Raw genomic sequence first — 144,179 nt, 5'->3', positions numbered from 1 at the left:
CATCATTGCATAAGCTCTAGGGGGTGTAGTCCTCGATCCTTGTGCCATCAATCACGCATCCCGATGCATGATGGCCTTGGAGTCGAATTTGCACGACTCAATGTGAAATGAATGCACATGTAAACACCTAAAGCCAATAACTCTACCATGGATAGTCAAGAGTGTGGGTGACCAAGAATCGAGATGCATTTCGTCACTTTGAGTACGAAATGTCCCTCGTTTCCCGTGTTTGGACTAAACCCTACTCCAAACACAATACAACAAACAATGTATGGACAAATGCAACTCTAGCATGCAATCTAAAATGCAATGCAACTAAGTGATGCGAAGATGCATGAAATGACATGCAAGCATGCAAATGGCATACACAAAGCTATGAACTAATCACTGGCATACTCAATGCACATAGATTATATGACATGCATACACAATGCACTAACATACGCAATGTTATGAATGAGGCATATGCAATGCAATGATCAAACATGCGATAACATGGACTATAGGGCATACACAATGCAAGATGGACTTAAACCAAGATGGATGGGCCTTGGCCACACCTAAATCAGTGGCCAAACATGATGAAAACAAGGCAATGACACACACACAAGCATGCATAATGCAAGGGATCAAAGCCTAAGGTACGAGATACAACTCTACAAAAGCGTTGAAACGATGAAATATGGCATGCAATGGCACAAGTTCCAGCTCTGAAATAGCATGCAACATGGTCCCGAATCACGCAAACAACTCACACAATGCATATTGGGAGGCTCAAATACCGAAACTAGTGAAGCACATTACACTAGAGGTATGCAAAGCGATGCTCAAATGACCGAACCAACCCCAAACAGTCCCTATGCAGGCCCAAAATAGTAGCAAAATGGACTAAGATGATGGTTTGAAAGGTACAAAAATGAAGCTCGTGCAGTGGTCCATAAATGAGGCATACAAGCACAACTCTCAAACGCATTTAAAGAGTGATAAACATGAGAATATGGCAACCTTATACGCTCTGAAATATCATGCTCAATGATGTTAAAACATAGAAACACCTCAAGTTAAGCATGCAAGGGGGTTCAAAACTCAAGGCTAGGCAAGGGTATTACACTACAACCATGCATGGCAAGCGTCATTCAACCAAGAGGCCTAAAAATAGAGCTAAGGCAGCCCAAAATATGAACAAAATCAGTTTAGAGCGTGGCCAAAATGTGCTAGAATCAAGGACCAAAACCACATGCAATGTAAGTTAGTGAGCATGGTTTACACTACAAGCATGTGAAGCATTCAAGAGGCCACTAAACCAGCAAAAGACAGAGGTATGGCATGCCAAATAATGACCAAAAACCCACTGAAACATGACCAATGCATACAAGAATGACATGCTCCTTTGATAAGCTATGAAGAGGGTTATTCTACACATGCAAGAGGCGAACCCTAAATGACAACACCAACTCTGGACAGAGCCTAGGCAGGCCCTAAAAGTCACCAAAAGGGGCCTGAACCAAGGCTTGGAAGTGTGAAAACGAAGGCTTCTTTGTAAGGCCAAAAATGCTAGTAGACAAGACAAGGAGAGAGAGGGTCACCCTTCTCTGATTTTGGCCCTCAAAACCACATTCTCACCACTGAAAATCCACTGGATTTCAGTGGTAGGAGGGCCAAGAAAAGGCTAGCTTGAATGCCTTATGGCATGGCACAAAACAAAGCTAAATAGAGCATACAAGGGGGGTAGATGACCCCCAACAACAAAATGACCTTAAACAAACATGAAAAACACTTTAAAATTAAGCTTTTCTTAGTTGATAACAAAGCATAAATATGCATGCAAATAAGGCTAAGAGAAGGATCAAAATAGAGCTTAAAAAGGGAGAAAATGAGTTACCCTTGAAGGTCAATAAAAACCAACAACTTCTGGAGCCCAAAACCAACTCTTTGAGACCTCTCAAGACCCTCCAAGAACCTTAGAACAATGGTGGAGGTGTGTGGCTATGAGGTGTGGTGTAATAGGTCAATAACAAGACCATTTTTTGACTCAAAGTGTAGAGATATAGAGAGGGATATATCTTGGAGCCTTAGAGCAATTTTAGAACCTAGTATAAGGAGAGGAAGGCTCTCTCTTATAGAGATACAAGGCCAAAGCTTCTTCAAGAAGCTAAAAACCAAGGCTCAAGATCCTCCATACACGTGTATGGAGGATACAGTCTGCGCCTTCCAGCTGGCACACACTCACAGAGACAAGACTAGGGGAGGCAGGCCGACCAGTTCAGGGGGTCGGCCGACCAGTTCAAAAGGTTCAACTCAAAAAAAAGTTGGTCAGCGAGCCCATTTGATGGTCTCCCAACTGAGTGCAAGCTAGTGGTATGGTGGGAGACCAATAAATGTGGCTCAAAGACCAGGGAGACCAGCTTCCTGACAAGAAAATCGGCTGACGGGAGAAAAGTGGTCTCCAAGGAGAAAAGGTGGTCTCCCACCCTTGTACCACCTCCCAAACAATGAAAACAAGGTCCATGCCAAAAATGAACCAAGACGGATGCAAAACGAGGGTTCGGGGGTCAAAACGCGCAACCGGGTGCCCCGAAAACAGGCTGTTAAGCATCAAAAGTGGCGTGCGACCACAAAGGTGGTCTCCCGGGCCACAGTGTCCCTCTAGACAGAGGAAACAAGGTGTGTACCAGAGCCGTGCCAAACAGAGAATGTTAAGCGGTCCCGGACTGAAGCGCGCGGCCGACGGCTCTGAAAACCGAAAACTGGTCTCCAAACGGAAAAAGTGGCCTACGACTACAAAAAGTAGCCTACGGCCACTAAGAGATGGTCTACGAGACCTCTCCCTCCCTTCGGGAAGAGAAAACAAGACCTGGTTCACAAACCGAGGCAAAACACAAAAGGGTCCCGAGGTCCGGGGATAAGGCTCTCAGCCGAAACTCCAAAACCTCAGAACGAGCACAACATGCATCATCACCGAACGCTCAATCGATGACGTCTGAGTCTTAAGGTCGGTCAAAAATGGGGTGTCTATAGTTGGCCCTCTTTGACAGAACTCGAAAGTCACACGTGACGGGAGTGAGTGTCAATGCCCAGAGACGACCCATTTTTGACAAGGCCAAAGACTTAGACAAACAGGTGGGATAAGCAAGAAATGTGCTCGCAAGCAAGGGCAAAATGCAAAGGGGTATGCACAAAGCCGAACATAACTTATGATCATGCAAAGTACGCTGTAATGAAGCAAATATACACAATAAATGCAACAGTTTAAGCGAATGTTATGCAAAGCAAGTAAACACGACCCAAACCACATCTCATGCAGAAAGGATGTAAGAAAATTATACAATTCTCACTACGTCTCACGCGGAGAAGGCTAAAAGCGACTACCGTGAACACCCGGAGTCTCAAACGAAACAACTCTCAATGTATCAAACGCAAAAGGAGAAAGCAAACAAATGGACACCGGAACGCATCTGAGTGCTCGAAACCAAAGATGTCCTAACACATCGCATGCGAGAGGAGAAAAGGAATGAAAGAACACCAGAACTCATCCGAGTATTCAAAACCGAAGATGTCCTAACGCACCGCATACGAAAGGAGAAAAGGTATGAATGAACACCGGAACTCATCCGAGTATTCGAAACCGAAGATGTCCTAACGCACCGCATGCGAGAAGGGAAAAGGTACGTTCAAAATGAACCGGAACTTCTCTTGAATGAACCGTACATACAATATTGTGCCTGTAAAAGAGAGGAACTTAATAGGTACAATAAGTTAACAACATATGTTCAGCGCTATATCGAACGCAGATACGTATGACGCCGATGGAAAAGTGCACAACGATGCTAGTGAAACGTGCGCAATGACGCATGCGAAGTGTGGGTGCATGACAATGCAACCTAAGTGCGACGCATGACAATGCGGGAAGGGGCGCACGACAATGCAACCTATGTGTAACGCATAACAATGCGGTAGGGATGAAAAACAATGCAATGCACTAACAAGTGCAGATGAGGTGCACAAGATAGCGCGAATGATGCAGTGCACAAGACAGTGCGATACGCAAGATAGCGCAATGCGCAAAATAGCGCGAATGATATGCAATATTAGAAAACAATGTATTAATATACAATGTAACGAAACAATGCAAATGATATGCAATGTATGTGAGATGATCAAACCACAAGCAGTACAAAACCACACAAATATCATAAAGGGATGGAGATGAAAAATCAAACTACTTTTAACACAGAAAAGGCAATGGGCACGAGCCGAACGATGCCTAATACAAGCTAAGTGCCTACATCCTAGTACTGGCCACAACTCAGCATGGATGCTTACACATAACAGAACCGTGTTTCAACGTGAAAGGGGTGCAAGCACATGCAAAACTATGTGTTTCGCAGAGAGACCACAAAGTACAAGTAATTGGGTGGCATGATATAAGTGGGGAATGATCTGCTGAGGAAAGATCGTGATCCTAAATGCCGAATGTAACAAACTAAAATACGATGAAATGGATGCGATAGATTATTTGAATAAAGCGCGTGGCCAAACCACATTTTGCCTAGAAAAGGCATGGACACAAACAAACCACGTCTAACACAGAAATGGTGTCGTCACCTTCAAACCATAATCCCCTTAGTGGAATAGGCGCGTACACATAATCACATAAGCATGCTTTAACGCTAAAAGTATGGGCAAATGCCAGACTAAGCTTAACATGGAAAGGATGTAGGCGGTACAATGGATATGCAGTAGACGCATGCGATAGATGCTAAATGCAATGCAATGTAGTAGCTAAAATGCAACGTAATAACTAGGAAGTGAAGGTACCTTGCAGGGGCAATTGACAATGACTTACCTCATGCTGCTGGGGATCTTTCGCTTCTTCTTGGTTGAACCACAGGTACTACTTTTCTCCTTGACTATGGTCGCAACTTTCCCTATTCTCCAACAAGGTGACAGACTAGGTTGGTTCAGTATCCAGAATTGAGGCGCATACACATGCTATCTCAATCTATGGGGCTGCCATACAAATTTCAAGCCGAGGATATACCCCTGGGTATTTAAACCAGACTTTAGTCTCGGAAATCCCGAACCTTTGTGTTCTAGGCATGAGCCATTCAAACTCTAGTTTCCACCGTCTCAGTTGGTCTCCTAGGAACTCACCGCAAACACAGGCAGGTGGCTATACCAGACCACTGGAAATCGTTCAGGCATGACAAACACCAAAGGAATTGCACCTTTAGAGGATTTAAGGTCTCCTAGACCAGAAAGTGCACAAGACAGTGCAAATAAAGATGCAGGATTTAAGGTCTCCTAGGCCAGAGGATTTAAGGTCTCCTAGACCAGGGAGTGCACAAGACAGTGCGAATGATACAAAAATACAATGTGCACAAGACATTGCGATGCAGGTAAGGTGTGGCGCGCAAGGTAGCGCGAGTATAAACTGCACAAAACAGTGCGATGCACAAGAAAACGCGAGTGTAAACTGCACAAAACAGTGCGATTCGCGAAATAACGCGATAAAATGCATGTACAATGCAAAACTTGGCACACGGCTTGCGACATAGCACTCCATTCATTTGGCACACAGCTCACAACACAACACTTTGTTTGGCACGTGGCTCACAACACAATATTCTGTTCATTTGGCACGTAGCTCGAAACACAGCACTCTGTTTATTTGGGCACACAGCTCTTTTTGGGCACACAGCCCATTCGGGTACACAGCTCATTTCGAGCACGCAGCTTATTTTGGGCACACAGCTCACTTTTCGGGCACACGGCTCATTTCAGGCACACAGCTCAGTTTGGGGGCACACAGCTCATTTTTTCGGGCACACAGCTTATTTTTCAGGCACATGGCAAATCTCGGGCACACAGCTCGTTTGGGGGCACACGGCTCATTTTTCGGGCACACAGCTCATTTTTTCGGGCACACGGTAGATCTCGGGCACACAGCTCATTTTCGGGTACACAGCCCATAACATAGCACACTGTTCAATCCGAACACGCAGTTCATAATATAGTATTTGGTCTTATTGGTACAAAACACATAACGTAGCACACTGTTCAATTCTAAACACGCAGTTCATAACACAGTATTCTGCTAATTTGCACACAGCTCACAACACTGCTTAATCTGAACACACGGTCCATAACACAGCATTCTGTTTTGATCGGCACACAGCTCATAACACAGTACACTTTTGCATTTTGAACACACAACTCAACCTTTTGAATTTCTGAACACACAGCTCATACTTTGTCGTGAACAAGCAGCTCACATTTTTGAAATTTGAACACACAGCTCAAACTTTGGTGGTGAACACGAAGCTCACATTTTTGAAATTTGAACACACAGCTTAAACTTTGGTGGTGAACACGCAGCTCACATCTTTGAAATTTGAACACGCAGCTCAAACTTTGGTGGTGAACACACAGCTCACATCTTTGAAATTTGAACACGCAGCTCAAACTTTGTTAGTGAACACGCAGCTCACATCTTTTTGAAATTTTGAACACGCAGCTCACATCTTTGTTGGTGAACACGCAGCTCACATCTCTTTGAAATTTTGAACATGCAGCTCAAATGTTTTGGTGAACACGCAGCCCACATCCTTTTGAAATTTTGAACACGCAGCTCAAATGTTTTGGTGAACACGCAGCCCACATCCTTTTGAAATTTTGAACACGCAGCTCAAATGTTTTGGTGAACACGCACCCCACATCTTTTTGAAATTTTGAACACGTGGCTCAAATGTTTTGGTGAACACGTAGCCCACATCTTTTTGAAATTTTGAACACGTAGCTCAAAAATTTGAAGTGAACACACAGCTCACGAATTTTTCAAATTTTGAACACACAGCTCAAAAATTTTGAAGTGAACACGCAGCTCACAAATTTTGTAATTTTTTTGAACACGTAGCTCAAACATTTGAAGTGAACATGCAGCTCACGAATTTTTGAAATTTCGAACGCGCAGCTCAAACATTTCCTTTCGAACACACAGCTCAAACATTTTATCTGCACGCAGCTCATTCATTTCACTTCGAACACACAGCTCAAACATTTTATCTGCACGCAGCTCATTCATTTCACTTCGAACACACGGCTCAAACATTTTATCTGTACGCAGCTCATTCATTTCCCTTCGAACACACGGCTCAAACATTTTATCTGCACGCAGCTCATTCATTTCCCTTCGAACACACGGCTCAAACATTTTATCTGCACGCAGCTCAGTCATTTCACTTCGAACACATAGCTCAAACATTTTATCTGCACGCAGCTCATTCATTTCCCTTCGAACACACGGCTCAAACATTTTATCTACACCCAGCTCATTCATTTCACTTCGAACACACAACTCAAACATTTTATCAGCACGCAGCTCAGTCATTTCACTTCGAACACACGGCTCAAACATTTTATCAGCACGCAGCTCATTCATTTCCTTTCGAACACACAACTCAAACATTTTATCTACACGCAGCTCATTCATTTCACTTTGAACACACGGCTCAAACATTTTATCTGCACGCAGCTCATTCATTTCCCTTCGAACACACGGCTCAAACATTTTATCTGCACGCAGCTCAATCATTTCACTTCGAACACACGGCTCAAACATTTTATCTGCGCGTAGCTCAGTCATTTCACTTCGAACACACGGCTCAAACATTTTATCTGCACGCAGCTCATTCATTTCACTTCAAACACACGGCTCAAACATTTTATCTGCACGCAAGTCATTCATTTGAATCTGATCTAAATACATCTATTCATTCTGAATGCAGGTGTCCTCTCATTTCACACGGGGTCATGGATCTATCCTGCGAGGGAGTGATACACGGAGCTCCTGGATACTATCTGACACATTGTGGACGAGCCAGGATTTGGCCCATTCTGTGCGGGATTGTCACGTCATCCAACGAGCAGGACCCTCTTGGGCGCACTTGTAGAGAGATGGTGGGACACACCAACTCCTTCCATTTTTTGACTACGGGGGACATGACAATGACCCTATTTGATTTCTCTATACTGACGGGCCTTGACATAGGAGGTCGGCCGATTCCATATGACGCAGATATGGGCGAGTGGGAGGCTGCATGGATTTATCTGCTCGGAGACCGTCCGCTGATCGACAGATCATTAGGCAAGGTTAGGTACACCTGGTTCTCAGAGTAGTACCGGAGGACTATGCCCCAGACCATTGAGGCCATACATCAGTATGCCCAGGGATTTTTGATTTTCCTCTTCGGGACCACACTGTTCTCCGACAGGGGGAACATAGTTGGGCTTTATCTGCTCAGTGCTCTGGTGGACCTATCACGGGTCCAGCTCTTTGATTGGGGTGGCGCTGCCCTCGCTACCCTTTACTGCTACACGAGCGCGACCTCCCGTGAGCGAGGGACCATAGTTGGGGGCTACTGGCGAGCCTGGGAGGTACATTCTACCCTCTTGATTTACAGTTCTGCTTTCGATTGTCTGTACACTGCACACGGCACACATTACATTCTGTATTCTACGTTCTGCACTCAGCATCCTGCATTTTCTGTATATTCTGCACTCAACTCTCTGCACCCAGCATTCTATATTTTGATTCTGTACTTAGTATTCTGTATTCTCTGTACATTCTGTATACTGCACACAGCTTATTTTGAACATATAACCCATTCTGAACACTATTCCCTCTGAACACACAGCCCATAACACGGTACTTGATTTATTCTGCTCACAGCTTATTCTGAACATACAGCCCATTCTGAACACTGCTCACTCTGAACACACAGCTCATAACATAATATTCTTTTAATTTTGAACACACGGGATGTAAAGAGGGAACTTGCAGAAGTCGAAACACACTCAGATGCTCTGAATTTTCCTTAATTTCCTTTGCTTCGCAATCCGGAACCCATAGCTTCAGATAGGTCCTCGTTCCATTATTCTGACATGACCTGGGTTGGACCCGGCGATTTATGAAAGAACGAATTCTTGTTTTGCACAAATGTGGAGAATGGCACAATACTCTGAGCACAAAATGATTTATTTTTGAAATTGAAATGAGAAAGGGGTTCTCAATCGGGTATTGAGCCTACGACTGAACACAGCGCACTACGACTCAACAAAGAAAAGTAAAAGGTAAACAACCTAAACACATCGGGTAACACTCGAAACGACTCAAAACAAGAATCGAGACAAACAAAACAAAAGACACGACACTCAGACGTATTCCAAAGACGAGAGACCTCTCGGGTCACGAGGAGCCAGTTCTCCGGGTATTGTTTCCCACCCTTCCTTACTTGTGATCATCACATCACTCGGCCCTCAGGCTCTGTTTTTTTGAAAAAGCCCTTTCCTCACTTTTTCTCTCAGCGCACATCTCTCTGTTCTTCAATCTCTCATTTTTTTATCCCTCCCCTGGGCGGTTGATGGATAAATAGAAAGTTGCGGGTTCTTGACCCTAGCCTTCCGCTAGATTCTTCTTCTTGTTTACAATAGTGAGTTTCTCCCACAGAGGGGTTACGCTACAACTGGATGTGTAGCAAATCTGCAACTGGCAATGGTTGACGATGCTCTGCTGGGGAGTTTGGACGTGATCAGGTCTGTCCAGATGAGGGAGTGGAATATCTTGATCCATTCCAGTTCATAGTTCGCACTTTGCTTGATACCTTGTTGCTTGAAGGATGTTGAGAGCTTTCAGCCCTTTGTTGTTAGCTTCAATTATGCCCTTTTATGGCAGGTAGAGTGTCCTTTCTGGCAAGTATGTTGACAACGGGGAAAAGACAGAACACCTGACTCAACTGTGCCCCTAGTTCCTTATTTTGACCATTTTTTTGTTTTGGTTTTCTACTAAAACAATTTTGACCGACATAAGAGTTAGATTAACATGCTTGTTCAATTTTCTGATTTAAAATCATGTAAGTTAGGTTATGAGCACTGAAAATTTTCCTTTTTTTAGGTCCAAGAAATGGTCCAGTTTTGAAAAAATGGAATAATTTTCGAGAAAATTAGTCAACCTCAGTAAAAATTCTTAAAAACTATTTTTGCAAATGGCCACTGCTTGACCAACGTGGAATTGAATCTTGAGATGCACAACCTCAGATCCAAAAATAGTGGAAAATTGCTCCTTGTCTGAAGGAGATTGCACGGCAACAAAAAGTTGCCCCTTGTTTGAATAGCACCGCAGCACACTATATGGCAACGGAAAGTTCCCCCTTGTTTGAATAGCACCGCAGCACACTGTATGGCAATGGAAAGTTGCCCCTTGTTTGAATAGTACCGCAGCGCACTATAACCAGTTCTCATGGTGAAGGTCACAACTGAACTCTCGGATACAGAGAAGACAACGATGATCAGAACCATTACATGGACACAGTCGATTTGGAAGTGTTTATGGCTGGACTTCAAAATGAAGTTGCCTACGTATCCCAAACAAGGGAATCAAGCCTTACGTAGTTTGGGGTTAAGGTACACTCGGGTATTAACCTTTCCTTTTGCGCTCTAACTTTTGCCAAGGCCACTCTTTCTGGGTTTTCAACCTTGCGAGCTTTGTTCTTCTTTTCTTTTCAATTCTTTTCATTTCTTTTCTTCTTTTTTCTTTTTTCTTTTTTTTCATTCCTTTTCATCTTTTCTTCATTCTTTGCATTTTTCTTTCTTTTGTTCTTTTTCTTCTTTTTCTTCTTTTTCTTGCTCTAACTTTTGCCTGGGTCGCCTTTCCGGGTTTTCGGCCCAGCGAGCCTCTCAAAGGTAAAAGTGTAGCTTTGTCCATGTCAAATGGTTTAGAGATCTCGAAGCTCTCTGAATCCAGAAGAATGACTGCTGTTCACTGATGATGTAGAAGTCCATCCAATAGGGGTTGAATTTGCCCCTAGTGTTGTGGATAGGAACTCAGTTGTCCTTCAACAATAATTTCTTCTTTTCTCTCTTCTGGGATTTGGCATCCTTGCTAATCTTCATTAATCTTGAGAAAAGTCTCAACTTTTCGCTCTTCGAGCACATTTGAAATTCTTTTGCCCCTAGTTCGAGGGGTGCTTCTGATTTAGCTTTGTAAGCTCCTTTTGATCACATCTGATCTTCTTTGATCTGACTTTCGTGCCTCTTGCTCGAGGGCTGCTTCAAATCTAGCTACACAGGCCTCACATTGTGGTTAACTGTTGAACATTCTGAATCCGAGTTCAAGATTTGAAAGCAAAAGGAGTCGAGTCTTGAGGCTGAGAGCGATCCTAAGTTGCACAATCTCAAAAGTGATTCCACACAGGTCTTCGCAGGACGGCACAAAACATTTTTTTGAAATCTTTAAGAAAGCGACTAATCGCTCACGCTAAAGGCAATGCGAAACCAATCTGGATCAAGCCAGGATCCTTCTTAGTACTCACATTAACAAACATGATCCCATTCATTAAGGGCTTAGCACGCCTCTCTTTCTCTCAATTGATCAAATTTTGCAAAACCCGAGGAATTCCTTCCTCTTCGTTTTCATCACAAAGTTCAAAAAGTTTTAAAAAACTCAGGTCAATGTAATGATTTCAAAGCATAGAAAAGACACAGTTTTTAATCAAATACTGCCATCTGATTCAAAACTTCTGGCACAACTAGCACAAGGTAGAAGCAAACACAAGAGTATGAAAATCACTGCTGTTTTATTTAGATCTTCTGGTGTAACTGGCTCCAAGGCGGAAATAGACTCGAAAGAGTGTAAAAAACAAACACAAAACAAGAGAGTTATGTCCAAGGTAACACCCCCAAAATCACCCGACTTCTGTGCAACAGGACTGACTCGATACAACAAGACAGACCTGACTGACATAGTACAAAAAGACTGACTACAGATAACACAACAAGACTGTCCCTAATACCCGAGTCAGAAAGTACAAAACTAGCATTCGCAAATGCTCAAAACAGTGCGTGCCATACGCCACATCTGGAGTAAACTGAGCGTCGTCCGCAGGTGGTTCATTCCCCGATCACATACTCATACTATCCTCCAAGTTCACTGATCCAGTGACGATAGACTTCACTGAGCTTGGTGGGAGGACGACCCCGTTGTCAAACAAATCCTGTACTTTGTGGCGAAGACGAAAATAATTATCGGTGCTATGACCGGTTTGTTGATGGTACGCACAGTACTGGATAGTATCATGGCCGGGTGGAAGACGAGCAGGGAGAGGCCGAGGCTCAAGGGGTTTAAGATGCCCCTTTCAGCAAGGATTTGAAAAGCCTTGGACGAAGGCATATAGAGGGCATGGAAGACCCTACGACCTCGGGGTTGATACTTCGAGGTTTGTAGATTTTTGCTGGGCGCACTAGCAAAGGGATCGGCAGGTATAGGCTTGACTTGCTGATTTTTCCTGGGTGCAGAATTAGTGTTGGAGGGAACGGTTCTGGTATGATGACCCTTCTCTCGATTTTTTCCTTGGCTTGAACTACCCTCAGTCTAAGTGGGGAAAGTATCATCCACAGTCTTAGCCACAACTGCGAGTACTTGCTGCTTATTCAACCCACCGGCTTTCAGGGCCTCAACAGCCTGCTGGAGTGGTTCATAGGGATCAGTGTCCACCTTCACCTTGTTCTTTCCACTAGCCTCAGCTTGGTGGACGGTTTGGGTTGCTACTTCAGTGTGAAGCCCCGTTGTCGTCGACATGTCATTGCTAGAGCTTCAGACAGCTTCAGATTGGCTGAGCTCAATTACAATTCGCCCCAACAGCGGGGGCTCCTACAGCATGAAATTCCCGGCATACTGTCACGACCCAAACCCACCCCTATGGGTTAAGGCCATAACCGGCCAGTAATCACGAGATTACCTATGACCTCAAACCAAATAAGACAAAACTCATCAGAGTAAAAGGGGCCAAACGGAAGAGATTTAAAAACTTTGTCCATAGAGCCGTGCTTATATGAACATCATAACGTTCCAGACATACATATGTTAATAACTCACAACAGAAAGTATAGCAAAATAAAATTCTGTACTAACAGGATCATTCAAAACAGAGTCAACCAAACAAAACTATATACAGATGTACTCAAAAAACTTCCCCGACATGACAACATAGAACAAAATGACATAAAGGCGAAGGCAAGTCTCGTGCGTGAGACGCAAGGGCTGACTCTCCAAACCTTTGTTGTTCTACACAGGTTTCACTGAGGCTGGTGTAGACGCGCCCGCGTGGGGCCCTCGCTACTACAGTTCGGACTCGATTTGTGTCGCGGTTCTTAATCTTGAACCAAAGAGTCCAAATCTGGCAAATCGTTTTGAGAAAACAGATTTTAGGAAAGAAGTGCCAAACATGGACTGCTTTGCCTGATACAGAGTCGCCACCTAAATATTTTAAAATGGGGGAATTTAGGAAACCCTGACTCGGTGCCAAAGGTCACGTGTCCATCATCACCGGAGTTGTCTCGGCTCGGGAGCTAGGGTACGATCGGGGAAGGTCAGCTATGAGCACCCCCTTTCGCCCGGTCCGAAGACCGGCCTCTACTAACCGTGATATCCGATTTTGAAAACGTTATGTGTTCTTATTCCATTTGTTAGCCTAGAATTACTATGTTATGCGCACAACAAACAAGTATAGACTAGATTGCCTAATTTGGAAATAAGCATTGCATATCCGTTTGTTTTAGAAAACACTTTGGAATTTGCTACTCGCAAGTAGGCTAAAATACGGATTTCAACGAGTTTCTCCAACTCAAACAATCTAACCTTCACCCACAGGCATTCAAACAATTTATCACATAAGCATTTAGCCGCATGGCAAGCATACTGTCATGGCAACACTCACACGCATGCGGGATGCTAAAACATAAATACTTACATCGTACTCCGTGCCAAAACAATAAACTAGTTAGCAAACATGCATGTCCTAGTTCATGTTAAAATGACTAATGTAGCACATGCAAAATGTCACTAGAGTAAGCTCGGCTAGTCTAATCATGGCATGTGAAAATGCGATCAATTTGATTCACGTATTCAATTTGGAATTGAAGTACAAATGCAGTTAGCATGATGTATCGAGCCCGGTGCATGCAATACTGATGAATGATGCACGCATGCATAGCATAAGGTATGCTAAATTAAACGTGCCCTAATATACCATCAAAGCAGGTAAATAAAAGGGAAGAAAGAAGTGGGGATTGGAAGACATACACACCACCCACGCACGCTTATTACAGATTTGCCCTCGCCCGGAGGGACCAAATAAATAATACAAATAATTAACCTACAAGCTAATTAATTATTACAAATTTCTTAATTAGCTAACAAACTAATTAAGCTAGGAAAACAGATAAACCGCCCCGGGGAAAGAGCTCGATGCAATGCATGCTCGGTCCTGCTCGGAAATGCACCGCCATGCATAGGTTGCCTCTGTTTTCCTTCCTTCACTCCTCTGGAGGTTGTCAAAACCTCAAGACTGCTTCCTTGGACATCGGGGAACACCACCGGCTGAATGGAATTGCCACCGGCAGTGGGATGTGGCCACCGGCCATTGATAAAGCTATCGGCAGAGAATGGATTGCCGGTCGGTACTGGGAACTGCCGGTCGGCAAAGTGTTCCTGCAGAATCTGCAATTGACAGCAACAGAGGGCAAGGCAAAGCATGGCAGCACAATTCAAGGCATATATGCACTAATCATGCTCCCTATCATGTTTGTAACTCAAAGGAGCATGTGCCTCGATTCTCGGACCACCAATCGCGTACTTCCATGCATGATGGCCCAAAGGACAAGTGTGCAACTTTCATGTCAAATGAAATGCAAACCAAACAAACAAACCAAGGCCCAATTCCTATCATCAAGTCAAGGAACAAGGCATGCATTCAAGATGCAATGCAACCTAGGCATGCAAGCTAAGGATGCAACATGGCATGGCAAGGCACTTATGCAAGCATACAAGCAAACATGAGGCAATGCAAATGGATGAAAAGATGGACTTATGCACGATTTAGGCAACTCTAAATAGGCCCAAAACAGCGGCCAAAGTGACCAAAATAAGGGACCAAATGCACATACACGCATGCACATGTTAAGGCCCAAATGCTTAAGCATCAAAGGGCTATTTCTAAGCACATTTGAATGAGGCAATCATGGACAAATAGCATGCAAGGTAAGCATTATAAATCATGTTAGGATGATGTCAAACCAAGCAACAAGATAAGCTAAACATTAGCATGCAAATGGTCCAAGTACTCAAAGTAAACCAATGGAGTATTGAACTACACTTAGCAAGACCAAACATGGCATGAACTAAATGACTAAAAATAGAATTTTAGCACATAAAATAAAGCCCAAAAGACCACTTAGATGGCATCTAAATGGCTCAAATTCAAAGGCATGCACAAGTGCCAAAACATGGAACATGTTACACAAACCTTGAAAGCATCAAAGAGGTAATTAAAGCAAGCATACAAGCATACTATAAGGTCTGAAATGACATGGTGGATGATTCCAAATCACCAAATCAATGCAAAAATGTCATGCTATAGACTCATACACTTAAGGCCAACAAGCCGGAATGCAAAGGAGCTATACTAAGCATGCCAAATTCGACCCAAACAACTATGGACAGACCTAAAACATGGCAAAATATGCACAAAAGCTTCACAAGACTAAGCCTAAAACATGCTCTAACAAGGGCTAACAACCTAAGGCACATTGAGGCAATAACATGGCATTACATGGTAGGTATGCTAAGCATGCATTGTGTACCAAAACCAACAATAAACAGAGGCATATTATGATATAATAGGCACAAAAAACAGCCAAGGCATGGTCAACATAAAGCTTAGCTAGATGCTCCCTCAAGAGGCCAAAAATGGTCCTTTTCAAGGACAACAAGGAGAGGGGGTGGCCCTCTCCTTTTGGAGACTTCAAGGCACCATCTCCACCACTAAAATCCCTCAAGATTTTAGTGGTGAAGAGGCCCAAACACCAAAGTCTCGAAACTTGCACAAAATAGCACAAAATGAGGCCTTACAAGGCTTAAGAGGGGCCAAACACCCTCAAACCACAAAACACTCTTAATAAACAATCAAGAGGGCTAAAAAACAGAACTTTTTTATGTTATACACTAAGCACAAAAATAGTTCAAAGATAGGTAAAAACAAGATGCAAAAATGGGGTGAAAAGGGGTAAGATTCTTACCCTTGAAGACCTCTTCAACAATGATGCTCCAATGGCCCTCCTTGGCTTGAATCCAACACCAAAACACCAAAATCAGCCCCTTAGAACCTCAGGAGCCAAAGGAAGGTGAAACACTAGGTGTTTGTGTGCAATAGTATGGACTAAAACACCTAGAATACAAAGAGAGTAAAAGAGAGATAGAGTGTGTATCTAACCCTAACCCTAAAACCAGAGCTTCTCTCTGTGTTCTCTCTCTCTAAAATGTCTAGAGTCTCTAACCCTAAAGCCAAGAGACAAAGCTCTCTCTTATAGATCTTATTGTCTTGTAAAGCTTACAAGACAAGCTTCTAAAGAGGGAGATCCCTCCATACACGTGTATGGAGGGGAGCCAAAAGCAAGACAGCTGTCTTAAAATATCTGCAAAAGCAGATGCACAGTAGTCGGCTGGCCAAAGATGTCATTTTGACAAAATTGAGTGCCGACCGGCACTAAATAGTGCCGACCGGCAATATACATTGCCGGTGGCAGCAAAAAGCCAGCCGGTGGCCTCTAGCCACTGCCGGTGGTGTGTGGGGATGCCTCACAAGGCATTCCCTGCCCCTCCAAGGCAAAACACAAGTGTTTGGTGTGAAACCAGACACTAAACGGTTGAGTTCGGAGATCCTGAGGCAAGGCGCGCGAGCCGAGACCTCCGGGAACTCCAAACGAACACAAACATGGATAATCACCGAGTGTTCAAACGGTGACGTCCAAGTCTTGAGGACGGTCAAAAATGAGGTGTCTACAGTTGCCCCTCTTTGATAGAACTCGAAAGTCATAACAATGACGGGAGTGAATGTCAAAGCCCAAAGACGACCCATTTTTGACAAGGCCGAAGACTCAGACAAACATGCAAGACAAATAAGGTATGCGCCCGAAGGCAGGGGCAAAATGCAAGACAATGCACAATGCCGGACACAACTTATGATCATGCAAAGAAAGCTGTAGTGAAGCAAACATGCGACAGTTTTAAGCTAGCATACACCGAACTACACTACAATGCAGAAAGGATGTAAGAGAATTATGCAATTCTCAATACGTCTCACTCGGAGGATACAATACCTGTGCGGCTCGTCTGGTTGCACCAGCCTCAAATGAACCGTACATACAATATCGTGCCTGAAAAGAAAACAAACTTAGCAGGTACAATATCATTAGCAACATGCATGACAATGCAAGAATGGATGCAAAATGATATGCAATATATACACAACAATGTATAAACAATGCAAATGAAGATGCAATGTAATTGAAATAATGCAAATTATATGCAAAGCAATTGAATCACGATCCAATCACGAGTGGTTCGAGACCACACCTATGTCAAATAGATTGATGGAGGTAACAAGTCTGTCTACCATAGAACGGTCAACTGAACTATGAGCATTGTAGACAGACACAAGAACAAGTATTGGGGGGGATTGACATAAGTGGGGAAACGACCCGCTGGAGAAAGGACAATGATCCTAATGCCGGATGCAAAAATTACACTACAATGTAATATATATATATATATATATGGATATGCTGCGGAGATGGCAATGGATATGGCACGCGGGCCAAACCAAATCTTGCCTAGGTAAGGCATGTACGCACACAAGCCATGTCTAGCATAGAACGGTCTACTGAACTATGCTTCGACACGAGAAGTATGGGCACATACCAGACCAAGCTCAACATGGAAAGGCGCAAGCCATAGGCGGAGGTGATGCAGTGAATGCATGCGATCTACAATGCAATGGAAATGGATATTTACAATGGATATGGCACGCAAGCCAAACCAAATCTTGCCTAGGAAAGGCATGTACGCATACGAGCCATGTTTAACACAGAAAAGGTGCCACAACCCTCAAACCAACATACCAGCGTGGAATAGGCGCGTACACATGCAGAACTGTGCTTTAACGTGAAAAGTAAGGGCACATACCAGACCAAGCTCAACATGGAAAGGCGCAAGCCATAGATGGAAGGTGATGCAATGAATGCATGCAAGCTACAATGCAATGGATATGGCACGAGGGCCAAACCAAATTTTGCCTAGGAAAGACATGTACGCGTACAAGCCGCGGCTAACATAGAACGGTCCACTGAACTATGCTTTGACACGAGAAGTATGGGCACATACCAGACCAAGCTCAACATCGAAAGGCGCGAGCCATAAGCGGAGGTGATGCAATGAATGCATGCGAACTACAATGCAATATTTACAAACATGCAATGGAAAGGGTATTTACAAAATGCATGACAATGCAGTATGATGCGATCTACTGGGGAAAATGCAATGGATGCATGCAAGCTACAATGGAAATGCATGACAATGCACTATGATGCAACGACTATGATTGCGACTTTTCCTATCTTACCAACAGGGCGATATACTAGGTTGGTTCAGTATCCAGAACTGAGGCGTAAACATGCCGCCTCAATCTATGGGGCTTCCATACAGATTTCAAGCCTAGGATACACTCCTGGGTATTTAAACCAGACTTTAGTCTCGGAACTCCCGAACCTTTGCGTTCTAGACATAAGCCGTTCGAACTCTAGTTTCCACCGTCCCAGTCGGTCTTCTAGGAACTCACCGCAAACATAGACTGGTGGCTTTACCAGACCACCGAAAGTCGTTCGGGCACGACAAACACCAAAGGAATTGCACCTTCCGAGGATTTAGGGTCTCCTAGACCGGGATGCAAAATATATGCATGACAATGCATGTGTTTTTGTTGTTTTTTTTTTGAAATGCAAATGATGTATAAAATGCATGTTGCATGGAATGCGCGACAACATGCGGCTTAAGATATGCACGGTAATGCAACCGAACTGCATAAATCAATGTGCCGAAGGTTTTGCACCTTCCAAGGATTTAAGGTCTCCTAGACCGTGCGTGTTTAAGGTCTCGTCAGACCGGCGAAAGTCGTTCGGGCACGACAAACACCAAAGGAATTGCACCTTTAGAGGATTTAAGGTCTCCTAGACCGCGCGTGTTTAAGGTCTCGCCAGACCAACGAAACATGCATGACAATGCAAGAATGAGGCACGCATGCCACATGGAATGTAAACTGACACAATTGGACTTATATGCCACGAAAAACTGTGCACATCAATGCACCGGAGGTTTCGCACCTCCCAACGATTTAAGGTCTCCTAGACCGTGCATGTTTAAGGTCTCGCCAGACCGGCGAAACATGCACGACAATGCAAGAATGAGGCACGCATGCTAATGCTAATGACGACACACATGCCAGCGAAAATGTGACACGCATGCCGATGCAAATGAAGCATGATGCAAGATGATACAAATGAGACACGCGTGCCTCATAAGATGCAAAATGATACAAGTGTGACACGCATGCCACACGGAATGCAAAATGAAACAAATGAGACACGCATGCCTCATAAGATGCAAAAATGATACAAGTATGACACGCATGCCACACAGAATGTAAAATGAAACAAATGAGACACTCGTGCCTCATAAGATGCAAAAGTGATACAAGTGTGACACGCATGCCACACGGAATGCAAAATGAAACAAATGAGACACGCATGCCTCATAAGATGCAAAAATGATACAAGTGTGACACGCATGCCACACGGAATGCAAGATTTTGAAAATTGGACTTATACGCTACGCGAAGCCGGTTTATATTCAAAACAATGTAATGTACTAACAAGTACAAGTAAGGTGCGCAAGATAGCGCGAGAGGAATGCTATGCACAAAACAGTGCGATGAAGGTGCGCAAAACAGCGCGAATGATAACTGCACAAAACCGTGCGATGCGCTAAACAGCGCGATTGATATGAAATGCACAAGACAGTGCGATGCACTAAACAGCGCGAGTGGTTTTGAAATGCACAAAATAGTGCGATGCGCTAAACAGCGCGAGTGATTTGAAATGCACAAAACAGTGCGATGCGCTAAACAGCGCGATTGGTTTTGAAATGCACAAAACAGTGCAATTGATTTGAAATGCACAAAACAGTGCGATGCGCTAAACAGCGCGGGTGATTTTGAAATGCACAAAACAGTGCGATGGATTTGAAATGCACAAAACAGTGCGATTGTTTTGAAGTGCACAAAACAGTGCGATGCGCTAAACAGCGCGAGCGGTTTTGAAATGCACAAAACAGTGCGATGCGCTAAGCAGCGTGAGTGGTTTTGAAATGCACAAAATAGTGCGATGCGCTAAACAGCGTGAGTGATTTTGAAATGCACAAAATAGTGCGATGCGCTAAACAGCGCGATTGAAATGCAATGTACGAGACAGTGCGATGCGCTAAACAGCGCGAGTGGTTTTGAAATGCACAAAACAGTGCGATGCGCTAAACAGCGCGAGTGATTTGCAATGCACAAGACAGTGCGATGCGCTAAACAGCGCGATTGAAAACTGCACAAAACAGTGGGATGCGCTAAACAGCGCGATTGAAAACTGCACAAAACAGTGTGATGCGCTAAACAGTGCGATTGAAAACTGCACAAAACAGTGTGATGGAGGTGTGATGCACATAGGGCAACTTTTGAATTTCATAAAAGCTAAAAGGATACCAAAAGGATACACCTTATACGAATTCGAGTACCACGCATGGAAGACTCGATCCGAGGTCACAACGGAGGCCGGTTGAGCGTCGGGGATGCACTTTCTTGCACTTTCTTGAGCTATGAAGACCAGAAACTACTCATATGGCCTAAACAAGGTCGTGGAAACACCACCGGCCGGAAGGGGAGGCCACCGGCTGTCCACCGGCTGCAGAATAACTTCATCGACACAATATACTGCTGGCCGGCACAAAATATTGCCGACCGGCAAAAAGTTACTGAGTCGGGGCAGATTCGACATTTCACCTCGGGTGTTTTAAAATAGGGCTTCCAAACCCTGTTTTTCATTTCCTCTTCCGCCGAAAACTCACACACTCTCTCTCTAGAGTGTTTTTCTCTCCTTTTTCGCCAGTTTCTTCGCGTTCTACGCCCGTTTCGTCGTCGGATTCGCGATTTCCTTCGCGTTTCGGACATTTTCAACTGAACAAAACTTTGTTTCGGTGCCTCATTTGCCGTTCCCACCTTTTTGGGGTTTGTTCCCCTCACTTTCCTCTTGATTTCCGTGCCCTTTCACATCCCGGCCTTTCCGGCCATTTTTGACCTTCTCGGGAGTTGACTTTTTGGTTGACTCTTCGTATTCTAGCCCGGTTTTCCTTCCTCCGGCTATTTTCTCATCATTCTCGATATGGCGGACGACATTCCACGCGGCGGGACTCCCTCGGATCACGAGATGGATCCCGGGGTCGACCTTCTACCTTTGAGCGAGCGCCCGTTCGACCCAGCGACCTACCGGCCAGCGATCCATGTTCTGCCCCCCGACAGACTCCGCCAGTTTCGGAGCTTCGAGAGGCACGTGCCACCCGAGCTATTGCTGCGCGAGCCTACCTCCCACCTGTCCTTCGGCGTTTCCGAGGTAACTCTCTTTCTTCTACTTTACTTTCTGCAATGTAGGGCACAAAAACTGTCGTAGCTTATTTATGCTCTTTAACTGCTTTAGTTGGATATGCCGTATACCGTAGTTGACTGTAAACATACACACAACTGATATCTGCTTGAAACTGACACATGCACACACACTGCACTAGCCCTGAATCACCCAAACACACGGCGCACATTGTATACACACTGGTACCCGATATCTGCTTGAATTTGAACGTATGCACACATGCTATATTGTACTGAACCACCCGAACACACTGACGCATCACACGCTGTAGTTCACTGTAAGCACACTGGCACCCGGTATTTTTCAAAATCTGTTAAACTTGCACGCATGCTATACTTTTATGCTTCTTAGAACTGCATTTTGAATGTTGTCTTGCCATTGTTATTTTCTGTTTACAGGAGGATTCCCATACCATCCACGGGTATGGGAACACTGGCGCCCGGGAGTGGTACGACGAGCTCCCTGACGCGGTTCGTTGCATAGTGGACCGGGCGGGCTTCGGCGCCTTCTGCCGAGGGCTCTCGCGACTCACTACTTGCAGACCTCTGCTTGCCGCTCTGGCGGAGAGGTGGTGGGACACCACCGATTCATTTCATTTCTCCACAACAGGGGACATGACGATGACCCCTTATGATTTCTCGATGCTCACAGGCATCGGGGTAGGGGGTGATCCGATCCTCTTTGATATCGACATGGATGAGTGGACTGCCACTCAGGTCCATCTGTTGGGTGAGGCGCCACCTCTTGCTCGTCCAGGCTTTTTCCGGTATTCCTGGTTTGAGGTGCAGTTTAGGGTCCAACCCACTCTCGTTGATGCAGATTCGATGACCCCGGAGGCCGTGGAGAGGTACGCTCGTGGCTTCCTCATGTTCTTATTCGGGACGACCATCTTCGCCGACCGGGCGAACACCGTGCCTCTCTGCCTTCTCAGCGCACTGGTGGACGTCCGAGACATCCTGCATTATGATTGGGGTGGCGCCGCTTTGGCCACCCTCTATGGATACATGAGCTCAGCTTCCCGCGGCAGCGGCCAGTTGCTTGGAGGCTATTAGCGGGCTTGGGAGGTACATTTCTTCTCCGCTTTTCATTTCTGTTCTATATTTTCTGTACTCTGTACACTGCACACACTGTAGTCTGCTTTATACTTGCTGTATACTGTACACGCGGCGCACACATACATTCTGTTTTACACTGACTGTACACTGCTCACACTATACACTATACACAATACACTGCACAACACGCGGCTTTGTCATTTCTGCTTTATTCTGTATTCTGCTTTATTTGATAAATGCACTGGTATTTACCTTGCAGTTGTGGGTTTACACCTACTTTCCTAGGCTCGCTCCCGTGCCAGTCACAGAGACTCCTCTGGTCGTCCCCTTTTCACGTCGCTTTGACGGGAGATGCACCCGGAGGCCACGAGAGACATTCGGCTTCTTCCGCCGATACTTCGACACCATTACCCCTGCCGAGGTATGTTTTACTTACAGTTTATTTAAGCTTTGCCTTTCCACTGTATATTTCAAAAAATAGTAGATAACAAACTGTATGTCACTTTCAGATCACTTGGCAGCCGTGGGCTCCGTTGCCAGCCGTGACGCGAGATCGGTTTGCCGGTGCCGATGAGACCTCACATTTCCGGATCTTATTGGAGGGCCCGGTCTGTCGGGCTTGGTACCTGGGTGAGCGTTTCCTACGCCAGACCCTAGGGTTACCTGAGCAGATAGTCCCGGTTCACCCTCCTGTAAACATGAGGGAGACCGAGAGGCTCACCACCGAGCAGATGGACGATTACACTATCGGCTGGGAGGAGGCCCACTTTAGAGGCATCGGCGACTACCGAGAGTACGTGCAGACGTACCTGATGCGACCTCTGAGCGACGGCCGTCGAGCGGAGGGAGCTAGGCCCGTGGCGCCAGCGGCTGGGGCAGGAGTAGGAGCTGGAGCGGGAGCTTCGAGGAGGGCCCGAGTCCGTGGCAGGGGCGGAGTTCAGGGAGGACGGGGGGCTGGTTGGCCCGCCCTGCCTGCTGTACTGACTTTCCGGGGGCAGGGTGGGGCGACCTATCAGATCCCCTTCACCCCTCCGCCAGCTGATCACGAGTTCGTCGGTGTCCCCGACTTATCTCCGGTATGTATTACTGCATTTTTGTACAGTCATTTCATTTCAGTTTATTTGATATTCCACAGAATATTGATGCATCTGATATTTTTGCAGGCTTCTTCTGCGTACACTCGGCAGTCATTGGAGATGAATGCCTCCATGATGGGGATGCTCCAGCGGACCTTTGATCTCCTGGCCCTCTACAGCATTCCGGTATGTTCTTCTGACACTGGCCTCAAACCATTCATACACTGCTTCACATAATCTGATGCACGGCACAACACCTGATACACTGATCTCACAGCATCTGATACACTGCATACACTGCATTCTGCACTGTACTCTGCACTGGTAAACTGCTCACGGCATTCATACACTGTACTCTGCATTCTGCATTGATAAACTGCTCACGGCATTCTCACACTGTACTCATACACTACATTCTGCACTGTTAAACTGCCCACAGTATACACACACTATACTCATACACTGCATTCTGCACTGTTAAACTGTTCACAGTATACACACACTGTACTCATACACTGCATTCTGCACCGTTAAACTGTCCACAGTATACTGATGCATTTTCCTTTTTGTGTACTTTTTCAGCCTCCTTTCCAGATTCCTATGGCAGGAGGTGCTCCAGCTGGACCTTCCGTCCCTGCCCCGGGGAGAGATGAGGAGGGCAGAGCATTCCCCCGCACCAAGGCGGGGCGCACTTATGTCAGGAGTAGCTCGCGAGCTCTAGTCTCGGATGATGATGATGACAAGGAGTTAGAGGCGGAGGCAGAGGCGGAGTCCGAGTCATCGGAGGAGGAGACCGGAGGCGGTTCTAGCTCGGGTTCTGACGACGATGTTGATGATGCTCCTGGACCCTCATCCAGGAAGAGGACCAGGATAGACTGATGGCCCTTGGAGTCGCTTGACATAGATTTTTGTTGTTTTTCTTCTTTCTTGTACTTTTCCTTTTTGTTGGTAGTTAGATTACCTTGTACTGCCGCAGGCAGATCTTGTTTTCCTCAAAACTTTGTACTTAAAAGATTATGAAATGAACAAACTTTTTTGCGTAAAAAGTGTTACATTTACATATCTCATGTATTGCATCACATCCCATCATGTTACACTTCAATGTAAATGAAATATGATTTGTTGTCCGAATGTTGAACACTTGCATTGTAATAATCAGATAACTAAACAGCCAACAGCAAAATAACCCAAGCAGCCCATTGCCTGATTCTGGACACACAGCCCTTACTCTGTTGGGGATTAATCTGCATACAGCCCATAACACAGCATTCGGTTCATTCTGCACACAGCAAACCTTAAACAAAATAGCCCAATCTGACAAGATGGAGCTCAAAGACGGAACCGGTTGGAGTTAAAACATGCTCCAATGTAGAGAATGGCACGGCATTCTGGGTATAAACAATTCTGAAATTAAATGAGGGTTTTTCAAACCGGGGTATCGAGTCTACAATTGAACACAGTGGGGAGGACTCGAACAAAAAGGTACACGACCTAAACATAACGAGACACGCTCGGGAGAAACCTAAAGCAAAGGATGAAACCAACAAATCAAAAGGACACGACACACAGACGCGCTGACGAAGACGGGGGACCTCAGATCACGAGGAGCCAGTTTCTCTGGGTATTGTTTCCCACCCTGTCTGATTTGTGATTCTCACATCACTCTGGCACTCAAACTCGGTTTTTCTCTCAAAACCCATTGGCTCGCTTTTTCTCTCAACTTACACCTCTCTACTCTTCATTCTCTCATTTTTCATCCCTCCCCGGGGTGATTGATGAATGAATAAGAAGTTGCAGGTTCATGCCCAATGCCGTTGGCTCACGGCTATTTCTTCTGGCGGGCAGAGTGCTCTTCTGGCAAGTATGTTGACGACGGGGGGGAGACAGAGCGCCTGGCTCAACTGTGCCCCTAGTTCATCATTTTAACCATTTTTTGTTTTTTGCTTTCTACTAAAACAGTTTTGATCAAAATGAGAGTCGGATTAACGTACTTGTTCGATTTTTGATTTGAAAAGCATGCAAGTCAGGCTGTAAGCACTGAAAATTTTCCTTTTTGGGTCCAAGACAATGGTCCAGTTTTTGGAAAATGGAATAGTTTTCGAGAAAATAGTCAACCTCAGTAAAAATTTTCAAAAACTATTTTTCAAACAGTCAATGCTCAACGAGAATGGAACTTACTCTTTGAGATGCGTAACCTCGGATCGGAGGCAATGGAAAATTGCCCCTGGTTTGAAGGGGGTGGGAGGCAACGGAAAGTTGCCCCCTGGTTTGAATGGCGGCTCACGACGGCTCGTGGCAACGGAAAGTTGCCCCTTGTTTGGATGGTGCCGCAGCAGTCCGCAAACAGTCTTCATTGACGGTGGTCGAGCTCTTGGACACAGAGATGACGAAGACGGTCACAACAAATATATGGACACAGTCGCCTTGGAAGCGTTGGCGACTAGACTTTGGGATGAAATTGAAACCATTTTATGGACTGAGACGCTATGAAAGCGTTGGGGGCTGGACTTCATGATGAAGTTGCCTACGTATCCCAAACATGGGAATCAAGCCTTACGTAGTTCCAGTTAAGGTACACTCGGGTATTTTAACCTTCACTTTTCAGGCTCTAACTTTTGCCAAGGCGCTCGATGCGGGTTTTCGACCTTGCGAGCTTCTTTTCTCTTCTTTTTTTGTTCTTTTGTTTTTTCTTTTTCGCATTTTTCTTTCTTTTCTTTTCTTTTGCATTTTTTGCTTCTTTTTTTGTATTTTTCTCTTGCTCTAACTTTTGCCTGGGTCGCCCTTCCAGGTTTTCGGCCCAGCGAGCCTCTCAAAGGGTAAAAGTGTAACAAGTCCATGCCAAATGGTTTTTGAAGTTGAAGCCTCTCTGTGTCTAGGAGAACGGCTGTTGCAATAATTTGTAGGAGAATCTATCATGGCTGCTCCACGAGCTCCTTCTGGTGAGATCTACTCCTTTGATGCAGATTCGGCTTTGGTGCCTCTTGCTCGTGGGCTGCCCCTGATCTGGCCATACAGACCTTGCATGACGTTTGGCCATACCTATCTAGCTTGCTGTTTTAGCTCTTGTGTATAACATAAAAAGGGCTTGTATTTTCCTGCTCTAGCACTTTCATTAAGGTCATTTTGTGGTTTGAGTGCAAACTCCCCCTTCTAAGCCTTGTTTGATCCATTTTGGTGCCTCTTTCATAAAGTTTTGTTCACTTCAGTGTTTTGGTCTTTTGACCACTGAAAATCAGTGTATTTTAGTGTCAAAAAAGGATGGTTTGAAGTCTTGCATAGGGGAGGGACACCCCTCTCCCTTCTTGGTTTTGTTTCCTTGAGTTGTGGCTCAAAAGGGTAGCATGTGTGCTTGATGATCCTTGGCCTCATTTCAGAATTTTTTTAGGTATTTTAGGTCATATGTAACCTCTGTTTTTGGCCGGATTTATGCCTCCTTGCATGCTTGTAATACTTGCTTTGTATTGCTCCACTTTGCTTAGAAGTACATCTCATGATTAGGCCATGATTCTTGTGTATGTTGGCTTAGTCCCATGAAGCTTTTAGTATTGTTTTTTTCCATGCTTAAAGTTAGGTGGTTATCCATTTGATCACGCTTGACATGTGTGTTAGGGTTGCTTTGTATTTTGGCTTAAAAGCTTTGAGCATGTTGACCTCTAGCATGTATGTTTGTGATTACCCTCATGATTTAACATCATCTAAGGACCACATTTTAGTCCAAGAATCATGCTTGTATGTGTGCATGCATGGCCTCTTTAATGCCTTGAGGGTGTGTCCTCTTATGCCTAGGAATGAACCTTAGTGCATATGTTTCATGGGAGATACTTTAGCTGCCATATTAAGAGTTTTTTGGGGTCCCATTTTGCATGTAAAAATTCTGTTTTTACTTTGTTTTAATCATGCCATGAGTGGTCATGTTGGTGAGAGTGAAATGTTTCCTTTTTGTGCCTTAACCATAGGACTTTTGGCTTGCATGTTGGCATGAACATTGGTCCATCTATCGGACACTTTTGGCCACTGTTTTGAGGAGGGTGAGGGTCTGCCCCTTTGCCATTTTAAGCCATCTTTGCATGATTGCTTCATGATTGATGCATGGTTGCTTCGCATGTTGTTGTAGCATGATGATTCTATTGCTCAAAGCGTCCATGTTTACATCACATTTGTGCCTTGTATGTCTAATATTGCATGCTTGCCATACTAGTTGCATGATTCTTGGCATACCTTGCATTGTATCATGTTGCATTTTGAGCCACGTTTTGCATAACATGCATTGCATTACTTGGTTTGGGGTGTCAAACCAAGTGTGAGAGTTGAGGGGCGTTCATACCACAAGTGATGTAACGCGTCTTAACTTTCGGTCCCCGAGGCCTTTGACTTCGCCATGATAAGGTTTCGGAGTTCATTGTGTTTGTTGCATACATCCTTACATTAAGTGGCAAATTTGATCCCTTGAGTCATCATGCACCATTGATGGCTCAAAGATCGAAGGTCATGCTTCTTTGAGTTCAAAATATGATAGGAAGTATGACCATGCTTACATGTGTCCAAAAACTCCATGCCATGCACTGTCTGTTCTCTGTTTGCTGTCAAATTGTCTTCTGCAGGAAGTTTCTGCCGACCGGCACTATCTGGAGTGCCGAGGAATCCAACAAATGCCGATGGGAACTGTGAAGTGCCGGTGGTAATTCTGTCCAGCCGGTGGTGCTCTGCAGGATGCAAGGAACTTGCTCCAGTACTTTGGCAATTTTCAGAAAGACAAGGCAGTACAAACAGAGGCGGCAGGAGTACAGTACGGGTTTTTCGGACGAGACAGATTCGAGCATGCATCATTCGCGCATCCCGAGGCAGAGGCTGCGCCTACCCTTTTCTTTCCTTCGCCACCTTTTCTTTTAAATTAAATTAGAAATTTTTGTAATAATTTTATTTGTTTATTATTTGGGACTGTAATATTCATTCGGACCCTCCGAGTGAGGGTAAACATGTAATAAGTGTGGGTGAGTGTGTGTATGTCTTCCAATCCCCATTTCTTTCTTCCCTTTTATTTACCTGCTTATGATGGTAGATTAGGGCATTTTTGAAATTAGCATACCTTATGATATGCATGCGTGCATTCATGCATTTGTTGACATGCACCGGGCTCGGTACATCATACTAACCGCATTCGTATTTTTAAATTCCAAAATTGAATACATGAATCAGTTGGTTGCATATCGTATGCCATATTTAGGTTAACCGAGCCTAACTAAAATTGCATCTTGTATGTGTTGCATTAGGCAAAATAACATGAACTAGGACATGCACATTTGCTAACTAGTTTATTGTTTTGGCACGTAGTACAATGTAAGTGGTTATGCTTTAGCATCCAACATGCGTGTGAATGTTGCCATAATAGTATGCTTGCCATGCGGCTAAGTGTTTACATGAGATAAACTGCTTGAATGCCTGTGAGTGGAGGTCAAATTGCTTAAATTGGGATAATGCGTTAAAACTGCAATTTTTTAAGCCCACCAGATAGTGGCAAAACCGTCTTTTCCAAAAACCCACTTGAGGGTTGCAAAATCTGTATTTTAGCCTACTTGCGAGTAACAAACCATTTTCAAAATAAACATGAAATGTTTTTATTCCAATTTGGGCGATTTGGTCTATACTTGTTTGCTGCGCGCATAACATAGTAATTCTAGGCTAACAATCGGTTTAAGAACATATAAAGTTTTCAAAAATGGATATCACGGTTAGTAGAGGCCGGTCTTTGGACCGGGCGAAAGGGGTGCTCATAGCTGACCTTCCCCGATCGTACCCAAGCTCCCGAGCCGAGACAACTCCGGTGATGACGGACATGTGGCCTTCGGCACCGAGTCAGGGTTTCCTAAATTCTCCCATAAAAAAAATATTTAGGTGGCGACTCTGTATCTGGCAAAGCAGTCCATGTTTGGCACTACTTTTCAAAAAACTGTTTCTCAAAACGATTTGCCAGATTTGGACTCTTTGGTTCGGATTAAGAACCGTGACACAAGTCGAGTCCGAGCTGTAGTAACCCCAAATGAACAGAACGGGACTAACCCTCCCGGGGCGTTCGGGGGACGTCTACAGTTTCTGGCGACTCTGCTGGCGATTATTTAGAGAGCTTGACTCGAACTCATGATATCCTGTTTTGATTTCATTTGTGTGGTTTGCATTGCATATGCATTGGTGCGCCTAGGAACACAGTGTTTGCCATCTGCCATTCCTGAACGGTTTGCCGGAGGCTTGTCTTGTCAAGGCATGTCCATAAGGCTGACCGGCTATGGGCTCTGACAGTATGGGAAAACAAACCCCGGTTTACTGGGGCACCCTTTTTGACCATTCGACCTAGTGCATATTCGGATCCATAGTGACCATTCCAAATTAGGACAGGCTGCTTACCCGATATTAGGTTGTTTGAGAACCGCTGTGTGCATAGTGAAACCCTAGCTCCTGACAAAATAGGACAGGGAAACCCTACCCCAATGCGGGGGTGTTTTGGCTCTCTTTACTTGCTATGTGCTTTTAGAATGTATTTCTGCAGGGAAATGAACACACCAGTTTGTAAGTCTGGGCATCAGGCCTGAGGGCATCAGTATCAGTTTTAAGAGAATCAGTTATCTGCGGGTATCAAGGTTCAGTATTGGGAATAGAGATTTTGAGAACAGTGATCAGTATCGAGGAACAGTGTGTTCGGCTTATCGACTATGTGTTTTGAATATCCAACTGTATATTATTTGTTTATTTTATGCCGTTGTGCTGTCCAGTTGTTGGTTTATTTATTGCTTTATTTATCTTTTTGCTAGGTAGTTTAGCATCATTGCGTCTAACCCAGTAGATATTCCCCAAGCACTCTGGATCAGAGGTCGCCGGCTCCATCGATCTGAGGATCTGATAGAAGGACAACCAGTGTACCATTCTCTACCCCCGGTTACTAAACGGAAAGCAACTAGGCAGAGGACATCGGTTCAACAGTCAGTGCAAAGGGCTTCATCTACCCCACCTGTGTACAGTAGGGATCAGGATCCCGTTTCACCCACAGAGAGGGAACGCATACCAGTAATTCAACCAGAGTAGAACAGTATGGCTAGCTTAGAGGAGATGGTGCGCCAACTTCAAGAAAGCATGAAAATGATGCAGCAGGATGCTGCCCGACAGGCAGAATTCGCCAGGCAATAAGCTACAGTTATGAGTGAGCAAGCGGATTTAATTGGGAGATTGCAACAGCAAACTGGGGCATCACCTTCGCAGCAAATCCCTCCTCCATTAAGGGTTCCAATACCCGAAGAGACACCAAACGCCCGGAATGTCCAAGAAGATACAGACATCCCAACGGGGCCGACTCCACCCCCGATTCCGCCTCAACAATCCAAGGCACCCACCCCCATCAATCTATCAGATTCTCCCTTTGAGTCCGAGGTAGACCCCATGACGTTAAAAATGCACAAGCTTGAAAAGCTGTTCAAGAAATCTCAAGGTGCGAAGTCCGTTCCGGACATTGGTGACGGATACATCGACACAGCTGTGACGCTGCCAGATCGGTTTAAGATGCCACAAATTGATCGTTTTGACGGATCTGAGGATCCCATGGTACACCTGCGACTATTTTCAGACGTCTTGCGGCCAATAGGCCTCACCAGATTACAAAAGCTATCTTTGTTTGGTCGAACCCTGTCAGGTGTGGCGGCCGCATGGTATGCCAAGTTAGAGGACGACGTCAAGAGAAATTGGGACGAGATGGCCGAGGCCTTCATCCTGCAGTACTCGTATAACACACAAATCGAGATCACGACCCGGGATCTCGAGACAACGAGGCAAGAACCCAAGGAAAGCTTCTCAGAATTTCTAACTAGATGGCGGGCTAAGGCTTCAATGATGACCTTGAGACCCACAGACAAAGACCAGATTTGGATGATTGTGCGCAATCTTCAGCCGAAGCTAATGCAAAAGATGATTGTAGTCCCCTTTCCCACCTTTGCTGATCTGCATGAAATGGGGGTGCAGATCGAGGATGCCTTGAGACAAGGTTGGATTGATAATGACCGGGAGCAACCCCGCAGAAATTTCAATCGTAGTACTAATGCAAGCCCGAGCGGCGCTACGACTGCCAGGACCTCCGAAGTGAGTATGGTCACCACTAACCCTTCCCCAAGAAATACGGCAGCCACACCATTCTCCGGTGCGTCCGGAAGCAACTCGCAAACAGCCAAATACCCTCCCAGAAACACCAGAACCTTCGCTCCACTTTATATGCCCCTGTCCAAAGCTTTGGGGGTTTTGATCAGAAAAGGGCATCTGAAGCCCCTAGAGCCGCGGTCCTTACCTGAAAGACTACCCGCCACCCACAATCCAGCCAAGTATTGTGCGTTCCACCAGCAGCACGGTCATGACACCGACCTATGCTTTCGTTTACGTCATGAGATTCAAGATCTCATTGATAATGGGGTGATTTTACCCCCTGAGAAACCCAATGTTACTACAAATCCTCTCCCCACACATAACCAAGTTCCACCACCCAAAAGAATCAATTTCATCCACACTGGGGTCGCATCCTACGATCCTAGTATCTATATCACACCCTCCTACCTGCCTAAGCCTAAAGTTTTCCTCCCTGATTGCACCGATTTGTGCATGATGGACGTCTCTATAACCCAACCCAAGCCAGTGGTGGTGACCATCGAGAACAGGAAAGAGGTTGTCAAACCAGAGTCTGCGGAGTCTGAGAATGATGTTGGGAATGCTTACAGTTCGAGTGACTACATTTCACCAGTGGGCCAGAATAGACCAGATGTCGAATTTCCAGTCGGGGGAGAGCTGTGTGTAATCTGAGGGGACAATTCAGGACAGGGAACGGATGATTTGACAGCCGTGGAAAAGGATGTTGTCAAGTTCCAATTTCACGATGACTAAGACTCAGCCATCAACTGGTTCGATTATGAAGAGTCAGCAGAAGCCACGGGGTGGTTAGACGATCAGCCAGATGTAATAGGGGAGTTCCAGTCAGAACAAGGCCCGGCAGGGGCAGGAATGTCAACAACAGCCGGGACGGTGGAAAAGCAGAATACAACGCCGGAGAGCGCCGGTGTCGAGAGTTTCGCTCGGGAATGGAGCATTTTGAGTACAAGGATCAGTGAGCAATCTGCTGCATTGACACAGTCAGAACAAGGGAGATTTGAGGATTCTGAGAGGATCAGGAAAGCAAAAGGCCACGTAGGGGTCGAAACCGCCACAAGTACGGAAATGGAGAATGCTGCGAGCATAGGGATAAAAGGTACTGCGAGTATCGGGACAGTTGTGCCAGAACCAGACAGATGCTTGTCAGCCGCAGATGGTATGTGGTGGGAAGACGACGATCTATGTCTTGCCCACACGGACGAGGATTGGAAAGGTAACCAACCAGATGATACCTGGTATATCGGCGAAGTCGATCACATGACTAGGAGTGGACGGTATTTCAAACCTCCACACCTAGATCAACCAGAGGCGTCTGGAAAAGATAATGAAGCAGAGAAACAAAAGGAGAAGCAACTCGAAGACGAGGCCGTATTGAGACAATTGAAAAAGATACAAGCAGACATCTCCATCTGGGGATTGCTTATGGCTTCTCGAGTACATAGGCAGGCTGTCCTTTCAGCCATGGATAAGGCCAAACTTTCCATTGATACCACGCCCGAACAACTGGTGGGCTTAGTCTTCTCGGGAGGAAGTTCCCCAGCATTGAGTTTTTCTGACAAAGAACTGCCACCCGAGGGTGCGAACCATAACAAGCCGCTCTACATCTCTGTCGAGTGCAGAGATAAATGGATACCTGTGGTACTTGTCGACACGGGGTCCGCCATCAACGTCTGCCCGGCAAGGACAGCTTATGCGATTGGTTTGAAAGTCGCGGATTTTGTGCCAACGGCCCAGGTGATTCGGGCGTATGACAACACAAGCCGGGAAGTGATGGGGACAGTTAAGATTCAAACAAAGGTTGGGCCGGGACAGTACGAGATAGATTTCCATGTCTTGGAGGTTCCTGCAACGTTCAACTTGCTTTTGGGTCGGCCGTGGCTGCATCAGGTAAAGGCGGTCTCCTCTACCCTACATCAAGTGGTGAAATACCCCTATGGGAAGGGAGTAGCCATTGTTTTTGGAAACTCATCAATTCATCCACCACCAGAGGTATCTACGCCTGTTCTAGAAATTGAGCACGGTATAGAAGATGTGTTCATATCAGGTTTTACCTTGGCCGAGGCTCGGGTTATACAGAACATCATGGCAACTAACGAAGGGGTGTATGTCAGTGCCCAAGCAGTCTATCTCATGAACAAACTCCAGCACATCCCCGGGATGGGATTAGGCAAGAGCGGCAGGAAAGGTGCCGCAGCATCGGCCGAAGTGCCACATAACCCCCATACCTTTGGTTTGGGCTACCTACCCACCAAAGAGGATTGGATAAGGAAAGGAAAGGAAATGGCCGGAAGGGCCAGGGCGAAACAGATGGGGAAGCCCTTTGACTTAATGCACCAGCCCATTCGGGGGACCCTAAACGGACGTTTCGTCCGGGAGGGGGAGGACTTTCCGTTCTGTGGCTTCCCAGAGCCGTGGCTCAACGCGGAGAAGAAGCGCGTACCGGGATTTGAGATTTTCTTTGATTTACAGTTACCTGAGGATGACATCGCCGAAGGGCAGGCAGATCTATCGGCTGAGGCTGAGCAAAGTAAGGAAGTACAGTCCGAGGACGCTGAAAATGAAATGGGGGCAGCGCTGGTGTGTCTGCTTTCAGATCCTCCGATCGAACAGAGGTGCTTGGGGGATAGCTCCTCGGTATGTGTGATTGGGAATGAAGCGGCTGCGGGCCTACCATCAGCTATTTTGGATGCATCCATCGCACCTTCTCTCATCTGGCAATATGAAGAAGGCTTTTTATCAAGCAGCACCGGGTCAGGTAGTGAGCCGGAATCTGATTCTACCGAATCTTGTACGTCGGAATCAGATTCCAGCTCAACCGAGTCTGAGTCCGGTATTCCCGGGGGTGATAACCCGAATGCCACAGTCCTGTCTAGGTCGTCTTTTTCATTTTCTTTTGAGTCTGTTGTAACAGAGAAATCTGACGGCTCGGAAGTATTTAATGAGAACGACGTGGATGTGGTTTCGGAGTATTTTTCTGTGCCTTTGATTTATTGCTTAAATCAGGATTTTCAAAATTTTGGTGAAAACGACGAGGAAGAAATTCCTCCGGTTTTGCAACGGTTAATTGATCAAGAGCAGGAAAGATTTGTTAAACCTTTAATGGATGAAATCACTACTGTGAATGTTGGTACTGAGAAGGACCCGCGGCTGGTCCAGATCGGGTCCACGTTGTCTTCTGAGGAACGCGAGCGCTTAGTCGCTTTGTTAAAAGATTTCAAAGATGTTTTCGCGTGGTCCTACGAACACATGCCTGGAATCGATCCTGAGATTGTACAGCACCGGATCCCTCTTGATCCCGAGGCCCGACCTGTCAAACAGAAGCTCAGGAGGATCCGCCCTGATTGGGCCATTAAGATCAAGGAAGAGGTCACCAAGCAGATTGATGCAGGCTTCCTGTTGGTGTCTGAGTACTCGACTTGGCTGGCCAACATTGTTCCGGTGCCGAAGAAAGACGGCAGAATTCGGGTCTGTGTAGACTTCAGAGATTTAAACAGGGCCAGTCCGAAGGACGACTTTCCCTTGCCGCACATTGATGAACTGGTAGATTTCACGGCAGGACATGCCTTACTTTCGTTTATGGATGGTTTCTCAGGCTATAATCAGATAGTAATGGCGCCCGAAGACCGGGAGAAGACTGCATTCACTACCCCGTGGGGTACATATTGTTATCGAGTGATGCCATTTGGGCTGAAAAACGCTGGAGCTACCTATCAACGGGCAGCAACCACAATATTGCATGATATGATCCATAAAGAGGTCGAGGTGTATGTGGATGACATGATTGTCAAATCCAAAGAAAGAGAGGGCCACTACACCGCCTTACGAAAGTTTTTTCAAAGGATCAGAGAATTTCGGCTGCGGCTGAATCCCCAGAAGTGTACTTTTGGTGTTACAGCAGGGAAGATGCTAGGGTTTCTGATAACGCAAAGGGGCATCGAGGTCGACCCTTCCAAAATCAAGGCCATCTTAGAAATGCCACCACCGAGGACTGAAAAGGAGGTGCGAGGCTTTCTAGGTAAAGTGCAATTCATAAGGCGGTTTATCTCTAAATGAACCTTGACTTGTGAACCACTTTTTGGCCTCCTGAAGAAAGGAAAGAAATTCCAATGGGATGGCCGATGTCAAGCAGCTTTTGAGCAGATCAAAGAGTATCTACAGAACCCGCCTGTGTTGTCACCACCAGAACCGGGGAGACCGTTGATATTGTATCTTTCGGTAACTGAGACCACCATGGGCTGCATGCTCGCACAGGAGTCAGAAGACAAAGTGGAAAGGGCCATCTACTATCTGAGCAAAAAGATGCTGGATTACGAGACCTGCTACACTCCGCTCGAGAAGGCTTGCTTGGCCTTGGTATGGGCTACCAGGAAGCTGCGGCACTACCTGTTAGCTCACTCTGTAATGTTGGTTTCACGTTTGGATCCCATCAAATATCTTTTCGAGAAACCAGCACTTACGGGTAGGCTAGCTCGTTGGTTGCTATTGCTTTCCGAATTCGACTTAAAGTATGTAACACGCAAGTCGGTGAAAGGGAGAGCGGTAGCGGAATTCCTTGCCGACCATCCGGTTGAGGGGGATGAAGCGGTTGAGTACCTATTCCCAGATGAAGCCATTCTGCACATCGAAGATGAAACTTGGACGATGTACTTTGACGGAGCGTCAAACCAGTATGGGTATGGGATAGGGGTGTTGCTGATAGCGCCTGACGATTCCCGTATCCCTTTAGCATTCAAGCTCCAGTTCAGAGTCTCGAATAATGAGGCAGAGTATGAGGCATGTATTGCTGGTCTGGAAGCAGCCCTAGAGCTAGGGGTAAGACGGTTGGACGTCATTGGGGACTCGAATCTTGTTGTGTCTCAAGCAAAAGGAGACTGGAAGGTCAAGGAGGAAAGGATGATAATTTACCACCAAACCTTGGATTTGTTAATTCCTCGGTTCGAGAAACTAAATTTCACCCACCTCGTAAGAGAGAACAACAGGTTCGCAGATTCCTTAGCAACTCTATCTTCCATGATAGACATCCCGTCGGGAGTCCGGATGCGTCCAGTCATCATTGATCAGAAGTTTGCGCCCGCATACGAGTCAATTTCCGCCATAGATGAAGCCCAAGACGACAACCCCTGGTATTACGATATTTGGAACTTCTTGGAAAAGGAGACGTATCCCCTAGGGGCAAGCGCCAAGGATAAGAGGGCCATTAGAAGAATGGCTATTCAGTTCATCATCTGAGGAGGTAAGCTGTACAAAAGGGGTCATCTGGGAATGCATAAGCTCTGTGTAGAAGCTGAAGAGTCGAAGCGCCTAATGGAGGCCATCCATGGAGGAGAGTGCGGTGCACACATGAATGGAGTAATGCTGGCCAGAAAGATCCTCATGCAGGGTTACTACTGGTCGACCATGGAAGAGGATTGTATCGGCTTTGTTCGGCGATGCCATAAATGCCAGATCCATGCAAACCGTATGAATATCCCACCATCCAAGTTGTACAACATGACTTCCCCGTGGCCGTTTTCCGTGTGGGGGATTGATGTGATCGGAGCTGTTACCCCGAAGGGGTCGAACGGACATGAGTATATCCTCGTAGCGATAGATTATTTCACAAAGTGGGTCGAGGCCCAATCATACGCGGTGTTGAAAGCGTCGCACGTCGCAAAGTTCATCAGAAACGACATCATTTGTCGCTACGGGGTGCCAAATGAGATCATTTCGGATAACGGATCCCACTTTAAGAAAGAAGTGGTCGACTTGTTGGAAAAGTATAACGTGGCTTTTCATAAGTCATCTACGTATCGGCCGCAAACCAATGGAGCAGTTGAGGCCGCCAACAAGAACATCAAGCATATACTGCGGAAAATGGTGGAAACCTATCGAGATTGGCCCGATAAGTTGCCATTTGCTCTGTGGGGCTACAGGACTTCAATTAGAACTTCAACCGGAGCGACTCCGTATTCGTTAGTTTATGGAATGGAGGCTGTTCTACCTATTAAAATTGAAGTTCCGTCGTTACGGGTATTGGCTGAGTGTCAGATAGCTGAGGCAGATTGGCAGCAGAGCAGGTTCGAGGAACTTATGCTCTTTGACGAAAGAAGGCTGAAAGCACTGTATCACGTTCAGAGTTATCAGCGCAGGATTGCTCGGGCTTTTAACAAGAGGGTTAAGTCCAGAAATCTAAAGGAAGGGGATTTGGTACTCAAAGACAACCGAGCTCCCATCCACGACCCGAGGGGCAAGTTCAGACCCAATTGGACTGGTCCCTACATCATCAAAGCTATCTGGTCAGGCGGAGCTGTGGTTCTGATGGACTTAGATGGCTTAAAATTCTCTCAACCGATCAATATGGACAAGTTGAAGAAATACTATCCTTGAGAGGCTCGCTAGGCCGAAAACCCGAAAGGGCGACCTAGGCAAAAGTTAGAGCACAAAAAATTAGAAAATATAAAAACTGAGCTCGCGAGGCTGAAAACCCGCAAAGGGCGGCCTTGGCAAAAGTTAGAGCGCAAAAGGAGAGTGAAAATACTCGAGCGAACCTAAGCCGGAACTACGTAAGGCTTGATTCCCATGTTTGGGATACGTAGGCAGCTTCATCCTGAAGTTCAGCCATAACACTTCCCCGATCAACTTTGTCCATTTGATCATCTCAGCCATCTTTGTCCATCAGCATTCGTTGGAATCTCCGGTGCAGTGCCACTCAGACTAGGGGCAACTTTCCGTTGCTATGCAGTGCTGCAAGGCTTTTCAGACTAGGGGCAACTTTTCAGTTGCAGGGATCTGGGGTTGTGCATCTCAAGTGACAGATCTCAGGCGTGTCCAGTTCTGATCCACATCAAAAATATCTTTGAGAAGTTTTAATAAAAGCTGACTTTGTTCAAATAAATCTTTTTACAACATTGACCATTTTTGGACCAAAGTGAAAAATTTTTAGTACCAGAACTTTCAATTTCATTGATTTCAAAACAGAGTTCTCCTGCTCTTACATACAAGTGAAGTTGCTTTTTATTACATTCATAAAAGAAAACTTGAAAGTACTAATAAAGCAATAAATCTGGGGCATAGTCAAGTCAGGTGTTCCTGCGCCCCCTCCCAGAGCTGGTCGAAGCCTCTGATGCCAAGCTGGGCCCGATCTGTGCTTCTTCATTGAGCCAATCTATGCACTCGTCAGACAAAGTGCAACTGAAAGTAAGAGCGGGGGCCAGGAGTTCTCTCATCCTCCACGTAGTGGCCTGCCAAGCAAGCTGTGCGCCTCGGACTGGAAATGCAGCAGGATACTCTATCCCCTCTGGCGGGCAGGTCTGATCATGGCCAAATTGGCGTCGAATCCGAAATGGGAAATAGAATACACAATGAGTGAGACCAACCAGTTGAATCCCAGTCTACCGAGGCATATTGTAACTCATTGCCGGAAGGTTCAACCAAGGGCACCGCCAAGCAATACGGTCTGCGGACAAGTGGCACATCCAAGCGAACCACCATTCCTCATCCAAGGCATTGACTAGACGATGCCGGAAGAAGTAGCCGCGAGCTGAATATGCGGGGCAAGAGTCCACAACCTGCAGTTTGTCCATCAACCATACCTGGGGAGGGATTAAAAAAATGAGAGAATAAAGAATAGAGAGGTGTACAAGGAGAGAAAAGTGAGAATGGGGTTTTGTGAGAAAAGACTGAGCTCTAGGGCCGAGTGATGTGAGCGATACATAAATGCGAGATTGGGCGGGAAATATTACCTGTGGCAGTAATGGACTCCCCGCCAATCTGCACGTCTCATGACGATAAAAGGCGTCTAAGCCCATTAGCGTCTCGGCCAGAGCCATGGCAATACAGCTCTTGCCCTCCTTCAAGCCTTGGGCAACCTCAATCAACCGGATACTAGCCCCTCCAGACCCTGAAATGAACAGGAAATGAGACAGCATGCACAAGCAGAGGGCATGTCGCCGGAAGCCTTGTCAGTGATGGTTGTTGCGATCACCAGCATCAGAAAATTGATTGGCCAAACTCGAAATGTCTAACATCCCGTCGCCCATCAGAGACCGAGCATCGCGCATGCTGAGTCCGCACATGCGCCCTAACGATTGGGCATGACCAAAGTTAAGTTGGGACAGGAGCTCCTCGTCGCGCTCGGACTCCATTAAAGCTCGGAAATCTTCGAAGGTAGGACACATCTCTTGCCCGGCGAAGCTAAAGACATGTGTCACCGGATTCCAAAACCTTGCCGCGGCATGAAGAAACGGGAGATGCAACGGGGTACGACCCAGAGTGAATAGTGCATTTATGCCAAAACCCTGGAAATTCACTTTTTCCGAGCCATCCAAGCTAGCAATCCAAGCTGTGAGATTTTGAGCAAGAAACTCTTCCATTGGAGCAAATCAGTGTGAAAATGAGAAAAACTACGAAGCTGGGATCTTTTGTAGGAGATAAGGTTGAGTGGGGGACAGGTGTCAACATTCTGGTGGTCCCCCTCGTTTAGTGCCGGCCGGCCAAAAAAATCTGCCGACCGGCCATTTTAGTTTGCCAACAAAACAGACATACGGCCGGTAGCCATTCCTTGCAGCCGGTGGTCCCTACACCATGTTGGTGGACTTCCTTCTGGTTTCCTGAGCTGTTTATGCTAAGAATTGGGGAACTTCACCACCTCCAACCCCCCCCCCCGGCGATAGACTCTTGCGGAGCCACGCCTGTCTGCTTGTCGAGTTTTTGAACATTTGCTTATCGAGTTGTATTTCGCTCTCTTTGAGCTCTTGATTTGTTTATCGAGTTGTATTTACACTTGTTTGGTTGCATCATGTCCTTGTTTTGCTTATCGAGTTGTAAGTCGGTTCACTACCTGATTATTACGATGGCAACTTTCCAAAATGAGTTCAATTTCGTTCACATTTGCGGTGTGATACCCTGCGATGCGATGCACAGAAGATCCACAAATGCAACATCTTTTGAATAAAATGATTTGTTTCATTCCCATCACATGTTTTGCAAAGTATGTGAATTTTAAGAAAGAAAATAAAACCTGCCTGAGGTAGTGCAATGTGCTTAAACTACTAGTAAAAAGGAAAATAAAACGTAGAATGGTAGGGTAGCCAAGTATCAGAATTGATACCAGTAAAACTCCCCTTGCGGTTAACGCACCTTCCGCGTCTTTGTTCGGGTCAGCCACGTCGTTGGACGCCCTCACAATATGGGAAATCACACCTTTGAAACGTGAACCTTTGAGTTGACCTCAGGCCACAACTTCTGCGAGCAACGCTCGATGCGTGCGAAGAATGTCCCGCCCCGTATCCTTTTCATGCTTTGTGAACTCCGCAAATTATTTCAATTATGCTATGTAATGGTACATCCTTCCATTACCTGCGTAGACCGCATGTTTTGCTTGCGTAGACCGCATGTTTAATTTCATTACCTGCGTAGACCGCATGTTTTGCTTGCGTAGACCGCATGTTTAATTTCATTACCTGCGTAGACCGCATGTTTTGCTTGCGTAGACTACATGTTTAATTTCATTACCTGCGTAGACCGCATGTTTTGCTTGCGTAGACCGCATGTTTAATTTCATTACCTGTGTAGACCGCATGTTTTGCTTGCGTAGACTGCATGTTTAATTCCATTACCTGCGTAGACCGCATGTTTTGCTTGCGTAGACTGCATGTTTAATTCCATTACCTGCGTAGACCGCATGTTTTGCTTACGTAGACCGCATGTTTAATTCCATTACCTGCGTAGACCGCATGTTTTGATTGCGTAGACCGCATGTTTAATTTCATCGCCCGCGTAGACCGCATGTTTTAATTGCGTAGACCGTTTGTTAGTTTTGCTTACGTAGACCGCGTGCTTATGATCAATTTCGTCGCCTGCGTAGACCGCTTGCTCCACGTACCTATTTGTATCTTCACAGCATTGTTATGCTCTCCACTTGCTTTGCGCTGTCACGCATTTCGAGTACACCACTATTCTTACATTGTCATGCACGTTGCTAGCGATATTGTACCTGTTAAGTTTGTTTTCTTTTCAGGCACGATATTGTATGTACGGTTCACTTAAGGCTGGTGTAACCGGACGAGCCGCACAGGTATTGTATCTCCCGAGTGAGACGTATTGAGAATTACATAATTCTCTTACATCCCTTCTGCATGGTAGTGTAGTTTGGTATGCTAGCTTAAAACTGTCGCATGCATGCTTCGTTACAGCTTTCTTTGCATGATCATAAGTTATGTCCGGCTCTCTGCATTGTCTTGCATTTTGCCCCTGCCTTCGGGCGCATATCTTGTTTGTCTTGCATGTTTGTCTAAGTCTTCGGCCTTGTCAAAAATGGGTCGTCTCTGGGCTTTGACATTCACTCCCGTCATTGTTATGACTTTCGAGTTCTGTCAAAGAGGGGCAACTGTAGACACCCCATTTTTGACCGTCCTCAAGACTTGGACGTCACCGTTTGAACACTCGGTGATCATCCATGATCGTGTTCGTTCAGAGTTCCCGGAGGTCTCGGCTCGCGCGCCCTGCCTCAGGATCTCCGAACTTGACCGTTTAGTGTCTGGTTTTGCACCGAACACTTGTGTTTTGCCTTGGAAGGGCAGGGAATGCCTTATGAGGCATCCCCACACACCACCGGCAGTGGCTGGAGGCCACCGGATGGTCTTTTTCTTCCATCGGCACTTTTGTTTGCCGGTCGGCACACTTTATTGCCGGTCGGCATAATATGTTGCCGGTCGGCACTGTTTTTTGTCGAAATAGCATTTTTGGGCAGCCGACCACTGTTCATCCACTTTATGGAGATATTTTGTGCCAACTGTGATAGCTGGCACCAACTCTTCCCCCCTCCATACACGTGTATGGAGGGATCTCCCTCTAAGCAAGCTTGTTGAATAAGCTTTGCAAGAGGGAGTCTTATAAGAGGAGGGTCTTCCTCTTTGATCTAGGTTAGCTTCTTGCAACCAAAAACCAGACCTTTGAGATATAGATACATATTATCTCTATACCTCCCCCTCTCTCCTCCTTTGTGTGTGTTTCTTAGCTCAAAAGGTGGTTTTTACCTTACTTTTGCACCATTACACACACCATTACACCTTACTCCGAGATTGAGGGACTTGGGAGGGTTGTTTCTTGAGTTTCGGATTGGTTTTGATCCAAGGAAGGAGGCTAGACCATTTGTTCTTCAAAGGTTCTTCAAGGGTGAGCATCATGATTTATATTCCCCAAACTTGCAACAGTTTTTTACCTATCTAGCTTGTTGTTTTAGCTCTTGTGTATAACATAAAAAGGGCTTGTATTTTCCTTCTCTAGCACTTTCATTAAGGTCATTTTGTGGTTTGAGTGCAAACTCCCCCTTCTAAGCCTTGTTTGATCCATTTTGGTGCCTCTTTCATAAAGTTTTGTTCACTTCAGTGTTTTGGTCTTTTGACCACTAAAAATCAGTGTATTTTAGTGTCAAAAAAGGATGGTTTGAAGTCTTGCATAGGGGAGGGACACCCCTCTCCCTTCTTGGTTTTGTTTCCTTGAGTTGTGGCTCAAAAGGGTAGCATGTGTGCTTGATGATCCTTGGCCTCATTTCAGAATTTTTTTAGGTATTTTAGGTCATATGTAACCTCTGTTTTTGGCCGGATTTATGCCTCCTTGCATGCTTGTAATACTTGCTTTGTATTGCTCCACTTTGCTTAGAAGTACATCTCATGATTAGGCCATGATTCTTGTGTATGTTGGCTTAGTCCCATGAAGCTTTTAGTATTGTTTTTTTCCATGCTTAAAGTTTGGTGGTTATCCATTTGATCACGCTTGACATGTGTGTTAGGGTTGCTTTGTATTTTGGCTTAAAAGCTTTGAGCATGTTGACCTCTAGCCTGTATGTTTGTGATTACCCTCATGATTTAACATCATCTAAGGACCACATTTTAGTCCAAGAATCATGCTTGTATGTGTGCATGCATGGCCTCTTTAATGCCTTGAGGGTGTGTCCTCTTATGCCTAGGAATGAACCTTAGTGCATATGTTTCATGGGAGATACTTTAGCTGCCATATTAGGAGTTTTTTGGGGTCCCATTTTGCATGTAAAAATTCTGGTTTTACTTTGTTTTAATCATGCCATGAGTGGTCATGTTGGTGAGAGTGAAATGTTTCCTTTTTGTGCCTTAACCATAGGACTTTTGGCTTGCATGTTGGCATGAACATTGGTCCATCTATCGGACACTTTTGGCCACTGTTTTGAGGAGGGTGAGGGTCTGCCCCTTTGCCATTTTAAGCCATCTTTGCATGATTGCTTCATGATTGATGCATGGTTGCTTCGCATGTTGTTGTAGCATGATGATTCTATTGCTCAAAGCGTCCATGTTTACATCACATTTGTGCCTTGTATGTCTAATATTGCATGCTTGCCATACTAGTTGCATGATTCTTGGCATACCTTGCATTGTATCATGTTGCATTTTGAGCCACGTTTTGCATAACATGCATTGCATTACTTGGTTTGCGGTGTCAAACCAAGTGTGAGAGTTGAGGGGCGTTCATACCACAAGTGATGTAACGCGTCTTAACTTTCGGTCCCCGAGGCCTTTGACTTCGCCATGATAAGGTTTCGGAGTTCATTGTGTTTGTTGCATACATCCTTACATTAAGTGGCAAATTTGATCCCTTGAGTCATCATGCACCATTGATGGCTCAAAGATCGAAGGTCATGCTTCTTTGAGTTCAAAATATGATAGGAAGTATGACCATGCTTACATGTGTCCAAAAACTCCATGCCATGCACTGTCTGTTCTCTGTTTGCGGTCAAATTGTCTTCTGCAGGAAGTTTCTGCCGACCGGCAGAATTTAGTGCCGACCGGCACTATCTGGAGTGCCGAGGAATCCAACAAATGCCGATGGGAACTGTGAAGTGCCGGTGGTAATTCTGTCCGGCCGGTGGTGCTCTGCAGGATGCAAGGAACTTGCTCCAGTACTTTGGCAATTTTCAGAAAGACAAGGCAGTACAAACAGAGGCGGCAGGAGTACAGTACGGGTTTTTCGGACGAGACGGATTCGAGCATGCATCATTCGCGCATCCCGAGGCAGAGGCTGCGCCTACCCTTTTCTTTCCTTCGCCACCTTTTCTTTTAAATTAAATTAGAAATTTTTGTAATAATTTTATTTGTATATTATTTGAGACTGTAATATTCATTCGGACCCTCCGAGTGAGGATAAACATGTAATAAGTGTGGGTGAGTGTGTGTATGTCTTCCAATCCCCATTTATTTCTTCCCTTTTATTTACCTGCTTATGATGGTAGATTAGGGCATTTTTGAAATTAGCATACCTTATGATATGCATGCGTGCATTCATGCATTTGTTGACATGCACCGGGCTCGGTACATCATACTAACCGCATTCGTATTTTCAAATTCCAAAATTGAATACATGAATCAGTTGGTTGCATATCGTATGCCATATTTAGGTTAACCGAGCCTAACTAAAATTGCATCTTGTATGTGTTGCATTAGGCAAAATAACATGAACTAGGACATGCACATTTGCTAACTAGTTTATTGTTTTGGCACGGAGTACAATGTAAGTGGTTATGCTTTAGCATCCAACATGCGTGTGAATGTTGCCATAATAGTATGCTTGCCATGCGGCTAAGTGTTTACATGAGATAAACTGCTTGAATGCCTGTGGGTGGAGGTCAAATTGCTTAAATTGGGATAATGCGTTAAAACTGTAATTTTTTAAGCCCACCAGATAGTGGCAAAACCGTCTTTTCCAAAAACCCACTTGAGGGTTGCAAAATCTGTATTTTAGCCTACTTGCGAGTAGCAAACCATTTTCAAAATAAACATGAAATGTTTTTATTCCAATTTGGGCGATTTGGTCTATACTTGTTTGCTGCACGCATAACATAGTAATTCTAGGCTAACAATCGGTTTAAGAACATATAAAGTTTTCAAAAATGGATATCACGGTTAGTAGAGGCCGGTCTTCGGACCGGGCGAAAGGGGGTGCTCATAGCTGACCTTCCCCGATCGTACCCAAGCTCCCGGGCCGAGACAACTCCGGTGATGACGGACATGTGGCCTTCGGCACTGAGTCAGGGTTTCCTAAATTCTCCCATAAAAAAAATATTTAGGTGGCGACTCTGTATCTGGCAAAGCAGTCCATGTTTGGCACTACTTTTCAAAAAACTGTTTCTCAAAACGATTTGCCAGATTTGGACTCTTTGGTTCAGATTAAGAACCGTGACACAAGTCGAGTCCGAACTGTAGTAACCCCAAATGAACAGAACGGGACTAACCCTCCCGGGGCGTTCGAGGGACGTCTACAGGGGGCGGCCCTCTCCTTTTGGAGACTTCAAGGCACCATCTCCACCACTGAAATCCCTCAAGATTTCAGTGGTGAAGAGGCCCAAACACCAAAGTCTCGAAACTTGCACAAAATAGCACAAAATGAGGCCTTACAAGGCTTAAGAGGGGCCAAACACCCTCAAACCACAAAACACTCTTAATAAACAATCAAGAGGGCTAAAAAACAGAACTTTTTTATGTTATACACTAAGCACAAAAACAGTTCAAAGATAGGTAAAAACAAGATGCAAAAATGGGGTGAAAAGGGGTAAGATTCTTACCCTTGAAGACCTCTTCAACAATGATGCTCCAATGGCCCTCCTTGGCTTGAATCCAACACCAAAACACCAAAATCAGCCCCTTAGAACCTCAGGAGCCAAAGGAAGGTGAAACACTAGGTGTTTGTGTGCAATAGTATGGACTAAAACACCTAGAATACAAAGAGAGTAAAAGAGAGATAGAGTGTGTATCTAACCCTAACCCTAAAACCAGAGCTTCTCTCTGTGTTCTCTCTCTCTAAAATGTCTAGAGTCTCTAACCCTAAAGCCAAGAGACAAAGCTCTCTCTTATAGAGCTTATTGTCTTGTAAAGCTTACAAGACAAGCTTCTAAAGAGATAGATCCCTCCATACACGTGTATGGAGGGGAGCCAAAAGCAAAACAGCTGTCTTAAAATATCTACAAAAGTAGATGCACAGTAGTCGATCGGCCAAAGATGTCATTTTGACAAAATTGAGTGCCGACCGGCACTAAATAGTGCCGACCGGCAATATACATTGCCGGTGGCAGCAAAAAACCAGCTGGTGGCCTCTAGCCACTGCCGGTGGTGTGTGGGGATGCCTCACAAGGCATTCTCTGCCCCTCCAAGGCAAAACACAAGTGTTTGGTGTGAAACCAGACACTAAACGGTTGAGTTCGGAGATCCTGAGGCAAGGCGCGCAAGCCGAGACCTCCGGGAACTCCAAACGAACACAACCATGGATAATCACCGAGTGTTCAAACGGTGACGTCCAAGTCTTGAGGACGGTCAAAAATGGGGTGTCTACAGCTGGGTTTGGACTTCTCTCGGCTCACCTACAAACATATGAATGAGCGTGAGCGATAGCCCAGTGAATAATATCAAATAAAGAATATACATTGGAACAATATACATCAAACGGCCTTGGGCCCAATTTGCATTTCTAACTAATACATACATACATAGACATATGTAAGTTAAGTAACTGAGGTTTCAAACACATCATACGGCCTCGGGCCCAATTCATTCATGTCCATCGGCCTTTGGCCCAATCGTTTATGTCAATCGGCCTTCGGCCCACGTTTATATCAAACGGCCTTCGGCCCACATTTTATCAAACGGCCTTTGGCCCATATTTTTCCAAACGGCCTTTGGCCCATTCAAATGACAAACTTTCATTTCAAACTGGTCCTTAGACCTTTCAAACGTTCATATCAAACTGGTCTTTCGACCTTTCAAACTTTCGTTTCAAACTGGCATTTAAGCCTTTCAAACTCGTCATATCAAACTAGTATTTAAGCCTTTCAAACTTTCATTTCAAACTGGTATTTAAGCCTTTCAGACTTGTCATATCAGACTGGCATTTAAGCCTTTCAAACTTGTCATATCAGGCTAGCATTTAAGCCTTTCAAACATTCATTTCAAACTGGCATTTAAGCCTTTCATATCAAACTGGCTCATAGGCCTTTCATATCAAACTTGTCCACCACTCAATATTAATGAACTTTACAAAACTTACACAGAAGTAAGCAATTGGACAACAATATGTATTTCAGATATTACTCACAGTGATCGACTTGTGGATTTGCCTCGGAGCTTGACCCTACACATCACATAACACGTATGGGTCACAAATAATTCAATCCGTTCTAAATTCACATTTTCCTCTTTAGGCTTCATTCTTATCTCTTTAACTCAATTACAATGCTCAATGTATGCCTAAGAGTGCTTACAAATGAAAGGGAACGGAAAAACAGAACACAGAATGCATTTTCAAAATTTCAGAAAATAGGGTCCCCGCTCGAGCGGACCCTTAAGGCCTGCAAAAGTACTGGTTGCATGAAAAATAAGCTCGAGCGTAGAATAGGGAGCTCGAGCGGAATGCCTGTCTAAGTAGCTCTCCCGCTCAAGCGTGAACTCACCCGCTCGAGCAGACACCAAGTCTGCAAAAAGTACTGGGAGCACACCACATTTCATGCATGCTAAGGCTCAAATTTCACATATACACATACTAACGTGGTACCAACACAAGATTACAACATTAGAAAGCTCAATTTCTTGATTTATCTACATGCATGTCCCAAAATATGTTGAACTCATCACCAACATGCTCAAATTCAAACATTCAAGACTTACACTCCCATAATTTGTACATGCATGTGGGAGATGCTCATCATTCTCAACATAATTGGTGAAGAGGTGGCCAAAACATGAGTTTCCTTTAATATTTCACATGGATTATACATATTTGTGCTCAAACATGCAATTTCAAAGCAATTTCTTACATGCATGCACATATCAATCTTCAATTCAACAAAACCAATTCAATTTCATCATACTTAATTAAATTCATGTTCTTGATCATCAATCAACTCTAAATTTACAAGATTACTCACCAAGGAGCTTTAATCTCCACAATCTATGGATGATTCTTGAGTGTGCCTTCAAGATCACCAAGCTTTGAGGCTAAACTTCAATTTTTCTTCACCCTCTCTCCCTCTAGCCGACTCTCCCCTCTTCTTAGTGTTTATGATCAGCCAAATAAAGCCAAGGGAGAGAAATTGGGTGTGTAGTGCTCATGCTAAAGGCCCCTCTTCTTGTAATATTATTTAATATCAAATAATAGAGCACTAACTCGCTAATTCAATCAATTTAATCTGACCTGAATCAATTTCCAATTAAATTCCACCGTAGGTTCTAAAAATTACACTAATCACAATGGCGTAATCAATTTCGGCTTCTGTGGCCGATAAGGCCCTCAATTTAATCTCCAAAGCAGAGAAATCAAACAGATATTCCTACGGTGAACAGATAGAAATTCAAAACCACATGTTTTCACATAATGGCACACAAAATCATATTAAACACATAATCGTACTCACATTAAGGACCGATTAACATATTACGGAACAGGGGTATCACAGTCTTCCCCCCTTTAGGAAGTTTGGTGCTCCAAACTTATTTTACCTTTAGTCAAAAGCAATTCGGAATACCTTTCATTCAATGGTCTCAATTCTTCCGATAGTCATTTGCTCAGTCTCTAAATCAAGAAACACCCCGTCCTCAACCAGTCAGAGACTCCTCTTTTCTGCCATACAAGGCTTTATATAGTGCCATACTGAAACTAGAGCATAAGCTGTTATTATAAGCAGAGTCTGCCAACGATGGGAAGATTTTTATGACTTCCCCAAAGATGTAAAGCATGTATTCGGAGCATTTCTCCCAAAATCTCAAAAGTTCTTTCTGATCATACATCAATTTACAGATGGAAAGCAGCGCTGATCCACAATTCAATTCCTCCTTACCTCTCAAAGGCTTGCCAGAATTCAAACACATTTTAGGATCCCTGTCCAAAACAATAGATACTAGGATTACATGCAAACAAGCAGACTTATCGTTGTAAACAGTGGCTAGTCTACAAGCATCATACGAAAATTTTACATATAATAACCCAAACGGGACTTATAACTTGGGTGCTCAAGGTGGCCCCACAAGGAAATTCGTAGTCACATACCCCAATTCCCATTCTGAAATAGAGAGAGACTGAAGTAGTTCCGCCACTATCCGATATTCGACTTCAACCTGCTGGCGCCGAAAAATACTTAGACACAAATTCACCAATTGCCTGTTTCAAGGTAGGTCACCAACACATTCATTTCAAATGCCAGCCAACTTTATCATAAAAGTTCGGTCTCTTCCCTTGTCACAAAAGTTCAATTCATTCTTCAATAATTCCACAGTACACAATCCGATTCGGTATTTAGTTTAGTGATTCATCACCGTTATCCGAAGTCAATCAGAAGTGTTCAGGAATATACAGTGGATCCAGATACTGATTTCTGAATTAACAAAGGTAGTATCGAAGCAATTACCCATACTATGCACATAGTCCGGATATCCCCATAATACTGATTGTAAGGTACAATAACATCGAGGCAGCCGATTTCTAACACCATACACGTGTTCTTAATTCATTCACAATTCGCGGTTTCCATTTCAACTTAATATTCAATCCCCTGCCCCATCAGGTCTTTTCACATTATCTAATAGTCGTTAAAAGCATAAGGCAATTCATATACGTAAATCCCCATGATGTCAAAGGCCTTATCAAAGGAGTCAATCACATGCCAAACACAATTTACACATTCTCAGCGCCCCAATCACAGAATATAATGACACTGAGCAGTTATTTACAAAGCGTACCGAATTCACACACTTACGGATAATCAGGACTGTTTTCAAAGCTTTTTGGATGTTAATAACATTTACATAATACCAAGGGATGACATTCCGGAAAAAACAAAGGAATAATCGTCTCGGAACCAAAGCACACCCGTTCACGACCGTCGGTGGCCGACCCGAGATCGATTAGACAAACCCACCCGTACGAAACCGTCGGTGGGAAAAGATATCCTAACCAGAGCATAGGCTTAACGTCCCCTAGCACGAAAGGACGCTCCAAGAATATCATCATAACAAACATTATACCATTCACTTTAACCTGATTTCCCAAAATCTAATAACACTGAAGCAACCACTCTCCCTTACAAAACATATTCTGATCAGTCAAAGACAAATGTTTAGTACTGCTTATGATCAAATCAATCTTCCGTCATCGGTTCCCATAGTGTCAAACAAACAAAGATGAGACAATACTCCTTGCGACACCCAATCACAGGGTTTGCACAATTCGGTTCATTTTAACACATATGCCCTCAATAGTCGGGGGTTGGTTCTTAACAGTGTTCATAGTTAGATCAATCTGTTGACAGCCCACAAAAAGTCTTTCAAATAAGTCAAGTATTCCAAACGGATTCAGGTTTTGGGTCTATCAGTTTTTCTGCCGAGAATAGTCTGGCTATTTATTCATAAACAATTCTTAATAACCTTTTAACAAAATCAAATTAGATAAAGGGTCTTACCGGTCGATCCAAGCAAGGGTCTTGTCAAATTAAATCAAACAAAGGTTCCATCAAATTATATCTATTGGGGGTTCTATCAGGTCAAATCAAACAAAGGTTCTATCGGATCGAATCAGATAAAAGTTTTCTCAAATAGGATACATTTGGTTCTGTAAGGTATACTTCATTTGCTTAGGTACGTGATTGATGGTTTCACAACTGTCCTAAGTTCATCAGTTTTCAAAGTCATATCAAAGTTATTCATCCCAGCTGTTCACATCAAGGGGTATGTATCATAATCAATACGGCAGTTCCTATATAAGTCTAATATGTAAGCACGTGGTGCACAGTGATACATTAAACAAGCTTCCTCGGTTGTACGTAAGATAGGGTCCGTTACGCAAAGGTTTCAAATTATTTTCAAAACATAGATTTATGAGTCAAGCCCAGTATAGTCGCATGGTCCAGTCAATTCTCTACTAATCAAAATGCATGATCTCACAATTTATAGAGTTCACTATTTGGGGTGTTCAACTCGATCCTACAATCACAGAGTCATAATTCCAGTGGTTTAGTCGTTGAAGGCAATAATATAACAAATCACCCTGAGCATAGGTTCAGATGTACATGTGCGTGTGCAGAGTTAATCGATATCCCAATACATATTTCACAAATTTCCCAAATGGAGCATATACATTCAATGAACACGGTCTCGATCTTGTGGGTCTAACCAATCTAGATACACATGTAGCAAATACGAAATAACATGCCGATCCGAATCAAATAATATCCCAAGCAAAGATGTATACATGTACTAATTCAGAATCAATCAACACATAGGCATTCGTTTATAAACGATATAGATACCTGGGATAACGGTCGCAGTATTCTGAGTGCTTTTTGGGACGAGTGCAATTACTCTATCTTGATTAGCAACTCCTACCATTGGCACGAATTCAACTGAGACAGAAAATTTACTCACATTTGTTCAGTTCGGGGACAGTCCCTTACCATATGGTTCATTTTACCATCCCTATAACAAGCCCCAAAATCTGATAACAAACTCCTCGGTGTTTCTTACACTGGTGGTAGCAAAGGTTTTTGCCGTAGCGACAACTGACGCTGGTGTCGTAAGACCTTTGCCATTTCTTGTACTACTCTTTCCAGACTATCAAGTTGGGCTGTGGAAGAGCTTCCCAACCTATATGCCCGTAATTTATCCATACTTTACACAACTCTTATTAAACCTTGCCAAATACTGGGATGCCCAACACGAAAATAAACACAGATACACATGAGTACATTCGCACATAGGCACATTGTTATATTCTCATTTTATGTATCGTCCAGAAACAATTAATCACATACGTAACAGATGATTGCATACTTATCAATTTATCGCATGCTGAGCATTCACTAATTATATACCCAAATCATATTCATATTTCACATAGACACTCATTTGCAGAATCGAACGCACATATGCAACTTTTCACGATTCATATGTTCATATATGTGCATTATATCAAAACAAACTTGTTGTACACAGTAGTGCCACATTTCATATCTCATATAATCACATGTTCTCTTCATCTAATTAAACTTGCATTACACCTTATACAAAAAAATACACAAGTATGCATATACGAAAGAGCATACATATTCAAAGAATTTGCAATGCAAGCAAATCACAAACTTATAACATAAAACCGTTCACATTAAACATTTAAGCGTATTCTTGATGCTTTCAAGTTCATACTTATCACATGAATGCATCCTAGATCTTATCTAGACGCTTATTGCTCTTTTGGACAAGTGTGTGAGTTATTAACTCGTGCTCTGATACCACTCTGTCACAACCCGAACCCGCCCCTATGGGTTAAGGCCATAACCGGCCAGTAATCACGAGATTACCTACGACCTCAAACCAAATAAGACAAAACTCATCAGAGTAAAAGGGGCCAAACGGAAGCAATTTAAAAACTTTATCCATAGAGCCGTGCTTATATTCACATCATAACATTCCAGACATACATATGTTAATAACTCACAACAGAAAGTATAGCAACATAAAATTCTGTACTAACAGGATCATTCAAAACTGAGTCAACCAAACAAAACTATATACAGATGTACTCAAAAAACTTCCCCGACATGACAACATAGAACAAAATGACATAAAGGCGAAGGCAAGTCTCGTGCGTGAGACGCAAGGGCTGACTCTCCAAACCTTTGTTGTTCCACACAGGTTTCGCTGAGGCTGGGTTTGGACTTCTCTCGGCTCACCTACAAACATATGAATGAGCGTGAGCGATAGCCCAGTGAATAATATCAAATAAAGAATATACATTGGAACAATATACATCAAACGGCCTTGAGCCCAATTTGCATTTCTAACTAATACATACATACATAGACATATGTAAGTTAAGTAACTGAGGTTTCAAACACATCATACGGCCTCGGGCCTAATTCATTCATGTCCATCGGCCGCCCAATCGTTTATGTCAATCGGCCTTCGGCCCACGTTTATATCAAACGGCCTTCGGCCCACATTTTATCAAACGGCCTTTGGCCCATATTTTACCTAACAACCTTTGGCCCATTCAAATGACAAACTTTCATTTCAAACTGGTCCTTAGACCTTTCAAACGTTCATATCAAACTAGTCTTTCGACCTTTCAAACTTTCGTTTCAAACTGGCATTTAAGCCTTTCAAACTTGTCATATCAAATTGGCATTTAAGCCTTTCAAACTTTCATTTCAAACTGGTATTTAAGCCTTTCAGACTTGTCATATCAGACTGGCATTTAAGCCTTTCAAACTTGTCATATCAGGCTGGCATTTAAGCCTTTCAAACTTTCATTTCAAACAGGCATTTAAGCCTTTCATATCAAACTGGCTCATAGGCCTTTCATATCAAACTTGTCCACCACTCAATATTAATGAACTTTACAAAACTTACACGAAAGTAAGCAATTGGACAACAATATGTATTTTAGATATTACTCACAGTGATCGGCTTGTGGATTTGCCCTGGAGCTTGACCCTACACATCACATAACATGTATGGGTCACAAATAATTCAATCCATTCGAAATTAACATTTTCCTCTTTAGGCTTCATTCTTAACTCTTTAACTCAATTACAATGCTCAATGTATGCCTAAGAGTGCTTGCAAGTGAAAGGGAATGGAAAAACAGAACACAGAATGCATTTTCAAAATTTCAGAAAACAGGGTCCCCGCTCAAGCGAACCCTTAAGGCCTACAAAAGTACTGGTTGCATGAAAAATAAGCTCGAGCGTGGAATAGGGAGCTCGAGCGGAATGCCTGTCTAAGTAGCTCCCCCGCTCAAGCGTGAACTCACCCGCTCGAGCAGACACCAAGTCTGCAAAAGTACTGGGAGCACATTTTTCCCGCTCGAGCGGACATCAAAATTTTGGGTTTTCTAGATTGTGTTCTTGAGCTCAAATTCGACATTCCAACCACATTTCATGCATGCTAAGGCTCAAATTTCACATATACACATACTAACGTGGTACCAATACAAGATTACAATATTAGGAAGCTCAATTTCTTGATTTATCTACATGCATGTCCCAAAATATGTCGAACTCATCACCAACATGCTCAAATTCAAACATTCAAGACTTACACTCCCATGATTTGTACATGCATGTGGGAGATGCTAATCATTCTCAACTTAATTGGTGAAGAGGTGGTCAAAACATGAGTTTCCTTTAATATTTCACATGGATTATACATATTTGTGCTCAAACATGCAACTTTAAAGCAATTTCTTACATGCATGCACATATCAAGCTTCAATTCAACAAAACCAATTCAATTTCATCATACTCAATTAAATTCATGTTCTTGATCATCAATCAACTCTAAATTTACAAGATTACTCACCAAGGAGCTTTAATCTCCACAATCTATGGATGATTCTTGAGTGTGCCTTCAAGATCACCAAGCTTTGAGGCCAAACTTCAATTTTTATTCACCCTCTCTCCCTCTAGCCAACTCTCCCCTCTTCTTAGTGTTTATGATCAGCCAAATAAAGCCAAGGGAGAGAAATTGGGTGTGTAGTGCTCAGGCTAAAGGCCCCTCTTCTTGTAATATTATTTAATATCAAATAATAGAGCACTAACTCGCTAATTCAATCAATTTAATCTGACCCGAATCAATTTCCAATTAAATTCCACCGTAGGTTCTAAATTACACTAATCACAATGGCGTAATCAATTTCAGCTTCTGTGGCCGATAAGGCCCTCAATTTAATCTCCAAAGCGGAGAAATCAAACAGATATTCCTACAGTGAACAGATAGGAATTCAAAACCACATGTTTTCATATAATGGCACACAAAATCATATTAAACACATAATCTTACTCACATTAAGGACTGATTAACATATTACGGAACAGGGGTATCACATATACGATGCAGTTGGTGGCGGGGCCGACATTTCGTAGGCTAGATCAGCCACAGATCTTTAAAGGTCGCCATTCATTCCCATCAGCTCAAAGGTGGTGGGCTCACGGGTTTGAAATAACTGGGGGTCCCAGATCGAATGTGTGGCAGGCGACCTGGGCGGGTGTGGTACCTCAACATCGGTCTCATCCTGTAAAATGATTCCTTGGTTTAGTGCGGCTGCCATGACCATAATTTCCTCTGAATTCTGGGTCGTCATAAGTCCACTGAGCTGGACAGTTGTGGTGTAACTGGTGACTGATGGATCTGATGAATCGGTAGGTCTTGACTGGCCTTTCTCTGCCTTGCCTCAGCGAAGGAAGATGCTGACTGCTCTGAACCCCTTAAAAGAGAAAACAGGCAGCATCTCAGCCCAATTTTACCAGAACAGACATAAGCATAGTTGAATAACTGTATTCGACCACTGATCACTGTTTCCTAAATTACTGCCCCAAAACTGAATCTGATACCCGCAGATATAACTGTTTCTCAAAACACTGATACTGATGCTCGCAGGCCTGATACCCAGACTTGCAAACTGATATGTGCATTCCTGTAGAGACACACTCTAAAAGTACATAGCAAGCAAATGAGAGCCGAAACACCCCTATGTTGGGGTAGGGTTTCCCTGTCCTATTTTGTCATGAGCTACGATTTCACTACACACACAGCGGTTTCAAACAACCTATAATCGGCTGAGCAACCTGTCCTAGTTTGGGATAGTCACTTATGGATTCCGAATATGTACTAGGTCGAATGGTCAAAAGGGGTGCCCTGGTAAAAATCGGGGTTTGTGTTCCCATCATGGCAAAGTCCATAACTGGTCAGCCTTATGGCACGCTTCTCAAAGCGAGCCTTCGGCAAATCGTTCAGTAATAGCATATGGCAAACACGGTGTCCTAGGCGCACCAATGCAAATGCAATGCAAAGAAACACAAAAGTGTAATCAAAACAAGATATCATGAGTTCGAGTCAAGTTCTCTAAATCCCCAGCAGAGCCGCCAGAAACTGTAGACGTCCCCGAACGTCCCGGGAGAAATCCCGTTTTGTTCATTAGGCTCACTACAGTTCGAACTCAATATCACGGTTCTGAATCTAATCCCGCAAAGTGCAATGCGAGACCGATAAATCATCAAAGAGTCCAAATCCGACAAATCGTTTTGAAAAACAGATTTTTAGAAAGAAGTGCCAAACATGGACTGCTTTGCCAGATACAGAGTCGTCACCTAAATATTTTGTTTTGGGGGAATTTCGGAAACCCTGACTCGTGCCAAAGGCCACATGTCCGTCATCACCAAAGTTGCCTCATCTCGGGAACTTGGGTACGATTGGGGAAGGTCATTTCATGAGCACCCCCGCTCGCCCGATCGAAGATCGGCCACTACTAAGTATGATATCGAGTTTTTAAAAACACATGTGCTCTTATTCCGGTTTATTAGCCTAGAATTACTATGTGATGCGCACAACATACAAGTATAGACTGGATCGCCTAAGTTGGAACAAAGCATCGCATATCCGTTTGTTTTGAAAATGGATTGAAGTTTGCTACTCGCAAGTAGGCTAAAACACGGGTTTCGACGAATTATTCCAACTCAAGCAACCCAACCTTCACCCACAGGCATTCAGGCAGTTATATCACATAAGCGCATAGCCTCATGGTAAGCATGCTATCATGGCAGTCACTCACACACATGCAAGGATGCTAAAACATAAACCCTTACCGAGTACTCCGTGCCAAAGAAATAAGCTAATTAGAAATCATGCATGAATCCTAACTATGCTAAGAATGCCTAATACAACACATGCAAAAATGCAACTACAATAGGCTCGGCTATTCTAAGATGGCATATGAGATGCAACAATCGATACATGTATTCAACTTGGAATTAAAATACAATCCAATTAGCATGATGCGCAGAGCCCGGTGCATGCAATACAGATGAATGAATGCAAGCATACGAACATATAGATGCTAATTGAAACATGCCCTAAAACTAACCATCATAAGTTGGTAAAGAAAATGGAGAAAGACGTGGGGTTGGAAGACATGCGTCACACACACGCGTACTTATTACAAAGTTCGCCCTCTTGTGGAGGGTCCGAACAAATAATACAGAACCAACTAGCTAATCTAAGCTAATTAAACTAGTTATTACACAACCGAAATGAATAACGAATTACAGCTAAATATTACACAACATTAATTAATTAACAAATTAAACTAAGGAAGTAAATAAATTAGCATGCAAGCTACATGAAATGGACTGCCTCAGCTCTGTTTCGAATGATAAAGGATGCATGCATGCTCAAGTCACCTTGTCGGGAAATCCATCGCGATGCCCCAGCTCGCCTTTGTTTGCAATTGAATTCAAAAACTTGCACAAAGCTCCAAGGGGATGAAACTCCACCCAGGGAAGCTGTTGGAAGGTTGCCGACCAAGATATGGGCAAGGGAGACCACCTGCCGACCACCCTTGGTGGTGAAGACCAGAAAAGGTGGTCGGCCTGCCAGAAAACCTGGTCGGCCGACCACTTCATTCTCCTGGTTTCTGCTTTTTCTGCAACAAAGGAAAGAGAGAGAGAAGGCAAAGTATTTTCAACATATGTGTGCTCGACCACTCTCCCCGTCATTGCATAAGCTCTAGGGGGTGTAGTCCCCGATCCTCGTGCCATCAATCACGTATCCCGATGCATGATGGCTGAGGAGTCAAATTTGCACGACTCAATGTGAAATGAATGCACATGTAAACACCTAAAGCCAACAACTCTATCGTGGATAGTCAAGAGTGTCGGTGACCAAGAATTGAGGCGTGTTTCGTCACTTTGAGTACGAAACGTCCCTCGTTTCCCGTGTTTGGACTAAACCCTACTCCAAACACAATGCAACAAACAATGTATGGACAAATGCAACTCTAGCATACAATCTAAAATGCAATGCAACTAAGTGATGCGAAGATGCACGAAATGACATGCAAGCATGCAAATGGCATACACAATGCTACGAACTAATCAATGGCATACTCAATGCACATGGATTATATGGCATGCATACACAATGCACTAACATACGCAATGTTATGAACGAGGCATACTCAATGCAATGATCAAACATGCGATAACATAGACTATAGGGCATACACAATGCAAGATGGACTTAAACCAAGATGGATGGGCCTCGGCCACACCTAAATCATTGGCCAAACATGACGAAAACAAGGCAATGACACACACACAAGCATGCACAATGCAAGGGATCAAAGCCTAAGGTACGAGATACAACTCTACAAAATCATTGAAATGATGAAATATGGCATGCAATGGCACAAGTTCCAACTCTGAAATAACATGCAACATGGTCCTAAATCACGCAAACAACTCACACAATGCATATTGGGAGGCTCAAATACCGAAACTAGTGAAGCACATTACACTAGAGGTATGCGAAGCGATGCTTAAATGACCGAACCAACCCCAAACAGTCCCTATGCAGGCCCAAAACAGTAGCAAAATGGACTAAAATGATGGTTTGAAAAGTACAAAAATGAAGCTCATGCAATGGTCCATAAATGAGGCATACAAGCACAACTCTCAAACGCATTTAAAGAGAGATAAACATGGGAATGTGGAAACCTTATACGCTCTGAAATATCATGCTCAATGATGTCAAAACATAGAAACACCTCAAGTTAAGCATGTAAGGCGGTTCAAAACTCAAAGCTAGGCAAGGGTATTACACTACAACCATGCATGGCAAGCGTCATTTGACCAAGAAGCCTAAAAATAGAGCTGAGGCAGCCCAAAATATGAACAAAATCAGTTTAGAGCATGGCCAAAATGTGCTAGAATCAAGGGCCAAAACCACATGCAATGTAAGCTAGTGAGCTTGGTTTACACTACAAGCATGTGAAGCATTCAAGAGGCCACTAAACCAGCAAAAGAAAGAGGTATGACATGCCAAATAATAACCAAAAACCCACTGAAACATGACCAATGCATACAAGAATGACATGCTCCTTTGATAAGCTATGAAGAGGGTTATTCTACACATGCAAGAGGCAAACCCTAAATGACAACACCAACTCTAGACAGAGCCTAGGCAGGCCCTAAAAGTCACCAAAAGGGGCCTGAACCAAGGCTTGGAAGTGTGAAAACAAAGGCTTCTTTGTAAGGCCAAAAATGCTAGTAGACAAGACAAGGAGAGAGAGGGTCACCCCTCTCTGATTTTGGCCCTCAAAACCACATTCTCACAAATGAAAATCCACTTGATTTCAATGGTAGGAGGGCCAAGCAAAGACTAGCTCGAATGCCTTGTGGCATGGCACAAAACAAAGCTAAATAGAGCATGCAAGGGGGGTAGATGACCCCCAACAACAAAATGGCCTTAAACAAACATGAAAAACACTTAAAAATGAAGCTTTTCTCAGTTGACAACAAAGCCTAAATATGCATGCAAATAAGGCTAAGAGAATGATCAAAATAGAGCTTAAAAAGGGAGAAAATGAGTTACCCTTGAAGCTCAATAATAACCAACAACTTTTGGAGCCCAAAACCAACTCTTTGAGACCTCTCAAGACCCTCGAAGAACCTTAGAACAATGGTGGAGGTATGTGGCTATGAGGTGTGGTGTAATAGGTCAATAACAAGACCCTTTTTTTACTCAAAGTGTAGAGATATAGAGAGGGATATATCTTGGAGCCTTAGAGCAATTTTAGAACCTGGTATAAGGAGAGGAAGGCTCTCTCTTATAGAGATAAAAGGCCAAAGATTCTTCAAAAAGCTAAAAACCAAGGCTCAAGATCCTCCATACACGTGTATAGAGGATATAGTCTGTGTCTTCTAGCTGGCACAGCTGGCACACACTCACAGAGACAAGACTGGGGGAGGCAGGCTGACCAGTTCAGGTTGTCGGCCGACCACTTCCCCTGGTCAGCCGACCAGTTCAAAAGCTTCAACTCAAAGAAAAGTTGGTTGGCCAGCCCATTTGATGGTCTCCCAACTGAGTGCAAGCTAGTGGTATGGTGGGAGACCAGTAAATGTGGCTCAAAGACCAAGGAGGCCAACTTCCTGACAAGAAAACCGGCTGGCGGGATAAAAATGGTCTACAAGGAGAAAAGGTGGTCTCCCACCCTTGTACCACCTCCCAAACAATGAAAACAAGGTCCATGCCAAAAATGAACCAAGACGAATGCAAAACGAGGGTTCGGGGTCAAAACGCGCAGCCGGGTGCCCCGAAAACAGGCTGTTAAGCATCGAAAGTGGCGTGCGACCACAAAGGTGGTCTCCCGGGCCACAGTGTCCCTCTAGATAGAGGAAACAAGATGTGTGCCAAAAATCGTGCCAAACGGAAAATGTTAAGCGGTCCCGAACCGTGGCGCGCGGCCGACGGCTTCAAAAATCGAAAACTGGTCTCCAAACGGGAAAAGTGGCCTACGACCACGAAAAGTAGCCTACAGCCACTGAGAGATGGTCTTCGAGACCTCTCCCTCCCTTTGGGAAGAGAAAACAAGACTTGGTTCGCAAACCAAGGCAAAGCACAAAAGGGTCCCGAGGTCTGGGGGTAAGGCTCTCAGCCGAAACTCCAAAACCTCAGAATGAGCACAACATGCACCATCACCGAGCGCTCAATCGATGACGTCTGAGTCTTAAGGTCGGTCAAAAATGGGGTGTCTACACTTAGGAACTTGGGTACGAGAGGTGGAGGTCTTGAAATGAGCACCCCCGCTCCCCCGATCAATGATCGGCCTCAACTAAGCATGATATGTTGTTTGATAAACACATGTGTTCTTATTCTGCTTGTTAACTAACTTTACTATGTGATGCACACAAGCAAGTATAGACTAAGTCACAAGACTTGGAACAACTCAACTCATGTTTGTTTTTTAAAATGGTTTGAAAGTGCCGCCCTCAAGTGGGCTTAAAACATGATTTGCCACTTCGCAAAGTGGGCTTAAAACTCACATTTGATGAATTGTTCCAATTCAAGCAACAAAGCCTTCATCCACAGGCATTCATGCAGTTTAGCATTTAAGAAAATAGCCTCATGGCAAGCATGCGAAACATTGCAACACTCACACTCATGCAAGTATGCTAAAGCGTAAAGACTTACAGTGTACTCCGAGCCAAAACAAAAGCTAGTTAGAAATATGCGTGATCCTAACTATACAAGATGCCTAATGCAACACATGCAATAATGCAGCTAATAGGCTCGGCTATCTAAGATGGCATTTGAATGCAACAATTTGATACACGTATTCAAATAGGTATTGAAGTATAATATAGTTTGAATGATGCGCTGAGCCTCGGTGCATGCAAGACAAATGAATGATGCACACATGCAAGCATAAGGTATGCTAATCAAAACGTGCCCTAATCTAACCATCGAAAGCAGTTAAATAAATGGGAGAAAGATGTGGGGTTGGAAGACATGCACACACGCACGCACAGTTATTACAACATTGCACCCTCTCGAAGGAGGGTCCGAATAAACAAGCTAAGCTACGCTAAGCTAAGCTAATTATTACAAAACGAAACTAATTAACTATTCTAGCTAATTAATTATTACAACATAATTGAATAACTAGCTATGCTAAGCTAATTAAAATATTAAAAAACGAATTTAATGATTAATTACACAAACTAATCATAAGCAATGAAATGGCCTCACGGGTGAGGGAGACATGCATGCTCGGTTGGCGTCATCCCGGAAATCCATCGCCTTGCCGTCGGTTGTCTCTGTTTGCACTTTATTCTGTTTTTTGAACATTGTGCCAACTTCAGACTGCCTTTGCCTCAAAACAAAAACATTTTTGCACCAAAAATGGATTGATGGCCGGTCGGCCACAAAAGGTGGCTGTCGGCCACAAACACTGGCCGATTGGCTAGTTTAATGGCCGGTCGGCTACCTCAAGTGGCTGGTCGGCCACCTGCTTTTCCAAAAATTCTGTTTTTGCTGCAACAGAGAACAACAGAGCCAAGACAATGCATTTTTCAAGAAATGTGTGTACTGTTACCCTCCTTATCATTTCTCAAGCTCAAAGGAGAGTGGCACTCGGCTCTCAAGCCACCAACCAAGCATCTCAATGCATGATGGCCCAAAAACCAAGCTTGTACAAGCTTCGTGAATGCACAAACAATACACAAAGAGCCACCACCCTATCATGCATGATCAAGGGAGTTGGCGACCAAGAAATGTGACACGTTTCATCACTTTGAGTATGAAACGTCCCTCATTCCTCATGTTTGGATTAACGTCCAATCCAAACACATGCAAGACAACACGAATGCTTATCTTGTTCATGTTTTACTTTATTCATTTTGTTTACACATTTTAAATTATCGATTAATCCTTTAACCGATTAAGTCCGATGTGAAAAGTCCTCTAATTTGAAAGATGGTCTAAACCATAAGTGCTTTGAGCATGAAAGAGGTCACATGCTATTGGTTAGTAGAAATCCTCAAGGGAGGATTAAAACCATTGGGCATGAGGACCTCAAATTCATACTCAAGCTAACAAGGGGCTCAAGACCACTTTCAAAGCGGATGAAAGATTGAAACAATGAAGTGCAATGGCATATATTTTAGCATTGAAATAACATGCTAAATGACTTAAAATCATCCAAACAACCCATGTAATGCATGTTTAAAGGCTTAACTCATTTAGCTAGTGAAAGGGGGTTGCACCATAACCTTACAACACAAGCCTCAAAGGGCCAAACCAACTCAAAACATAGTTAAAGCATGCCAAAACGAAGGTTAAATCATGCTAAGATTGAAGCTTAAAAGGCAATAAAATCATGCGCACAAATTGGCTCAAAAGCAAGGCATAAAGCACAACTCTCAAAAGCGATAAAAGAGTGAGATATGTGAGAGTGTGACAGAGGCATATGCACTAAAATCACATGCTAAATGATGCCATATTATGCAAATAACTCAAATAAAGCATGCTAAGAGCCTTAAAACACAAAGCTAGTAAAGGCCATTTACCCTATAGCTATACAAAGCAAAGAATATGTGACCAAGACCACTTGAAATAGAGTTAAAGCATGCTAAATTAGAGCTAAAAACATGCTGGAGTCAAGCTACCACAAGCTAGAATGATAGGCTAAATCACCAAGTGCACTAGGCTAGTGAGCATGATTGCACTACAAGTGTAAGAAGCAAGCAACAAGTGACTTAACCAGCCAAAAATAGAACTAAAGCAGGTCAAAAAGTCACAAAAACATACTGAGATCAAGCCATGAGATGATATAGAAACATGCTCACAAGTTGGGCCATCAACACTTGCAAGAAAGACATAAGGATGGGAGGCCACCCCCTCTTATTTTGGTCCTCAAAACCAAGCTTTTGCCACTGAAATTCCCTTGGAATTCAGTGGTTAAAAGGCCAAAAAAGAATTGTTTTAAAGGCTTTAAAAGATGACACAAAGCTTAGCAAATGAGCTACAAAAGAGGTTGGACCACCCCTAACTCCAAAAGGGCCTTAAACAACCATTTTTAACACTTAAAAAGGTTTTTGTAGTTGACAACTAGGCCAGAAACAACATGCAAAGGTGGCCAAACCAATATGCAAAAATAAGCTTAAAAGAGGTAAAGGACTTACCCTTGAAAAACAACAGCAAACAACAGATATTCTAAGCCAAAACCAAGCTTTTGACTTCAAATAGGACCTCTAAGGACCTCAGCTCCAAGATGAAGGTACTTGATCAAGGGGTTGTATGCAAATATGAAGAGAAAGTTCACTTTCATGCCTAAAAAGAGAGAGAGTTCTAGAGAGAGAGGGGGAAATTTTACTCTAAAAAAACCTGAACCCTCAAAATGGGGGAGGGACCTCCCCTTATATAGAAAAAAAAGCCTAAGGCTTGTTTCCATCCCTCTATTATGGAGGATGGCTTCAGTGACCAATAGCTGGCACAGCTCGCACACAAAATAGCTGAAAAAGGAGAAAAATGGCCGTCGGCCATCAGTAGTGGCCGATCGACCATCAATGTAGCCGATCGGCCACCACTGATGGCCGGCAGGCATAAGCCATGGCCGATGGACACTGGGGATGGCTTCCGATGGACACTGGGGATGGCCGACAAGCCATCATCTTCTCCAGATTCAAAGCAACAAGCTCTTGGTCCACAACCAAGCACAAAACAAACAAGTTGAGAGGCTCCAAGGCAAGGCGCTCAGCCAAGACCTTCAGAGACTCAAAACGAACATGAGCATGCATAATCATCAGATGTTCAAATGATGACATCCAAGTCTTGAGGACGGTCAAAAGTGAGGTGTCTACTGTGCCGAATATTTTCGAGCAGTTTGGGACCATTGGCCGTCAGATAGTACTATAAATTGGAGTCGACATCAATTAAGAGCTTTCATCAACTCAAAAAATCCTTCAGGACAAGGTTCATCACCAATGAGGTCCAGCCGAAACAAGTCGATTCTCTCTGGGCAATGCAAATCCAACCAAGGAAAACCTTACGTGCGTATTCGGCGCGTTATTGGGAATGCTTTAACCTCGTAGATGATGCCTACAATGACTCCATGGCCATCACCGCCTTTAAAATGGGGTTGTATCCTGATAGTGCCCTCCACAGTTCCTTGAACAGAAGGCCCCCCAAAACAGTCTGGTCATTAATGAAGAAAGTCGATGAATACTGCAAAGTGAAAGATAACGCCCTGTGGGTCAAAGTTGGGCACAAGGCCAACAAGACGGCCCCATCTGAAATTGTTCAACCGATAAATTCTGTACCATCATGGAGCCCTGAACCACGGAATCGGGCTAAATGAGACAAAAGACGAGATTCGCGCCGATCAAATGACCAATGTTCCCACCAGGCTAATGAACAACTTCAAGTGGATAGCAGGCGCACAAGGCGCGCAGACAAGAAATATACAAAGTTGTCATAGCTGATCAACATGATCAGGTCTAAAGTTTAACACCTTTCGTTCTTCAAATGGCCACCCAAAATGATGGGACCTCCCGACACGAGGAGACGGGATAGGCGGTGCGAATATCACAAGGACCACGGTCATGATAGCGACAGTTGCTATGCTTTGAAGGATCACCTTGAGGAGTTGGTGCAAGACGGTCGGCTTCAGCAGCATGTTTGAAAGAACCCAACCAAAACAGTTGCTTTACAATAGGATTCACCTCCACTTGGCGTAATCCACATGATATATAGCTTGCCGACGGCATCCACAGTAAATACAATTCAGTTGCATCCTAACCCCCAAAGCAAATCACACTGGTGAAATGGCCCCATGAAGCTGCAAGTATTTCTTTCGATGATTCTGATTTGGTCGGCGTAACACTCCCGCACATTGATCCCTTGGTCATCGAACTACGCGTAAATCGATTCACCATTGAACGTGTTCTCATTGATTAGGGGAGTACTTCAGAAGTTACGTGCTACAAGACCTTCATCAAATTCAACTTCACTGAGTCAGACCTGTGTTCGGCTCATTATCTGTTATTCAGCTTCAACGCTAATCCGGAATGCCCGTTGGGAAAAATCACACTCCCAGTTCGAGCGGGCTCCCGATCAGTGGATGTGGAATTTTTGGTTGTCAAGCTTCCTTCGCCGTATAATCTCATCATGGGGCGAACTTGGCTGCATACCATGCAGGCCGTGCCAAGCACCTATTATCTACTGCTCCACTTCCCGACTGAGTGCGGCATTGAACAAATCTGTGGTTCCCAGAAATCGGCACAAGTATGTTATCTTCTTGCCGCCAAGACACCAAGAGAGCTGGAAGTGAATTCTATTGAGGTGCCGAATCGAAAGAGCCTCGACGATGTTGGGCGACTCCCAAGTGAAAAGGCTACAAAAGCCTTGGATCGAGTTGAAATTGACGGGAATCTTGCTAGGTTTTTCATGGTCGGCGCCTCCCTAAATAAAATCGACAGGCAGCAGCTAATTACCTTCTTACTCGGCAACCTTGATGTATTTGCATGGTCACCATATGAGATGCCGGGAGTGGATTCATCTGTTTCTCAGCACCGTTTAAATGTTGACCCCAAATGTAAGCCGATTATTCAGAAAAGCCGGCGGTCAGCCGCAGAACACACTGCTGTCGTTGTTGAAGAAGTTGACCGGTTGCTTGATGCCGGGGCAATCCGGGAAGTGACCTATCCTACATGGCTGTCGAATACTGTGGTTGTAAAGAAGAAAAATGGGACTTAGCGTGTTTGTGTGGATTTCACAAACTTAAACAATCTTGTCTCAAGGATTACTTTCCCCTCCCCAGAATAGACCAACTCGTAGATGCCACGGCACATCATCAACGTATGAGCTTCCTGGATGCCTACAGGGGTTACCATCAAATTGCCATGCATCCGAAGGACGAAGACAAAACTGAATTCCTCACCCCAAGAGGAACTTATTGCTATAAGATTATGCCTTTCGGGCTGAAGAATACGGGGGAAACTTACCAAAGACTAATCACTGCCATGTTCAAGGAGCAACTCGGCCATACTATGGAAGTGTACATTGATGATATGGTGGTCAAGTCCAAAGAAGAGCAAACTCGTCTAGCTGATCTGGAAGAGACATTCGGCATTCTACGCAAGTACAAAATGAAGCTGAACGCTTCCAAATGTGCATTTGGGATCGGATCCGGCAAATTCTTTGGCTACATTGTTAACCACCGCGAAATCGAAGCCAACCCGAGGCAAATCACAGCAATTTTAGAACTCGGCTCTCCTCAGTTGGTCAAGGAGGTTCAAAAGTTGATGGAGATGGCTGCCGCACTCAACAGGCTCATCAGTCGTTCCACAGATCGCTGCCGACAATTCTTTCATACCCTTCGGCAGGGTAAAGCTTTTGAATGGACCTCCGAGTGCGAAGCCGCTTTCAACGGTCTAAAGACTTACCTCTGATCAGTTCCACTCTTGACAACACCTTCGGCAGGTGATTCGTTCATTTTATATCTGGCAGTTTCCGACCGGGCTGTCAGCGCCGTACTGTTAAAAGAAGAGCTTGGGAAGCAGCGGCCAGTGTATTATGTGAGCAAAGCAATGGTTGACGCTGAAACACATTACCTTCCGTTGGAAAAACTCATCCGTGCTCTCGTCATGGTAGCAAGAAAACTGATGCATTACTTTCAGGGGCATACCATCAGGGTACTAACGGACTACCCCCTCCGGTCAGTACTCCGTAGTGCAGAAGCATCAGGGCGCGTTTCAAAGTGGGCTTTCGAACTCGGCTAGTATGATATTTAGTTTCTGCCTAGAACCTCAATCAAGGGGCAAGTGCTCGCCGACTTTGTGGCCGAATTCACTGAAGGCCTTGCCGACTTTAAGTCTGATCAAATTCAACCTAAGCCGAACTGGAGAATTTATGTAGGGGACATCTGGCAGTTGTACTATGATGGATCGTCCAATCAACGCAGCAGTGGGGCGGGCGTAGTGATCATGGCTCCCAACGGGGCAATAATCGAGCAGGCTGTCAAACTGGGCTTCGAAACATCGAACAATGAGGCCGAATACAAAGCACTGTTAACCGGCTTACAGAATGCACTTCTCCTTGGTGCTCGGCGATTGCTTATCTTCTGCGAGTCAAAGCTAGTCATCAACCAATTGAAAAGGGAATACGCAGCCAAAAATGACCATATGGCAGCTTACATGAAAACGGCGAATTATTTGCTGGCAAAATTCGACCATCATGAACTAAATCAAATAACTCGGGATTACAACACACGCGTCGTCGCCCTGGCGTGCCTAGCCTCCTCTATCAACTTAGAAATTAAACGGACAATTGAAGAGGATTCATCCCTGAGCCGAGCATTGCCCCCGCAGAGTCAAGTTAGATTAATATCATAGAATTAGGTCCAAGTTAGATGGACCCTATCATTGCATTTCTATCTTCCGAACAGCTCTCGACGGATAAGAAAGAAGCGCACAAACTGTGAAACAAAGCCTTACGATATTACCTAGATCCGCAGGGAAAGCTCTACAAGAAATCCCTTTCTGGTCCATACCTAAAATGCATTCATCCGGATAAAGTCGAAGAACTCTTGACTGAAATACACGAAGGTAGTTGCGGTGCCCATTCTGGTGGGCGTTCTCTAGCTCATCGAGCTGTAACACAGGGGTACTATTGGCCGACCATGAGAACTGATGCCTAGTGCTATGTCAAGAAATACGAACAGTGCTAGAAGTCTTCTTCTTTAACCCATTTCCCTGCTGAGGAGTTGAGCTCAATCACCAGCCCTTGGCCATTTTCTCAATCGGGGCCTGATATCATCGGGCCATTGCCACGGGCCCCAAGGAACAAGCGATTCTTGATAGTCGCAACAGATTACTTCATAAAATGGGTCGAAGCGGAGGCACTAACACACATTCGAGATACTAATGTTAGGCATTTTGTATGGAAGAATATTATAACGCGATTCGGCATTCCAAGAGCACTCATTTCAGACAACAGCACCCAGTTTGATTGTGGAGTATATCGAGAATTGTGCAGCACGTATGGTATTCGGCCCTATTTCTCTATCCCAGCTTATCCACGGAGCAACGGTCAAGCTGAAGCCTCCAACAAAACCATCCTGGACGGTATCAAGAAGAGGCTGGAGAAAGCTAAAGGCAGATGGATCGAAGAATTGCCGAGTGTATTATGGGCTCATCGTACCATTCCGAGGTGATCCACTGGGGAAACGTCGTTTGCTTTATGCTTCGAAACCCAGGTAATCATCCCCTTGGAGATTGGTCTCCCAACCTAAATTGAAAGTTTTTGATATGGGCCGAAACGACATGATATTGGCCTTCGACTTGACTCTGACTGAAGAATAATGAGATCGTGCCCTTGCATCCATGGCACGGTACCAGCAATAGCTTGCCAAGTCGTATAATCAACATGTTCATCTATGCCATTATACCCTAGGAGAACTGGTCCTCAAGAAAGTACTCCTAGTTGCTAGGAGTCCGGCTGACGAAAAACTGGGTCCTAACTGGGACAGCCTCTATCTGATCGATTCAATTGCGGGAACATGGGCATATCGGCTCAAAGACATGTCCAGGAGAAGTCTGCTGCGTCCTTGGAATTCCACGCATTTGCATAAATTCTATCATTAACCCGACCTGTGGAGCAAGATAACTCATTTTGAATGTTCGCCGTGTACAAACTTTCACTGTTATAATGCAAGAATACTTATCTCACTATATGAATTAGTTTGAAGTTAAAAGCCTCCGGATTCGGAGCGCCCTTCATGATTTATGATTGGCCAAGTTAAAAGCCTCCGGATTCAGTGCACCATCAGTGAATGACACTTTTGGGCCGAGTAAGCCTCCGGATTCAGAGCGCCCTTCGTGATTCACGATTGGCCAAGTTAAAAGCCTCCGAATTCGGAGCCCCATCAGTGAATGACACTTTTGGGCCGGGTAAGCCTCCGGATTCGGAGCGCCCTTCGTGATCCACGATTGGCCAAGTTAAAAGCCTCAGGATTCAGAGCCCCATCAGTGAATGACACTTTTGGGCCGAGTAAGCCTTCGGATTCGGAGCGCCCTTCGTGATTCATGATTAGCCAAGTTAAAAGCCTCCAAATTCGAAGCCCCATCAGTGAATGACACTTTTGGGCCGAGTAAGCCTCCGGATTCGAAGCACCCTTCATGATTCACGATTGGCCAAGTTAAAAGCCTCCGGATTCGGAGCACCATCAGTGAATGACACTTTTGGGCCGAGTAAGCCTCTGGATTCGGAGCGCCCTTCATGATCCACGATTGCCCAAGTTAAAAGCCTCCGGATTCGGAGCCCCATCAGTGAATGACACTTTTGGGCCGAGTAAGCCTTCGGATTCGGAGCGCCCTTCGTGATCCATGATTGCCCAAGTTAAAAGCCTCTAGATTCGAAGCCCCATAAGTGAATGACATTTTTGGGCCGAGTAAGCCTCCAGATTCGGAGCGCACTTCGTGATTCACGGTTGGCCAAGATAAAAGCCTCCGGATTCGAAGCCCCATTAGTGAATGACACTTTTGGTGGAGGCAAAATGCCTCCTAATTCGGCATGCTTTTTATGAATATTATGGATAACAAGCATAAACGCAGTTGACAAAAAATGGAGGAAGATCGATAGTGTTTTATCTTCAGTTTTATTCGGCGTTATTGCCCACAGTATACTAGAAACTAAACAAGCATACAAATTATGCAAAAGAGAAAATCATTCTGATTGAATTCAACCATTCTGGTACAATTATGAATTCAAAAAACCCACCATCTCATATATGAATTTATTAAATTACACATGAGCTTAAAATCAGGGGATCGTATATGCAACAGTAACTAGCAGCATGTAATTCAAGAATATGTTTGGTACACCAAAAATATGAATTGAGAGAAATTGAAACAACATGCAAACATTTAAAACAATAAGTTTTATTGAATTAATCGATAATACATAATTCACTCCCAATCTACGTTAGAGTGGTACAATATGCTTTATCTTCAGTTTTATTCGGCATCCCCCTCGTCGTCGCTCTTCTCAACTTCGAAAGCCGCAAAGGGAAAATGATGACTCTAATATGACGGCGACGCTGAATCCATGCCTGCTGCCCGAAGAGCCTCCGCGGCCTAGAGAGCCTTGACCCACTCGTGCTTAAATCCACGGTCCTCACATCGACAGACCTCTTCGGCGAGCTTTTCCTTAGTCTTCTGTATCCCGACTTTTCGGCCATCGTGGAAGCCTTGTTCATAGGACCTGGTCTTTGCGGCCTCTATTGCAAACATGCTTGTCGTATCACAATCGGCAATCGCATGACTTATAAGCCGTTAGGTCACCCTTTTTTCCACGGTTGGGTTATCTTGTCCAGCCAATTGTGTCTCGGTGGTTTTGACCTTTCTTAGTTCGTGCTCAACCTTCTCTGCGCGAGCTTCTAAGCTTTGAATGCGTTCATCCTTCTGCTCTATCTCTCGCCGCGTGGCGCGAAGACGCATGCCGATTTCATAGGCAGTATACAGCCCTTTCATAGCTCCATGGATGCCCTCCCAAAACACTTTGAAATCAGGTCGACCGACCACCGACTGTTGGACTTCTGGTGGAAAAATTTGTCGAGTAAACTCGGCTGCCACATTTAGGTCGTACACAATTGAATCCGCTTTCATCATCGATTTCTTCCCCACAAAAATCACAAAACTCAACGGGCGCGGAGTTGCACTGGTTTCTCCTCTCGAATATGGTTGAGGGGACCTACCCCGTTGTTATTTTTCTCTTCTGGGTGACCTATTTCGACGATGCGGGGAGTGGCATTTTTCACGTTCCCTCGACGTCCTGCTCCCTGTGCGCGTTGGCTCGCCACCTCGATTCTCTACGTCTAACTCCACGAGTGTCATCCCTTCTCCTCTATTGTTGAAGGATATTCTTCTTGCCATCCACAACAGTCATCCAGCTTAGTTCGACACAATGCTTTTTCCCTCCCACAATTTATTGGATTTGAATGCAAAAATGACATCTACGCGCATACAACCCCCACCTCATTTATTAATAATTACGGGTGCAGCATCCCTGAGGCAACCTCATCAATGCCCAATTTCAAAACTTGGTGCCAATCATCTCATGTGCCCCAGCCGTTCCACGACCTAATGTCATTCGGCGTCCCAATTCATGCACCAGCTGGGGCAAGGGCAAATTAATTAATCTAATCGGCAAATTCTGGCACAACTGGCTTCAAAGGCAGGAATAGACTCAAAAGAAAGAGTGTAAAAGACAAACACACAACAAGAAAGTAACGCCCGAGCTAACACACCCGAAAATCATCAACATCCGACACAACAAGACAGACTCGATACAATAAGACTGACTCAAAACAAAACGACAAGACTGACTCAATACCCAAGTCAGAAAGTAAAATAAACAGCATTCGCAAATTGCTCAAAACAGTGCATGCCATCTGCATATCTGGAATAATATGAGCGCCGTTAGTAAGTGGTTCATCCCCCGATCACATAATCACATTATCCCCTAAGTTCACCGATCCAGTGCCGATAGACTTTGTAGGACCTGGTGCGATGATGACCTCGCTGTCAATCAAATCTTGTATTTCGTGGCAAAGATAAAAATAAAGGTTAGTGTCATGACCGGTTTGTTGATGGAAGGCACAGTACTTGGCAGCATCATGCTTGGCTGGAAGGGGATCCGGGAGGGGCCGAGGCTCAAAGGGTTTGAGATGGCCCTTTCCTATAAGGATTTGGAGAGCTTTGGACAAAGTCATGTAGAGGGGATTGAAGACCCTCTAACCTCGGGGTTAGTACTTCGAGTTTTGTGAGGTTATGTTGGATGTACAAACAAAGGGATTGGCAGGTGCTGATTGGGTTTGATGATCTCTTCTGAGTGTAGGATTAGAGCTGAAAAGAACGTTTCTAGCATGACAGCCCTTTTCCCGGCTTGCCCCTTGATTCAGAATGCCCCCAACTTGAGTGGCGAAAGTATCATCCACAGTCTTTGCAATAACTGCAAGCACTTGCTGTTTGTTTAGTCCTTCGGTTTTCAAAGCCTCAATAGCCAATTGAAGATGTTCATAGGGACCAATCCCGCCCCAACCTTGTTCTTTCCATTTGCCTCCACTTTGCTAAGGGATTGGCCTTCTTCGAATGCAGTACGTCCCAAAATTGGGGAGCCTTTTGGCGTGAAATTTCTAGCATGTGATGTGGTCGATGACGGAGCCAATATCCCAAAGGCTAAATCTTCCACAGTTCTCTGAAGATCTTCAATCATTCTCATCAGCTCAAAAGTAGTGGGTTCACGGGTTTGAGATGATTGGGGATCAAGTGCATCCATCATGCATAAGTCCATGCTTTCTGGGATAAACACCTCAGGCTTGGGTAGATAGGCCGGGGTGATGTATATGCTGGGGTTGAAGGTGTGTGGCAGTGTATGGATCAGATTGAGGTATGGATGAGGTACTTGGTCATTGGGATCTTGAGGTGGAGCTATCGTCCGGTTGTCAATGAGATTCTAGACCTTATGACGAAGGCAGTAGCAGCGATCGGTGCCATGACCGCGCTGCTGATGATACACGTAGTATTTGGTGGGGTTATGTCTGGCAGGAAGTGGGTCAGGCAGAGGTTGAGGATCAAGGGGTTTGAGATACCCTCTTTCCATCAAGACTTTTAGTGCCCTGGTTAGGCTCATATAGAGGGGAGTGAAAGTTCTGCCTTGAGCTCGAGTTGGGCTGGCTGTTTGTGGGTTTAGATTGGCAAATGGATTGGCAGTTTTAGAAATGGCGACGGTGTTGATTTCAGTGGGTTTGGAAATAGTGCTACTACCAGCATTGGTACTCCCAGAAATCACCCTCCTTGTTGGTTCACTTGTTCTGGAAATAATCCCTGTGTTGAATGCATTCTCGATCTGAACCCCCAGTTCATGCAAACTTTTGAAAGTGAATAGTGGAGTGACTATTAACTTTTGCAACATATCATGCTCAAGGTTCTACACCATTATCCGCAGTTGGTCCCTCTCGGAAGGGTAATTTGTCATATGTGCTGCATTTGCTTTTCACCTTGCAACAAATTCCATAAAAGGCTCTGTTGGGTTCTAGTGGGTTGCTTTAAGCTCTTGAGTGGTCATTTCAACTTGGGTATTGTAAGAGTACTGATCGACAAAGGCCTCAGCCAATTCTTCCCAGTTTTGCTTCACTTTATCCTCCAACTTGGCGTACCAAGTGGCTACTATGCCTGACAGGGTTCTTCCATACAGAGAGAGTTTCTGTGGCTTAGTGAGACCCATCGATTTCAGGACATCCAAGAAAAGCTGGATATGTACCATAGAATCTCCAGACCCGTCAAAACGATCAAGGTGTGGCATTTTGAATCTGTCTTGGAGCCGTACGGCAGCCTTAGTGTACCTATCCTCAATGTCGGGAATGGAGTTAAGGCCCTGTGCCTTTTTGAATTACTTCTCAAGGTTTGCAATTTTTAATGAGGTTGGGTCAAGATCATTAATATCAAGGGGACAAGGCCTCTCATTAGGCTGCACCAGAGGTCTGAAAACTCGGGCTTGAGCCAACCCTTCTTGGGGATCCGGACCGTGTAAATCTTCAACTGGCGAAAGTGGGTCAAAATTCGGCCGGGGTCCCGAGACTAGGTGTGTGGCAGATACCCCAGATGGGCGTTGCATTTCAGCATTGGTCTCATCCTGCATAGCGATTCCCTGGTTTAATGCCGCTATCATGGCCACAACTTCTTTCGGACTTTGTGCCATCACGGTCTGCTGAGTTTGAACAAAAGTGATGTGACTGGTGACTGTCGGATCAGTTGAACCGGTGAGCCCTGTCTGGCCGTTCTTTGTCTTGCCTCTAGCGAAGGAAACACTGGTTGCCTTTGAACTAAATCTTCAACCTGTCAAAGTCTATCAACACGAGTCCAATACACCCGGGGGATATTGGAGCCTTCTGAAGTTATGGTTCCAGGACTACCTTGCAAAAGAGAAAACAGACAGCATCTCAGCCTGGTTTCACTAGAACAGATATGAGCACAGCTGAATGACTATACTCTCTACTGAATTCTTCCCCAAAACAGATACCAACTTGGCAACTGATGTGCACATCCCTGTACAGTTTCACTATAAAGCACATACCAGTTAAAGAGAACCAAAACACCCCTATGATGGGGTAGGATTTTCCTATCCTATTTTGTCAGGAGCTAGGGTTTCACTACGCACGCATGCAGTTTCAAACAATCCTGCATTCGGGTGACCAGCCTGTCCTAGTTTGGAGCAGTCTCTATGGCTTCTGATATGCAACTAGGTCGATTGGTCAAAAAGGGTGCCTCAGCAAGACCACCTAATATTCCTCTCACACCTAACACCGAGAAGTGAAATGAGGATCAAATGGTACGGCGGTGATCTAGATCCAAGGTTTGTGTTCCCATTGTGGCAAAGCCCGCAATCGGTCAACGTTATGGCACGCTTTTCCAAGCAAGCTTCCGGCAAATCGTTCAGGAATAGCAGATGGCAAACACTGTGACTTAGGCGCACCTATGCAAATGCAATACAAAGAAACACATAAGCGTAAATAAAACAACATATCATAAGTTCGAGTCAAGTTCTCTAAATCCCCAACAGAGTCGCCAGAAATTGTAGACCCGACTTTCTCCGTGCGCCCCCCCTTCGGAGAGGTGCGAATTGGTCCTATAGTTCGGACTCCTATCACGGTTCTGAATCTAATCTCACAAAGTGCAATGTGAGACTGATAAACACCAAAGAGTCCAAATCTGGCAATGGGTTTTAGAAAATTGATTTTGAATGAAAAAGCGCCAAACATAGACTGTTTTGCCAGATTACAGAGTCGCCACCTAAATATGTCGTTTTGGGGAAATTTAGGAAACCCTGACTCGTGCCTAAGGCCACGTGTCCGTCATCACCAAAGTTGCCTCGGCTCGGGAACTTGGGTACGAGAGGGGAAGGTCCTGAAATGAGCACCCCCGCTCGCCCGATCAAAGGATCGGCCTCTACTAAGCATGATATGTTGTTTTATAAACACATGTGTTCTTATTCTAATTATTAATTTAACTTACTATGTGATGCCCACAGCATACAAGTATAGACTAAGTTGCAAGATTTGGAACAAATCAATTCATGTTTGTTTTCGAAAATGGTTTGAAAATGCCACCCTCAAGTGGGCTAAAGCGCGGATTTGCCATCAAACATGATGGGCTTTAAAACATGATTTGCCACTTCGCAAAGTGGACTTAAAACTCACAATCATCGAATTGTCCCAATTCAAGCAACAACGCCTTCATTCGCAGGCATTCATTCAGTTAATCATGTAAGCACATAGCCTCATGGCAAGCATGCTCTCATGGCAACACTCACACTCATGCAAGTATGCTAAAGCGTAAAAACTTACAGTGTACTCCAAGCCAAAATAGAAAACTAGTTAGAAACAATGCATGATCCTAACTATGTTAGATGCCTAATGCAACACATGCAATAATGCAACTAATAGGCTTGGCTATCTAAGATAGCATATGAGTGCAACAATTTGATAAATGTATTCAAAGAATTATTGAAATACAAGACAAATGAATGATGCACCGAGCCTGGTGCATGCAAGACAAATGAATGATGCAAACATGCAAGCATAAGGTATGCTAATTGAAAATGATCCCTAAACTAACCATCAAAAGTGGTTAAATAAAATGGAGAAAGACGTGAGGTTGGAAAACATGCACACACACATGACGCTTATTACAACATTGCGCCCTCACAAAGGAGGCTCCGAATAAATAAGCTAAGCTAATCTAGGCTAAGCTAATCTAATTAAACTAATTAGACTAAGTATTACAAAACAAAATAAAGAAATAGCTAAGCTAAGCTACTTAATTATTACAACACTTAACTAATTAGCACACTAATTAATTAAATTACAAAACCAATGTACACTAAACATATAAAACTCAAACTACACTGCCTCAGCTCTGCTTTGGGAAGTTGAACATGCATGCATTTGGTTTCTCACCCCGAAAAGCCTTCCGGTTTGCTCTTGAGAGGCTCTGCTTGCAAGGTGTTGTAACAAGCCCGCGGGGGGGGGGGGGGGGCCTCGCTACAGCTCGGACTCGACTTTGTTAGTCACGGTTCTAAGTCTGAACCAAAGAGTCCAAATCCGGCAAATCGTTTTGAGAAAACTGATTTTTGAAAGAAGTGCCAAACATGGACTGCTTTGCCAGATACAGAGTCGCCACCTAAATATTTTATTTTGGGAAATTTAGGAAACCCTGACTCGGTGCCAAAAGGCCACGTGTCCGTCATCACCAAAGTTGCCTCGGCTCGGGAACTTGGGTACGATTGGGGAAGGTCACTTCGTGAGCACCCCCGCTCGCCCGGTCATAGACCGGCCTCTACTAACCATGATATCAATTTTTGAAAACATTGCGACTTCTTATTCCAGTTTTTTTAGCCTAGGTTACTACGTGATACTCACAGCATATAAATATAGACCGGGTCGTCCGAATTGGAACAAAACATTTTATGCTTGTTTTTGAAAATGGTTTGCTACCTGCAGGTAGGCTTTGAAACTTTTTGATGATTCATTCCAATTCAGATAACCCAACCTTCACCCACAGGCATTCAAGCAGATATGTCAGATAAGCACATAGCCTCATGGTAAGCATGCTATTCATGGCAGCACTCACACGCATGCAAGGATGCTAAAGCATAAAACTCACCGAGTACTCCAAGCCAAAATAGAAACCTCATTAGAAATCATGTATGATCCTAAGTATACAGAAATGCCTAATGCAACACATGCAAAAATGCAACTATGGCAGGCTCGGCTATTCTAGGATGGTATATGAAATGCTACAGCTATCATGTATTCAATTTGGAATTGAAAGTACGATGCAGTTAGTATGGTGCGCCGAGCCCGGTGCATGCAATACAGATGAATGATGCAAACATGCTGTCATACTGTATGCTAATTTAAATATGCCCTAATCTAACCATCATAAGCGGATAAATAAAAGGGAGAAAGACGTGGGGTTGGAAGACATACATCACAACTCACGCACACTTATTACAGTTGTGTCCTCACTCGGAGGATCCGAATAAATAATACGGTCCGAATATTACAGTCCCCCAAAATAAAAGAATATTACAGAATTCTAATTAATTAATGAATTAACTGGAAAGCAAATAAACTGGCGTGCAAGCCAGGGACTGCCTTGCTTCTGGTGGATGATGCATGTCCGGATTGTCTTGCGCGGAAATCCACCGGAATGCCCCAATTAGCCTCTGTTTACACCTGTTTCTTGAAATGCGTGCCAAGCCTTGAAAAGTTGCTGATTCTGCGTTTTGCTGCAACAGAGAGCAAGAAAGGGGCATAGCAATGTATTTGCACAAATATATGCATGTCTCGATCCTCGTGCCACCAATCACGCATACCGAGGCATGATGGTCGAGGAGTCGAAATGCACAACTCAATATAGGATGAATGCACATGAAATTACAGCTAAAACCTAACCCCATCATGGATAATCCGGAGTGTCGGTGACTGGGGAATTGGGACACATTCCGTCACTCGGAGTACGAAATGTACCTCGATTCCCGTGCCCGGACTAACTCCTATTCCGGACACGATGCAATATGCATGATATGCATGAAATGTAACTAAGATGCGATCCTAACATACACAATGCTAAAAATGAGGTGCCTCGAAATGCGTGCACACGGGCACGCAAACCGAGGCGATGATAAATGTAATGAAAATGAGAGGTCTCGAAGTGCGTGCATGCGGGCACGCAAACCGAGGCGATGACAAATGCGATGAAAATGAGATGCCTCGAAATGCGTGCACACGGGCACGCAAACCGAGGCGATGGCAGATACAATGAAAATGAGATGCCTCGAAATGCGTGCACACGGGCACGCAAACCGAGGCGATGATAGATATGATGAAAACGAGGTGCCTCGAAATGCGTGCACACGGGCACGCAAACCGAGGCGATGGCAGAATGGCAATGAAAATGAGATGCCTCGAAATGCGTGCACACGGGCACACAAACCGAGGCGATGACAGATGCGATGAAAATGAGGTGCCTCGAAGTACGTGCACACAGGCACGCAAACCGAGGCGATGGCAGATACAATGAAAATGAGATGCCTCGAAATGCGTGCACACGGGCACGCAAACCGAGGCGATGACAGAATGGCAATGAAAATGAGATGCCTCGAAATGCGTGCACACGGGCACGCAAACCGAGGCGATGACAGATGCGATGAAAATGAGGTGCCTCGAAGTACGTGCACACGGGCACGCAAACCGAGGCGATGGCAGATACAATGAAAATGAGATGCCTCGAAATGCGTGCACACGGGCACGCAAACCGAGGCGATGACAGAATGGCAATGAAAATGAGGTGCCTCGAAGTACGTGCACACGGGCACGCAAACCGAGGCGATGGCGGAATGGCATGGTAATGACAAATGGGCTTATACCAACATGAGTGAGCCTCAGCCACACTTACATCGGATGCCGATCGGATAAAAACGGAGTGCCTCGAAATGCGTGCACACGGGCACGCAAACCGAGGCAATGATAAAATGTGATGAAATGACATGGAAAATGCAACATGGACTTATACTAACATGAGAGGGCCTCAGCCACGCTCACATAAGATGCCGATGGCAGAAAATGAAGTGCCTCGAAATGCGTGCACACGGGCACGCAAACCGAGGCAATGCATACGCAATGCAAATGACATGGAAAATGATAAATGGACTTATACTAACATGAATGAGCCTCAGCCACACTCACATAAGATGCCGATGGCAGAAAATGAAGTGCCTCGAAATGCGTGCACACGGGCACGCAAACCGAGGCAATGATAAAATGCAATGAAACATGGCCAAAATGATATGTAAGCATGCTAATGGAATTTCAGCAATAAAATATGGGGGAAAACAGTCCCGAAATGAAGCGAAATGACATGAAATGCAAGGAAATGACCCGAAATGCAACATTAGGCATCCGAAATGGCCTATAGCCATACTAAACATGCACAACATGGACATGCAATGCAAAGACAGAAGCTAGACAGTCCCAAAATAAGCACTTTTCCAGTTATAAACATGGCCAAACAGCAAGTATAGGTATGACGAAAATAGCATGCAAGAATAGGGGCCAAAAGAGGGGTAATGAAGCAAGTGGTATAAGCAAAACTCAAACTGAAAAATTTCCTTCTACAACACTGAAGATGGACCAAAAATATGAACATTTACAGTATATGGCAGCCTCAAAATCAGTATACAAACATGCTAAAAATATGATGCAAAATAAGGCTCAAAAGGTGCTAAAACATGAAGTGTATAAAATAATCACCAAACAGAAAAAAAGTGTGAATGAAACATGAAGTATAGGCCAAAATAAGACCACTTTCAGTTCGGACCAAGGTCCAAAAACAGAAGCAAAGAGAGCTATTAATTTATGCAAGAATGGGGCTAAATAGGGGATATAACTACAAGTGACATATGGAAACACCAAACAATGTTGAGCCCTTCTCCAATGTTGAAGAGGGGCTCAAAATATGCCTCATATCAGTTTACAACATGCTCGAAAATAAATTGCTCATAGGTCAAAAAAAGCATACAAAATCATGACATACAACATGGTCAATGAAGCAGGTATATTATGGAGGGCTCAAACAAGGTTGAGCCCTTAATGAGAAGTGAAGATGAGCTCAAAATATGGCCCTTTTCAGTTAGGACCGAAGCTTGAAACCAAAAAGAAATGAGGCTTAGAAATAGATCAAAGGAAAGGGTCAAAAGGATCAAAGTGTAACTTACCCTTGAAGATCTAGACTTTGGTTGCTTCTTGGATGGATTTGCTGCTCCTTTGGCCTTCAAGAACCCTTCCTAGCTGCTGGAAATGAGATAGTGGTGATAGAGCTTGGTGGTATAGAAGGAATGGAGGTTAATGGACTTAGGGTTTTTGAAGAATTGAAGAAGATGAAGATGGAGTTGGCTATGGAGCTTTGAAGATCAAATTTTCTAACCCTTAATGAGAAGGCCCCCAGCTGGTTATAAGGATCAAAGAGAGGTTGTAAAAGGGGGGTGCAAAGGAGAGCATAACTCCCTCCCAAAATATCCCCCGGATACAGAAAATATCTGGGGGATATTGCCTCACAGCTGGAAGGGGCACAGTGAGGAGAGCACGGCCGGCCGCTCACTTTTGCTGGAGGTGGCCGGCCGGCCACACCCCCTAGCCGGCCGGCTAGGGGTCAAAAGGGTCAACCATCTTTTCTGGCCGGCCAGGTATTGGGGAGGTAGGCCTATGTGTGTACAACACAACCATGTAATTGAAATTCCAAGAAAGTGGGCCCAAGGGGTTCAACAGTGGCTCGGAAAGAGGGGTTCAAAAGGGTCAAGTGACCTTAATGGCCGGCCATGAACTTTTAGGGGCCTCTCAGATGTGTACATCACAGATATGTGGTTCAAAGTTCGAGAAAAAGGGTCCAAGGGGTTCAACATTAGCCCGGAAGAAAGGGGTCAAAAGGGTCAGGTGACCTTAATGGCCGGCCATGAACTTTTAGGGGCCTCTCAGATGTGTAGATCACAGATATGTGGTTGAAAGTTGGCAACGCTAGCTCTAAGGTATTCAACATTAGCCCGGAAGTTGGAAAAACGGGCGCCGGGAGGCTCCGGAGGAGAGATAACTGGCTGCTGCAACAATTGCTGGCCTCCCACCCTTCAGTGACCTTCCCTGTGATAAAACAGAGGTACCTGCCAAAAATGAGCGAAAACCGTTGCAAAACGAATGTTCCGGAGCCAAAACACGTAGTTCGGGGTCCCGGAAATGGGCTGTTAAGCACCGAAAATTGCATCTGACCTCGAAGTGGGTTTCTCAGCCCCCAGTGTCCCTCAAAATGGATGAAATAGGATGTATGCCAAAAATCAGAGCAATAGGAGATGGTTAAGCGGTCCCGAACCGAGGCACACGGCCTGACGGCTCCGAAAACCGGAAACCGGGCTCCGAAATGGGAAAAATGGCCTACGGCCACCAAATGTAGCCTACGGACATTGAGAGATGGTCTATGGGACCTCTCTCTCCCCTCAGGAAAAGAAACAGAGAAAACCGAGTCTGGTTCGCAAACCGAGACAAGGCACAGAAAAGGGTTCGGAAGTCCGGAGGCAGGGCTTACGGCCGCGACCCTGAAACTTCTGAACGAGCACACTATGCAACATCACCAAGCGCTCAATCGGTGACGTCTGAGTCTTAAGGTCGGTCAAAAATGGGGTGTCTACAGTTGCCCCTCTTTGACAGAACTCGGAAGTCACAAGTGACGGGAGTGAATGTCAAAGCCAAAAGACAACCCATTTTTGACAAGGCCGAAGACTTAGACAGACATACAGGATAAACAAAGATGTGCCCGCAGGCATGCCCGCAGGCAGGGGGCAAAATGCAAATGATATGCAAGAAGCCGAAGGTAACCCAATGATCATGCAAATGCAGCAGGCTGTAACGAAGCAAGTATTCGCAAATAGATGCAACAGTTTTAAGCAAGAATGCAAAGCGACAACCACATTTCATGCAGTTAAGAATGCGGAGGATTGTTCAATCCCTGCCACGTCTCACACGGAGAAGATACAATACCTGCGCGATTCGTCTGGTCGCACCAGCCTCAATTGAACCGTACATACAATATCGTGCCTGCAAAAGAGAGAAATTGCAACAAGTACAATATGCTAACAACACATATTTGATGTGATTTCGAAAGTTCGACACACGCAGTGCCGGTGAGTGAATGCGCCGCAATGCAAGAATGGAACATGTGTGACAACGCATGCTCAAGCACGGAGGTATACCAATATCAAGAAATGTACATGACAATGCGAGTATGCCCATGAGAATGCAAGATGTGTGCATGAAAGTACAAAACGAGCATGAATCAGAGTGCCATTCGTCGTGAAACAACGAATACGGAAACGCGTGTTTCGGCGAGGGTAACTCAATCACGGCCTCCGATCTGCTTCTTTGGGAGGTTACAACTCATTCAAAAAGGATACACTTTGATTTCGATGAATGATGATGAAACACATGTCAGAACTTGAAACCGAAGTCCCGACGGAGCAATTTTGCGACCGGAAGTGTACGTTTCTTGAACTTTTTCAGGTCCTGGGAACTCCGATCTTCCTCAAAATTTGCAGAGAGCTAGGTGAGCATGTGGAGATGATGGCCGGCCGTTTATCTTCCCTAGGGGGGGTGTCCAACCGTTTTCCACAAAAGCTAATGGCTGGCCGGCCATTTCTGCAAAAAGCAGATGGCTGGCCAGCTAGAAAGAGGGGCCGGCCGGCCATGCCCTTTTGCCGAGGGTAATTTGGTCTTTTTGCCTCCTTTTTCCATGCCTTTTCACCCAAGGCTTGAGGCCTATAAATGGTAGCCGAACCTCACTTCATTCCTTGCCTCTTTCAACACTTTTCTCTCCAGTTTTGAGTTTTACGCGCGTTTTCCAACGTCTCGCGCAAATTGTTTTCGTAAAAACACTTAATTTTAAACACTTTGGAGCGATTAAATTCCGGCTTGGGAGCTTCTTTTCGCATTTTCACCACTTGAGGTAAGTTCATCTTAATATTTAGAATATTTTCTCGGGAGTTGACTTTTGTTGACTTTTGCCAATTTCTGCTCATTTTGCTCATTTTTGCTCCCCTTTTGCAGATTCTCGAAAATGGCAGGCAATTCTCCTCATGGTGGAGGTTTTCTAGGCGCTGGGGACGACTTCGATCCTATGACTCTTCCTCCGAGGACTCGACCTTTCATGCCCGAGAGGTACCGTCCAGCAGTGCACGCCCTCCCTCGTGCCGTTTTTCGTCATTTTACCAGTTTCGACGAGAGAGCACCCGCAGATCTGCTTCTTAGAGAGCCAGAGCAGCATCTCTCTCATGAGGCTCGAGAGGTATTTACCTCATCTTCTGTATTTTACATTTTGCGCCCTTGCCATGTTTAAACAATTAGCTTGTGACATAGTACTTTCCTTACATCTTTGAACATGTAGTTTCAACACTTGAAATTTTTGAACGCTCGGCTCATTAATTAATTGCGAACACACAGCCCACATTGAAACACACGGTTCAGACACTGATTTGTCGAACACACAGCCCGAATTCAAAAGTGAACACACAGCCCACATTTTAAATGAAAGTTGAACATGCAGCCCAAAATTCAAATTCTCTGAACACGCAGCCCAGGTAGATAGTGAACACGCAGCCCACAAATTAACTGAAAATTGAACACGCAGCCCAAAATTCAAATTCTCTGAACACGCAGCCCAGGTAGATAGTGAACACGCAGCCCACAAATTAACTGAAAGTTGAACACGCAGCCCAAAATTCAAAATCTCTGAACACGCAGCCCAGGTAGATAGTGAACACGCAGCCCACAAATTACTGAAAGTTGAACACGCAGCCCAAAATTCAAATTCTCTGAACACGCAGCCCAGGTAGATAGTGAACACGCAGCCCACAAATAAACTGAAAGTTGAACACGCAGCCCAAAATTCAAATTCTCTGAACACGCAGCCCAGGTAGATAGTGAACACGCAGCCCATAAATTAACTGAAAGTTGAACACGCAGCCCAAAATTCAAATTCTCTGAACACGCAGCCCAGGTAGATAGTGAACACGCAGCCCACAAATTAACTGAAAGTTGAACACGCAGCCCAAAATTCAAAATCTCTGAACACGCGGCCCAGGTAGATAGTGAACACGCAGCCCACAAATAAACTGAAAGTTGAACACGCAGCCCAAAATTCAAATTCTCTGAACACGCAGCCCAGGTAGATAGTGAACACGCAGCCCACAAATTAACTGAAAGTTGAACACGCAGCCCAAAATTCAAATTCTCTGAACACGCAGCCCAGGTAGATAGTGAACACGCAGCCCACAAATAAACTGAAAGTTGAACACGCAGCCCAAAATTCAAATTCTCTGAACACGCAGCCCAGGTAGATAGTGAACACGCAGCCCACAAATTAACTGAAAGTTGAACACGCAGCCCAAAATTCAAATTCTCTGAACACGCAGCCCAGGTAGATAGTGAACACGCAGCCCACAAATAAACTGAAAGTTGAACACGCAGCCCAAAATTCAAATTCTCTGAACACGCAGCCCAGGTAGATAGATTTTCTGACAGCTCGTACATCACACCTTGAACATACAACTCACGCATTCCGTTGGCACGCAGCCCAAATTTCTGTTGGCATACAACTCATTCATTTCATTGGCACACAACCCATTCACTTTATACTGACATATGTATTCATTCTGAATGCAGGGTGGTTCCCGCAGTGTGCGAGGATATGGTTCTACCATGGCACGGGATTGGTATGCAGAGCTCCCGGAGGGCGTCAGGGATTTGGTAGACTTGGCAGGGTTTGGGCCCTTCTGCACCGGGTTGTCACGCTGTCCTGCCAAGAGGACCTTGATGGCAGCTTTGGTAGAGAGATGGTGGGACACCACTAATTCCTTTCATTTCTCTGCTACCGGGGACATGACTATGACCCCTTTTGATTTTGCTGTATTGACCGGCCTTGATGTCGGAGGTTGGGCCATCCCATACGATGAGGATATGGGCGAGTGGGAGGCCGCCTGGATGTATTTGTTGGGGGCTCGCCCACCTGTTGACAGGGTCTCTGGGAGAGTCCGCTATACTTGGTTTTCCTCCCATTTCCGGCGAGCTGAGATGATGCCCGAGACTCCTGAGGAGACAGAGCAGTATACTCGTGGCTTCCTGATGTTCCTCTTCGGGACTACCCTGTTTGCCGACAGAGGGAACACCATTGGGCTATATTTGTTGAGCGCTCTGGTTGACCTATCACAGGTCAGTAGATATGATTGGGGTGGCGCTGGCCTGGCTACCCTCTACTTTTACATGAGCGCGACCTCCCGCGGGCGGGGCGATTTGCTTGGTGGCTACTGGAGAGCTTGGGAGGTATTTTCTGTCCCCCTGATTTACATTTCTGCTCTTCATTACTTGTACATTGCACATACAGCGCACTTTTACAGCCTGCATTTTGCTCTTAGCATTTCGTACTTACATTCTGCGGTGCTTTTCTCAGCTATGGGCTTATGTATACTTCCCATCGTTAGCCCCAGTGCTGGAGGTGGTGGGGATCCCTGTGACCCCATATTCATTGATATTTGAGGGCCCGCACCGGGCGAGGCCTCGAGAGACCCTGGTTCGCCTGCGACAGTACTTCGACACTGTGCGACACTCAGAGGTACTTCAGAAGTTTCAGTTCTTTTCATTTTCATCTTTGACTTGTTCTGTATATCCTCGTTTTCTGATTGGTTTATACATTTATCATCCGCAGATTACTTGGCAGCCTTGGGCACCCCTGGGTGATGATCTCTTACTTCAGTATACCGGAGCATCAGGCATCTCCCGGTATAGGGTCCTGCTCGAAGGGCCAGTCGGCAGAGTCTGGTTCCTGGGGGAGCGCTTTCTGTGCCAGGTACGGGGGTATCTTTCCCAGGATGTTCCCGCGGTACCTCCGGCTAGTATGCGGACCGCTGACAGGCTCTCTTACTCAGAGGTAGTCGGCGCCATGCTAGGCAGCGATGCTTTGTTATATGTTGCGGAGGGGCACTACGCCACCTATCGTCACATATATTTGATGCCTCCATTGACAGAGGCTCGTATTCCGATGATGAGACCTGCCGGTATGTCATCCTCGGATCAGGCTCAGGCTCGGGCTACAGACATCCCTTCTTCTAGCAGGGCTGGCGCATCTAGAGGTGGGAGTAGACCGTTTCCTCCGAACCCGTCGATTCATCCTCATCTGGGATGGCCAGATATGCCTACTGAGTTGATGGCGTGGCAGTATGGGACTAGCTCTCCGATTCCAGTTCCACTAGAGCCTCGGATGCCCAGTGATCGATATGCCATTGATCCGGACTCACCGCCGGTACGCTCCACTTTCGTCATTCATCATTTCAGATGTTTAGATACTCATTTGTTCACTGATGACTATGAACCCATTTTTGCAGCCATCGCGAGGGTACATGGAGGAGATGGTTGAGCTGGTGGCCACACTCGAGGGCATGGTCCTACGCAGGGAGGCACAGTTGTCTGTTGCGGGCATTCAGGTACCCTTCAGTTTTTCCTGGCATTTATCATACTTCTGATGACATGCTGATTTCTACTGCATTGATAGACTACTTGTGTAGAGCACATCTGACACACACCTCACTTGTACACTGTATTTACACGCACCCACTTCATGTAGCTTTTGCTCGTATCTGTATCCGATGTACATATTTGGACTGATGTATTTGATTTAAACTCCTTGTTTTCAGATGCCTACATGGTCCGGTCAGCCGCAGGCCAGGCCACCTGGGCCTCGTTGGGGAGCTGGGCCATCCGGGCCTTATCAAGGAGCTGGGCCATCCGGGCCTTATCAGGGGGAGGGGCCATCTCGGCCTTCCCGAGGAGCCGGGCCATCTTGGCCTTATCGAGGAGCTCGAGGAGGACCGGTCCGCAGGCGCAGGGCTCATGTCGTGGAGGTGGAGCCTGATGAGGAGGAGGAGGAGGAGGAGGAGGCTACCGACCGCCAGTTCGAGACATCTGTTGAGGAGGGAGGCTCCGGTTTTGGCTCGGGGAACAGAGGCGAGGCTGAGGAGGATCCTGAGGATGACAGCTCCGACTCTGACGATGGTGTGGAGGTTGTCCCGCAAAAGAGGACTAGGCGTGCTTCTCGTTCCCGCTCCCGAGGATTTTGATGCTGCTATTTCCATGCTTTATTTTTCTTTTTACTAGTAGTTTGTAGCACTTTGCACATTGTTAGGCAGTTTTATTTTTGTAAAACCTGTACCTTTATTTGTTGTAAAGCATGATGAAATGAAATAGCTTTTGGAAAGGTGTTTGTACTTTTAGCATCGTATCGCATCAATTTGTTTTGCACAAGAAATGAAATTGAATGGTAATGCGCATTGTAATCACCAAATCAGGTAGTGAACCGACGCAACAAACTAAACAACCCAACTTACTAAGATATAACAGAATCTTTAGCAAGTTTACAACTCGATAAGCAAAAAGCAACAATGCAAACAAACAAGACTTTAACAAAATTTGTTTAAACAGAGAGCAAGGACTCAAAACACAAAACACGTCCGCTCGACAAACAACTCGATAAGCAAAGTACAACAACTCGATAAGCAAAACTCAACAACAAAAGGTGTACTTCTGACGATCTGGGCATCGGAACGCGTCTGAAATGAAGGCCTTCGGCTCTCCTGTTGTATGGCAATGCTTGGAGTTCTCCTTCGAAGAGCAAAACAGGGCCGAGGAGTTACACTGCAACATTGCCAGCCATCCCTGGGAGCTGGCCGGCCAGAGACATGCCACGGCATGGAGGACTAGAGAGCTTCTGGCCCCTGCTTCAACCTTCAGTTGCACTTTGTCAGATGAATGTGTGGATTGGCTCAAAGAGGAGGTACAAGTTGGGCCCAGCTTGGCATTAGATGCTCCGTCCAGCTCTGGAAAGGGACACAGAGATACTTGATTCAACTATGCCCCAAATTTATTGCTTATTTAGCATTTTCAAGTTTTCTTTATGATTGTACTAAAAAGCAACCTCGATTGTAATGCAAGAGCAGGAGAACTCTATTTTGAAATCAACGAAATTGAAAGTTATGGTACTGAAAATTTTCCACTTTTGGCCCAAAAATGGTCTAAGTCATAAAAGATTGATTTGAACAAAGTCAACTTTCATTAAAACTTTTCAAAACTATTTTCGATGTGGATCAGAACTGGACATGCCGAAAATCTGTCACTGAGATGCACAACCCCAGATCCTTGCAACTGGAAAGTTGCCCCTAGTCTGAAGAACAATGCGGCACTCCAAAGCAACGGAAAGTTGCCCCTAGTTTGAACAGCACTGTACCGGAGATCATGGTAAACGCTGATGGATAAAGATGACTGAGATGATCGAAATGGACAAAGTTGATCGGGGAAAAGTTTATGACTAAACTTCAAGACGAAGCTGCCTACGTATCCCAAAGATGGGAATCAAGTCTTACGTAGTTCAGGCTTAGGTTCGCTCGAGTATTTTCACTCTCCTTTTGCGCTCTAACTTTTGCCAAGGCCGCCCTTTGCGGGTTTTCAACCTTACGAGCTCAGTTTTTATATTTTCTAATTTTTTGTGCCCTGAATCTTGCCTAGGTCGCCCTTTCGGGTTTTCGGCCTAGCGAGCCTCTCAAGGATAGTATTTCTTCAACTTGTCCATATTGATCGGTTGTGAGAACTCCAAGCCATCTAGATCCATCAGAACCACAGCCCCACCTGACCAGATAGTTTTGATGATATAAGGACCAGTCCAATTGGGTTTGAACTTGCCCCTTGGGTCGTGGATGGGAGCTCGGTTGTCTTTGAGCACCAAATCTCCTTCTTTCAGATTCCTGGACTTAACCTTCTTGTCGAAAGCCCGGGCGATTCTGCGTTGATAGCCTTGGATGTGGTACAGTGCTTTCAGTCTTCTTTCATCAAAGAGCATGAGTTCTTCGAATCTACTTTGCTGCCAATCTGCCTCGGCTATCTGGCATTCAGCCAATACTCGTAACGATGGGACCTCAATCTCAATGGGTAGAACAGCCTCCATTCCATAGACCAATGAATATGGAGTTGCTCCAGTAGAAGTTCTGATTGAAGTCCTGTAGCCCCACAGAGCAAATGGCAGCTTGTTTGGCCAATCCCGATAGGTTTCCACCATCTTCTGTAGTATATGCTTGATATTCTTGTTGGCGGCCTCAACCGCTCCGTTAGTCTGCGGCCTGTATGTAGATGACTTATGGAAAGCCACATTGTACTTCTCTAACAAGTCTATCACTTCTTTCTTGAAGTGGGAACCATTATCTGAAATTATCTCGTTTGGCACCCCGTAGCGACAGATGATGTTGTTCCTGATGAACTTCGCGACATGCGACGCCTTCAACACCGCGTATGATTGGGCCTCGACCCACTTTGTGAAATAATCTATCGCTACTAGGATAAACTCATGCCCGTTCGACCCCTTCGGGGTAACAGCTCCGATCACGTCAATCCCCCAGACCGAAAAAGGCCATGGCGAAGTCATGTTGTACAGTTTTGACGGTGGGATGTTCATGCGATTTGCATGAATTTGACATTTGTGGCATCGTCGAACAAAACCAATGCAATCTTCCTCCATGGTTGACCAGTAGTAGCCCTGTCTGAGGATCTTTCTGGCCAGCATTACTCCATTCATATGTGCACCGCACTCCCCCCCATGGATGGCTTCCATCAGGCGTTTTGACTCTTCAGCTTCTACACAGAGCTTATGCATTCCCAGATGGCCCCTTTTGTACAAATTTCCCCCGCAGATAATGAACTGAGCAGCCATTCTTCGGACAGCCCTCTTATCTTTGGCATTTGCCCCTAGTGGGTATGTCTCCTTTTCCAAGAAGTTCCAGATGTCGTAATACCAGGGGTTGCCGTCTTGAACCTCGTCTATGGCGGAAATCGACTCATATGCCGGCGCAAACTTTTGATCAATAATAACTGGACGCATCCGGACTCCGGACGGGATGTCTATCATAGAAGATAGAGTTGCTAGTGAATCTGCAAACCTGTTGTTCTCTCTTACAAGGTGGGTGAAATTTAGCTTCTCAAACCGAGGAATTAACAGATCCAAGGTTTGGTGGTAGATTATCATCCTTTCCTCTTTGACTTTCCAATCTCCTTTTGCTTGAGACACAACAAGGTTCGAGTCCCCAATGACGTCCACTCGTCTTGCCCCTAGTTCCAGGGCTGCTTCCAGGCCAGCAATACATGCCTCATACTCTGCTTCATTGTTGGAAACTTTGAACCGGAGCTTGAATGCTAAAGGAATACGGGAATCATCAGGCGCTATCAGCAACACCCCTATCCCATACCCATACTGGTTTGACGCTCCGTCAAAGTACATTGTCCAGGTTTCATCTTTAACGTGCAGAATTGCTTCATCCGGGAATAGATACTCAACCGCTTCATCCCCCTCAACCGGGTGGTCGGCAAGGAACTCCGCTACCGCTCTACCTTTTACTGACTTGCGCGTTACATACTTCAAATCAAATTCGGAGAGCAACAGCAGCCATCGAGCTAGCCTACCCGTAAGTGCTGGTTTCTCGAAAAGATATTTGATGGGATCCAATCGGGAAATCAACATTACAGAGTGAGCTAACAGGTAGTGCCGCAGCTTCCTGGTTGCCCATACCAAGGCCAAACAAGCCTTTTCCAGCGGTGTATAGCGGGTTTCGTAATCTAGCATCTTTTTGCTCAGATAGTATATGGCCCTTTCCACTTTGTCTTCTGACTCCTGCGCGAGCATGCAGCCCATGGTGGTCTCAGTTACCGAAAGGTACAGTATCAACGGTCTCCCTGACTCTGGTGGTGACAACACGGGTGGGTTCTGTAGATACTCTTTGATCTGCTCAAAAGCTACTTGACATCGGCCGTCCCATTGGAATTTCTTTCCTTTCTTCAGGAGACCAAAAAGTGGTTCACAAGTCAAGGTTAATTTAGAGATAAACCGTCTTATGAATTGCACTTTACCCAGAAAGCCTCGCACCTCCTTTTCAGTCCTTGGTGGTGGCATTTCTAAGATGGCCTTGATTTTGGAAGGGTCGACCTCGATGCCCCTTTGTGTGATCAGAAACCCTAACATCTTCCCTGCTGTAACACCAAACGTGCATTTCTGGGGGTTCAGTCGCAGTTGAAACTCTTTGATCCTCTGAAAGAATTTTTGCAAGGCGGTGTAGTGGCCCTCTCTACCTTTGGACTTGACAATCATGTCGTCCACATACACTTCGACCTCCTTATGGATCATATCATGCAATATTGTAGTTGCTGCCCGTTGATACGTAGCTCCAGCATTTTTCAGCCCGAATGGCATCACTCTATAACAATATGTACCCCACGGGGTAGTGAACGCAGTCTTCTCCCGGTCTTCGGGTGCCATCACTATCTGATTATAGCCTGAGAAACCATCCATAAATGAAAGCAAGGCGTGTCCCGCCGTGAAATCCACCAATTCATCGATGTGTGGCAAGGGGAAGTCGTCCTTCGGACTGGCCTTGTTCAAATCTCTGAAGTCTACACAGACCCGAATTCTGCCGTCCTTCTTTGGCACTGGAACTATGTTGGCCAACCAAGTTGGATATTCAGACACCTACAGGAACCCTGCGTCAATTTGTTTGGTGACCTCTTCCTTAATCTTGAGGGCCCAGTCCGGGCGAATCCTTCTGAGTTTCTGTTTGACAGGGCGGGCCTCTGGATCAAGAGGGATCCGGTGCTGTACAATCTCAGGATCGATTCCAGGCATGTCTTCATAGGACCACGCGAAAACATCTTTGAAATCTTTTAGTAAAGCGACTAAGCGCTCGCGCTCCTCTGAAGACAACGTGGACCCGATCTGGACCAGCCGCGGGTCCTTCTCAGTACCAATATTCACAGAAGTGATTTCATCGATTAAAGGTTTAACAAATCTTTCCTGCTCTTGATCAATTAATCGTTGCAAAACTGGAGGAATTTCTTCCTCACTATTTTCATCAAAATTTTGAAAATCCTGATTTAAGCAATAAATTAAAGGCACAGAAAAATACTCAGAAACCACATCCACATCATTCTCATTAAATACTTCCAAGCCGTCAGATTCTTCTGTTACAACAGACTCAAAAGAAAATGAAAAAGACGACCTAGACAGGACTGTGGTATCCGGGTTATCACTCCCAGGAATACCGGACTCAGACTCAGTCGAGCTGGAATCTGATTCTGACGCAGAAGATTCGGTAGAATCAGATTCCGGCTCACTACCTGACCTGGAACTGCTAGATAAAAAGCCTTCTTCATACTGCCAGATGAGAGAAGGTGCGATAGATGCATCCAAGATCGGCGCTGGAAAGCCCGCGGCTATTTCATCTCCAATCACAGAAACCGAAGAGTTATCCCCCAAGCACTCTTGGCTGATCGGAGGATCTGATAGTAGACTCGCCAGTGCTACCCCCATTTCCAGCTCTGTACTCTCGGGATCCACTGCTCTACACTGCTCAACCTCAGTTGATGGGTCTGTCTGCGCTTCGGCAACGTCATCCCCAGATAATTGTATGTCGAAGAAGATTTCAAAACCAGGCACGCGCTCCCCCTTTGCGTTTAGCCATGGCTCCGGGAAGCCGCAGAACGGAAAATCTTCCCCCTCCCGGACGAAGCGTCCGTTTAGGGTACCCCAGATGGGCCTGTGCATTAAATCAAATGGCTCCCCGGCCTTCTTTGCTCTGGCCCTTCCGGCCATTTCCTTTCCTTTCCTCACCCAATCTTCCTTGGTGGGCAGATAACCCAGTCCAAAGGCGTGGGAGTTGTGTGGCACTTCGGCCAATGCTGAGACGCCCTTCCGGCCGCTTCTCCCTAATCCCATCCCAGGGGTATGTTTTAGCTTGTTCATGAGGTATATGGATTGTGCACTAACATACATGCCCTCATTCGCAGCCATGACATTCTGCACTACTTGAGCTTCGGCCAAAGTGAACCCCGACAAAAACACATCCTCCGTGCCGTGCTCGATCTCCAAGACAGGTGTAGACACCTCCGGCGGCGGATGGATCGATGAATTTCCAAAAACGATTGCTACCCCTTTCCCGTGAGGGTATTTCAGCATTTGATGAAGGGTGGAAGAGACTGCTTTGACCTGGTGCAACCACGGTCGCCCCAAAAGTAAGTTAAAGGTTGCGGGAACGTCCAAGATATGAAATTCGATACTGTGTTGTCCTGGACCAACCTTAGTTTGAATTTTAACAGTCCCCATCACCTCTCTGCTGGTATTGTCATATGCCCTGATCACTTGGGTGGTTGGGACGAAATCTACGGGCTTCAACCCGATTGCATATGCCGTTCTGGTCGGGCAGACGTTAATCGCAGACCCGGTATCAACAAGTACCACCGGTATCCACTTATCTCTACATTCCACAGAGATGTAGAGAGGCTTATTATGATTTGCGCCCTCAGGCGGTAGCTCCTTGTCTGAAAAAGTTAATGCCGGGGAACCTCCTCCCGGAAAAACCAGCCCAACCAGCTGTTCAGGCGTGGTGTCTATAGAAAGTTTCGACTTGTCCATGGCAGATAGGACAGCTTCCCTGTGCACTCGTGATGCCATTAGCAGTCCCCAGATGGAGATGTCTGCTTGTATTTTCTTTAATTGTTTCAACACAGCCTCATCTTCAATCTGCTTCTCCTTCTGTCTCTCTACTTCTCTGTCTTTCCCGGATGCTTCGGGTTGGTCTAGGTGTGGGGGCTTGAAGTACCGCCCACTTCTTGTCATATGGTCCACTTCATCCAGATACCAAGTATCATCCGGTTGGTTATTCCCCCAGTCCTCATCGGTGTGGGCAAGACACAAATCGTCATCTTCCCACCACATTCCACTGGCAGCCAACAGGCACCTGTCTGGCTCCGGTCCATTCGCACTTTCAGTGCTCTCTGTCCATATGCTCGCAGCATTGCTTGTCTTTGTGCGCACAGAACTTTCGGTCCCCTCAGGGCCTTTTGCCTTTCTGGCTCTCTCAGTTTCCTCAAACTTTCCCTGTTCCAACTGCGTCAGTACAGCTGCTTGTTCAATAGTTCCCACATCCGTAATGCCCATGTCCTGAGCGGAATTCTTAACACCGGCGCTCTCCGGTGGTACGACTTGATTTTCGGCCGTTCCGGCCATAACTGATATTTCTGCCCCTGCCGGGCTCTGTTTTGGTTGCGTTTCCCCCACTGCATCCGGTTGGTCTTCGAGCCATCCCGTGGTCTCCTCTGATCCCTCATAATCATTCCAGTTAATGGACGCATCCTCCAGCTCCTGATCATCGAGAAATTGCAAGTTAGCAAAGTCCTCTTCTACGGTTGTCAGCTCATCTGCCCATAACTCAGATCCATCCCCTCGGATCATGCACAGTTCTCCTGTCTCGGGAAATTTTACATTTAGCCTAGTTCGGCTCGTTGATAGGATGTACTTGCTTGGATCATAAGCCCTCTCAGCAAAACTCTGCCCAGTCCCAGATTCAACAGACTCGGTCTCTCCCAAAATCTGCCCTGCCCTGCCTTCGACGGTCACCACCATCGGTTCTGGTTGGGTTTTGGAGGTGTCCACCATGCACAAGAAATCAGTGCAATCGGGGAGGAGCACCTCCGGCTTGGGTAGGTGGGTGGGAGTAATGTAGATGCTAGGATCGTAAGATGCGACCCCAGTCTGGATAAAGTTAATTCTTTTGGGAGGAGGAGCTTGGTTATGTGATGGGAGAGGGTTGGTCGTAACATTGGGTTGGTCGGGAGGTGCGATCACCTGTTTGTCAATAAGATCTTGGATCTCATGACGCAGTCTGTAACAACGGTCGGTGTCATGACCGTGTTGCTGGTGGTATGCACAGTATTTTGACGAGTCATATGAGGGGGGAAGTGGATTTGGTAATGGCTTTGGTTCCAGGGGTTTCAAATGATTCTTTCTGATCAGTATTCCTAGAACTTTGGTCAGAGGCATATATAGTGGAGTAAAGGTTCTTTGGCCTCGGGGTTGGAATCGGCTGTTTTGTGAGTTGCTTCCGGACGCGCCGGAGAATGGTGTGGCAGTCGTGGGTCTTGGAGGGGGAGGGGGAGTGGTGGCGACCATACCAACTTCCGAGGCTCTTGTATTAGCAGAGCCACTCGGGCCTGCATTGTTATTGCGATTGAAGGTCCTCCTCGGTTGTTCTCTGTCCTGGTCAAGCAGTCCTTGCCTCATAGCATCTTCTATTTGCACCCCCATATCATGTAAATCTGCGAAAGTAGGGAAGGGGACCACAATCATTCTTTGCATTAACTTGGGGTGGAGATTGCGCACAATCATCCGAATTTGATCTCTGTCAGTGGGCCTTAGAGTCATCGTTGACGCCTTTGCCCTCCATCGGATCACAAAGTCCGAGAAAGATTCCTTAGGCTCTTGCCTTGTTGTTTCTAGATCACGGGTTGTGATCTCGATCTGCGTATTATAGGAATATTGTGTGACAAAGGCCTCAGCCATCTCATCCCAGTTTTTCTTCACCTCATCCGATAATCTCGCGTACCAATGGGAGGCCACACCCGACAGGGTTCGGCCGAATAATGAGAGCTTCTGTTGTCGTGTAAGGCCCATTGGCCGCAAGACATCCGCAAACAGTCGGATATGAACCATGGGGTCACCAGTCCCGTCAAAACGGTCTATTTGTGGCATTTTGAACCTATCGGGGAGTGTCACGGCCTCCTCGGTATATCCATCTCCGATATCCGGCATAGCCTTAGCCCCTTGGGATTTCTTAAAGAGTTTCTCCAATTTGCTCAATTTCAGAGCCGTAGGATCAACCTCGTCCTCAGATGGAGAGTCCGGGTGATTGGATGTATGAGCCTTGGACAGTTGTAGTGGAATCGGGGGCGGTGCTGGCCCCGTTGGAAGGCTCGTGTCCTCTTGTAAATTTTGGACAGTCGGTACAATATTTTGGGTGTTCAGAGGAGCGTCCTGAATAGCAGGAGCCTTCTCGGGTAATGGGACCCCTGCTGGAGGGGGGATTTGTGAGGCAGACGCTGTGTTCTGTTGTTGTAACCTGGTAATCAACTCAGCCTGTTGGGCCATAACTGTGGCCTGCTGTTTGGAGAATTCTGCTTGACGGACGGCATCATCGTGCATCTGTTTCATGCTTTCCTGCATCTGGCGCATTAGAGCCTCCATCCCCGATGTATTCGGTTGCTCCATCTGTCTAACTGGTATGTCTATTTCTGCAACAGTAATTGAGACCTCAGTCCTATAGTCCTCTGATGGAGTAACCCACTGCCCTGACAACCTCTATTCTGACACACTGCGCCTTTTCGGCTTCCTTCTGATAACAGGGGGTAGAGAATAGAACACTGGCTGTCCGTCTATTAGATCCTCAGATCGGTGGAGTCGACGACCTCGTGTCCAAGGTGCTTGGGGAATGCCTGTTGGTTCGGAAGCAATCGTGCTAAAACTGACCTAGCAAAAGATAAATAAAGCGAAAAGGAAATAAATAAACAGATAAACGGGCAGCATAACAGCTTAAAACAAAATGCAAGACACATAGTCGGGCATAATCAACACACGGTCAATAAGCTGAAATATACACTGTCCTCAAACACTGATTATCATCCCTGTATCACTGTTCCCCAAAATAGAATCTGATATCCGCAGATAAATAATCCTCAAACACTGGCTGATGCCCACAGGCTTGATACCCGTAATACAAAACTGATGCCCGCAGGCCTGATGTCGACGATACTGAACTGATGCCCGTAGGCCTGATACTGCCAATACTGGACCATAGCCCGCAGGCTTGATATTCAATACTCATATACTGATCTGATGCCCGCAGGCTTGATGCTGACAATTCTGAACCGATGCCCGCAGGCCTGATGCCCAAACTCATATACTGATACATGCATTCCTGTAGAGACGCACTCTAAAGCACATAACAGATAAGTGAGAGCCAAAACACCCCTATGTTGGGGTAAGGTTTCCCTGTCCTATTTTGTCAGGAGCTAGGGTTTCACTATGCACACAGCGGTTTCAAACAACTTATAAACGGGTAAGCAGCCTGTCCTAATTTGGAATGGTCACTATGGATCCGAATATGCACTAGGCCGAATGGTCAAAGAGGGTGCCCCGGTAAAACCGGGGTTTGTGTTCCCATACTGGCAGAGCCCACAACCGGTCAGCCTTATGGTCATGCCTTGACAAGACAAGCCTCCGGCAAACCGTTCAGGAATAGCAGATGGCAAACACGGTGTCCTAGGCGCACCAATGCAAATGCAATGCAAAGAAACACACAAGTGTAGTCAAAAACAGATATCATGAGTTCGAGTCAAGTTCTCTAAATCCCCAGCAGAGTCGCCAGAAACTGTAACAAGCCCGCGGGGGGGGGCCTCGCTACAGCTCGGACTCGACTTTGTTAGTCACGGTTCTAAGTCTGAACCAAAGAGTCCAAATCCGGCAAATCGTTTTGAGAAAACTGATTTTTGAAAGAAGTGCCAAACATGGACTGCTTTGCCAGATACAGAGTCGCCACCTAAATATTTTATTTTGGGAAATTTAGGAAACCCTGACTCGGTGCCAAAAGGCCACGTGTCCGTCATCACCAAAGTTGCCTCGGCTCGGGAACTTGGGTACGATTGGGGAAGGTCACTTCGTGAGCACCCCCGCTCGCCCGGTCATAGACCGGCCTCTACTAATCATGATATCAATTTTTGAAAACATTGCGAGTTCTTATTCCAGTTTTTTTAGCCTAGGTTACTACGTGATACTCACAGCATATAAATATAGACCGGGTCGTCCGAATTGGAACAAAACATTTTATGCTTGTTTTTGAAAATGGTTTGCTACCTGCAGGTAGGCTTTGAAACTTTTTGATGATTCATTCCAATTCAGATAACCCAACCTTCACCCACAGGCATTCAAGCAGATATGTCAGATAAGCACATAGCCTCATGGTAAGCATGCTATTCATGGCAGCACTCACACGCATGCAAGGATGCTAAAGCATAAAACTCACCGAGTACTCCAAGCCAAAATAGAAACCTCATTAGAAATCATGTATGATCCTAAGTATACAGAAATGCCTAATGCAACATATGCAAAAATGCAACTATGGCAGGCTCGGCTATTCTAGGATGGTATATGAAATGCTACAGCTATCATGTATTCAATTTGGAATTGAAAGTACGATGCAGTTAGTATGGTGCGCCGAGCCCGGTGCATGCAATACAGATGAATGATGCAAACATGCTGTCATACTGTATGCTAATTTAAATATGCCCTAATCTAACCATCATAAGCGGATAAATAAAAGGGAGAAAGACGTGGGGTTGGAAGACATACATCACAACTCACGCACACTTATTACAGTTGTGTCCTCACTCGGAGGATCCGAATAAATAATACGGTCCGAATATTACAGTCCCCCAAAATAAAAGAATATTACAGAATTCTAATTAATTAATGAATTAACTGGAAAGCAAATAAACTGGCGTGCAAGCCAGGGACTGCCTTGCTTCTGGTGGACGATGCATGTCCGGATTGTCTTGCGCGGAAATCCACCGGAATGCCCCAATTAGCCTCTGTTTACACCTGTTTCTTGAAATGCGTGCCAAGCCTTGAAAAGTTGCTGATTCTGCGTTTTGCTGCAACAGAGAGCAAGAAAGGGGCATAGCAATGTATTTGCACAAATATATGCATGTCTCGATCCTCGTGCCACCAATCACGCATACCGAGGCATGATGGTCGAGGAGTCGAAATGCACAACTCAATATAGGATGAATGCACATGAAATTACAGCTAAAACCTAACCCCATCATGGATAATCCGGAGTGTCGGTGACTGGGGAATTGAGACACATTCCGTCACTCGGAGTACGAAATGTACCTCGATTCCCGTGCCCGGACTAACTCCTATTCCGGACACGATGCAATATGCATGATATGCATGAAATGTAACTAAGATGCGATCCTAACATACACAATGCTAAAAATGAGGTGCCTCGAAATGCGTGCACACGGGCACGCAAACCGAGGCGATGATAAATGTAATGAAAATGAGAGGTCTCGAAGTGCGTGCATGCGGGCACGCAAACCGAGGCGATGACAAATGCGATGAAAATGAGATGCCTCGAAATGCGTGCACACGGGCACGCAAACCGAGGCGATGGCAGATACAATGAAAATGAGATGCCTCGAAATGCGTGCACACGGGCACGCAAACCGAGGCGATGATAGATATGATGAAAATGAGGTGCCTCGAAATGCGTGCATACGGGCACGCAAACCGAGGCGATGGCAGAATGGCAATGAAAATGAGATGCCTCGAAATGCGTGCACACGGGCACGCAAACCGAGGCGATGGCAGATACGATGAAAATGAGATGCCTCGAAATGCGTGCACACGGGCACGCAAACCGAGGCGATGACAGAATGGCAATGAAAATGAGATGCCTCGAAATGCGTGCACACGGGCACGCAAACCGAGGCGATGACAGATGCGATGAAAATGAGGTGCCTCGAAGTACGTGCACACGGGCACGCAAACCGAGGCGATGGCAGATACAATGAAAATGAGATGCCTCGAAATGCGTGCACACGGGCACGCAAACCGAGGCGATGACAGAATGGCAATGAAAATGAGGTGCCTCGAAGTACGTGCACACGGGCACGCAAACCGAGGCGATGGCGGAATGGCATGGTAATGACAAATGGGCTTATACCAACATGAGTGAGCCTCAGCCACACTTACATCGGATGCCGATCGGATAAAAACGGAGTGCCTCGAAATGCGTGCACACGGGCACGCAAACCGAGGCAATGATAAAATGTGATGAAATGACATGGAAAATGCAACATGGACTTATACTAACATGAGAGGGCCTCAGCCACGCTCACATAAGATGCCGATGGCAGAAAATGAAGTGCCTCGAAATGCGTGCACACGGGCACGCAAACCGAGGCAATGCATACGCAATGCAAATGACATGGAAAATGATAAATGGACTTATACTAACATGAATGAGCCTCAGCCACACTCACATAAGATGCCGATGGCAGAAAATGAAGTGCCTCGAAATGCGTGCACACGGGCACGCAAACCGAGGCAATGATAAAATGCAATGAAACATGGCCAAAATGATATGTAAGCATGCTAATGGAATTTCAGCAATAAAATATGGGGGAAAACAGTCCCGAAATGAAGCGAAATGACATGAAATGCAAGGAAATGACCCGAAATGCAACATTAGGCATCCGAAATGGCCTATAGCCATACTAAACATGCACAACATGGACATGCAATGCAAAGACAGAAGCTAGACAGTCCCAAAATAAGCACTTTTCCAGTTATAAACATGGCCAAACAGCAAGTATAGGTATGACGAAAATAGCATGCAAGAATAGGGGCCAAAAGAGGGGTAATGAAGCAAGTGGTATAAGCAAAACTCAAACTGAAAAATTTCCTTCTACAACACTGAATATGGACCAAAAATATGAACATTTACAGTATATGGCAGCCTCAAAATCAGTATACAAACATGCTAAAAATATGATGCAAAATAAGGCTCAAAAGGTGCTAAAACATGAAGTGTATAAAATAATCACCAAACAGAAAAAAAGTGTGAATGAAACATGAAGTATAGGCCAAAATAAGACCACTTTCAGTTCGGACCAAGGTCCAAAAACAGAAGCAAAGAGAGCTATTAATTTATGCAAGAATGGGGCTAAATAGGGGATATAACTACAAGTGACATATGGAAACACCAAACAATGTTGAGCCCTTCTCCAATGTTGAAGAGGGGCTCAAAATATGCCTCATATCAGTTTACAACATGCTCGAAAATAAATTGCTCATAGGTCAAAAAAAGCATACAAAATCATGACATACAACATGGTCAATGAAGCAGGTATATTATGGAGGGCTCAAACAAGGTTGAGCCCTTAATGAGAAGTGAAGATGAGCTCAAAATATGGCCCTTTTCAGTTAGGACCGAAGCTTGAAACCAAAAAGAAATGAGGCTTAGAAATAGATCAAAGGAAAGGGTCAAAAGGATCAAAGTGTAACTTACCCTTGAAGATCTAGACTTTGGTTGCTTCTTGGATGGATTTGCTGCTCCTTTGGCCTTCAAGAACCCTTCCTAGCTGCTGGAAATGAGATAGTGGTGATAGAGCTTGGTGGTATAGAAGGAATGGAGGTTAATGGACTTAGGGTTTTTGAAGAATTGAAGAAGATGAAGATGGAGTTGGCTATGGAGCTTTGAAGATCAAATTTTCTAACCCTTAATGAGAAGGCCCCCAGCTGGTTATAAGGATCAAAGAGAGGTTGTAAAAGGGGGGTGCAAAGGAGAGCATAACTCTCTCCCAAAATATCCCCCGGATACAGAAAATATCTGGGGGATATTGCCTCACAGCTGGAAGGGGCACAGTGAGGAGAGCACGGCCGGCCGCTCACTTTTGCTGGAGGTGGCCGGCCGGCCACACCCCCTAGCCGGCCGGCTAGGGGTCAAAAGGGTCAACCATCTTTTCTGGCCGGCCAGGTATTGGGGAGGTAGGCCTATGTGTGTACAACACAACCATGTAATTGAAATTCCAAGAAAGTGGGCCCAAGGGGTTCAACAATGGCTCGGAAAGAGGGGGTCAAAAGGGTCAAGTTGACTTACTGGCCGGCCATGAACTTTTAGGGGCCTCTCAGGTGTGTACATCACAGATATGTGGTTCAAAGTTCGAGAAAAAAGGTCCAAGGGGTTCAACATTAGCCCGGAAGAAAGGGGTCAAAAGGGTCAGGTGACCTTAATGGCCGGCCATGAACTTTTAGGGGCCTCTCAGATGTGTAGATCACAGATATGTGGTTGAAAGTTGGCAACGCTAGCTCTAAGGTATTCAACATTAGCCCGGAAGTGCGAAAAACGGGCGCCGGGAGGCTCGGGAAGAGAGATAACTGGCTGCTGCAACAATTACTGGCCTCCCACCCTTCAGTGACCTTCCCTGTGATAAAACAGAGGTACCTGCCAAAAATGAGCGAAAACCGTTGCAAAACGAACGTTCCGGAGCCAAAACACGCAGTTCGGGGTCCCGGAAATGGGCTGTTAAGCACCGAAAATTGTATTTGACCTCGAAGTGGGTTTCTCAGCCCTCAGTGTCCCTCAAAATGGATGAAATAGGATGTATGCCAAAAATCAGAGCAATAGGAGATGGTTAAGCGGTCCCGAACCGAGGCACACGGCCTGACGGCTCCGAAAACCGGAAACCGGGCTCCGAAATGGGAAAAATGGCCTACGGCCACCAAATGTAGCCTACGGACATTGAGAGATGGTCTACGGGACCTCTCTCTCCCCTCAGGAAAAGAAACAGAGAAAACCGAGTCTGGTTCGCAAACCGAGACAAGGCACAGAAAAGGGTTCGGAAGTCCGGAGGCAGGGCTTACGGCCGCGACCCTGAAACTTCTGAACGAGCACACTATGCAACATCACCAAGCGCTCAATCGGTGACGTCTGAGTCTTAAGGTCGGTCAAAAATGGGGTGTCTACAGGTGTCTCCAAGAACTTTCTACTAAACCTTACCAAACAACTACAGAGGAGTGCACCAGTGGCCTACCGGCCATGAATGCTTGCTGCCAGCCACCTGCTGGAAAAAGGGAGGCACTGCCGACCAAAGATGAGGCCTTACTGGCCACTGATGAGGCACTACCGGCCACTGGTGTGCTGAATCACCAAACTGCAACACAGCACAAACAGCGGAAAATGGAGGGTTTTCCAAGAACATGTTTTTACTGTGCCCCTCCTTATTATCTCAAAACATCAAAGGAGAGGCACTCTTGGATCCAAAACCACCAATCAAGCATTTTCAAGGCATGATGGCCAAAGATCCAAGTTGTACATATTCAATAAATGCACAAAACAAAGACACACGTCCATTACCTTATCATGAGAGATCAAAGGCAATGAAGACCAAGAAACGTGACACATCTCATCACTATGAGTATGAAACGCCTCACATTTCTCGTGTTTGGATTAACGTCTGATCCAAACACATGCAATGCAACACACATGCTTATCTTGCACGAGTTTTACTTTGCTCAATTCTTGTTTACACATTTTACATTACCAAGCCATTCATTAACCGGTTAAGTCCAAGTGATTGTCCTCTAATGGGAGAGGGGTTAATCAAAGGATGGTTTAAGACATGAGGGAGTCCATGCCTTTGGCTAGTAGAGACCCTCAAAAGAGAGTTAAAGCCATTGAGCATGAACTCTACCTCAAGCTTAAACACATGCATCAGGTTAACCAACCCTCAAAGCAAATCAAAAGTGAAAAAATAAGGGAGGTTGCAGAATTTTCAGTGTTGAAATGGCATGAAAAGTAGTGCTACAACATGCAAGCAACACATGCACAACATGTTAAGGGCCAAAAGCATTAGAGCTAGTGAAGGACACAACACTAGAGGCATGCAATACAATGCTTAAATGACCAAACTAGCTCAAAATAGAGCTACATCACACCAAAACAGTGGCCTAATCATGCTGAAACTTAGGCACAAAAGGCAAGAAAAACATGCGAGCATGTTGGCTATCTACTCATGCAAACAAGACACAAGAAGGGGAGGCCAACCTCTCCTATTTTGAATCTCAAAAAATGGTTTTTACCACTAAAAACTCTCTTGAATTCAATGGTTAGAAGGCCAAAATAAGTTGTTTTAGAAAGCTTTAAAAGATGGCACAAAAGCTTAAAATGCAAAGAGACAAGAAGGGTGGACCACCCCCAAACTCAAAAGGGGGTTAAACCACCATTTTTAGAACTGAAAAACAGAGTTTTTTTGCAGTTAAAAGCCAAGCCAAAAACAGTTTGCAAAGGTGGCAAAACAAGTGTGCAAGACAAGCTTAAAGGGTGATAGTTATACCTCTTGAAGCACAACACACTTTTAGGCAACAAAACCAAGAAAAATGAGCTTCAAGAGCTCCAAGGAGGCTCCAAGAGAGCTTCAAACAATCCCAACCCAAAGATGAACCACTCTTGTTTAGGGTTGATAGGTTAAAGATTGACGTATGCAAGCTTCTAAGCACAAAAGCTTTAGAGAGAGAGAAATCTAGAGAGAGGATTGCAGAGAGAGAGGCTCCCAAACTTCTTCCTAAACTGTTCTAACCTTCAAAACCATAGAGAAGGCTCTCTGTATATAGAAAAATATAAGATTTGGTCGAAAATATCCCAAAATGGACAGCTGTAACAACTGGAACAAAAATATCTGGCAAAAACTGACTTTCTGCATCAATGGCCGGCATTTCATCATTGTTGGCCAGCACTTGATCATTTTTGGCTGGCATGGGTCACCCTTGGATGGTAGGGGGATGGCATAGGCCATTCATGGCCGGCACATGGCCAGAAAATCCCATTTATGGCCAGCAATCTCCAGCTCTGGTTAGACAGAAAAATCTCCTTTTGGAGCCCAACTTCAAATGGACATAACTTCTTCATCTGGACACCTTTCCAGATCATTCTTGAGCCTAAATATAAGCCCTAGAAGTATTATTTCCAATGGTGGAAGCCTCACATAAAAATTCCAAGTGTGAAAAAAGTTATGCCTCTTTGAGTGAAGGCTGCTCAGTTTTGATCCTACCCAGATTCATGCCGAACTTCCCCTCAACTAGTTTCTTCTCTCCTCTCATTTTCTTCAAATCCAAACCCATAAAAAAAGTTTTTTGAATATTCTTTCAAAGATTTTACCTCTCTTTTATTCATTTCCACTTTTTTCCTTGCTCGGTTTACCGAAAAGCGCAACATTTAACAAAATACGAGCCTCGGAACATCATAGAATCTTTTTCAAAAATATTTTGAAAGAGAGGGTTTTAAGGTCTAAAATCTTTTTGTTCAAAATAGTTTTTTCCCAATAAGGGATGTGAAGTTGGGATTTGAAGCTCCTCGGAACATTTGCGCCCGCGAAGGGGGCCCCGCTGCTGCAGCTCGGACTTGATTTGATGTCACGGTTCTTAATCTTGAACCAAAGAGTCCAAATCCGGCAAATCGTTTTGAGAAACAGATTTTTAGAAAAGAAGTGCCAAACATGGACTGCTTTGCCAGATACAGAGTCGCCACCTAAATATTTTTTATGAGGGAATTTAGGAAACCCTGACTCGGTGCCGAAGGCCACATGTCCGTCATCACCAGAGTTGCCTCAGCTCGGGAGCTAGGGTACGATTGGGGAAGGTCAGCTATGAGCACCCCCTCTCGCCCGATCCGAAGATTGGCCTCTACTAACCGTGATATCCGTTTTTGAAAACATTATGTGTTCTTATTCCAATTGTTAGCCTAGAATTACCATGTTATGCGCACAGCAAACAAGTATAGACTAGATTGCCTAATTTGGAAATAAGCATTGCATATCCGTTTGTCTTGGAAAAATGTTTTGGAATTTGCTACTCGCAAGTAGGTTAAAAACACGGATTTCAACGAGTGTTTCCAACTCAGGCAATCCAACCTTCACCCACAGGCATTCAAACAGTTTATCACATAAGTATCTAGCCACATGGTAAGCATGCTGTCATGATAGCATTCACACGCATGAGATATGCTAAAGCATAAATGCTTACCGAGTACTCCCCGCCAAAACAATAAACTCGTCAGTAAACAATGCATGATCCAAGTCCATGTTTGGATGTCTAATGCAACACATACAGAATGCAATTAGAGTAGGCTCGGCTAACCTAAACATGGCATGTGAAATGCAATCAATTGATGCACGTATTCAATTTGGAATTGAAGTGCAAATGCAGTTAGCATGATGTACCGAGCCCGGTGCATGCGAGACGAATAAATGGATGCACGCATGCATAGCATAAGGTATGCTAATTTAAACATGCCCTAATCTACCATCATAAGTAGGTAAATAAAAGGGAAGAAAGCAGTGGGGGTTGGAAGACATGCACACACTCACCCACACTTATTACAAGTTTACCCTCGCTCGGAGGAACCAAAAGAATAATACAGATTAAATAACGAATTAACTAACCTAGCTAATTAATTATTACAAATTACCTAATTAGTTAACAAACTAACTAAGCTAGGAAAAACAGTAAACCGCCTCGGGAAGAGAGTTCGGTGCACGCGTGCTCGGGTCTTGCTCGGAAGTGCACTGTCAAGCATAGGTTGCCTCTGTTTTCCCTGCTATACTCCTCTGAAGGCTGCCGAAGTCTCAGGATTGCTTCCCTGGACATTGGGAGACACCACCGGTTGAATAGAATGGCCACCGGCAGTGGTATGTGATCACCGGCTGTGAATGAATCCATCGGCCATAGAAAGTTTGCCGGTCGGCACCTAGCACTGCCGGTCGGCAGAAAGTTCCTACAGAATCTGCAATTGACAGCAACAGAGGGCAAGGCAGAGCATGGCAATGCAATTCAAGCCATATATGCACCAATCATGTCCCTTATCATGTTAATGACTCAAAGGAACATGCTCCTTGGTTCTCGGACCATCAATCGCGCATTTCCATGCGTGATGGCCCAAAGGACCAAGTGTGCACATTTTGATGTCAAATGCAATGCAAACCAACAAACCAAAGGGGTCCAATCCCTATCACTAAATCAAGGGACAAGATATGCATGTTCAATGCAACCTAGGCATGTTAGCTAGGGATGCAACATGGCAATGCAAACAAGCAAGCAATGAACAAGCATGCAAGCTAGTGGACATGCAAGACATGGTGCAATCAAAGCATGCAAAGTGTAAGACATGTAACAACATGTAAAGATTGGACTTAAACATGATTTGGGCAGCTCTAATTAGGCCCAAAACAGTGGCCATAGTGCCCAAAATGAAGGACTAAAACACACACACACATGCATGCAAAGGATGTCCAATACTTCAAGCATTCAAAAGAAATTCTCAAGCACAATTAAGAGAATGCAAACATGGATAAATGACATGCATTAAGCTCTGAAAATTATGCAAGAATATGGTGCTAAACCAAGCAAACAAGATAGGCTAAGCATGCAATAAATGGCCCAAGTGCTTGAAGCAAGTCAAAGGGACTTGAACCATGGCTAAGCCAACCAAGCCTCACAAGGCCTAGGGGCTTCAAACAGGTCCAAGGCAGACCTAGACCATGCAAAGGGGACCCCCTAGATGGCATCTAAGTGGCCCAAATTCAAAGGCATGTACAATGGCCAAACATGGAGCATATAACACAAGCTCATAAGGCATCAAAGAGACAACCAAGGCAAGCATACAAGCATGCGAAGGGGACTGAAATGACATGGTGGATAGTTCCAAACCACTAAATCAATGCAAGAATGTCATGCTATACATTCACACACTTAAGGCCAACAAGCCGGAATGCAAAGGGGCTATACTAAGCATGCCAAAGCCGACCCAAACAACCTAGGACAGACCTTAAACATGGAAAAATATGCACAAAAGCTTCACAAAGCTAAGCCTAAAACATGCTAGAACAAGGGTTTACAACCTAAGGCATGTTAAGGCAACAAAGTGGCATTACAAGGTAGGTATGCTAAGCATGCATGGTGTACCAAAACCAATTAAAAACAGAGGCATATTATGACATAATAAGCACAAAAAACAGCCAAGGCATGGTCAACATGAAGCTTAGCTAGGTGCTCCCTCAAGAGGCCAAAAATGGTCCATTTCAAGGACAACAAGGAGAGAGGGTGACCCTCTCCTTCTTGGGACTTCAAGGCACCATCCTTACCACTGAAATCCCTCAAGATTTCAGTGGTGAGGAGACCCAAACACCAAAGTCTCGGAGCTTACACAAAATAGCACAAAATGGGTCCTCTCAAGGCCTAAGAGGGGTCAAACACCTCCAAACCACAAAACACTCTAAACAAACTATTTAGAGGGCCTAAAAATAGAACTTTTTTGTATTATACACTAAGCACAAAAATAGTTCTAAGATAGGTAAAACAAGTATGCAAGAATGGGGAATAAAGGGACTAGTTTCTTACCCTTGAAGACCTCTTCAACAATGGTGGACCAGCAGCTTCTTTTAGGTTGAAACCAGCTGCAAAACCTCAAAAACAACCCTCAAGAGGTCTCAGCTCCAAGGGATGGTGTAATGGTGGGTGCTTGTGAGCAAAAGTAAGACAAAACACACACACTAAGGCTAAATGAGAGAGAGGTATAGAGATAGAATATATATCAAACCCTAAACCTAAAACCAGAGCTCTCACAATGTTTTTCTCTCTCAAGTGTCTAACCTAGAGCCAAGAGAGAAGGGCTCCTCTTATAGAGGAGCCAATCTTGTAAAGCTTACAAGGTAAGCTAACAAGGAGTCCATCCCTCCACACACGTGTATGAGGGGAACAAAATGACATACAGCTGTCTTAAAATATCTGCAAAAGCAGATGAACAGTAGTCGGCTGCTCAAAATTGCCATTTTGTCAAAATTGAATGCCGACCGGCAACAAAGAATGCCGACCGGTAATATACATTGCCGATGGCATCAAAACACCAATCGGTGGCCTCTGGCCATGGCCGGTGATGTGTGGGGATGCCTCAAAAGGTATTCCCTGCCTCTCCAAGGCAAAACACAAGTGTTTGGTGCAAAACCAGACACTAAACAGTCGAGTTCGGAGATCCTGAGGCAAGGCGCGTAGCCGAGACCTCCGGGAACTCCAAACGAACACAAACATGGATAATCACCGGGTGTTCAAATGATGACATCCAAGTCTTGAGGACGGTCAAAAATGGGGTGTCTACAGTTGCCCCTCTTTGACAGAACTCGAAAGTCATAACAATGACGAGAGTGAATGTCAAAGCCCAGAGACGACCCATTTTTGACAAGGCCGAAGACTCAGACAAACATGCAAAGACAAACAAGATATGCGCCCGAAGGCAGGGGCAAAATGCAAGACAATGCACAGAGCCGGACATAACTTATGATTATGCAAAGAAAGCTGTAACGAAGCATAACATGCGACAGTTTTAAGCTAGCATACACCAAACTACACTACAATGCAGAAAGGATGTAAGAGAATTATGCAATTCTCAATACGTCTCACTCGGAGGATACAATACCTGTGCGGCTCGTCTGGTTGCACCAGCCTCAAATGAACCGTACATACAATATCATGCCTGAAAAGAAAGCAAACTTAACAGGTACGATATCGTTAGCAACATGCATGACAATGCAAAAATGGATGCAAAATGATATACAATATATACAAAACAATGTACAAACAATGCAAATAAAGATGCAATGGAATTGAAACAATGCAAGCTATATGCAAAGCAATTGAATCATGATCCAATCATGAGCAGTTCGAAACCACGCCTATGTCAAATAGATTGATGGAGGTAACAAGTCCGTCTACCATAGAACGGTCTACTGAACTATGAGTAATGTAGACGGACGCAAGAACAAGTATTGGGGGGGATTGACAAAGGTGGGGAAACGACCCGCTGGGGAAAGGGCTACGATCCTAATGCTAGATGCAGAAATTATACTACAATGCAATATATATAATGAAAATGCTGGGGAAATGGCAATGGATGTGGCACGCAGGCCAAACCAAATCTTGCCTAGGAAAGGCATGTACGCGTACAAGCCACGTCTAACATAGAACGGTCCATTGAACTATGTTTCGACACGAGAAGTATGGGCACATACCGGACCAAGCTCAACATGGAAAGGCGCGAGCCATAGGCGGAGGTGATGCAGTGAATGCATGCAAGCTATAACGCAATGGATATGGCACGCGGACCAAACCAAATCTTGTCTAGGAAAGGCATGTACTCAGACAAGTCGCGGCTAACATAGAACGGTCCACTGAACTATGCTTTGACACGAGAAGTATGGGCACATACCAGACCAAGCTCAATCATGGAAAGGCGCAAGCCATAGATGGAAAGTGATGCAATGAATGCATGCAAGCTATAATGCAATATCTACAAATATGCAATGGAAATGGATACAATGGATATGGCCTGCGGGCCAAACCAAATCTTGCCTAGGCAAGGCATGTACGCATACAAGCCAGGTCTAACATAGAACGGTCCACTGAACTATACTTCAACACGAGAAGTAAGGGCACATACCAGACCAAGCTCAACATGGAAAAGCGCAAGCCATAAACGGGGGCGATGCAATGAATGCATGCAAATTACAATGCAATATGCACTATGTTCTAATGATGCATGACAATGCAACTATTTACGATGATGCATGACAATGCATGTGTTTTGTTGTTTTTGAAATGCAAATGATGTATAAAATGCATGTTGCATGAAATGCGCGACAACACGCGGCTTTAAGATACATGTATAATGCAACTTATCAAAAGTCGTTCGGGCACGACAAACACCGAAGGACTTGCACCTTCAGAGGATTTAGGGTCTCCTAGACCGTGTAATACCTGTGCGGCTCGTCTGGTTGCACCAGCCATAAATGAACCGTACATACAATATCGTGCTTGAAAAGAAAACAAACTTAACAGGTGCGATGCATATCAATGTATTTGAAAATGCGTGACAACGCAGAGCAAGCGGGAAGCATAACGATGCTGTGAAAGCACAGACATGTAAGTGGAGCACACGGTCTACGCAGGCAACAAAATTGATCATAAGCATACGGTCTACGCAAGCCATGAAATTGAACATAAGCATGCGGTCTACGCAAGTCATGGAATTGAATACAGATATGCGGTCTACGCAAGCAAAACATGCGGTCTACGCAAGTAATGGAATTAATTGCAAACATGCGGTCTACGCAAGCAAAAACATGCGGTCTACGCGGGTAATGAATTTTGAACAAATATGCGGTCCACGCAAGTAATGGAATTGAACAAGAGAATGCGGTCTACGCAAATAAAACATGCGGTCTACGCAAGTAATGAAATTTGAACAAACATGCGGTCTACGCAAACAAAACATGCGGTCTATGCAGGTAATGAAATTGAACAATCATGCGGTCTACGCAGGCAAAACATGCGGTCTACGCAGGTAATGAAATTGAACAATTATGCGGTCTACGCAAGCAAAACTTGCGGTCTACGCAGGTAATGGAATTGAACAATTATGCGGTCTACGCAAGCAAAACATGCGGTCTACGCAGGTAATGAAATTGAAAAATTATGCGGTCTACGCAAGCAAAACATACGGTCTACGCAAGTAATGAAATTGAACAATTATGCGGTCTACGCAAGCAAAACATGCGGTCTACGCAGGTAATGAAATTGAACAATCATGCGGTCTACGCAAACAAAACATGCGGTCTACGCAAGTAATGAATTTGAACAATCATGCGGTGAGATGCGCAAAATAGCGCGATGGAATGCAATGCACAAAACAGTGCGATACGCTAGACAGTGCGATTGATTTGCAATGCACAAAATAGTGCAATACGCTAGACAGCGCGATTGATTTGCAATGCACAAAATAGTGCGATTGATTTGAAATGCACAAGACAGTGCGATTTGATATGTGATGCACAGGGGGGCAATTTTTGAGTTTCGTAAAAGCCAAAAGGATATGGAAAGGATACACCTTGCATGAATTCGAGTGCCACGCACAGAAGACACGACCCTAGGTCACAACGGAGGCCGGTTGAGTGTCGGGGATACACTGTTTTGCACTGTTTTGAGCAATGAATGCCCCAAACCCCACAAATAACTCAAACAAGGGTGTAGGAGGCTCAAAAATCACTGTAAGAGACCACCGGATGTCTACCGGCCATCAAAATACATCACCGGCCGTCCACCGACCATCATACAATTCCATCGGCACAATATATTGTCGACCGGCAAAGAGTGTGGCCGACCGGCAAAGAATTCCTGTATCAGGGCAGTACTGTCATTTTGCTACGGGTCTTTTAAAATAGGGTTTCCAACCCTATTTTTTTCACTTCTCCTTGGTCGAAAATTGCCTCTCTCTCTCTCTCTAGAGCATTTTCCTCCCTTGATTCTCTCCTTTTCTTGCGTTCTAGCTCCCATTTCGTTGTTCGATTCGCGATCTCCTCCGCGTTTCGAACATTTTCAACCGAACAAATTTCTTTCTTGATTTTCGCCACTCAGGGCTTGTTTCCCTCGAGTTTTTCTCGATATCCGTGCCTTTTCCACACTCCGGCTTTTCCGGCCTTTTCCGACCCTCTCGGGGTTTGACTTTTTGTTGACTTTTCACCTTCTCGCCCGATTTTCCGCCTTCTGGCCATTTTCACATTCTCTTCGAGATGGCGGATGATCTTCCACAGGGCGGGGCTCCTCCGGAGCTTGAGATGGACCCTGAGGCCGAGCCCTTGCCACTCCATATCCGGCCGTTCAATCCGGAGACCTACAGGCCTGCAGTTCATGAGATGATCCCCGACGGACTACGCCAGTTCCGGAGCTTCGAGAGGCACGTGCCACACGAGCTTCTACTTCATGAGCCTACCTCCCACCTGTCCTTCGGCGCTTCCGAGGTAACTTTCCTTCTCTGCTTTACTTTCTGCAATGTAGGATGCAAAACTACCGTAGCTGGTTATGCTCTTTAACTGCTTAAATCTGATATGTTGTATACCGTAGTTGATTGTAAACATACGTGCAACTGATATCTGTTTGAGACTGACACATGCACACACACTGCACTGGCTTCGAATCACCCAAACACACGGCGCACACTGTATTTCACAGCATACACACTGGTACCCGGTATTGGCTTGAGTCTAAAAACATGCACGCATGTTATACTGTACTGAACTACCCAAACACGCTGACACATCACACGTTGTAGTTCACTGTAAGCACACCGGCATCCGGTATTTGTTTGAATCTGTTAAAACTTGCACGCATGCTACATCTGCTCTGAACCACCCAAACATGCTGACACATCACATGTTGTAGTTCACTGTATGCTTCTTAGAACTGCATTTTGAATACTGCCTTGCAATTGTTGTTTTTGATTACAAGGGGATTCCCATACCATCCGCAGGTATGGGAACACCATTGCTCGGGACTGGTACCTCGAGCTGCCAGATGCGGTTCGCGACATCATCGACGAGGCCGGCTTTGGCATCTTTTGCAGGGGGCTCTCTCGATTGACTACCTGCAGGCCCTTGCTTGCCGCTCTGGCGGAGAGGTGGTGGGATACCACCGACTCCTTCCACTTCTCCGTCGCAGGGGATATGACGATGACCCCTTACGACTTCTCGATGCTTGCTGGCATTGGGGTAGGGGGCGATCCGATCCCCTTTGACACAGATATGGACGAGTGGGACACTGCCCAGCTGTACCTTCTTGGTACTCAGCCTCCCCTCGCTCGAGCGGGGTTTGTTAGGTACTCATGGTTTGAGAGCCACTTCCGGATCCAGCCGGCCTTGGCAGAGGAGGCGCAGATGTCCCCGGAGGAGGTGGACCAGTACGCGCGGGGCTTCATCATGTTCCTCTTCGGGACGACTCTCCTCGCCGATCGAGCGAACACCGTGCCCTTATGCTTGTTAAGCGCACTGGTGGACGTCAGGCAGATCCGCCATTACGACTGGGGTGGCGCCGTTCTGGCCACTTAATACGGTTATATGAGCTCTTCTTCCCGCCTTAGCGGACAGCTCCTTGGTGGCTACTGGCGAGCCTGGGAGGTACGTCCTCTTCCTTTTTTTACATTTCTGCTTCTTGCTTTCTGTATCCTGTACACTGCACATATACTGTACACTGCCCTATACTGACTGTACACTGCACACCCAGCACACACATACTCTATTTTACACTGACTGCACGCTGTACACTCTGCACATTCTGCACAACACACTGCACAACACACGGTTCTGCTATTCCTGCTTTAATCTGTATTCTGCCTTATCTGATAGTCATACTGATATCTGTTCTGCAGTTATGGGTGTATGCCTACATTCCTAGGCTTGCCCCAGTACCCGATGAGGAGATCCCGCTCGGCGCCCCCTTCTCTCATCGCTTCGACGTGCGATGTGTGCGGAGACCACGGGAGTCTCTTACTTTCTTCCGCCGATACTTCGACACCATCATTGCCGCGAAGGTATGTTCAACTTTAGAGTTTATTTTTTGGCTTTGCTTCGCACCGCATGTTTTCAATAACGGTAGATAATAAACTGCATTTCATTTTCAGATCACCTGGCAGCCCTGGGCTCCATTACCGGCTGTGGTAAGGGATCATTATGAGGGCGTAGAGGAGACTGCCCGTCGTCGGATCTTGTTGGAGGGCCCGGTCTGTTGGGCTTGGTACCTGGGCCAGCGTTTCTTGCGTCAGACCTTGGGTTTACCAGAGCAGATAGTTCCGGGTCTGCCTCCTACGCACATGAGGCATACGGAGAGGTTCTCTCTTGAGCAGATGAGGGACTTCACTGTCGGCTGGAGTGAGAAGCATCACAGAGGCAAGGGCAACTACGCAGAGTACGTCCGGACCTATATTATGAGACCCTTGAGCAGTGGTCGCCGAGCTAAGGGGGAGAGGCCAGCGGCGCCAGTAGCTGGGGCGAGAGCTGGGGCTGAAGCAGGCACATCGAGGAGGGCTCGAGGGCACGGTAGGAGCGGAGCTCGGGGAGGACGGGGGAGTGGCTGGCCCGCCTTGCCCACTGTACTGTCATATAGAGGGCAGGATGGGGCGACCTACCAGATCCTCTTCACTCCTTCCCCGACTAGTCATGAGTTAGCCGGCATCCCCGACTTGCCTCCGGTATGTATTACTTCATTTTGCATCTTGCATCTGTATTTCATTTCAGTTTATTTGACATTCCGCGGAATACTGATGTATCTTACACTTTTGCAAGCGTCCTCTGAGTATACCCGGCAGTCCGTGGAGCTGAATGCCTCCATGATGGGGATGCTGCAGCGGACCTTTAACCTCCTGGCCCTCTACAGTATTCCGGTATGTTCTTCTGACGACGGTCTCAAACCATTCATAAGCTGATTTACATAATCTGATGCACGACACAACACCTGACACGCTGATCTCACAGCATCTGATACACTGCATACACTGCATTCTGCACTGTACTCTGCTCTGATAAACTGCCCACGGCATTCACACATTGTATACTGCATTCTACACTGATAAACTGCTCACGGCATTCTTACACTGTACACTGCATTCTGCACTGATACACTGCATATACTGTATTCTGATGTATTTGCCCTTTGTAATTTTCAGCCTCCCTTCCAGATCCCTCCGGTGGGTGGTGCTCCGGCTGGGCCTTCTTTTCCTGCTCGAGGAGGGCATGGAGACACTGCACGTCCCCGTACCAGGGGAGGGCGTACTCATGTCGGGAGTAGTTCTCAGGCGCCAACCCCTGATGATGATGATGATGACGATGATGAGTCCGAGGCGGAGGCAGAGGCCGGGTCATCTGAGGAGGCTGGAGACGACTCAGACTCAGGCCCAGATGGCGACGCTGATGATGATGCCCCTGGACCTTCGTTCAAGAAGAGGGCGAGTGCAGATCCCCGGGCCCGAGACTACTGAGGATGACCCAGATTGCTACTTTTCTTCTTCTTATTTTTTGTACTTTTTCTTTTGTTGGTAGTTAGATTACCTTGTACTGCCGCGGGCAGATTTTTTGTTTTCCTCAAAACTTTGTACTTAAAAAAGATTATGAAATGAACAAACTTTTTGTTTAAAAAAGTGTTACATTTACATATCTCATGTATTGCATCGCATCACATCATGTTACGCCTCAATGTAAATGGAATTAATCTGTGGTCTGAATGTTGAACACTTGCATTGTGATAACAAGGTAACCAAACCAAGTAACAGCAAAGCAACCCATACAAACCACTACTTAACCTGAACACACGGCCCATACTCTGCTGAGGATTAATCTGCATACAGCCCATAACACAGCATTTGGTTTATTTCGCACACAGCAAATCCTGAACAAACAGCCCAATCTGGCAAGACGGACTACGGAGGTGAAACCAGCTGGAGTTGGAACACAATCAAATATAGAGAATGGCACAGCATTCTGAGTATAAACGATTTTTTGAACTTAAATAAGGGTTTTTCAAACCGGGGCATCAACCCTACAACTGGATACAGCGGAAAAGGACTCGACAAAGGTACACGACCTAAACACAACGAGACACGCTCGGGAAAGACTAAAACAAAAGACGAAACCGACAAATCAAAAAGACACGACACACAGATGCATCAATGAAGACGGGGGACCTCAGATCACGAGGAGCCAGTTTCTCTGGGTATTGTTTCCCACCCTCTTCTTATTTGTGAATCTTACATCACTCTGGCACTCAAGCTCGTTTTTTTTTCCCTCAAAACCCTTTTTCTTACTTTTCCTCTCAACTTACACCTCTCTATTCTTTATTCTCTCATTTTTCATCCCTCCCCAGGGTGATTGATGGATAAATAGGAAGGTGTGGGTTCATGCCCGACGTCGTTAGCTCACAGCTATTTCTTCTGGTGGGTAAAGTGCCCTTCTAGCGAGTATGTTGACGACGGGGGGGAGACAGAATGCCTAGCTCAACTATGTCCCTAGTTCATCATTTTAACCATTCTTTGTTTTTGCTTTCTACTAAAACAGTTTTGATCAAAATGAGAGTTAGATTAACACACTTGTTCGATTTTTGATTTGAAAATCATGTAAATCAGGCTGTAAGCACTGAAAATTTTCCTTTTTGGGTCCAAGAAAATGGTCCAGTTTTGGAAAATGGAATAGTTTTCGAGAAAATAGTCAACCTCAGTAAAAATTTTCAAAAACTATTTCGCAAACAGTCAGTGCTCACCGAGCATGGGGCATACTCTTTGAGATGCGCAACCTCGGAACGGAGGCAATGGAAAATTGCCCCTAGTTTGAAAGGGGTGGATGGAAACGGAAAGTTGCCCCTGGTTTGAATGGCGTCTTGCGACGACTCGTGGCAACGGAAAGTTGCCCCTTGTTTGGATGGTGCCGCAGCAGTCCGCAAACAGTCTTCATTGGTGGTGGTCGAACTCTTGGACACAGAGATGACGAAGACGGTTATAACAAATATATGGACACAGTCACCTTGGAAGGGTTGGCGACTGGACTTTGGGATGAAGTCGAAACCATTGTATGGACTGAGACGCTATGAAAGCGTTGGGGGCTGGACTTCAGGATGAAGTTGCCTACGAATCCCAAACATGGGAATCAAGCCTCACGTAGTTCCGGTTAAGGTACACTCGGGTATTTTAACCTTCACTTTTCAGGCTCTAACTTTTGCCAAGGTGCCCGATGCGGGTTTTCGACCTTGCGAGCGTTTCTTTCTTTTTTTTGATTTTTTTTTCTTTTTCGCATTTTTCTTTTCTTTTCTTTTCTTTTTTTTACTTTTCCTTTTTGCTTTTTTTTTTGTTTTGTTGTATTTTTCTCTTGCTTTAACTTTTGCCTGGGTCGCCCTTCCGGGTTTTTGGCCCAGCGAGCCTCTCAAAGGGTAAAAGTGTAACAAGTCCATGCCAAACGGTTTTTTTGAAGTTGAAGCCTCTCTGTATCTAGGAGAACGGCTGTTGCAATGATTTGCAAAAGAATCCATCATGGTTGCTCCACGAGCTTCTTTTGGTGAGATCTAATCCTTTTGACTCGCCTTTGGTGCCTCTTGCTCGAGGGCTGCTTCAAAACTGGCCACACGGGCCTCCTCCGACAGTTGACTGTTGGATGTTCCGAATGAGTTCGAGGTTCAAGACAACAGGTCGAATCTTGAGGCTGAGAGCGATCCAGCGGCACAATCTCAAGAGCGATCCCACACAGGTCTTCGCAGGGCTGCGTAAAATATTTGTTTTTGAAAGTTTTTAAGAAAGTGACAAATCGCTCGCGCCGAAGATAGTGTGGAACCAATCTGGATCAAGCCAGGATCCTTCTCAGTACTCACGCCGACAAGCATGATTTCATTCATAAAAAGGCTTAGCATGCCTCTCCTTTTCTCAATTTGATCAAAGTTTTGTAAAACCCGAGGAATTCCCTCCTCTTCGTTTTTATCACCGCAGTGTTCAAAAGGTTTTTTGAAAAACTTAGGCTAATGCAATGAGTTTGGCGCGCAGGAGAGCAGGCGAGATGTACTGTCAGCCCAATCAAATCCTCTGGCACAACTAACTTATACTGGAAGCAAGCATGAAAATGAGATAACCACAGCTGTTTCATTCAGATTTGTTAGTGTAACTGGCTCCAGGTAGAAACAGACTCAAAAACAAAAACAGGTAATTACAAGACAAAACGGTGTTCGGGGCAACAACCCCGGAATCACCTGGTATTCTATACAAAGGGGACTGACTCGCTACAACAAGACAGACCCTTAAGCAAAAAGACTGACTCAAGACAAAGAGACAGACTCAAAACAAAAGACTGACTCGATACCCAAGCCAGAATTTACAAAGCTAGCATTCACAGATGCTCAAAAATGCGTGCCAGACGCCACATTCAAAATATACCAGATGCCGCCCGCAGGTGGTTCACTTTCTGATTACATACTTGCAGTATCTGTGTCCTCATAGTCCAATAGCTGGGTGGTAACGGACTTGGCTAAGGTGGGCGGGAGGATAACCTCGTTGTCAATCAAATCTTGCACCTCATGATGGAGGCGGAAACAATTGTCGGTCGCATGGCCTGTCTGCTGGTGGTACGCGCAGTATTGAGCAGCATCATGCGTGGCAGGGAGATTCTTCGGGAGAGGCCGAGGCTCCAAGGGTTTAAGGTGTCCCCTCTCGGCAAGGATCTGAAGTGCCTTAGATAGAGGCATGTAGAGAGCATGAAAGGTCCTGCGCCCTCGGGGCAGGTACTTTGAAGTCTGAGCGTTTTTACTAGCCGCACAAGCAAAAGGGTCGGCAGACACTGCTTTGGCTTTCTGGTCTTTCCCGGGTGCGGGGGCGGGAACAGGAGAAACTGTTCTGGCATGACGGGGCCTATCCCGATTTTCTGACTGACTTGAACTACCCTCAGGTGGAGTGGGGAAAGCATCCTCCACAGTTTTTGCCACAACTGCGGATATCTGTTGCTTGTTCATCCCCCCGGCTTTCAAAGCCTCGACTGCCCACAACAGTTGTTCAATGGGACCGACATCTGCCTTCATTTTTTCTTTTCCTCTGGCCTCAGCCTGATCGAGGGTTTGGGTTGATGTTGATATGTCATTTCCATAGCTGGAGGCCATCTCCGGTTGGCTAAGTTCAATCACAATTCGCCCCAACAGCGAGGGCTCCTGGGGTACAAAACTCCCGGCATATGGTGCGGCTGGAGGTGAAGCCGACATTCCGTAGGCAAGATCCGCCACAGACCTCTGGAGATCACCTATCATCCCCATTAGTTCAAATGTAGTAGGCTCACGAGCCTAGTATAGCTGGGGGGCCCAGACTGGGTGCGCGATAGGCAACCTGGGTGGATGTGGCATATCAGTATTGGTCTCACTTTGCAGAGTGATCCCTTGCTCTAATGCAGCCGTCATAACCACAATCTCTTCCGAATTCTGCGTCATCATAAGTCCTGCCTAAGCAAGGGGGAACATCAGCTATTCTATACCAGCTGTCCGAACTGAAAGAGACAACAAGCTGCATTTCAGCCCAAATAGATCAAACACGGGTGTAGCTGAACAACTATACTCTACTGCTGATCACTGTTCCCCAGAAATCACTGTCCCCAAAACTGAACCTGATACCCGCAGAAAACTGATTCTCAACAACACTGATACTGGTGCCCTCGGGCCTGTTACTCAAACCTGCAAACTGATATGTACTTTCCCTGTAGAGATACACTCTAAAAGCACATAGCAAGTAAAGAGAGCCAAAACACCCCTATGTTGGGGTAAGGTTTCCCTGTCCTATTTTGTCAGGAGCTAGGGTTTCACTATGCACACAGCAGTTTTCAAACAACCTAACATCGGATAAGCAGCCTGTCCTAATTTGGAATGGTCACAATGGATCCGAATATGCACTAGGTCAAATGGTCGAAAAAGGGTGCCCCGGTAAAACCGGGGTTTGTGTTCCCATACTGTCAGAGCCCATAACCGGTCAGCCTTATGGTCATGCCTTGACAAGACAAGCCTCCGGCAAACCGTTCAGGAATGGCAGATGGCAAACACTGTGTTCCTAGGTGCACCAATGCACATGCAATGCAAAGAAACACATAAATGGAATCAAAATAAGATATCACGAGTTCGAGTCAAGCTCTCTAAATCCCCAGCAGAGTCGCCAGAAACTGTAGCACGCGCCCGCGAGGGGGGCCCCGCTGCTGCAGCTCGGACTCGATTTGATGTCATGGTTCTTAATCTTGAACCAAAGAGTCCAAATCCGGCAAATCGTTTTGAGAAACAGATTTTTAGAAAAGAAGTGCCAAACATGGACTGCTTTGCCAGATACAGAGTCGCCACCTAAATATTTTTTATGAGGGAATTTAGGAAACCCTGACTCGGTGCCGAAGGCCACATGTCCGTCATCACCAGAGTTACCTCGGCTCGGGAGCTAGGGTACGATTGGGGAAGGTCAGCTATGAGCACCCCCTCTCGCCCGATCCGAAGATCGGCCTCTACTAACCGTGATATCCGTTTTTAAAAACATTATGTGTTCTTATTCCAATTGTTAGCCTAGAATTACCATGTTATGCGCACAGCAAACAAGTATAGACTAGATTGCCTAATTTGGAAATAAGCATTGCATATCCGTTTGTCTTGAAAAAATGTTTTGGAATTTGCTACTCGCAAGTAGGTTAAAAACACGGATTTCAACGAGTGTTTCCAACTCAGGCAATCCAACCTTCACCCACAGGCATTCAAACAGTTTATCACATAAGCATCTAGCCACATGGTAAGCATGCTGTCATGATAGCATTCACACGCATGAGATATGCTAAAGCATAAATGCTTACCGAGTACTCCCCTCCAGAACAATAAACTCGTCAGTAAACAATGCATGATCCAAGTCCATGTTTGGATGTCTAATGCAACACATACAGGATGCAATTAGAGTAGGCTCGGCTAACCTAAACATGGCATGTGAAATGCAATCAATTGATGCACGTATTCAATTTGGAATTGAAGTACAAATGCAGTTAGCATGATGTACCGAGCCCGGTGCATGCGAGACGAATGAATGGATGCACGCATGCATAGCATAAGGTATGCGAATTTAAACATGCCCTAATCTACCATCATAAGTAGGTAAATAAAAGGGAAGAAAGAAGTGGGGGTTGGAAGACATACACACACTCACCCACACTTATTACAAGTTTACCCTCGCTCGGAGGAACCAAAAGAATAATACAGATTAAATAACGAATTAACTAACCTAGCTAATTAATTATTACAAATTACCTAATTAGTTAACAAACTAACTAAGCTAGGAAAAACAGTAAACCGCCTCGGGAAGAGAGTTCGGTGCACGCGTGCTCAGGTCTTGTCAAAAGTGCACTGTCATGCATAGGTTGCCTCTGTTTTCCCTGCTATACTCCTCCGAAGACTGCCGAAGTCTTAGGATTGCTTCCCTGGACATTGGGAGACACCACCGGCTGAATAGAATGGCCACGGGCAGTGGCATGTGATCACCAGCTGTGAATGAATCCATCGGCCATAGAAAGTTTGCCGGTCGGCACCTAGCACTGTCGGTCAGCACCTAGCACTGCCGGTCAGCAGAAAGTTCCTGCAGAATCTGCAATTGACAGCAACAGAGGGCAAGGCAGAGCATGGCAATGCAATTCAGGCCATATATGCACCAATCATGTCCCTTATCATGTTAATGACTCAAAGGAACATGCTCCTTGGTTCTCGGACCATCAATCGTGCATTTCCATGCGTGATGGCCCAAAGGACCAAGTGTGCACATTTTGATGTCAAATGCAATGCAAACCAACAAACCAAAGGGGTCCAATCCCTATCACTAAATCAAGGGACAAGATATGCATGTTCAATGCAACCTAGGCATGTTAGCTAGGGATGCAACATGGCAATGCAAACAAGCAAGCAATGAACAAGCATGCAAGCTAGTGGACATGCAAGACATGGTGCAATCAAAGCATGCAAAGTGTAAGACATGCAACAACATGTAAAGATTGGACTTAAACATGATTTGGGCAGCTCTAATTAGGCCCAAAACAGTGGCCATAGTGCCCAAAATGAAGGACTAAAACACACACACACATGCATGCAAAGGATGTCCAATACTTCAAGCATTCAAAAGCAATTCTCAAGCACAATTAAGAGAATGCAAACATGGATAAATGACATGCATTAAGCTCTGAAAATTATGCAAGAATATGGTGCTAAACCAAGCAAACAAGATAGGCTAAGCATGCAATAAATGGCCCAAGTGCTTGAAGCAAGTCAAAGGGACTTGAACCATGGCTAAGCCAACCAAGCCTCACAAGGCCTAGGGGCTTCAAACAGGTCCAAGGCAGACCTAGACCATGCAAAGGGGACCCCCTAGATGGCATCTAAGTGGCCCAAATTCAAAGGCATGTACAATGGCCAAAACATGGAGCATATAACACAAGCTCATAAGGCATCAAAGAGACAACCAAGGAAAGCATACAAGCATGCGAAGGGGACTGAAATGACATGGTGGATAGTTCCAAACCACTAAATCAATGCAAGAATGTCATGCTATACATTCACACACTTAAGGCCAACAAGCCGGAATGCAAAGGGGCTATACTAAGCATGCCAAAGCCGACCCAAACAACCTAGGACAGACCTTAAACATGGCAAAATATGCACAAAAGCTTCACAAAGCTAAGCCTAAAACATGCTAGAACAAGGGTTTACAACCTAAGGTATGTTAAGGCAACAAAGTGGCATTACAAGGTAGGTATGCTAAGCATGCATGGTGTACCAAAACCAATTAAAAACAGAGGCATATTATGACATAATAAGCACAAAAAACAGCCAAGGCATGGTCAACATGAAGCTTAGCTAGGTGCTCCCTCAAGAGGCCAAAAATGGTCCATTTCAAGGACAACAAGGAGAGGGGGTGGCCCTCTCCTTCTTGGGACTTCAAGGCACCATCCTTACCACTGAAATCCCTCAAGATTTCAGTGGTGAGGAGGCCCAAACACCAAAGTCTCGGAGCTTACACAAAATAGCACAAAATGGGGCCTCTCAAGGCCTAAGAGGGGTCAAACACCTCCAAACCACAAAACACTCTAAAAAACCTATTTAGAGGGCCTAAAAACAGAACTTTTTTGTATTATACACTAAGCACAAAAACAGTTCTAAGATAGGTAAAACAAGTATGCAAGAATGGGGAATAAAGGGACTAGTTTCTTACCCTTGAAGACCTCTTCAACAATGGTGGACCAGCAGCTTCTTTTAGGTTGAAACTAGCTACAAAACCTCAAAAACAACCCTCAAGAGGTCTCAGCTCCAAGGGATGGTGTAATGGTGGGTGCTTGTGAGCAAAAGTAAGAAAAAACACACACACTAAGGCTAAATGAGAGAGAGGTATAGAGATAGAATATATATCAAACCCGAAACCTAAAACCAGAGCTCTCACAAAGTTTTTCTCTCTCAAGTGTCTAACCTAGAGCCAAGAGAGGAGGGCTCCTCTTATAGAGGAGCCAATCTTGTAAAGCTTACAAGGTAAGCTAACAAGGAGTCCATCCCTCCATACACATGTATGAAGGAGAACAAAATGACATACAGCTATCTTAAAATATCTGCAAAAGCAGATGAACAGTAGTCAGCTGCTCAAAATTGCCATTTTGTCAAAATTGAATGCCGACCGGCAATATACATTGCCGATGGCATCAAAACACCAGCCGGTGGCCTCTGGCCATGGCCGGTGATGTGTGGGGATGCCTCAAAAGGTATTCCCTGCCTCTCCAAGGCAAAACACAAGTGTTTGGTGCAAAACCAGACACTAAACAGTCGAGTTCGGAGATCCTGAGACAAGGCGCGTAGCCGAGACCTCCGGGAACTCCAAACGAACACAAACATGGATAATCACCGGGTGTTCAAACGGTGACGTCCAAGTCTTGAGGACGGTCAAAAATGGGGTCTCTACAAGTTTGAATGATAACAACTATAAATGAGAAAACAAAATGTACAATTCATCTTCTAAAAGTGGAAAAAAATCTGGTAGATCACACCTTGCACATCTTTGTAAATTCTTTCTCCCAATTTTAAGTTAATAGAAAGAGGAAAAGATCAAGTTGGTAGATCTCATGCATCTGCAACACATCTTTGTAAACACTTTCTCATGTAAAGTGGAAAAAGTTCAAACCGTTACATTAAATTACTTGCATCTTGCATATCTTTGTAGATTCTTTCCCACCACTTTTATTTAATGTCAGACTAGAGCTAAATCCAATTGTACTTATGGAGATCTTGTTGGGATAGATTATATTTTTCCACATCTTTTCAATGGCATGCCCTTTTGAAAGGTATTTAAGAGAGCCATTACTTACTTAACCATCATATTTATATCGATGCAGGTATCGCTATATGAAAATATTTGGTCATATCTTATGTTATTGAAGCTCTTTCTTCTTTCTAGTATTGTTGCTGCATTCAAGGATGATATTTGCTTTTACGGGAAAACAGGTACTTCAATTCAAGTGTGATCTTTTCAACCTTGTAACAATAAGTATATTCAATATTTTTTGCCTATTGTTGTTTGTTTTTTGTTATATATTTTAAGCACTTTTTTTCCTCCAATGCACCGCCATCTTTTCTCTTACAAAATGAGAGGGATAAAACATGTTGTTTGGGTTTAAATCCACTTATATAAGGCATATTAACATTTTATTAACCTCAACATAAACCATTGCATCGAAATTCTCTTGGTACATTTGTTGCTAGCATGAGGTTATTCCTTATGACAAGTGTTTTATTTTTTATTTCTAAAATATTAATGAAGAATCATACTATGTGTTATATTGAGATACATCATTTATTGCTTATTCATGATTATGATCTTTCAACTAAATTATAGATCTATTATTTAGAATAACCTCAACATAAAGCGTCATATCAAAATTCTCGTGGTACATTTTTTGCTAGCATGAGGTTATTTCTTGTGACAAGTGCTTTATTTTTTATTTTTAAAATTTTAATGAAGAATCATACTATGTATTATATTGAGATATAGCATTTATTGCTTATTCGTGATTATCATCATTCAACCAAATTATAGATCTATTATTTAGATTAACCTCAACATAAACTGTTGCATCAAAATTCTCTTGGTACATTTTTTGCAAGCATAGAGTTATTCATTGTAACAAGTGTTTTGCTTTTTATTTTTAAAATTTTAATGAAGAATTATACTATGTGTTACATTGAGATATAGCATTGGTTTCTTATTCATGATTACGATCTTTCAACTAAATTATAGATCTATTATTTATGACCATTTAGAAAAGTGATTTGCGAGAAAGATGGCTTTTAGAATGGGCAGTTCAAGTTCAAATAGTGTGAATAAAAGTGGAAATAGGAGGACTGATGGAACCAACAGTAACTTCACAGCAGGAAAAAGATTGTGTGTGCTTATTGTGGATGATGACCCTGTAATTCAAAGAATCCATAGTGTGTTATTAAGTAGATTTGGATTGGAAACCCAAGTAGTGGGAAATGGGAAAGAAGCTGTTGATTTGTATCGCTCAGGGGCATCATTCCATTTGGTCCTTATGGACATGGAAATGCCAATCATGGATGGTCCAAAGGTTAGTTTTCTCTTTTTACTATTATTGTTTTCCTTTCTTCTTCTATTTTTCTTCTTCTTCTTGGCAAACTTAAACAATATTTTGCTATGTTACATAAGAAGATATATCAAAAGGAATGCATATATTACCTTACAATTTTATATATTTATTTAGGTTTTGCTAACAAAGAAAAAAGGTAAAAATAGGGTAATTCGGTTCACCTCAACTTACATATATATGAATATATATGAAGTATTGATGTTTTAGTAAAATAAATCATTTCTTTTATTATCTTCAAAGAACAAGAGTTCATTAACAACATTCTTAAAATGATCTTTCATATCACTTGATAAGGATGAGATTTAATTTACATAATTTAGTATTCACAAAATAAAAGAAAAAGAAAAGGAATACATACATTGCATTTCAATTATATTTTTCTACATGTAGATTTGTATTTCCATTGTTCTTCTCGTCATCTAGAAGTTGATAAAAGAAACAAACATCAATTACAGATAATTATTGTACATAATGTGTGAATGAAAATTGAAAAGTTCATAATACTGACTGATTTTGCTCTAAAACCATGGTTTTTGCTTGTGTTGGAAAACAATGAAAAATGATGTTGGCTTTGTAAGAGTTGGAAAGAAAATGGTTTTTGGATTTTGGAAACGGTTGTTGTTACTCCTTTGGAAAATATATCTATATTATTATCTTTTAAATTATTAAAGTAGAGATAACTGTTTTAGCTATTGGTGGAGGATAACATTGTCGCGTGTTAGAAATTGCACGTGGATTAGGCAATTTGAAATCGTTCATATCATAGAGCATGTAATGGATTTTGAAAACTGAAATTGTATATTTTGAGAAGAGATTTTGGAAATTCTTACATTATGTTTTACAACATTTGCATTGTTTTGGAAAAATAATATTTTGAGTTACATGTATTGTACTATTCAAAAGGGTAAATGAAATGGTGAATCTGGGAGAAAGTTGTTGTTACATCAAATAAGTTGGCCCATGTGTCTAGGGTGAAAGTTTTGAAAACAGCGCGTATTGTAACAAGCCCGCAGGGGGGCCTCGCTACGGTTCGGACTCTCGATTTGTGTCACGGTTCTTAATCTGAACCAAAGAGTCCAAATCTGGCAAATCGTTTTGAGAAACAGATTTTTTGAAAAGTAGTGCCAAACATGGATTGCTTTGCCAGATACAGAGTCGCCACCTAAATATTTTTAAAATGGGGAAATTTAGGAAACCCTGACTCGGTGCCGAAGGCCACATGTCCGTCATCACCGGAGTTGTCTCGGCTCGGGAGCTTGGGTACGATCGGGGAAGGTCAGCTATGAGCACCCCCTTTCGCCCGGTCCGAAGAGCGGCCTCTACTAACCGTGATATCCGTATTTGAAAACTTTATGTGTTCTTATTCCATTTATTAGCCTAGAATTACTATGTTATGCGCGCAGCAAACAAGTATAGACTAGATTGCCTAATTTGGAAATAAGCATTGCATATCCGTTTGTTTTGGAAAATGTTTTGAATTTGCTACTCGCAAGTAGGTTAAAACACGGATTTCAATGAGTTCTTCCAACTCAAACAATCCAACCTTCACCCACAGGCATCCAAGCAGTTTATAACACATAAGCATCTAGCCACATGTTAAGCATGCTGACATGGCAACATTCACACTCATGCGATATGCTAAAGCGGAAATACTTACATCGTACTCCGTGCCAAAACAAAGAACTCGTTAGCAAACATGCATGATCCAAGTCCATGTTAAGTGCCTAATGCATCGCATACAAAGTGTTGCTAGAATAGGCTCGGCTATCCTAAACATGGCATGTGAGAAATGCACAACTATCACATATTCAGTTTAGAATTTGAAGTACAAATGCAGTTAGCGTGATGTACCGAGCCTAATACATGTAGCATAAATGCATGAATGCACGCATGCATAGCATAAGGTATGCTAATTTAAACGTGCCCTAATCTACCATCATAAGCAGGTAAATAAAAGGGAAGAAAGACGTGAGGTTGGAAGACATACACACACTCACGCACACTTATTACATCTTTACCCTCACTCGGAGGGATCGAATAAATATTACAGATTAATTAACTACGCAAGCTAATTAATATTACAAATTAATTTAATTAACGAATTAAATAAACTAAGAAAAGCAGATAAATCGCCTCGGGAAACGCGCCGCCATGCGCAAGCTGCCTCTGTTTTCTTTCTTCTGCTCCTCTGGAGGCTGTCAAAACCTCAGGACTGCATCCCTGGACACTGGGGAGTGCCACCGACTGAGTGGAATTACCACCGGCACTGGTGTGTGGCCATCGGCACAAAATGGAGTTGTCGGCAGAGGAAAGATTGCCGGCCGGCACCTTACACTGCCGGTCGGCAAAGAAAGCCTGCAGAACCTGCAACTCACAGCAACAGAGGGCAAGACAAAGCATGGCAGCACAATTCAAGGCATATATGCACCAACCATGTCCCTTATCATGATAATGACTCAAAGGGGCATGTGCCTCGATTCTCGGACCACCAATCACGCATTTCCATGCATGATGGCCCAAAGAACCAAGTATGCAACTTTGATTTCAAATGCATGCAAACCAAATCAAACCAAACAAGGCCCAATTCCTATCATCAAGTCAAGGAACAAGGCATGCATGCAAGATGCAATGCAACCTAAGCATACAAACTAAGGATGCAACATGGCATGGTGACAAGCTTATGCAAGCATACAAGCATACATATGGCAATGCAAACTAATGCTAAGGTGGTCTTATACATGAATTAGGCAGCTCTAATAAGGCCTAAAACAATGGCCATAATGCCCAAAAATGGAGACCAAAACACATGTACACATACACACGTTGGGAGGCCAACACTTAGGCATAAATTAGACAACCCTCAAGCACACTTGAAAGGGACAATCATGAACAATTAGCATGCAACATGAGCTCTAAAATCATGTTATAAAATGATGCCAAATCATATTAAACAAGACAAGCAAGTGCATGCAAGAGTGGTCCAAGTACTTGAAGCAAGTCATGAAGCTTTGAAGCATGTTTATCACAACAAACATGGCATGCATAAAACTACTAAAACAGATTTTTAGCATGTCAAAACAAGGCCAAAGGACTCCTTAGATGGCATCTAAGTGACTCAAATACAAAGGCATACATAGACACCAAAACATGGAGCATTGTTACACAAGCTTCCAAAGCATTAAAGAGGCATGCAAGGCAATCAAAAAAGCATGGAAATGGGACTGAAATAACATGTAGGGTGGTCCCAAATCACCAAAACAATGCAAAGATGCCATGTTATACATTCATATGCTCAAGGCCAACAAGCCCAAATACAAAGGAGCTATATGATGCATGCCAAATTTGACCCAAGCAACTTAGGACAGACCTAGAACATGGCAAAATAAGCACATAATCTTCACAAGACTAAGCCTAAAACATGCTCCAACAAAGGCTAACAACCTAAGGCATATTAAGGCATAAACAAGGCATTACAAGGCAACTATGCTAAGCATGCATGGAGTACCAAAACCAATTTAAAATCATGTTATATCATGGATATATAAGCATGAAAAACAACCTAAACATGCTCAACGCACACTCAAGCATAGGCTCTCTCAAGAGGCCAAAATATGCCCTTTTCAAGGACAACAAGGAGAGGGGGTGGCCCTCTCCTTCTTGGGACTTCAAAGCATCATCTTCACCACTGAAATCCCTCAAGATTTCAGTGGTGAAGAGACCTCAACACCAAAATCCCGGAGCTAGCACAAAATGGCCCAAAATGAGGCCTTTCAAGGCCTAAGGGGGGGTCAACCACCCTCAAACAACAAAACACTCTTAATAAACAATAAAGAGGGCCTAAAAAAAGAACTTTTTTATGTTATACAATAAGCACAAAAACAGCTCTAAGATAGGTAGAAAATCAATGCAAAATAGGGGAATAAAGGTGTAAGTTTCTTACCCTTGATGATCCCTTCACAAATGGTGCTCCAATGGGCTCCTTTAGCTTGAATCCAATGCCAAAACCTCAAAATCAGTCCCTTAGGACCTCAAGAGCCAAAGGAAGGTGAAACACTAGGTGTTTGTGTGCAATAGTAAGACACTAAACACCTAGTGCACAAATGAGAGGGAAAGAGAGACAGAAAGTGTATCTAACTCAAACCCTAGAACAAGAGCTCAACAATGGCTGGTTTTGCTCTCAAAATATCTAAAAACTCTAACCTAAGTCCTCTCCTCTTTGTTACAAGAGAGAGCCTCTCTCTATATGTCTTGTAAAGCTTACAAGACAAGCTTTACAAGAGGGAGATCCCTCCATACACGTGTATGGAGGGATGCAAAAGCAAGACAGCTGTCTAAAAATATCTGCAAAAGCAGATGAACAGCAATCGGCCAGCCAAAAATGCCATCTTGGCCAAAAAGAGTGCCGACCGGCACAAAATAGTGCTGACCGGCGACAAAAGGTGCCGGCCGGCAAACTACATTGCCGGTGGCAGCAAACACCAGCCGGTGGCCTCTAGCCACTGCCGGTGGTGGGTAGGGATGGTCTACAAGCCCTACCCTGCCTCTCAAAGGCAAGATGCAAGTGTTTGGTGCAAAACCAGACACTAAACGATCAAGTTCGGAGATCCTGAGACAAGGCGCGCGAGCCGAGGCCTCCGGGAACTCCAAACGAACACAAACATGGATAATCACCGAGTGTTCAAACGGTGACGTCCAAGTCTTGAGGACGGTCAAAAATGGGGTGTCTACACGTATACATGGGTGCCGATCCCGCGGACAAAATTTTTGTAAAATGGCAATAGTAGTGCTTGTATAGCCTACATTTACATGGGTCCCGGCTTACGGTTTTCTCCAAACAAAATTTCAAGGAAAGGTTGTATTTGTTCTGGAGATTTACCCATCTATTTACTATGATGTTGGTTTGGAACATGATGTTTGGAAAATGGTTTTAATAACGTATTTGTTATTGTCTAGCGATGTATTTGCATTTGATTTAGCAATGTATTTGCTGGTTGGTATTGAGATACCTGGATCAATTTTTGGAAAAAGATTTTATATCAAACAAATAATTTGAACTTGGGAAACGCTTTAATTAAACGTAATGCTCCGGAAATTGGAAAGAAAAGATTTTTTTGAGAAATCAAATGGATTTAAAAATGCATTTGGGCATACTGTATATATGTATTGCATCATGATCATATATGCTGGTGGAGCATGTTTAGCTTTTGAAACATTCCCTACTAGGCTTTATGCTCACCCTATATGGATGAAAATGTTTTTCAGGTATACATGTGTGGATGTGGACTGAGACATGAAGTTGTGTTCTGAATCATGTAGGGTGGTTCTGTTATTTGTAGGCCAAGGGCCATTTATGTTAATTATTGGTTGTGTGCCATTCTTATAAGGGTTACACCTTTGTGTATGATGTGAGCCTCAGGACACCTTATTTGATTTATAACATACATGCATGTTTTAATTACAAAACATCCATTCGACTTAGATGTTGTATCTAAGAATGTATAAAATCGGATAAACACATGTATTGTGTGACTATATTATATTTATTTACATTAGAGTGGTTATCTATTGTTCATCGTTGGGTGGTTTATTCACGTGAGCCGAACCATAAAAATTTGGGGCGTGACAAAAAGTCCTTGGTTATGATAATGGTTAATGAGTTGAATCAATATAGGTTGCAAACCACATATTTCGGAATTTGGTTTCCAAATACAGTTAAGTCGTTAGCATGGCATGACATTGCATAGCATAATCATTGTGATAACCCTAACCGCCATAATATTATATTACATAATTTTAATAAACTTGATTACATGATTATGCGTTTAATTGCGTGATTATATGCTAAATTTTGTGACTATCTATCGGTACAAGGAATATATGTTCACTTATCGATTTAGAATCAGAAATTGAAAGCCCTAAGGACTTTAGAAACCGAAATTGACTACCCCAATAGGCTAATTGGAATATTTAAAAGTTTATGGCAACTTTCGTCAAAATTTGATTCGGACTAAAATAATTAGAATCAATCAAAATTAAGTGGGATTAATTAATTCTAAGCTAGCTTAATTAGCCTAAGCTAATCACACCCTATATAAGCCTAATTCATGTTTTGAACTCACATATACTACACATGAGCTGAGATTTTGAGAGAAAAGAAGGGTGAACTCAACACCTAGAAAGTGAACAAGGAGTATTGTAAAGAATTTGTGGGAGATTTGAAGATTGGAGCTAAGATAGTGTAACAACCCGACTCTCTTATATGCTTTAATTCCCTCATTATATGTGTGATTATATGTGTGCTTATGTGCTTGATGTGAAATTCCATCTTTAAATGTGTGAACTACATGTTTATAAACTTGTATCTGTCGGTTATCAGAAAATCTATTGAAATTACAACATCTGGGCTAGAAATTGATAGCCATAGAGGCATGATAAATTGAAATCGACTTTGAAGTTATGATGTGACAACCTTGCTCTATGATACGCTGTTAATCGTTAATTATAGTTGTGATTATGCGCTTGATGTGAATTTGAATGCTAATAATGTGATTATATGTGACATTGAAGTTATATCTATTCACCATAGAGAAATCTATTCTATTTCCTGTTATAATTTGAAATTGAGGGCCGTAGAGGCAACATAAGCCAAAATTGACTGTATTATTGTGATTAGCATGATTTTTAGAGCCTATGGTGAGATTTAATTAAAAATTGATTCGGATCAAAATAATTAGATTAATTTGATTTAATTAAGATCATTTTGATTAGGCCAAAGCTTTGATTAGCCAATATGATTAGTAAAACCTATACATGTGCTAATTAGGGGCTTAGCTCATACATTTTTGAGCTCTCTTTCTAGACTTGGCTGAGATATACACTTTAGAGAGAGTGAGAAAGGAGAATTAGAGAGAAAGGGAGCTCAACTTGGTGGAATTGCTTGGTGATTGAAGAATTGGAAGGATTAACTCAAGAACCTGCTAAGATTTAGAAGATTCAAAGGTTCTAAGTAAGTAATTGAACCCTCATTCATAAGTTTAAGCTCATAGAAATGTGAATTCAAAGTGAGTATGTAGCTAAGATCATGAATTGAGCTAAGATGATAGAAAACATGATCAAGATGTACATGCATGTAGAAATTTTCCATAATTCTTCTTATTTGAACATAGAGCATGTTAATCATGTGGAATTAATGGTTGTTTGATACATGCATGCATGAATTGCTATGTTTTGAAGTCCAACCTTAAGTCTCTAAGCTTGTAAATGCATGATATAGAACATGGATTATATATATTGAGTTTACGACTCAAATTTGGTTAAATCCATGGAATAGTGAACTATGGGTTGAACTAACTTCAAATATATGTATTTGGGAGTGTTCTTGCATATTTAGGGTGAGTCAAGCATGAAATTGGACCCTTGAATGTGTGTTTGCCGCTCAAACAAAATTCTAGAAAACCTAGAATTCGTGTAGGTCGCTCGCATGAAAAAATTGTCGCTTAAGCTTAAAATGCAAGCTCCTAATACTCTTGCAGTCAATTGCACGGTGGCTCGAGCGACAAAAGTTGTGCCCGAGCGGACCCTGTTTTGCAAAGATTCATCGCTCGAGTGAAAAATTTCTTGTTCGAGCGTAAAAATCATGCAACTTGAAGTTTTACAGACCGCTCAAGCAACCAAAGCTGCGCTCGAGTGAAGTGCTCTGTTTCAGAAATTTTTGAAAAGTTGATTTATGTCCCAATTTCCGTTCTCTTCCATTTTTGGGTATTCTTAGGCACACATTGAGCATTCTAAATGAATTAAAGCACATGAAAGAAGCCTAAGAAGATTAAGTAAACAACAGAATGGATTGAATTGTATTATGACACAATGTGTTATGAATTATATAGGGTCAAGTGCAATGACGAATCAAGTACTGGAACACTATGAGTAATATCTTAGTAAAGATATTTTTGTATATGCATTATTTTCTAAATGTTACCTGTGTGGTAAGTTTCTAAACTTCCGAATTGATACTATGAATGAGTATTCTATCCGCTTGATTCGCAATGAAGTATGTGAAGCGATTGATCTACGCATATGAAATGGGCCCAAGGTCATTTGGGTTACTTGAAGAGGATGTAAATTGGGCCTAAGGTCGTTTTGTATAAGTGTTAAATGGGCTAAAGGCTGTTTTGGATAAGGAATTGATTGGACCTAAGGTCATTTTGAATACGAAGGCGAATGTGAACATGATCATGGATCTAAAAGTGTGCACAAATGTGAATATGGATTGAATGGACCCATGGTCGGTTTGCATATAATGGACCGAACGTCATTTTGCCTAAGAATTAGACTCAAGGTCATTTTGCATGTAATGGACCAAAGGTTGTTTTGTAAATACGAATTGGACCCGAGGTCGTTTTGTATATGCATACAGTATATGATATGTTGGATCTGAGGTTATTTTGTGTTGATATTGATCAACAAGCTTAGTTATGAATTTTGATCAAATGAATCCCATTCATGAACTCTTTTACTTTGGTATGTATGTAGGTGAGCAGTGGGATCTCCAGCCCCAGCCCTAGGCCCAGTGAGGTATGAGAAACAGAGTTTTGAGGAGTCAACCAAGGTCGCCTCACGCAAGAGAACTTACTTTTGTTTTGCTTGTTCTTTTGTTCTTTTGCAGTCATGAATGACCAAATCTGTGTATAACCTTGGTTTTTGTTAACACTGACTTTTGAATGATCCTGGACTCATGTAATAGATAATATGGATGTTTTTATAGTGTGAGTTATTACATATATGAGAAACACTTTTTGGTTAAGCCATGTATGCACAGCTCATTGGACAATCTTTGTAAGTTCTACTTCCGCCATTTAGCCCCCCCTAATATTAAATGTGAATTGATTTCTGATTGAGGCTGCAGGTAATCTCATGATTATTGGCCGGTTATGACTCTAACCCATTGGGGCAGGTTTGGACCATGACATATGATTAGCATGATTTTTAGGACATAATATGAAGTTTTGTAAAAATTTGATTCGTAATTAATTAATTGGATTTATTTAGACTAAACTCTTAACGAAGCTTGCCTTAGACTCAAACAAGCTAAATAATATATATATATATATATATGAGCCATAGAGTTAACACTTAGACTTAAGCTGAAAAATATCTCATGGAGGAGACTTGGAGAAGAAAATATGAGAAAAGAGAGAGAGAAAGAAGAATTCAACCAAGAGCTTGGAGAGTAAAGAAATTGAAAGGGGATTCAAGGGATGTAGCTCAAGGTAAGTGCAAATCAACTAGAATACTATAAATCTTTCTTCAATTGGTTAAAATCAAGCCTTAAAACGAAGCTTTGACACTCATAAAAGTTAAGGTTTATGGATTATGATCTTGATTGATCACATCTCATGAAAATGAACATGAAATCTTTGAGTTGTGTGATTAAAGAGTTAATTCTTTTATTTTTAGTTTGATTTGGGTTGGACTGTGAGAAATTGTGACTTAATCTTGAGTCTCATGCTTTGAACTCATGTAAACATAAACATGTGTAACATGAAAAAATGAAGGAAATTAAGGAAATATCGAAATTAGGGTTCTATATATCAAATTAACGTAAGTTATGATATCTTTAAGCTTGAGTTTCATGCTTATTATGTTTATATGTCATGTTTTTGAAGTGAAAGTGCTTGAATTAGGCCTTAGAAATGCATTTGAACAGCTTGAATTTGTTGGATTTTTGGACTGCACAAACAAAGTGCAGAACCGCACGTGCAAGGCCCACAGCCACACATGCGGGATGCACAGCTGCACGTGCGGAAAACAGAGCAAGCAAATCGAACATTTTGAAATAAAAGCACGTGCGGGCCACACGTGTAGCACACTTATCCGCATGTGCGGTGGGGGTCTTTCGTACGTGCGAGAAACAGAGAGAAAATTTTATTCATTTTCTTTATCTTTTCGATCCTCTAAATCTGTTAATGTGTGTATTTAAGCCCTCCTGAAATGCTTAAAGATGAATAGAAATTGAATGAAATGGAAAAATGAGTAAAGAGAATAAGCTAAAAAAAGAACGAATTGCTCATCAAGTTGTGGGTTTAATGTGTAGGTCACTCGCCGGAAGGGACCATTGTACGACCGAATCACTGTGAGTAATAGTATTGTAAAGATATGTTCTTATTTAATTCTCTATTTTATTTTGATATGAACGACGTGGTTGTTATTTTGGAATGATTGAATGATGTAGATATGGATGTATGACATTGGATTATGATATAAAGGTGCTACGAACGTTATAGAACGACTTATTACGAATGGTAAAGGATGCCTGACGAATGTTAATGAACGAATGAAACGTGGACCTAAGGTCGTTTTGTTTCTGTTATAAGTGATGGATCCAAGGTCGTTATGTCTGATATGGATTACTTATGATCTATGGCCCTAAGGCTAAGGGAGATGAAGACATGTCGATATTTCGTGTACCATATGATGTTCAGAATAGCTATTACTATGTTGGGCCTAAGGTCATGGAAGATAGAGACATGTCGATGTTCCATCTACTCTATGACAAGCTATGTTTGGACTTGAGGTCGTTTTGAACAACGAATATCATGTGATTGGGACCTAGGCCGTTCTGTCATATGTGTGACCGAGGTCATTTTGTTAACAGGTGATTGGGCCCGAGGCCGTTCTGTTAACATGTGATTGGACCCGAGGCCGTTCTGCAATAAGTGGGCCTGAGGCCGTTCAAAAAGTGAGATTATGAATAACGCTATGCTTAATGTGACTATGGTGGATGCTCTGAATATTGCACTTGGGAAAAATGTTGGGTTTACATTACATGCCTTTATTTAATTCAAGCCTATTCATTGGATTCTCTTTACTTTACTATTATTCACTGAGCTTCGCTCACTTTGTATTTATATATATTTATGTAGGTGTTCAACTCGAAGGTCAGCTCTAGGTCAACTTCAAGAGTCTTTTTGGTGGACCTGCTTTGATAAGCCTCCAAAAAGGAGCCCTTTTGCCTTTTGAAATTTTCCGTGATGGCAAATGTTGTTAAGTCTTTGGTGACTTTTGTTTGAACACCTTGTTAACATGTAATTTTTGGGTTGCTAACTTCTTGTATATACCTGCATGACTCGTACTTGTATGTATTAATTGTGTATGTGAACTTTTTGTATATGGCATGATGTTTAAAATCCTGGCATATAAGCACTGTTCAATGGACGTTCCGTTATTTTATTTGCTTCCACTTAGGCCTTGTTATTACAAATTCTCTGTAATCTGTCGAGGCTGTAAGTAATTAAGAAGGTACAGGCCGGTCATGATTCAAACTTTTAGGAGCGGGTTTGGGTCATGATAGTTGGTATCAGAGCACAAGTTAATACCGCACACAAAGTCCATTGAGCCTTAAGGAATTCAGAAAAGGCTTAAGTTGTATCCATAATGCATTCATGAACAACATGGGCAAGTATGACGTAAAGATGTGCATATGTAATTGTGAATTGTGTGCATATTTTCTGTGGGAATTATAATATGAGTTCATATCGATTATGGTCAGAATAAAGGTAGATGAAAAGTTTATTATCGTGGGACTTTGATAGAGCAAGGAGGGAGAATTTTGATGGAAGTAACAAGGGGATCTAGTTTGATACCGAATTAAAAATCTCTGCTTGACACCATTACAAGGAATTGGAATCTTTGATGCACTCCATGGAAGTTCTGTGATTTATATATAAATTTAGATTAAGCGCATATTTGAGAGAATTAGGGTATGTGATGACTAGTGAAATGTGTGATGCTAATTGGGTGAAACCCATCACCTGTTGTAGACACCCTATTTTTGACCACCCGCAAGGCTCGAGCGCTTTGCCCGGTACACTCGATGATGAAAGTGGTGTAGTGCGTAGTTCGAGGTCTCAATGAAGGGGCTATGTTTAAGCTCTGAAACAATCCCAAATCTTCCATATTCCCACTGTTTATACCCCATAAATCCATTTTTACACATTGTGCCACCCTATACTGAGTCTGAAGCAGAGAGATAGGGGATCACATTGAGGCCGGCCGTGGCCATTTATGGCCGGCCGTACTTTAGTAGCGAGAAACACTGTTCTGGGCAGGAGCCCGCCAGCTTTCTATTTTTGAAGATATTTATAACCTCTTTTGCTCAAATTCTATAAAAACAAAGTTGTATCTCTGTTTTGAGGATTGAACAATTTCAAAAAAGCTTATACACATTTTTGAGAGCTTATTCTTCTTGTGCATGCAACCTTTGAGCAAGCTTACCACCTTTAACCTATATCCATACACCATACACACCTTCGCACCTTAGCCTTGGAACCTTGGTTGAGCCTTGAGCATCATAACTCAAGCTTGAGAGTGTGTTTGGACCTAGTTTGATTCGCAACAAAGAGCTTGCCTTCTTGAGAGGTATAAGCTTACTATCTCTTCTCTTGCTCTCTTCGCTATCTCTTGCTATCTATTTCTTGCATTTTTATATTGTCTTAAGCCTATTTTAAGTGTCTAAGCTTGGCTTTGGATAGCTACCCAAGGGTAGAGGGAGAGTTAACACTCTTTCTTGTACCTTCACCTATAGCTCAAACCCTTATTTTACATCCTTTTTCTTTGCTTTCCAAATTGATTTTTAGAGTTTAAAAGAGGCTAAAAATCATGCTTTGAGGTTTCAAAAGTGGAGGGGTTAGCCAACTCTCATTGTTCTTGCTTACTAGCCTTATTGTCTTTGCTTGTTGTTTAGCTTTTTGGGCTATTTTCATGCACTTTGAGCCACTGTATTTCACTTATTAGGGGTTGTTTTAGGGCTGTCCTGGTTGTTTAATTAATTCATACGCTGATTAGTTTGCTTGTTGTCTCATATGTTCGCATATATAGCTTGTTGTATGTTGTTCTTGGCCTTTCTTTATTTAATTTCCATGTTAAGAACCTCATTTTAACAAGCAACCTATCATCCATTTCTTTCATTTGAGAGCTGTTTCAACTGGTTGACGGTTATTCAAAACATGAACTAGAGATCTATGCTTAATGGCTTAATCTCTACGGTGGTTCATTGTCAACGGCGTGGTCTCTTTTACATGTTGAGAATCACTTCCCGTTTGACATGCTTCTCATTTAGTGGACGTAGTCTTTAGTGGACGTAACCATCACCTTGGACAAATGGGTTAAAGAATGACAAAAACTAATGAATTTGGCTTAAAATGAACTAACTGACATAAAGAATATGGATTTTATTGCTTGGGCTCAGACAGACGTTATGCCGAGTCTATTGTGTCAAGAGTCATCACGTGTTAATTCATGGTGTTTTGACGACCCTTGAAGCGTCTTTACTCCCCCTTTTTGAGCTCACTCCATGATAAAGGAAAGGGGTGGTCGTTATTCATTGCATTCATTGAATTTTGTTCAAATCGTCGCTGAAATCATCAAGCAAGCAAATTGCTCATTCATGGTTTTGGAAACGACTCCATCCTTCTCTTGAGGCTTTCCATGAAAGAGAAGTGTGAAGGGGACAAACATAACTCAGAAAATTATGTCTGCATTGTTTTCACCTTAGAACACAAAAATAGATTTTTGCAAGAAATTAGGACACGGCTGGCTTCATTTGGACCCAGCCAGGCCTCATTAGGGGTGGACCGGCTCCCAATGTTTGGCAAGCAGTGAGCTTTGGTGGAAACAAAGGGTAGTGGCTGAGGGTGAGGCAGAGCAATCTGGGCAGACGAAACAACTTATGGGCACTACGCATGCCATCGTTGTGCCTCATTGTTGCTTGGATTAAGAATTGTAATTATTATTGTTGTAAATAATTATTGTTGCAATTTCATCATTGTTGCAATTATTACCATCATAAATGCCTTTGTTGTAATAAATTAGATAGTTTAGCCATTCTTTTATTATTTGTTCCAACCTTGTAATAAGTAGTTAGTTTAGTTCAATTTGTTCGTTGGGTGTTGTAATAGTTAGTTTAATTTGGACACTCAAACACTCATCTAGACCCTCTTGAATGAGGGCAAATATGTAATAAGTGTGTGTGTCTTCCAACCCCCATTTCTTTCTTCATTTTATTTATCTTCTTATAATGGTAGTGTAGTGCATCATGTTTCTTAATATTTCTCATGTTTTCATACACTCGTCTCACATGCATTTGGGTTCGGCTCATCATACTAACCAATGTCAATTTCACTTTCATTGTTTGAATATGTGATTTATCATATGTCTTGAAATTGGATCATATACCATGCTCATAGCCGAGCCTATAAAAGTGGCATAAATGTGTGTGTTGCATTAGTCACATTGTATGGTTTAGAAACATGCATGTTTTCTAATCATTTTTCTCTATTTAGCTTTCCTTGGAGTACTAGGTGAGCACTTATTGTTTTAGCATATCACATTGAATGTTTATGTTGCCATATCGAGTATGCTTTGCATAAGGCTAAGTCCTTAAGTGATATACTTGTTTGAATACCTATGGATGAAGGCTAATTGCTAAAATTGGGATAAGTCGATAAATGTACATACAAGCTCGTTTTTTTCAAGTGACGAGTATCAAAAACAATTTTCAAACAAACATGAAATCAAAGCATTCCAACTTTTGCAAATTAGTCTATACTTGTGTGCAACACATAGTAATGTCAGTTTAATAATCGGAACAAGAGTATATAATGTAAATAAAAATCACATCGTAATTAGTAGAGGCCGATCTTTGATCGGGCGAGTGGAGGTGCTCAATTCATGACCTTCCCCTCTCGTACCTAAGTTCCCGAGCCAAGACACTTTGGTGATGACAGATAAGTGGCCTTTGGCACGAGTCATGGGTTTCCTAAATTTCTCAAAAAATATTTAGGTGGCGACTCTGAAATCTGGCAAAGTAGTCCATTTTTGGCATTTGATTCAAGCATCGATTTTCCAAAAGAATTGCTGGATTTAGACTCTTTTTGTGTTTTCACTATTTCACATGGCACTTTGTGAAATCAGATTCAGAATCACGGGAGTCCGAACTGTAGAGTTAGTCATATCCAAAAGGAGCATGAAAAGCAAGCTACAGTTTCTGGCGACCCCGCTGGGGAATTTAGAGAACTTAACTCGAACTTCATGATGTGAAATTTTATCTACACTTATATGTTCTTTGCATTGCATTTGCATTGGTGCGCTTAAGTTATTGTGTTTTCCATCTGCTATTCCTGGATGGTTTGCCAGAGGCTTGCCCAAAAACTTGCCAAAAGGCTACCCTCTCATGGGTTCTGCCATGTTGGAAACATAACCCTTGGATATGGATTACCGTTGTACCGTTTGATCCTTATTTCACTTCTCGGTGTTAGGTGTGAGAGGTATATTAGGTAGTCTTGCTGAGGTATCCCTTTTGACCAATTGGCCTAGTGCAAATAGTATGCTTTGGTGACTTTTCAAACATAGGACAGGATGCTCTCCTATTTACTAGGCTATTGTGATACCGTTTGTTTGAATAGTAAAACTGCAGATCACTCCAAAAGCTTGGACAGGGAAACCCTAACATCCTATAAAGGTGTTTTGAGTGCTTTTGTGCAAAATGTGAAATCTTTGGAAGTGTGTAATGCAATCCTGGTAGAGTCTTAGTCTTGAGGCGATTCCTTTCAAACTTAAGGGTCATATCAAAATCAGAATTTGGGTTAAAATCCAAGGGTTTATGTTTGATATGGGTGAATTTTCAGCAAAACCAGAGCCAGGGCCAAAAATTATATCTTGCTTTGTTCTGACCAGCATACCATGCATCCTGATTTGATAGGGCATTTGTTTTTAATGCTAGGTTTGTCTGAGCCAAAAAAGGAAAAGGCCAAGCCCAATCCAACACGGAAAGCCTTAACCCATCATAGGCCCAGTCCATCCAAAAAAAACCCACTCAGCAAAGGTCCAGTCTATCTAATCCCTAAAGGCCAACTCAAAAAAGATCCACCCAGTGCTAAAAGACACATTCCAAAGAGCTCAATCCAGTCAAACTTGTCTAGACTAATCCAGTTCAGATACATCAAGTATAAACCAGGTCAAAATCCTTGTTAGTCAGCTCTCAGCTTACACCTGTAAACACCCCATTTTTTACGGCCCTTACGACTTGGACATCCTCGCATACACACCCGATGATGAGTCTATTTTCTCGCCAAGTGCTCGAAGCCCACAGCGGAATGCCACAACTTTGAGCCTTTCACACACTGTATCTTTATGGTCCCAATTTTTGAACCATGCCTTGGGCTTTCCAACCTGCAACCTTTGGTGGCTCGCTGGCCATCCCTAGAGGCTATCGGCCATCACTTTTGGGCTACCAACCACTGATATGGCTTGCTGACCACCAGTGATGGTCGGCCGACCACCAGTGTATTTTGTAAATATTTTATACCAATTGTGCCAACTATTTGCATAGATGCATGCATCTTCACCCACGTGTAGGGCTAGATCTCCTTGAGGGAATTTTATGTTTTCTATATATAGGGACCCCCCCTCTCTTGTAGCAAGGTTAGAAAATTTTGAACTCAAAAATTTTCCTCTCTCTCTACAAATTCTCTACACTTTTGACTACAATTCCTTAACCGTTGCCTATACACCCTTAACCAAATCTCACCATCTTTGAGCTGAGGTATTTTTGAGCTTGGTTTGAGCTCTAGAGGGTGTTGTTTGCTTGGTTTTGTTTCTTGGAGTTGCTCTTCTCTTCAAAGGTATAAGACTTTGCTTGTAGCTTTGTTTTATTTACTTCTATTCCTACTATTTTTTCCATTGTTTTGGGCTATCAAAACTTTGTGTTTTTTGGGGTGAAGCTTGGGTAAGGCCATTAAAGGTTGAGGGGTTGATAGCCTTTCTTTCTACCTTGTTTTGGAGGCCTTTGTCTTTTTTGTTTCCCACCTGTAGACCTGACTTTCTCTGCGTGCCCCCCTTTCGGAGAGGACCCGAATTGGTCTTACTACAGTTCGGACTCCTATCACGGTTCTGAATCTAATCTCTTAAAGTGCAATATGTGACTGATAAACACCAAAGAGTCCAATCCGGCAAATCATTTTGAAAATTTGATTTTGAATCAAATAATGCCAAAACTGGACAAATTTGCCAGATTACAGAGTCGCCACCTAAATATTTTATTTTTGGGAAATTTAGGAAACCCTGACCCATGCCAAAGGCCACGTGTCCGTCATCACCAAAGTTGCCTCAGCTCGGGAACTTGGGTACGAGAGGGGAAGGTCCAAAAATGAGCACCCCCGCTCGGCCGATCAAAGGATCGGCCTCTACTAAGCATGATATGTTGTTTTATAAACACATGTGTTCTTATCTGGTTATTAGCTAACTTACTATGTGATGCGCGCAGCATACAAGTATAGACTAAAATCGCGAGAATTGGAACAAAATAACTCGTGTTTGTTTTTCGAAAATGGTTTGAAAATGCCACCCTCAAGTGGGCTAAAGCGCGGATTTGCCATAAGACATGCTAGGCTTTAAAACATGATTTGCCACTTCGCAAAGTGGGCTTAAAACTCACATTCGATGAATTGTCCCAATTCAAGTAATAAAGCCTTCATCCACAGGCATTCATACAGTTAATCATATGAACACATAGCCTCATGGCAAGCATGCAATCATGGCAACACTCACACTCATGCGAGTATGCTAAAGCATAAAATTTACAGTGTACTCCGAGCCAAAACAAAAGCTAGTTAGAAATCATGCATGATCCAAACTATCTAAGATGCTTAATGCAACACATGCAATAATGCAGCTAAATAGGCTTGGCTATCTAATCATGGCATACGAAGCAACTTGATAA

Source organism: Camellia sinensis, chromosome 4 (assembly GCF_055761805.1).
Source record: "Camellia sinensis isolate YWXY chromosome 4, ASM5576180v1, whole genome shotgun sequence".
NCBI lineage: Eukaryota > Viridiplantae > Streptophyta > Magnoliopsida > Ericales > Theaceae > Camellia > Camellia sinensis.
Note: the sequence above shows the minus strand (reverse complement) of the source record.